Source organism: Primulina tabacum, chromosome 5 (assembly GCF_025594145.1).
Source record: "Primulina tabacum isolate GXHZ01 chromosome 5, ASM2559414v2, whole genome shotgun sequence".
NCBI classification, from domain to species: Eukaryota; Viridiplantae; Streptophyta; class Magnoliopsida; order Lamiales; family Gesneriaceae; genus Primulina; species Primulina tabacum.
In genome coordinates this window covers 11572540-11678546 of record NC_134554.1, presented here as the reverse complement: position 1 = coordinate 11678546, position 106007 = coordinate 11572540, and the positions used below count along the sequence as shown (strand labels likewise).

The 106007-nt window shown below is 33.9% G+C and overlaps 14 protein-coding genes, 3 long non-coding RNA genes, 2 other non-coding genes and 2 pseudogenes across 25 annotated transcripts in view; 11 read left to right on the top strand and 10 right to left on the bottom strand.

The window, feature by feature from the left end:
• Positions 1–5739: 5739 nt before the first annotated feature.
• Positions 5740–6793, top strand: LOC142546566 (NDR1/HIN1-like protein 6). The gene has a single exon (XM_075654342.1). The coding sequence runs from the start codon at positions 5785–5787 to the stop codon at positions 6550–6552; it is 768 nt and encodes a 255-aa protein (XP_075510457.1). The 5' UTR covers positions 5740–5784; the 3' UTR covers positions 6553–6793.
• A 119-nt stretch (positions 6794–6912) lies between these two features.
• Positions 6913–9551, bottom strand: LOC142546565 (uncharacterized protein At1g65710-like). The gene is made up of 2 exons (XM_075654339.1): positions 8279–9551; positions 6913–8052 (listed from the first exon to the last, which is right to left on the bottom strand). Exons 1-2 carry the CDS (start codon positions 9290–9292, stop codon positions 7180–7182), a joined length of 1887 nt encoding a protein of 628 aa, XP_075510454.1. The 5' UTR covers positions 9293–9551; the 3' UTR covers positions 6913–7179.
• Positions 9552–9873: 322 nt separating this feature from the next.
• On the bottom strand, positions 9874–11583 carry LOC142544771 (uncharacterized). The gene is made up of 2 exons (XR_012820098.1): positions 11056–11583; positions 9874–10191 (listed from the first exon to the last, which is right to left on the bottom strand). It is a non-coding gene; the product is annotated as an uncharacterized LOC142544771 (long non-coding RNA).
• Positions 11584–14349: 2766 nt separating this feature from the next.
• LOC142546563 (uncharacterized) lies at positions 14350–18804 on the top strand. Its single transcript, XM_075654338.1, has 8 exons — positions 14350–14643; positions 14883–15419; positions 15519–16802; positions 16894–17218; positions 17408–17669; positions 17762–17978; positions 18059–18426; positions 18527–18804. Exons 1-8 carry the CDS (start codon positions 14500–14502, stop codon positions 18633–18635), a joined length of 3246 nt encoding a protein of 1081 aa, XP_075510453.1. The 5' UTR covers positions 14350–14499; the 3' UTR covers positions 18636–18804.
• LOC142546564 (uncharacterized) lies at positions 18433–20730 on the bottom strand. Its single transcript, XR_012820479.1, has 3 exons — positions 20612–20730; positions 19862–19925; positions 18433–18579 (listed from the first exon to the last, which is right to left on the bottom strand). It is a non-coding gene; the product is annotated as an uncharacterized LOC142546564 (long non-coding RNA).
• A 1649-nt stretch (positions 20731–22379) lies between these two features.
• Positions 22380–29493, top strand: LOC142546561 (putative polyamine oxidase 4). Of its 2 annotated transcripts, none has more exons than XM_075654337.1 (10): positions 22380–22864; positions 24356–24471; positions 24573–24661; positions 25218–25331; positions 25671–25758; positions 25845–25930; positions 26027–26129; positions 26652–26749; positions 27945–28374; positions 28981–29493. In XM_075654337.1, exons 1-10 carry the CDS (start codon positions 22816–22818, stop codon positions 29296–29298), a joined length of 1491 nt encoding a protein of 496 aa, XP_075510452.1. In that variant the 5' UTR covers positions 22380–22815; the 3' UTR covers positions 29299–29493. The 2 variants fall into 2 exon arrangements, with proteins under 2 accessions (XP_075510452.1, XP_075510451.1); XM_075654336.1 differs by lacking the exon at positions 22380–22864 and adding an exon at positions 22914–23397.
• Positions 29494–38507: 9014 nt separating this feature from the next.
• Positions 38508–41001, top strand: LOC142546560 (trans-cinnamate:CoA ligase, peroxisomal-like). Its single transcript, XM_075654335.1, has 2 exons — positions 38508–38765; positions 38867–41001. Exons 1-2 carry the CDS (start codon positions 38568–38570, stop codon positions 40424–40426), a joined length of 1758 nt encoding a protein of 585 aa, XP_075510450.1. The 5' UTR covers positions 38508–38567; the 3' UTR covers positions 40427–41001.
• Positions 41002–46058: 5057 nt separating this feature from the next.
• LOC142546559 (phytoene synthase 2, chloroplastic) lies at positions 46059–50160 on the bottom strand. Of its 4 annotated transcripts, none has more exons than XM_075654334.1 (8): positions 49992–50106; positions 49758–49880; positions 48909–49637; positions 48762–48812; positions 47702–47874; positions 47101–47336; positions 46636–46828; positions 46059–46510 (listed from the first exon to the last, which is right to left on the bottom strand). In XM_075654334.1, the coding sequence occupies exons 3-8, from the start codon at positions 49390–49392 to the stop codon at positions 46328–46330; spliced, it is 1320 nt and encodes a 439-aa protein (XP_075510449.1). In that variant the 5' UTR covers positions 49393–49637; positions 49758–49880; positions 49992–50106; the 3' UTR covers positions 46059–46327. The 4 variants fall into 4 exon arrangements, with proteins under 4 accessions (XP_075510449.1, XP_075510448.1, XP_075510446.1 ...); XM_075654333.1 differs by having other exon boundaries at positions 49781–49880; XM_075654331.1 differs by lacking the exon at positions 49758–49880 and having other exon boundaries at positions 49992–50160.
• A 5093-nt stretch (positions 50161–55253) lies between these two features.
• On the top strand, positions 55254–60729 carry LOC142546558 (protein SET DOMAIN GROUP 40). The gene is given in 7 exon segments (XM_075654330.1): positions 55254–55443; positions 55554–55704; positions 56735–56866; positions 57001–57141; positions 57349–57642; positions 58690–59179; positions 59182–60729. Coding segments are annotated over 7 exon segments (1488 nt in total). The 5' UTR covers positions 55254–55297; the 3' UTR covers positions 59316–60729.
• LOC142547904 (small nucleolar RNA Z103) lies at positions 60130–60238 on the bottom strand. Its single transcript, XR_012820799.1, has one exon. It is a non-coding gene; the product is annotated as a small nucleolar RNA Z103 (small nucleolar RNA).
• LOC142547903 (small nucleolar RNA Z103) lies at positions 60538–60647 on the bottom strand. The gene has a single exon (XR_012820798.1). It is a non-coding gene; the product is annotated as a small nucleolar RNA Z103 (small nucleolar RNA).
• A 1126-nt stretch (positions 60730–61855) lies between the features above and the next one.
• On the top strand, positions 61856–66380 carry LOC142546557 (sucrose synthase 7-like; annotated as a pseudogene).
• Positions 66381–66450: 70 nt separating this feature from the next.
• On the bottom strand, positions 66451–67458 carry LOC142546556 (beta-1,3-galactosyltransferase pvg3-like). The gene has a single exon (XM_075654329.1). The coding sequence runs from the start codon at positions 67415–67417 to the stop codon at positions 66476–66478; it is 942 nt and encodes a 313-aa protein (XP_075510444.1). The 5' UTR covers positions 67418–67458; the 3' UTR covers positions 66451–66475.
• A 1925-nt stretch (positions 67459–69383) lies between these two features.
• Positions 69384–73653, bottom strand: LOC142546555 (NAC domain-containing protein 54-like). 3 transcript variants are annotated; one of them, XM_075654325.1, is made up of 7 exons: positions 73533–73653; positions 73021–73271; positions 71596–71873; positions 71143–71415; positions 70566–71000; positions 70401–70479; positions 69384–70187 (listed from the first exon to the last, which is right to left on the bottom strand). In XM_075654325.1, exons 2-7 carry the CDS (start codon positions 73175–73177, stop codon positions 69643–69645), a joined length of 1767 nt encoding a protein of 588 aa, XP_075510440.1. In that variant the 5' UTR covers positions 73178–73271; positions 73533–73653; the 3' UTR covers positions 69384–69642. The 3 variants fall into 3 exon arrangements, with proteins under 3 accessions (XP_075510440.1, XP_075510442.1, XP_075510443.1); XM_075654327.1 differs by having other exon boundaries at positions 69384–70175; XM_075654328.1 differs by having other exon boundaries at positions 69384–70172.
• Positions 73654–77362: 3709 nt separating this feature from the next.
• LOC142544770 (uncharacterized) lies at positions 77363–78762 on the bottom strand (annotated as a pseudogene).
• Positions 78763–82629: 3867 nt separating this feature from the next.
• LOC142544124 (protein ALTERED XYLOGLUCAN 9-like) lies at positions 82630–83691 on the top strand. The gene has a single exon (XM_075651199.1). It carries the CDS (start codon positions 82630–82632, stop codon positions 83689–83691), a length of 1062 nt encoding a protein of 353 aa, XP_075507314.1.
• A 998-nt stretch (positions 83692–84689) lies between these two features.
• LOC142546554 (isocitrate dehydrogenase [NADP]) lies at positions 84690–89602 on the top strand. The gene is made up of 15 exons (XM_075654324.1): positions 84690–84840; positions 85285–85328; positions 85434–85543; positions 86027–86064; positions 86178–86255; positions 86344–86397; positions 86477–86578; positions 86690–86781; positions 86867–86970; positions 88014–88082; positions 88178–88293; positions 88535–88569; positions 88809–88951; positions 89048–89170; positions 89279–89602. Exons 1-15 carry the CDS (start codon positions 84792–84794, stop codon positions 89358–89360), a joined length of 1239 nt encoding a protein of 412 aa, XP_075510439.1. The 5' UTR covers positions 84690–84791; the 3' UTR covers positions 89361–89602.
• A 3686-nt stretch (positions 89603–93288) lies between these two features.
• LOC142546552 (glutamate decarboxylase) lies at positions 93289–98662 on the top strand. The gene is made up of 6 exons (XM_075654323.1): positions 93289–93470; positions 93576–93780; positions 96895–97310; positions 97482–97735; positions 97869–97921; positions 98047–98662. Exons 1-6 carry the CDS (start codon positions 93385–93387, stop codon positions 98527–98529), a joined length of 1497 nt encoding a protein of 498 aa, XP_075510438.1. The 5' UTR covers positions 93289–93384; the 3' UTR covers positions 98530–98662.
• On the top strand, positions 94584–95554 carry LOC142546553 (uncharacterized). The gene is made up of 2 exons (XR_012820477.1): positions 94584–94662; positions 94895–95554. It is a non-coding gene; the product is annotated as an uncharacterized LOC142546553 (long non-coding RNA).
• A 1152-nt stretch (positions 98663–99814) lies between the features above and the next one.
• Positions 99815–102691, bottom strand: LOC142546551 (benzyl alcohol O-benzoyltransferase-like). The gene is made up of 2 exons (XM_075654322.1): positions 102155–102691; positions 99815–100926 (listed from the first exon to the last, which is right to left on the bottom strand). Exons 1-2 carry the CDS (start codon positions 102596–102598, stop codon positions 99985–99987), a joined length of 1386 nt encoding a protein of 461 aa, XP_075510437.1. The 5' UTR covers positions 102599–102691; the 3' UTR covers positions 99815–99984.
• A 3151-nt stretch (positions 102692–105842) lies between these two features.
• LOC142546549 (cytochrome c oxidase assembly protein COX11, mitochondrial) overlaps positions 105843–106007 on the top strand; it is a 4056-nt gene continuing 3891 nt past the window's right edge. The window contains exon 1 of the mRNA XM_075654317.1: positions 105843–106006. The gene's annotated coding sequence lies outside the window, so the exon portion shown is untranslated. The remainder of the gene's footprint in view (position 106007) is intronic.

The window sequence follows — 106007 nt, the reverse complement described above, 5'->3', positions numbered from 1 at the left end:
TGTGCAAATGTGTTACCCATTTAATCCAGAGGCTATCCTTCTTCGCATCAATGTTCCACAGTGTCTTACAAATTAAGGCTTTATTCCAAGCCTTCAAGTTTTTCAATCCCAAGCCACCATCTTCTATCGGTCGACAAACCTGATCCCATGCAATTGGTGGGTGCTTAGTAGGCCATACAAATTTTCTGCACAGGGAGTAAATCATATTAATAATGTTGTTCGGGATTGGTAGAATAGATAACCAAAAACATTCCACACCCTGAATCACCGACCGAAGTAACTCCAATTTCCCTGCATACGAAAGAGATTTACTAGGCCATGATTTAATTTTACCGTCAATAGCCTCGATGAGTAGGCTATAGTCTGAAGTGCGAAGCTTTCTAGACGCAAGTGGGATGCCAAGATACCTGAATGGTAGTTCACCACAACACATACCTGTGAGCTGAAGGATAAGATGCTGTGTGTCTGAGTCAATACCAGCCATGAAGATACTGGATTTAAGCAAATTTACTCTGAGCCCCGCCATATCACCAAAATCATTCAAACATTTCATAACCATTGATACACTCTGTACATCACCACGAGAAAATAGTAGAACATCATCGGCATAAGCCAAATGAGTAATATGTAAGTTCTTACACTTTGGGTGGAAGCCAAACCTTTGAGATCTTGACATGCATTTAAGTGACCTGGACAACACTTCAAGGCACAATGTGAACAAAAAAGGAGATAGAGGATCACCTTGACGAAGCCCCCTCTTACCTTCGAAATGTCCAAAGTATCCACCATTAATTGAAATTGAGTATGAAGCTGTAGACACACATTCCATAATCCAACAAATAAACTTCTTGGGGAAATTCAAGTATAAGAGTACCTCATAGAGGAAGTCTCAATCGAGAGTGTCGTAAGCTTTTTGAATATCAATCTTCAAGGTACATCGCGGAGCTCCTCGCTTACGAGAATATTTCCTCAGAAGTTCCTGCGGAAGATGAATATTATCAACAATGGAACGTCCCTTAATGAAAGCCGCTTGTGCGTCATCAACAAGGCTGCCAATAACTTGCCTCAATCTCTCAACCAAAATTTTAGAGATAATCTTGTAAAACACTGTGCAACATGACATCGGTCTATAGTCATTCACAGTCTCTGCCCCAGGAGATTTAGGTACCACTGCAATGATAGCATGGTTCCACAGTCTAAGAAGCTTACCACTGTCAAAGAATTCATTCACTGCATCGAAGACATCATTACCAATAATATGCCAAGCTGATTTGAAGAAATGAGATCCATAACCATCGGGCCCAGGAGATTTATCATTCTCAATATCAAATAATGCAGTCTGAACTTCCTCCTTGCTAACAGGAGCCGTCAAAATATGCCAATTATCAACTGAAACGCATGGCCCATTGGTAACAAGCTCACGGCTAATCTGAACTCTTTGTACCTAAGTTCCCAGAATACCTCTATAATGATCAATGAATTGCTGCGCAATAGTAGGAACATCTGTTGAAATGCTATCATCTTGTAACCGAATGGCTGAGACTGATTTCTTTCTAGTGGCACGCTTAATGAGATCATGAAAATACTTGGTACACCTGTCTCCTTGTCTGATGTAATCACATTTTGTTTTTTGTGCAATGAAAGATCTTTCGGCCTCCATCAGTAATTCAGCTGTTTTCCTCAAATCCTTATACCCTTCTGTCACCAGACCTGATGTGAAGATGGTAGCCTGCACTTGCTCAAGTTTATCTGTTGCTGCCTTAGCTCGAATAGAAATGTTGCTAAACTGCCTAGAATTCAAAATCTTCAGAGGTTTCTTGAGTTTACCAAAGAGTTGCTTCAGTCTGAACTGCTTAGTACCATGTCCATTAAAAAACCAGTTGTTGCTCATTGTATCTGCGAAGTCAACACTAAGTGTCCACATGTTAAAGAACTTAAACGGTTTCTTAGTAGCAGCACACTGATCAAACAAGGAAACCATAGACAAGGTATGATCTGATATACAGCCCGGAACCATATACTCTACCACAGCATTTAAATTAGATTGCAACCACATTTGATTAGTCATGACTCTGTCCAGCTTACTACAAACCGAGTGATTGGTCCAAGTTAACGGGCAGCCCATAGAGCGCAAATCCATCAACTCAAGTGCATTAACACAGTCCACGAAGTCACTGATCTCATAAGTTTTAACTGGTAGACCCCCTCTCTTCTCATCAAAAGATAGCACATTATTAAAGTCACCTAAAAGAATCCAAGGAGCTAGAATAGAGCTCCCAAATTTCATTAAATCATCCCACAACTCCCTTCTACGAACTAGAGTGTTATGCCCATATAAGAAGGAAGCAAAGAAAAAATGCTTTGTTTTCAAGCAAGTGACTCGAATATGAATCACTTGTTCAGTCATAGTCAACACCTCAATATTAACAGCAACCGGGTTCCAAATGACAACAATTCTACCTTTATTTGAAAGAGAGAAATTGTGGCAGGCTATCATACCTTGAAAGTGGATCCACTGTAGCTGATTTGATAGAGTCTGCTAATAATTCAAGAGAAGAAAAGATAGCAATCCACATGGTGGAATTAGCCGAAAGTGATTGCCAAGCAGGACATGCCGTTCACAATGTAGAATCTTTTGGGCATAACAGTGGTCAGAACACGTTCGTGGGCTAATCCATTGCCCATGAAAGCCAAGGATTCATACCTTCTACTCGTCATATTGATCATCCTGATAGTTCTACTCTAATGCTGCCGTGTCCAATACCCTTGATGCCACCTTTTCAAGGGATGGGAATGTTGGTGATGCTTTGAGAAAGGCCAAGAGTGAGAATCTTGATATTATATTTAGCCAAGATCTAATTGATAGAGAGTATACACCACTATCTCGTCATTCTTCAACTTATGATGTTGCGATAAAATTTAAACTCTCCAGGAAGGTATTGGATACAAGTCTTAAGTTTATAATACACTTTAGATTGATGTTTGATCTTTGTTGTTTCTGTTAATCCAAATTATTTTAAGCAGTTCCCAAACTCTTAACACATCTCTTTTATTTCTTCTTTTCCCACCCTTCCTTCCCCGTATTATTTTTAGGTGCACTTCCCCACATAGGTAGGTGCACACAAAAAGCTTAATAGCACTTGATCTCCTGAACTACAATTCAACGTATGTCGAAAACCTCTGTTTCTATCTCATTTATTGCTTGCCTGAAATGAACATGTTTTGTCAAATGTTTCCTCGTACATATTTTAGATTATTGGTTTTTTATTTGTATCCTTATGGTCTGAACTTTAGAAGGAAGTTCCATTGGGTAACAGCTCCAACAACCTTTTTCCATTTGCAAAGGATCCATATCAGTATGCTTCATTTCCCTCCTTCCGTTCTACTCCTTCCGTTCTGCTTCTAATAGTCCTTTCTAAAGTTAAATCCGAATACTAAGGTCATCTCTAACTCATAAATCTATTTTGGTGCAGTTTCTGCACCAAAATAATATAGTTTCTGCATCAAATATAACATTCATCTCCGACACATTTACTTTAAATCTTACCCTAAAAAGTATATTCTTAAAATATTCTTTTTCTTTACTATTTATTTGTGTGCTATATGTTTAATTATAAAATTATTTAAAAATATATTTATAAATTTATATAATTAAATATTTTAATTTTTATTATTAAATATCTAATTATTACAATAATAAAAAAATATTATTTAAATATATCTAATTATTAAATTAATATAATAATAATATCATATTATTAGATAAATAATATTTATAATTAAAAAAAACAAAAAAATTTTAAAAAAAAAAAACTTCCCTGCACCAATTTGGCGCTGAGGGGACGGGAGGTGCGCTATTTTCACCTCCCATTGGAGCTTCTCCTCTGTTCACGTTATTTGGCGCAGGGTTGTAGATGCCCTAATAAAATCAATTTTTTTAGTGATGGCGACTATGGGAATGAGGATGTGACGTAATCTATAATATCGAAGAAAAAGCGCAAACAAATGGAAGCTATAAATAATATAGTCCTTTTGATCTTGCTTATTTTATGTAAGCTTTTCGCATGCTTGACATGTTTAGTGCTCAGTTTTTTGAAGACTTTTGCGCTCTTTGTATTAAACAGAGTCGGTAAATTTTGATTTTTGAGATAAAACAGTCATGTTTTTTGTTAAAACTGCATGAAAAATTGTAAAATAGATGTTATTATTTGAAATTTGAATATTTGTTGCTAAATTTAATTCCCTACTCATAATTCTCACTTTTGTTTAAATCTAAAGTATTTGCAGGACCAACATCATCACTGTTTTATGATATAGGAGAAATATCGACTTTTTGCCACCAATTTGGTAACGTGTAGGTGAGCGTGATGAATAATAACCAATTGACTTGGGCTTTCTTGTTCGATTGTGCCACGGCAAGTCCGCATTTTCATGTACTTTCCCATCTAATCTTTTGAAATATATTTTGAATTCTTTGGATTTAGAAATTAAATTTGCTTGAATCCAATTCCATGTTCACAGTGTTGGGTTAATTAAGACGTGAAAAGTACACCTTTCCTTCTAAAAAGAAACTAAATAATAATTTTCAAATGTTCGTTGAAATTAATGATCTAGAAAACCTCGTCAACTTAGGCTGACCGTTTTTTTAAAAATTTAGTTAGTCAATAACGTGTTTTTTTTTTTAAATTATTATTTTTATTTCTTTACCGGGGCGGAACTGAATAAAGGCGGTCCTTTTATGCTTTTTAATAAAATAAAATAAAATTTATGTGTAGGTTTCAAAAGTATTAATTATATTTGTATATATTATATACCAAGAGGGTAACACGCGGAGCCAACGGTTTCACAATATGATTTTATTTAAAAATCGAGTTGTGAAAATTAATCTTTTAACATATTAAAAACATCATATAAATTTTTATAAATATATATAAAAAAATATGTGAATTTGTTACTTCTAAGACTGGCATTTTAAAAAAAAAATTTGACAAATAGAAAAGATTTTTTATATTTATAATAATGACGCATAATAATTTGGACTTATTCAAGAATACAAAAATTCAAAGATGGCGACTTTTCACCAACTCCGAATGGTTAAAAGTCAAGATAGGGTAACTAAACCATTACATATGATGGACTTTGTCTACGCGTATAAGAAATATATTTACATTTTTTGCGTCTTCGATGAATAAAATAATAATAAGAGGAAATTTCCATCACCGATTTTTAACAGAGACTCCAAATAACTTTAAAAGGACGTAAAAATTTATTGAAGTTTTCTAGCCCGTCAAGAAATTTTTGTTTTTTTGCAAGTTTTTTTTAGACAAACAAAAAAATTTCTATAATGATTAAATTATGTGAAATTTATCTGATAATTCATATTTAGTGATATATGTAAATTTAAAGTTTTATTGATGTATATGATATTAAAATGTGACATAGTTTTTTAGAGATGTGTGAAAATTTAAAATAAAATTAGCGATCATGTCGGCAGGGGCGGAGCCACATACATACTCACATTAACTTTCACCCGGGCTTGGTCCAAAAAAATTTAAAAGATATTAGCTCGAATAGATCAATTTATTTAAAATATTAAAGAATTTTAGATTTTAAAATTCTAATCCGAGTAGAATCGAATTCCAGGCTCCACCTGCTTTTCGGAAGATGTAAAATTATTTTGTGTGTGTTTGTTTTTTTAAAAAGTATTTTCTATAAATAAAAACAGACCGCCACTCTGTTCTGTATAAATCTATCGAGTTTGCTAGCTCTCTCCTCTCAAACACAATGGCCGATCATCAAAGAGTCCATCCACTCCACGATTCCGATGCGGTCGCGCCGTCCAATAAAGCCACCACCCCGCTGGTATCCCGAGGGTCTTTCCGGTCCGACGGTGGTGATCCCGAGAGGCAATATCCGCCGCCTCTCAGCCGAACAATCCCCTATTCTCCTTCAAAACCACCAAGAAGAAGGCGCAGTTGCTTCAAAAAGTGCCTTTGTTGGACCATATCCCTTCTGCTAATCCTTCTCATACTCCTTGGAATTTTGGCTGCAATCATATTCTTTGTTTTCCAACCAAAACTACCCAAATATTCAGTTGATTCCATGAGAATAACCCAGTTTAATCTCACCAATAGCAACAGCTTGTCCTCTTCGTTTAACGTCAACATCACCTCAATAAATCCGAACAAAAAGATAGGCATATATTACGTGGGTGGAAGCCATTTGAGTGTCTGGTATACAGGAACAAAACTGTGTGAAGGTTCGCTGCCGGAGTTTTACCAAGGCCACCGCAACACCACCGTGCTCAGCCTGACTCTGGCGGGGCAAACTGATAATGCCACGGCTTTGCTGCAGTCGTTGCAGGCTGCACAGCAGAGTGGTAGCGTCCCTTTGAATCTTCGGGCCAAAGTTCCCGTGAGGCTGAAGCTTGGGAGATTGAAGCTCATGAAATTGAAGTTCTTGGTGAAGTGCAGGGGGGATGTTCACAGTATCGGGGAAGGTGAAGTGATCAGAATTAGAGATAGTAGTTGCAAATTCAGATTCAGAGTTTAGTATTTAATTCATTATTTATCATTTGACTAATATATTTCCATGAATAAATATATATTTTTTAAAATTATTTGTATGATATATAATTTCTTGAAAAATTTTGAATACTATGATTTCTGATGGTGCAAATATGAGTTGTATTTTTTTAATTTATGGTGTACATGCATGGAATAATGGAACGTATGCTCTCTTGTAGTAAGCTAATAAATAATAATAATAATAATAATCGACTGTTGGATCTCTAGGATAGTTTTATTTCATAAATTTATGTTTTTTCTTATGTTACAATTACTGCCTAAACATTGATGCAATAATGAATCAACATAATTTGCAAATACTTATCAAAGTTAGTAATATTCTTTTAAACTTGGATTGATTTTTTTTATTCGAATTGGATATACGATATTCCAAAAATTACTTTATTGTCAAACTGGCTAGTTTTTCAAAAATATAAAATCCAACACTTCAAAAATATTTGAACTGGGCATTATGCAAAGAAACAATTGGTTGAAATTGATAATCAAGCTTTAACTAGAGAAAGATATGGTGAAACTAAAAAATACAGCGCAGGGTTGCAAGTTTGCAACAATCAATACAAACACAATGATATAAAACTTCACAATCCCACGTTTAGGTTGCAGCAGCAGCTGCCTTTTGAGCTCCTCTGGACCCAATCCTGCTACGTCCAATCCCGGACCGTTGACTATCAGGTTCCCTCTTCTTCGAGCTTGTTCCTTTTCCAGAATCATTAGAATCTCGACCCAAATCAGACACGGCATGCCTCACTTCACGCTGTCTCTTAACGGACCTTGAAGATGCCCAACGATCAGTAGAGTCAACCGAATTAGGCTCCAAACTAGAAGGAGATATCCAGTTTTGCCGACCGGTAATGCTGTTGCTGCCCGAGGATTCTTGCTGTTCAAATTCATCGACATCTACTGCACCTCTCCCTACTGTAACATATTTATGAAAGGTAGGATCCATCAAATCATTATTGACTGCCACCTCAGATTCCATGAGAGGGCTCCCCCCTCTTGAAAGGGGATTGTTGGTTTCATTGCATTTACTGAACTGCTCAGTCACAGGATTTCTTTGCCGATCCTCGGAGAATGTACTGGAGAAATTGGAACTGGTGGTGGAGTTGAGATCAGCAACTGCTTCAAGAATAGAGCAGGCTTTAGTCACACAGGGAGGGAGAGAAAAGGCCACTGGAGGGGCGTTCTTTTGATGGAAATTTTGGATGTCTTCTAGCAATAGTGAAGTGTAGGATGTTACAACAGGATTTGACAAGGTTTCGGGGTCGATATCTAGTTCTCTGGATAAACGAGACGATCTGCTTCTAATCACCGAATGGAAAGGTTGAAGACCCTCAGTTGCGGAAGCAATCACATTCACCTGTGTTTCGTTTTTGGTTTTGCAGTTTGAATTTGTCGGGTTGCTGCCTTTCAAGTTGTTCTCAGCTGGCCCTTGGTTGGTGTCAGCATTTTGCTTCCGTTGAGGAGTCTGCGAGATGGATCGAGTTATAGACATGCATGCAACGTATTTCTGAAGATTTGTTATGTTAATTGCAATGTTCTCATATAGTTTAGTTGTAAAAATCTTGTCTTGCCTAAGTCCGCTTCAAGAAACTCGCTAAACAGATACTGCTACTTGATATTACACTGAAAAACGTTTACTAGGAAAAATGCAAGACAGTTTCAAACAACTTGGTACTAAAACAAAGGCTCACCTGCAATACAATGTTGGTGTCAATCTCACCAAGGGGATTTTTCCTGTAAGGGGAAATTTCCGCCTTCCTCGAATTGCTTCGGCTGAGTGGCAAGGGCTGCTGGACTTGTCCAGGATTCACATTCTGATTCTCGTTTGAAGCCTTTATTCTTGCAGGGGATTGAGTACGAGGAGATGATGCGGTTCTCGAAGCCACGGCCCCATCCCCACCAGCATTTCTCTTCACTTGAATCCTTTTAACGGTCATAGCTAAATTGGGTTCCGCGCATCTATTACCGCTCTTCTCGGTGGCGGGTACAGAGACCATCTTCGCCGGCTTGGAACCAGAAATGGCGGGGCATGAATTAGCCCCCCCGGTAGGAGCTGGAGATTCAGATCTCCGACCAGGAGATTTGCTCACCCGCCTTTCCCTCTCCCTACTGGGTGTCCTCCGCCGGCCACTAGGCTGACGACTCCGGTGGCGGTGGCGACGGCTCTCACTCCCTGGGCCTGCCACACCATCACGCTCATCTCCATCATCGTCAGCACCATTACCCTCAACCCCACCGCTCTCAGCGTCGAAATCAAAACTTCTCTTCGATCCAGAGTACTTCTTCCCACAACTTTCAGAGAGATACGCCTTCCCCGTGGAGGAGCTCCGGCTGAGCCTGCCGCACTGTATCAAAATGGCGTCCAGCTCTTCCTTCGTACAACTGGAAGTCCTCACCCCTCCTCTTCCAGAAGTAATCTCAACTACATTACCCGCACCAGAATTGCCACTCACACTACGACACTTTTCGCCCGATTCTTCACCGTTCTCTGCATCTCGCTTCCCTTCTGCATCACTCTGTAAAGATCTGTCACGGCTTTGCCTATGTTTGATGATGAAAATTTCGTTCTTCACCGTTTCTTCTTCTACCTTGTTCTTCTCCAATTGGGTATTAGATTTGAACCTTTCAGGCTGGTTTGAATGCGCAATAGAGGAAGAAGATGATGATGAAACACAAACTCTCTTCTTGCTCAAACAACTACCCATTTTTACACAGATGGCCGGGATGAAAACGACGCAATTATTCACAAAAATAGATCGGGAACGGGAGATTAAACGGTTGGGAAAGAATGGGAATGAGAGAGGCTCAGAGGGAGAAAAAGAGGTACACTGTTCGAGAATTCCATCGAATTCAACTTTTTTGTGGAGAGAGAGCCAATTCAAATTTTGGCAAGGGGGTGCGAGCGGGCGAGCCGTTATATTTAAATTATGTCTTCTTTCTGTCCGAAAAATATTTAATTTAGGACCACATACTGCAATTTCAGTACGCCACGTGACTCAGATTTCTTTTCTTTTTACCATAATGTTTTCTTTTAATCTTTGAAATTTTGTTTAAATTTCATAAGCATCATTAAGTTAATTAATTAAAATACTTTATTCCAATTTCCACATCACGTCAAAATTTATATGGTTCAGTTAACTCATATCTGATTCGTTTGGTAACAAATATATTGAAGGCAGCTTAAGTTTGAACATTTCAATTATGAATCCATTCGTAATCGAGTCAGCTCGAAAAATTCATGAATTTGTTCGATTGGTTTATATAGCTAAATAGAGAGGCATGGATGTCATGAAGTGAGTACTTAGATGCATCAAGGGATACACTAGAAAGTATCTATATATTGCCCTTACTGAGAATGAAAATGAACAGGCATTCATAAATCATTCTAGCTTCGTTTATTTTATATAAATATACTACCACCAAACTATTTGCTCACAGAAGCAAAAAAGTTTCAACTATAGTATGAAACAAAACAATTGTAAAATGCCATATATGTAACAGTATCATCTTCCTTGAGCAGATCCTTGATCATGCAGTGAGTAAATGCACGCCACACGAAATTGCGCAAAGCATGAGCCCCAGCACAGCCAAGAATCCGTATTTCCTGCGCACAGAAAAATCATCAATTGTCATCTTGGTAAAAATGAGAGAAATTAATGCTTATAAAACACACATGATGATATAATGAAGGGTAAGCTAATCATTGGCATCATATTCTTATAACAATGCACACAAGTGCCTTGGAACCTTTAGAGGCACACAACAATCCTGTTTCTCTAATGGATCATGCCTAGACTAGAACTGCACTTCTCCGCAAGCCATAATGTGGCACTTTGAATGATTAAGGTCGACATGCATATATAAAACTCAGAAACAAAGTGTGGTGCAACCAACAAGGACATGCAGTCGAGCTCAAATAATATAAACTAACGTAGTTGAAGCCCAACACTGACTAGAGTTACTACTTAGCCTAGGCTCCACCCTGTTCCAAAACAAATCGATCAGTTCATCGTGATTCCTGAAAACTCATCCACCATAAGTCTATTTCTATCAACACTGAAGAAAGGAAATTGATCAGATTGTGAACACATTGACTTATAGTAATACAGGAATATCATGCACCACGCAAACATCATCATGGAAAAGGGAATGGACTCGATTTTTTCTACATCATGTACAAAATAAAAATCCTAAAGAACAAAGAATATCATAATAAGAAGAAAATCCGTTCGGACCTCATGGATATGAATTAGATTGTTAAAAAAGAGATTAAGATTTATGTTCTTTTTCTACTCACAATATGCATATTAAACATAATTGAAGTAAAGCATGACAGAATTGCCAACAAAGATCCAATAGTTATACATATCATGAATAAAGAAAAGATATATCTTCATATTTGGAATGCAATACCATCAATCATAAGTTCTGAATACCGATCAAAGAGAAATTGATGAAAGAAACGAACCCAAATGAAAGACATTTTTGTGGATCACCGGTGGAATAGCCTTTGAAATAGCAAATGCGTGAAACACTGTAAGCAACCCCTAGTGATGCACAAATCACAGGATGCCTGATCCCTCCCAATATCATCAACATGAAAAACATTGGCATCATTTCCAAGGAATTCTGGTGCCCCCTCTGCACCAAAAAAATTTCAATCCACGTTATTTATCAACCAATTAATAATCATCACCTAAAGGCCAACACTTACTACAATCATTGGCGAGTTCGAATACAAATGTAATTTGCTCAAAAAGTTTTACTTAAAAAAGGGGTCTGTTAAACTAACCAAAGGCAGAGTTTGATATGTTTTCTCGATTGTTTTCATTCCAACATTAACAAAAAATATTATAATGTTTGAACCTTAATCAAAAATATATTTCAATAAGTTTTCACATGTCCTTAAACAATAATTATCTTAATTCAGCTTATCATTCCGAGGAATAATTTTACTATTACTATATTATATTCTTATACAAAATATTATTTTTTAAAATTTTAAATCACACGAGATCTACAGCAGAAAATATGAACCTGAAAAATATGACAAGGAAACCCGTATCTCCAATTCATTATATATTTTCAGGAAAAAGTTTTCAGAAGATAACCACATGTTCCTGAGCTTTAAGTTAATTTCTATCTGTCCATACTTTCATGTTCTTTATATCCATAAAAAAATAAGCTTTTTAAAGGCTTTAAAAAGTCAAACTCCAGCAACCATAGTGACTAAGTCCCGAGTTCGGAAAAATTACTCCAAAATGTTTTGAATCGGAGGGATGATTCCTTCCATATCCCCTCCGCTACTGGCCTGCCTCTAGATGGTAAGAATATGTCTCTTGTGAGACGGTCTCACGAATCTTTATATATAAAAAAGGTCAACCTACCGATATTCACGATAAAAAATAATACTTTTAGCTCACATTTTACTCTATTATTCAAATATTCTTTTTATTATCTTATTCACAACACTTATTTTGGTTGACCAATTTTTATTTATAAATTTACTGCTATATTTACTGTTTTTTTTAAAAAAAAATTTGTATTATATTATCTATTACTATATATTAACTCGAGTCATATTTATTGACTTATTAGGTTTCTATTGTTAAAAGACAAAGAGATCAAAATCAGAACTACACTTCATCTATTATATATTAATTTATTTAGTCCGTCAATGTAGCAATAACATCAAATTACATATCTAACACAGAAAGATACACATCGATTTTTATTGTTAAAAAGCAAAGAGATCAAACTCAAAACTACACTTTATCTATTATATATCGACTGATTTGGTTCGTCAATGTATCAATAACATCAAATTACATATCTAACTTAGGAAAATACACACCCATTTCCGTTGTAAAAAGCAAAAAGATCAAATTCAAAACTACACTTTCAACTATATGATTAAATCCATTCTCACCTCCAATTTAAAAATTACATTATCAACATCTTTCATTCCATTTTATTCACGTTTCTTTATTTTTTATATATCTTTTTCAAATTTTTTAAAAAGTTTCTCGCCTTTTTTAACTTACATAAGAATTAAATATATTTTATTTTTATTTATGTGTATGTATATTGTTGTGTGTAGGAGGAATTAATGTTATTTAACTATTAAATATATCTTCTTCTTTTGTTTGAAAATATATTTTAGTTTATTGTTCTCTTTGATAAATTATAAAAATTTATGATATAAGTATATAATAAATATTTTTTCAGACATATAATATATAAAAATATAAGTAATATTTATTTATTATATTTTTTAAAATAAAAATAAAAATTTTCGGGTCAACCCGAGTTGACCGGAACCCAATACAACCCGATTATTTTTTTCGGGTCAACTGTTGAGTCTACCTCGATCTGACCCGAATCCGAAAACCTCAAATCCAAATCTGATTTTTTTTTGTTTGAACCGTGTCGGGTTGGTGAGTCGTGTCTGCTTTTGACACTCATATTAATGATTGGTTTTTGTGAACTAAAAGATGTTTTTTAGTGATTATTTTGTACTGAGACACCGCATAAGTTTAAATACTTGTGCACAATTAGTTATGAGTTATTTTAGTTTAACTATTTATTTATTTGTGTTATATTATTTCACTGCGTATTGAGCCAAATGTTACAACATTCAAATTTAATACACATAAACTCTATAATATTTTTACAATTTATGTTAAACAGAATAATAAACCCTTTAATTATATAAATCCTGACAGTGTGTTTGACAACCAGGATTTGGGATGATTTCATGGGATTTGGATTTCAAAATCCTATTTTTACTGTTTGACAAGATAATTCAAAAAAAAGATTCGGATTTGTTTAAAATTTAATAGGATTTCGTGGGATTTCAATAAGTATATCCAAATCCCATCAAATTTGATAAGATTTGATCTGATTTGGATTTTAAAAACATACGATTACTTTTTTGTCCAACACATTACACATCATTCTCATCAACACATTATTATTCACCAAAAGTTTCTACATGGTTAGATTTTTTTTCCTTTTAACTTTTTTAGAAGTTGAAAATTTCGTTTAAATTTTATAACTTTCTTGTGTTATTTACTGATTAATATAATAAAAATTATAGTAATTATCAAAGCCTCTTTTACGTTTAATAATTAATTTCATGTTAAAGTTTGAAGTTGTTCGATGATTTTTTAATTATTATTTTATGTGCACAATGATTAATAAATAATAATTAATTTTTGAATTTACAAATACAAATAATAGAGAAGAATTATTAATTTCTAAACTTCTTCGAGTTATTTATGTTTATATGATTTCTAAGGGTAGCTTAGTAAAATTTTAAAATTTCAAATTCGAATCATTTTTTCTCCAAACAAGAAATGAATTTGTAAATACCATTTTTAAATTTTAAACCAAACACCAAATGAAATTTCAAATACTTGAATTTTCAAATCCAATTCCAAACCCCATGAAATCTTCATAAATCCTGGTTGCCAAACACACCGTAAATCTTTCACCCCTTCAACTCCCCAACTTTGTAGCGCCTTTCTGGCTTCCTCTCCCATTTGAATGCACAACATGAAGTACAGTCTCGTCGATTCTTCTATACAGTCGCAGAGTCACAAATATGACTCCGCCCGAGCTAAAATTTTAAATTTTAAAATTTTTTAATATTTTAAATTGATCTATCTGAATTAATATCATGTCATTCCAAAATTATACAAAATTCACGTATAAATTTTTTTTAAAAAAAATTGGCCAGTACAATCCGCCTCTGCTTCCATAGCCAGCATTTAGCTTACTAGCCAAGCGTCAACTTCAACTGGTCAGCCCCTCGGTATTCTCCGCTCCATCCCATTTTTGCACATTCCTATTCTCCCTAGAGGAAAAAACTGTGAAAGAAGCGGTGGGTTTTCTCGGATTTACGTTTATCATGGAAGGGACTAGAAGAAGAGGAAAAGGGAATATGATGAAGAATGTGATTAAGGAAAAGGAAGATAAAGGACAAGGGTTGATCGAACTTGTTTTTTCTTGGTCGATAGCAGATATTATGAACAAAGATCTTTACAGGAATAAGGTTTCACGTTCCCAACCTTATGCATATAGATTTTATCCATGATTTGTTTGTTTGTTTGTTTTTATTCTGATTTTGAGGCATGTATATGTTGTCTAATGACAAAGGTGGTGGTGTTTGTTTTGCGGGGTGAAGCCCAAATATAGTACATGAAATTTGATATTTTTCGTAGTGCAGGGGGTTTTGATTTTGTGGGATTCAAGATTCTTGCCGTTGCTAATGATTTGTAAATTCTTCGGCAGGTTAATCGAATCCCGGACACATTCTTATCAGCAGATCACTACCTGAAGTCATTCGTCTATCCACTTATAGAAGAAACGCATGCAGATTTGCGCTCGAATTTTACGACTCTAAGTCATGCACCAGCTTGTGAAGTTTTCGATGTCAAAAAACGGAAATATTTCAAGCCCCCGAAGAACCTGTTCTATAAGTTGACATGGAAATCAGGTCCAGGATTGTATGAACCTGAGTTTGGAGATTTAATGGCCTTGACAGACGTAAAACCGAAATGTTTTGATGACTTAAATAGGCCTAAAAGGCCATATCTTATCGCTTTAGTTGAAGGCAAGAGTGAGGATTCAGTTAAGATCAAAGTCCTATCTTCCAAACCTATAGTTTTTGAAAAAGAATACGAGGAAAAGGGAGACAAGGTGGATAAACTTTTTATTGTTCATCTCACAAACTTGACGACTAATATGCGGATATGGAAAGCTTTGCATGCTGACAGGGATGGAGGAAATATGAGCATGATCAACTCTGTGCTTAGAGTTGATCCATCTGTAAGAATTTAGTAACTGTTTTTTCTTTGTTTTTATGCTACAATATAATATATGCTGCTAAAATGTTATTTATTATAATTTTGTTGGTATCATGTACAGTCGAAAGGAGATTGTAATCTTTGTTCTTCTAACAAAATTGGGCGCCCTCATAGTTCTGATTCAATGGACTCCATCGACTCTATGGGACTTGGGGACTCCCAAAAGGCTGCTGTTTTGAATTGCATTACCACCACAAAATGTCTGCATGAAAATACTGTGAAGCTAATATGGGGTCCTCCAGGAACTGGAAAAACGAAGACTATTTCTGTTTTAGTAGTTTCCCTTTTAAGGATGAAATGTAGGACATTGACTTGTGCTCCAACTAATGTTGCCGTGCTAGGGGTTGCAAAGCGTTTGATGAGTTTGCTAAGCGGGACGCTAAAATACGATACTTATGGATTGGGTGATGTAGTTCTGTTTGGTAATAAGAAGAGAATGAATATTCTTGATCAAGATGACCTTTATGATTTTTTTCTTGATCACCGTGTATTTGTTTTAGCTCATTGTTTTACCCCTTTAACTGGATGGAAAGGTAGTTTAGAATCAATGATAGGCTTACTTGAAGATCCCCAAGGCCAGTATAAACGATACCAAGCAAAAGAAATAGATGAAGATAAGGATGAGTCCAATACTGGTGTGGATCAGGAGGAGATAAATGAGATTGAAAATGAAATAAATCATGAAAGTTGGAATGGAACACCAAAAAGAAACTTCTGGAAAGAGTTAATCACTCGTGAGCTAAAGGAGAAGAAGGAAAATTCGAAGGAAAAGAAGCCGCCTCAGTCAAGTGGTCTACCCACGGGTGGTGAACAGGAGGACAAAACGGTCGCGACAGAAGAGAACGTTTTGTTGACATTTGAGGAATTTTTCACGAAAATATTCAACACGTTAAGACAGCAGCTAGTGCATTGCATAACAGGGCTGTACACCCATATGCCTACTTCATGTCTTCCATTTGAAGTAGTAAACAACATGATCATTGTTCTCGATATGCTGCGAAAAATTCAAAGATTGCCGGTTCATATTGATGTCACCAGTGATAGCAAAGTGATGCAGTGTGTGGCAGTAATGAAAATCCTTGCTGCAACTTTTTCGGTCCCAAATTTCTTTGATTATGGTCAAATTCGGAACTTTTGTTTACAAAATGCTTGTTTAGTTTTCTGCACTGCCTCAAGTTCAGCCAAATTGCAGACAGAAGGGATGGCACCATTCCAGTTAGTGATTATTGATGAAGCTGCACAGCTCAAAGAATGTGAATCCTCTATTCCATTACAATTACCTGGTCTACACCATGCTATTCTTGTTGGGGATGAGAAACAACTTCCAGCAATGGTTCAAAGCAAGGTTTTTGAAATCAAATTTGCTTTCTTTACTGATCGTGTCATCCTTAAGATTTCATTTCTGTATGTAACACTTTTTCTTGGATATTTGGTAGCTTTGCGAGAGAGCCGTGTTTGGAAGGAGTTTGTTCGAGAGACTTGTGATTTTGGGACAAGGCAAGCACCTTCTCAACGTGCAGTATAGGATGGATCCTTCGATAAGCTTGTTTCCAAATATGGAGTTCTACAACAAACAACTAATTGACGGAAGAAATGTCTTACAAAGATCTTTTGCTCGGTCATACCTCAAAGCAAAAATGTTTGGCTCTTACTCCTTCATAGATGTGAAACAGGGAAGGGAAAATTTTGATGATAAGCATAGCAGGAGAAATATGGTGGAGGTCTCCGTGTTGGTTGAGATTTTGTCCCAACTTTATAAAGGTATTATTCTTGATATTAAATTCCTATCTGGAATAAAAGAAATAATAACTAGAGTTTTCGTTACATTGGCATCAGACAATATCGCCGAACTTAAAAAAGAAAAAGTGTTTCTTCAAATCAAATTCTCCATTGTCTTTCTCCGATATATATAGACATGAATCCTCACCAGCTTTACTTCTTTTTTCATAGAATCGATTGCATTAAAGAAAAAAGTTCGTGTTGGTTGCATATCACCATACAAGGCTCAAGTTGCCGCAATTGAAAAGAGACTAGGAAACAGTTACAGCACGAACGTGAATGACGAATTTTCGGTCAATGTGCGTTCTGTTGATGGTTTTCAGGGTGGCGAAGAAGACATTATAATAATCTCCACTGTTCGTTGCAATGGGAATGGATCTGTGGGCTTTCTATCGAATTGCCAACGGGCCAACGTAGCACTGACCCGAGCCAAGTAACATATACTCTACCGGAGCTAATTATTGGATTCATTATTCCTGTTTTTTGACCAAATAATTCCATGTTTTTGCACACGTATGTTTACAGGTTCTGCCTCTGGATATTAGGGAATGGTGCCACCTTGTCAAACAGCGGCTCTATTTGGAAAAAGTTGGTCCTTGATGCCAAACGCCGCGGTTGCTTTTACAATGCTTGTGATAACATGAGCTTGGCTCTTGCAATTAGCAATGCTCTGATCGAGCTTGGCCAGATGAATTCACTGTTTGATATGAATTCCGTTCTCTTCGAAACGTCTAAGTGGAAGGTACTTGCCATAACGCCATCCGTTAGAACCTCGGCCTCGACTAATCTTGAACTTGATTATAAACCTTTCGTTCGTCCCAGGTTCAATTCAGCACTGAATTCAAAGATACCATGAAAAAACTTCGACGAACAGGGATCCATGAAGAAGTGATCTCTCTGGTGGTGAAGCTGTCAAATGGCTGGCGTAAAACGAGCAAGGACGATACTTTTTGTAACATGGATGGAGCTTCTTCACAGTTAATGCAGCTCTATGGAGTAAAGGGGCAATTAAAACTGATATGGACCACAGACATCCTTCAGGATGATCATTCGACGGAGACTCAAGTCATCAAGATATGGGATGTTTTACCAAAAACCGAGATACCGAAACTGTCGAAGAAACTCGATCTTGTGATTGGAAACTACACTCTGAATCGCATCAACCGTTGCTTCCGCAAGAGAGTTGAAGGGTGAGCAAGTTTCTCTCTTTCCTCTGGCGTTCTCCGCAAGGCTGGCTGTTTCCGCTTTGGTACTTTGTTTTGATGTTTATTTTCGTGGTTTCGATTCCAGGGAGTTGACGCTTCCGATGACATGGGCTATGGATGCAGACTTTGGAAGCTCTCCTGCAAATCATGATTTAGCCAAGAAACTATCAGCTATCAATCTGGGGGAGCATTGAAGAATGAATATGGATGTTAATCTGACAAATTTTAATGTGAATGAAATTGGAACTCGATTTATTTTGGATTTGGCATCAAGATAACGAATGCCAATTTAAAACGCTATGTATGGGACTTGTATCAACTTTCCTTTAAAGATTTATTGCAGTCAAACTTTTGACAAGAAAGAGAGATTGTAATAACAAATCAACAATAATATTAGTTCAAATTATTATCAGAAAGACATAGTTATGGATTCTATGAATCAAAACTTTGGCGCAATTGAATTTTTTACCTTTTCTTATTGATAATATCTTATCGTAAGATTAACCTCTTGTATCCTTTCTTCAATTGTTACTGAGATTCGAGTTATTATTTAAAGTTTATATTAAATTTCACAATTAATATTTCATAAAGTACTGTTGGTTGATAAATTGAGAAATTGTATCGAGGATTATACCATCAATGTCGGGGAGAACCAAGCTAAAATTTTCAAGTTATGTAAAGTAGGCCATCAAAAACTTTAAATCCAATCCATTCAATCTAGCTAGTGCAACGTCGGATTTGGTTATCTGAATTTTTTTTTAGATGGTCACATAACCACGGTAATTAAGAACAGAAAGTTTGATTGCTAATACAATAAAGTACGAGGAGAGCTAGACACCTGAAGTGTATACAGTCCAGAGTCTAGCTTTTGGTTATACTTAGGGATGACAATTTTTCCCGCGGTTTCGGGGCTCCGCGGGGAAAATCCGAAATGAGACGGGTTCGGGAATATGTTAATGGGTTTGGTTTCGGGTTCGGGGATTTTTAAAAATCCCCGAAATATATTGGGACGGGTTTGGGAATCCTATCCCCATACCAAACCTTCCCAAACCTGCCCCGATAACATATATATATATATATATATATATACAGTAATATATATTAAATACAATAATATATTCGGGTATTTCAAACGGGTTCGGGGACGGAGACGGGGATTTTATCTCCGCGGGTTCGGGGATGGGGATTCCCCGATTAGGTAGATCTGGGGATGGGTGCGGGAATGAGAGTGGGGATATAATTAGGGGACGGGGATGGGAATGGCAAACCCGCCCGCGCCCCGTCTCATTGCCATCCCTGGTTATACTTCTCTTCCTCGAAAATCTGCCATCATTATTAACGTTAGAATAGATTCAATGGTATTGTTTAATTGTGTTTAACTCATGAAAAATGATACTGGTTAAAAAAGAACTGGATTAACCTCAAAATCATCCAGTACAAGCTCGTTAAGACGTACAGTCTCCTCCGTCACTCTGTTGGAATATCTACAAATTCCGAAGAGAATAAGGGTGTAAAAATAACACCAGCTACAGTGGTGTCATTAAGTTTCTTAATGTAATAATTAATATTCAATGGGGAAACTGAATTGGTATTCCACTTCAGAAGCCTAGACAAGAAAAATCACCGCTAGCTTACAGGAGTTCCACGAGTCTGTCTACTTTTTCACACTCATTCTCAACAAATTTACTCAGCAATCTTTCCCTTCCGGAACCCCTTAAAATTGTAAAGACAGAAAGTGGCATTGGTACATGCATGACATAAGCAACTATTATAACTAACTAATTATCCTAGGAACACACACAAATACATTCAAAAAAACACACGAAAACCGCTTCTAGTCTACCAAAAAAGACACAGTTGAGTTCATCCAAAAGCAAAAAAATCTGTCAGGAAGACTAGAATGCAGCTGAAACAGAAGCTAATGAAACAACTATTATGCAACAAAGTTACCAATTCAAAACTAAAAACATAATCATTCCCAAATTCAGAAAATCAAATCCAGAGACAAAGCAATTCAAAATGATTTGCTAAATCACCCGCCCCCACCCCAAAAAAAAATGGCAAATGACAATAACCGCAATAGACACAAGGTGTTCATGGGTATGAAACACGGTTTCCTGATACCAACATTGAGGCAGAAGATTTAGAACTGATTCCTTCATGGAATTACCTTACCAAATAGAGATGCAAAAAAGTAAGTGGGGGCTAAGTTATCTAATAACACGTCTCTCTGTTTTCAAGAGTGTCAAGTTGAATTCACTTCCCGTTCTCGCCCCGCAACTCGTTTGATCCCTAAGTTCGAGTCCAATTACTCACATATATAACACCTTTTATTTAAAAGTCTCTACCATCTTTTAATTTATTTATTATTCACTTAGCACTTTTTAATTAAAACCCTCTAACCACCTTTCAAAAAAAAAAAAAATTAATTCGAAATGTTAGCACCTTTTATTTTATAAAAACTTTTTGTTTTTGTTTTATTATTTGAAAAGTTAGCACCTTCTATTTAAAACAATAAAATGTGAGAGATTTTTTAATTCGTTAAATATCTTATTTTACTCTGCTCCAGTACACAATGTATATGTGTTTGATGTACGTAATGATTTTTAACAATTTAGTTAATTAACTATATTAGATGTGAAAATGTGAAAAATAGTTTTTGTCCCAAAATGAGAATCAAACTGCTAGGTGACTGTACTAAAAAAAATCTAGATGGCGACTTTTTCCCCCAAGTTGAAAAAAGAGGTAAAATGAGCTTTTTTTGGATGATGGTTGGTTATACGTAGTCAATGAGATCCTACCTATGAGTACTATCTTCACTTCATTTCAATGGGTAATATTTTGTCACACATGAAATTTTTTTTAAAAAAATGGATCTCATATATGCGTGGACAAATTTTAGGTCGTCCATCCTATCATGATTACAATACCCATATGGGTAGGATGAAATAAACCGTTATTATCAATGTTTTGAGTTTATTAAAGAGATTAAAAAATTATAATGGGGTGGGTCCTGATTTTAATTTTCAAGGGGCCGAGGCTGGTTAATTTTAATTGAGCTTTAATTTGTTTCTTTTTTATATTTTTTAATATTTAATTGAAAAACTGATAATTGTTAGATTCACTTTTATTGCGGCTCGTTTCTTATATATTTTATTTACGAAATTATTATTTTTATATCGTAATCATTAATTTAATAAAAAAATATAAATTATATACTAATTTTCCCTACCCTTTTATAGAAGAAAACCACGGTCCACAAGAGCCGCCCCGCCCTCTTAAAATATACCCAAAAGGGACGCAATTCAAATCGATTTGGACTTCCTAGCGAGCACGACAATATAACACTCCAATAAGGAAAATTTCAAATAAATTTTCCCACCGCAAATCTATTCTATCTTATTAAGCAAGAGCCGTCATAGTAATTGAACGGATTAGAGTGACTGCTCTAGCAAACTTGTAAACTCAACTTTGATATTTTAAACTGAGACATATTGTATTACATCAAAAGTAAAAAACTTACATTTTTATAAACATATCCACACATTTGCAAATTCAAAAACAACTTTTGTCGGGCCTACTAATTCACATAAGTTTTTCTTTTTTTTTTTTTTACTTTGAAATCAGCCTCATGTATTGGATGTTAGGATGATTGGAACAAGGGAGTGCACAAAACCCAAAAGAGTCTACTCTCGTTGGAGACTGTAACTCACATTCATAATTGTTGCACTGGTGCGTGGGGTGCGAGCCCTACATACAATTTATTATAAATTTAAATGAAAGATTCTCGTCATTTTCCTAAAAAAATAATTGACCAAATTTTTATAAATCTGCCGACTCCACTGTGCCACTATCTTATTGGGAAATCCCCATGTTGCCCCCAAATACTAAAATAAAGGATTCATGCATATTCTTATTTCGACCTATAAATGAAATGAATTGAATTGAATTGAATTGAATCGAATCCCCGAAGAAGCAGAGGAAAAAGAGAGATTGTTAGGATTTGAGATCGGGGATCGATCTATGCAACCGAGGGGAATTCGATCGGTTGGATTGACGGGGAATCGATACACGCTACGGAAAATCATCGTCGAATCGGATCGAAGTTATTGTGAATGCTGTGATTATGATCTGTTTTGAGGATAAGCTGCTTTTTTCTTCCAACCTCTGCCGCATCATTGCCGGCCTTATGCTTTTCCTTCTTTACCATTCCTCGCAATTGATATCCAATTTTCCTATTCCTATACAACCGTAATTTTTCGTTTTTTTTTCGAAGATCAGATTAGATTTTGACCCTTGCTCGTTTTTTGCTTTCGATTGGAATTACTGAGTTTGGGAGGACTAGTGGTGATAAATCCTGTCGATTTTTGGATAATGGGGCTCGGCTATGGTGATGGTTTGATCGCAGATGAGTTTTACGACGGTTAGTGTCGAATCTCTTTTTAATTTGTGTTTGTTTGTGCTATTATTGATTTTTTCTGTACAAATTGTTGTTTATGTTGCTTTTAATCGGTGCTGATGATTGGTAATTTTCTGCTTTGGTAAAAAGGTCTATCTAAACGATCTCTGTTGGATTCCGCTATCATTGATATGTTTCTTTTTTATTTTTTAATTTTATCGCTAATGCTCTTCTGAAGGATTTTTTGAGATAAATATATTGTTCTGAAAGTTGTTCACGTTTGGTCCTCGGTTTTTCTGCTAATTTAGGTCTCTTTTATAGCAATTTTGGCCTTACCCTTACTGGTCCTTGCGCGTCATTTAGTCAGGACCACACTGTTGCTTTTGTAGAGCTGTCAATGGGGCCAGGCCAGACATTTTTTTGTAACTATTCGGGATGGATATTCTGTATGTTGTATTAAATTGATTTGGTGGTAGAATAAAGTAACGCCGTTGATTCTTTTTTTATGTATCTTATTCTTAATGGTGGCTTGCGCAAGAAAGAATTTCAACCTCATGGTGAATAAGACTCTTAATTGTGCACTGAAAAATAGAAAGCTAGTTATTCTTTATTCTTCTGATTCATTAATCAGTTCATTTGTAACTGCCTCCTGTTGTTTTTTGGAAATAAGATGGGTGTTTGGCATTATTTTAGGATGATTTTTTTTTGTCATAGATGCCTACTCTCTTTCAAAATTATTCACAAGTTGTTAATTATTATTTTTCCATAAATTTAAATTGTACAATTGAATGATAAGATTAAGAAATTCTTCCAACCAATCTTACACAAAAGACTGATCGACAACCCAATTTGATGCCGTGTATCAGCATGAACATCTTACATAACTATTGATTTACGCTAACATAAACTGTCAACTGATTAATAAAGAAATTTTCCAACAGCGTTGTAGGTGTAATAAAATTATTTTAATACCCTTCAGTTTGAGAATTGGAATACACTATAGTTATAATTGACGATTTTTGGGAATCAAGGAAAAGTTGAATTAAAAGAATTTTGTGGGAAATGTGAAAATGAGGTGGAAATATGGTTTGGAAAAATAGAATGACAATCAGATAATATTTTTATGTTTACTTTTGAGGATAAATCAGAACGGACTATATTTTTTTTAAATCTTGCATTTCAACTAATTTCTTACCGTTCTTTTGGTTCATGCATTGTCTGTGCTTCAGGTGGCATTCTTTGTAGGTTTTGAATTATGTGAAGATGACCAGTTTTTTGTATGCATGCTTTTTATTTTCCTGATTCTAGTGGTAATCATACCTTGCTGACAATCCTCTCTGTGACAAAGTAGTAGCCTGGGGTATGGCCGTATGGGTTGTCAGTAAGAGCTAGCTGCCATGCAACTGTTGGCTGTGGTATTTTCTTTCAAAAATTAATGCTATGAAGTTAGCAGAGAGGAATTGATGTGGTTCCAGTGTCGAGAAGCTGTTTTATCCACTTTTATCTTGTGATTAGGTACATATATTTCTTATGCTGAGACGCAGCAAAGTCCACTGCCTTCAGTCATTGTCATTGGTGGGGGTATATCAGGGGTTGCTGCAGCGCGCATGCTTCACAATGCATGTATTAAGGTACAATATCCAAGTTTTGAGTAAAAATATCTTTTTCTAACAGTGGAACATCCAATTTTTTTTAGCTTTCTCTATTCACGTGGAGGCAATCTTTATTTTAGGTGACTTTGTTGGAGTCACAAGATAGAATTGGCGGCCGTATTTTCACCGATTACTCATTTGGTTACCCTATTGACATGGGTGCTTCCTGGCAAGTGAAAGTTTTATTTTCTTTTAGAGTTTTCTTTGTTGATTCTTTTGCCTATGTGTTTACCTCGTCAACATTCACGCTGAAGCCCTACCTGTTTCAAAGGAATAGGATAGAACAGGCGAAAAAAGAAATTGAAGTTCGTCCTTTCTAATGCATTAAATTCCAAAGTAAAATCCTTCATTAATTTCCAGATTTCCCTTTCTATTGAGTGTCATAAAGATAAGTGTGATAGTTGTAGAGTATGTTTCGCTTCCATAATGCCAACAGTTGTATATTTCATTACCTTAGCTGGTGTTAAATTTATTTTTAAAGTTTCTGAAACTTCAGAAACTATGGACTCGTAAGTTTTTTAGGGTACAAAATACTGGTTCATAAAGTCATTCCTCTTGCTAATGCAGTCAGAAAAAAGAACAATAGGATCTAGAATTTTTAAAAAATTTAAAATATACCTAGTAAGGCCAAATATATAATATAAATTTACCTGGTATTCAGGACTTGCATTTGTTAATTGTAATATTTTTTGAGTTGTTTCTACTTTTGCTCAAAATATACTTAGGTTACATGGAGTCTGCAATGAGAATCCTCTGTCCCCAATTATACGGCGTTTGGGCCTTAAATTGTATCGGACAAGTGGTGAGGACTCAATTCTTTATGACCACGATTTGGAAAGGTATGAAGTTGCTCTACAGTTTTACTACTAAATATAACTGCTTATTTAGGTAGAATATTTATAACTTTGGCCGAAAACTTGAAATGACTCTTGCCATGTCAACCATATTTGATTTGATAAGTTAACTTGAGATGGCTGTTGATTTGACAAATGTGTTTCATTATTCCAGTTAATGCATCTGTGAGCACTATTTGTTTTTTTTTCTCATTTGACGTTGGTGAATTGATTCTACAATCTTCATTTCATGTTTGCACCAGTAGTATGTTTTTTTCTGTTGAGAATTATTCATCATTTTTTTGTCACAATTTCCTAGTAATGACCTTGATTTGTTCCCTACAGTTATGCACTCTTTGACGGGAATGGTCATCAAGTTCCTCAAAATACAGTTATTGAAGTTGGAGACACATTTAAGAAAATTCTTGAGGAGGTAGATTCTGAACTTTTGATTTTTTATGCACTTATTGTTCTCTATAACAAACAAGTATATTCTTTTTCCTTTTTTGTGAATTCTAGACCGATAAAGTGAGGAAAGAACATAGCAATGACATGTCTGTTAGGCAAGCAATATCGATCGTGTTGGATAGGCATCCAGAGTTGAGGTATATGATATAATTATATAAGACTATTATTTACTCTTCAGATTAATCTTCAAGACATGAAATGGGTGCTCAACACTGTTACTTGTGTGCCACTAGACTAAAAGGCCTTGCGCATGAAGTATTGCAATGGTACTTATGTAGAATGGAGGCTTGGTTTGCTGCAGATGCTGATATGATATCTTTGAAAACCTGGGATCAGGTAAGTTTCTATTCTTCTTTGATTTCAATTTGATCATGGCTTTTAATTTGATTTATTGATTGTTCAAAGTGATTGTGTTTCTGCAGAAGTGGTTATATGCATATATACTGTTTATTTTGTTACTGCCAATTCTGAACATTAAAAATTATTTGTCGATACCTATATTTTCCTAGACAGACGTTTTTTCAAAGATGTTGACCTACACTTTTCACCAAATTTCTGTATTTTAGACACTTATATTTTCTGTCTAATTTCATCTTAATTTTGCTGCTAGATCTTTTTTTGATTATGAGTACACTTTATTTTTCTGGCTAATTTCATCTTAATTTTGCTGCTATATTTTTTTATGATTATGAGTAATTTTTGAAATATTATAGTTCAGAAGGTAATGTAAGTTTCTGTAAGAAGTATGCTCGGAAACCTTGATACATATTTGGTTGAATGGGCTTGTCCAGGTCAGGAGCAACTACCATCTGTATCATTGCAGTTTGCTTATGTAGTTGTTGCTATTCTGCTTTTCAGGAGGAAGTACTTTCTGGTGGTCACGGGCTTATGGTTCAAGGATACGACCCAGTGATAAAGGCCCTGTCAAGAGATATTGACATACGCCTAAATCACCGGTATGCTTGCTCATAAACTGAATGGTGTAGAATCAGTCAAACAAAGCACCTATTTGTCAATGACATTATTACCACCTAAAATTGCTTGATCAAGCATGAAATACCTTTAAATATTCAGATAGTAAGGAGCTAAATTATTAAGGTTGGACTGTCTAAGAAGATAGAAGTGCAAAGTAATGTCTGTTTACGTAAAAGAAAACTCATGTGTTGCTGTATATTATTTGGTGTTACCTTTATTTTTTGAGAACGAAAGCGAAAGAAAGATGCATGATAACAAGATGCAGTACACCGGGCCAATATTTTATAGTTAAATTGTTTGTGTAAGTAAGAAGGTGGTGCTTCATGGTGAAGGATAGGATGGTTTGGATCACTCGTCACTCATATTGATTTTCATATGCGAGCTTTTAGCAAGCTTCGCTTAACCCAATTGTGTCAGGAATTTTCTGCTTAATGTGGTTGACTTAAAAAGATAATTTAAAATTTATCCATATTGTGATATCCTTGTCCCACATCTTAAAAATGAAATATTTAAAATGAGTTTATAATGGCTTACAATGAACTTCTACAGTAACTTGGATTAATCATTTTCGTAAAAGCGAGGACGAATACTAGTAGTTGCTATAGAGGCCCATTGTGCAGTCACGCAGCCACGGGCCCGGGCTCGGGGCGTGACAGAATGGTATCAGAGCCGGTCACGGGCATGGAACACCGAGAAATAAGTGCTATGCGGGGCAAAGTGCTACGTGCATGGGAGCCACCTCTTGAACCTGCAAGGCAAAGTGCTACATGACGGGAGCCACCTCTTGAACCTGTAGGAGCCACCTCTAGATTCTCGGCGTTGGTGGATCACGGGGTCAGGCCACGACGAGGACGTCGCGTTCTGAAGGAGGGGTGATTGTGATACCCTTGTCCCACATCTTAAAAATGAAATATTTAAAATGAGTTTATAATGGCTTACAATGAACTTCTATAGCAACTTGGATTAATCATTTTCGTAAAAGCGAGGACGAATACGAAGTAGTTGCTATAGAGGCCCATTGTGCAGTCACGCAGCCACGGACCCGGGCTCGGGGCGTGACACATATTCTGGTCGTAGTTTAGCTATAATTCACCTCAAGGTCTAATTCATTCATTCACAGTTTTCTTTTCTCGTTTCTTTTGATCTTTTGTTCATGTCTTTAATCATGAAATGCAGGGTTAAAAGGATTATCAATGGGTATAATAAGGTTGTGGTCACTGTCGAAGATGGAAGGAACTTTGTTGCCGATGCTGCAATAATCACTGTGCCTCTTGGGATTCTAAAATCCAACTTAATTGAGTTTGAGCCTAAGCTACCTGAGTGGAAACTCTCTGCAATAGCAGATCTTGGAATAGGAAATGAGAATAAGATTGCACTAAGTTTTGACCACGTGTTTTGGCCGAATGTGGAATTCTTGGGCATTGTTGCACCGACTTCTTATTCATGTGGTTATTTTCTCAACCTTCACAAGGCAACTGGTCACCCTGTCCTTGTCTTTATGGCAGCTGGAGCCCTCGCATTTGACCTGGAGAAATTGTCAGATGAGGCTGCTGCAGATTTTGTAATGTTACAGCTGAAGCGCATGTTTCCTGATGCAACTGAACCTGTAAGATTATCAATTTGCTAATTATCTGGATATATTATTTGGACCATGTTTCATAGCTCTGGGGCTTTTTTTGCAGTATTTGTAATTTTAATCTATATAATTTATCTCACTCATAAATAAAAGTGGTTCCAGATGACGATGGCTTAACTATAACCTTCACCTTACTAAAGCTGTCTATGACCACTACCTCTGGTAGGCCTCTCTCCTCATTCCTCACGAGGCCCTAGAGAAACATGTTTTGTGGGGCCTCATGCCATAACGTTAAGCTAGAGAGATGTGATATTTTGATGATTCAAATATGAGCTGGAGAAGAGTTTGCCACAGATTTCTTTGTATCGAAAGAGTGGACAAATCATGCTATCCTCTTAAACATTAATACCAGTTGGGTTCCTCCAAGTTTAATGTTATTCTTGCAGGATTGGAGGACCCGAGAGGATTGAAATTTGTTGTTTCCATTTGAATTCGTTGCATTGAATATGGCAGATAACTTTTGTTGCATGAACATAATGCAATTGTTATTTCATTTACTTTTTCTTCTTTTTTACTTATTATCGAGACCAGTTGCTCCGTTTTCTTTGACATAGCTATTTACTCGTCTTGTCACAGGTCCAGTATCTCGTATCACGCTGGGGAACAGACCCAAATACTCTAGGATGTTACTCTTATGATGCAGTTGGGAATTCGGAAGATATATATGATCGTCTTCGTGCAACAGTTGGCAATCTTTTCTTTGGAGGCGAAGCGGTGAGCATTGATCATCAAGGTTCAGTACATGGGGCGTACTCTGCCGGGATTATGGCTGCTGAAAATTGTCAAAGGCATTTAATGGAGAGGCTTGGAGGTTTAGAAAGGATTCCCCTTGTCGCTTTCTCGGAGGAGGAAAGTGTCGAAGCTACTCGTCCGCTCCTTATCTCAAGATTATGAGCTTTTATCTGAAGTAATTCATGATAAACACTAGCGACCCTTGAATACACAAGTATAAAGCAAGAATTTTATGAACAATTCACATACCCAGGGAGAGTTTTCTGCATAGATTATGTCTATGCCTTCAATTATCCTTGTTTTGGATGATTTGTACGTAATTTGTGGAAGAAATTGAGAAGCCTTCGTTTCTCTCTCAGTCTTTGTTCTAAGAAGTGAAGAAATGGCTTAAAAAATCTGAAACCCTGGATTTTTAAGTGTTAAAGTCGCATTTTCAGCGCCTGGTCTGAGGCGCTAAGGAGCCGGTCTGTGCCGGTCATGTTTCCTTAGAGGTGCTCCGCTATTCATTGACGGGCATTGAGGTGCCGCATTCCAGGTGCTGAGACGCTCAGTGCTCGAATTTTTCACTCCTTGAAGGTACAGGCACCCAGTTTCTGGTGCTCCATGCTCGAATTTTCATAAATTATAGTTAACGCATTACTTGTTTTCAACTTTTTTGTCAAATACCTTCTATCGTTAGATCTTGAATACCATTTACATATCCACCATAAGTTCTATCAAATCATCACCTCAACCAACTAATTGTTTGTCTCAAATCAAACATTTTATTTCTATATCTAAATATCAATGCTTCATATATCAAACATGTATATTACAGTCACAAATGTTGCATACATCATAAACTCAACACAATAACCATCCTAATATATTAAAACCCAAGCTCATCATCATTATATCCAGCATCATAAGAAAACGATTTGTAAGGATGGAACGAAATCAGTTATCAATGATAGCATATTATAAATTATTAAAAGATAAAAATACTCTAAATCGTGTATAGGGACGGCTGAGTATTACAAGAACATTTTTGTTGTGGAAAAATGTTGCCAAGTGTGATTATTTAGTCACTTCCATGTGTAAATGATATATGGCCCAAATTATGGCTTGTGGAAAAATAGGTTTACTTCGGGATGTTCCCTTTTTGCTTGATCAATTTGCTACCAATATCTCGAACCTCGTGAACGAGTTGAGCAGTAGAATACTTGGAGCTAATGATATGTGTTCTGAAAAGCAATGGTAGAGGTTGAGTCTTGGCTTGAGATTCGGAGAATTGGCCATTTCTGCAATATAGAAGTAAAAACATCAAAATTTCAAAGAATGGCCGCAAACTTGATAGTTTATGCTCATAGGATTACCATGGTGGAGCCAAACAAAGAATGAAGAATCATCACTCATGAACCAGCATGCATGAATAACTTTAAATCAGAGTGTTGATTCGCAGACAATGAATTCAAGTCCCTCAAAATTCTAAATTCCGAAATTAGAGTTAGCTAAGAGAATTAATGGAATGTACAATCTTTAGATGTACCTCGGACAAAACATCAAACACATTAAATGCAAGTAGATATAGAATTTTCTAATTTCCTAGAGATCTAAAACTATATGCGAGGAAGATTGAACTTCTATGCATAGCCAAATTGGTCTACTGACCAAATTGGCTACAGTGAGCTACAGTGACGAGTATTTGTTGGACCCAAAATCAAGGGACAAATCCGAATGCAAAAGCTCAGCAGTCAAAAGCCTATTAGTTTAAAAGGAATTTATATTATTTAAGAAATAACCCCAAATATGTGGTCAGGGAAGTTATGCCACGACGAATGATTGTGGAAAAATGTAAGGAATCACTTGAAGAAATTTGAGCAAAAGCGGAGAATGAAGTTGGAAGGAGCTTTCTCGAATCAATCCTCACAAAAAAAAAACTACAACAAAAATGCTGTGCGAATTTAATTAATTTTACTTCGTTTAATTCACTTAGTTTTTAGCATATTCATCCATTTTTTATTTAGCCGGAGATGACAATTCTTATCTTCAGTTTTTAACATAAATATTAAATTTTTTCAATCATTTTTATTTAATATTATTTTTTCTATTTTTTTACCAACCTGATTATATTATTTGTTATTTTCAACACTTTTTATATTATATTAAAACATTAATTAAATAAGGAAAAAATAAAAAATGTATTTGTGAAATTTTATTTTCCAATTAATTTCTTAGTATGTGTAAAAACACAAATAAACTTTTATATGTAGGAGTACCGATTTGGAGATTTTTTTATAATTTTATTTTTTTATTGTGGTATGTGTATAATTTTCATTTAAATGAAATTTCCCAGTATATAATAAGGTTGGTCTACGTTGGTAAAGAAAATAGTAATATACTTATTTTTGTCATGGCTCATGCGTTTCAGAATGGGAAACTTGTTGGAAGTGAAGAGGAAATTATCAAAACGGAGAATCATGCAGCTGAACTAGTCTTTAAATGAATTTCCTGGAAATTTTTATATATAACTGGACCTTTTCGTTTCTTCTTGAACAAAATATTGGACCTGGCTTTAATGGTCACAAATCGGTTCAAATAAAAATGTCTCATGTGAAATGTACGAATCGCATCGATTCATAAAAGTAATATTTTTTACATGAAAAATAATACTTTCTCATGAGACGGATCGGACATGATTTTCGTATCAAAAAATTTAACCATTAGATGAGGCAGTACTTATACGAGTTTTTTATTGGTTCAAATCTATATTAGATTTTGCTGTGTATTCATATTGAAGGAACATGCGGTTGTGTACATAACTACATAAGTAGGACTGTTTGGAACAACACTCTATTTTGGTCTATTTTAAAGTCATATCGTGATATTCCTTTTCTTGATTGTGATGTTTATTTTTCGAATACTCGACAACTCTTAAGTAAGGGAATTTTGAACTGATTTTTATTCTCTGTTGAAGGATTTGACTTGAGATTAGTAAGATAACACATGGTTCATAGGGGCAGAAACTTAATATTAATGCGGATTCGACTTATGTGTCGTATAGTTTGGTGTGTGCTAGGGATATAAACAATTCAAACCAAACCAAATAGTGTCAGACTTGAGCTTGGTTCGTTTAGAATTTTTTGAGGAGCTCGAGCTCGATTCGAGCTTCTATTATCAGGCTCGAGCTCGGTTTGTATTGAAATTACTAACTTCGAAAAAAGCTCGAGCTCGGGTAGTTAAAAACTCGTTTATGATGTTAATCAAGCCGAGCTCGAGCTTGATTCATTAATAGCTCGTTTATCATGTTTAACAAGCTTGGCTTGAGCTCGGCTCGTTTTCGAGCTCGTAAAGCATAGAATTGAGCTTGATTTGAGCTTCTTAAAAATTAAATATATCTATGAACTAATTTTAAATCAGACATAAAAATATAAATTCAATCATAAAAACCAAAACGACAAAAAGAACAACTAAAAAAACATACTCAGTTATATTATTGAACATCCCAAAATAATACATCCAACATCCAGATAACAATATTCGTCATACACAGATATCACCATATAAATAACATTGCAATAATTTCACTCCTTTAATACTCCATTCGTTGTGTTTCAAATAAATTTTATTTTTTAATCAATATAAATTCATTATATTCAATTTAATATAATATTTTAGGATAACTAATTTTTAAAGTTACTCAACGTGTATATGACTTAGTGATGTAAATTTTTTGGGGAAAAAAGAATAAGTTGATGTATTTCTGTTAATTTATTATGTTTTAAAGAACATTTTAGTATAATGATATGCAAGTAAGATAAAAAAATGTGATTGTGACTATGTGGTGTAAATTAATCTTTTTTTCAACTATTTTTTATGTCCAATTCCTTCCATTAACATTAGTACTAATATTTTTATTTGTCAATTCAAAAAATGAGCCAAGTTCGAGCTGACGAGCCACCTAAACATGTCGAGCTTGAGCTTGAGCTTGAGCTTGAGCTTACAAGCTCTTTTGATGTTTGCGTCCTGTTTTCCACAATACGTGTATATTTTCACTCTTTTGATGTCGTTCGGGCAGCACATAATCCTGATGTCAAGCTTGGTCCAGTGGGAACATTGGCATTGGAAATTCAATTCATGTAAAAGTTTGCTGCTTTCACTTCTCTTCGACTGACGGCCAATTGTGCAGACAAATTTTTTAGCCCACAGAGCTTTGTATCTTTTTTTCGAATATTGAATGGGTAGATGATGATATTTTTTGTAGCTCATTAATCTTGTAACACGGGTCTTACCGAATTAATTTTATGCAAGCTTTTCATTCAAAAAAAAAAAAAAACTAAATATATTTGGTAGCCGGTGTGTGGCATACGTGTATTTTGGGAAAGGAAAATCGTGTATATGTCAAGCAATGTAACATTTCGTGGGAGACAGTTTGTGTGATCAAAATTAATTGCCCGATTATCTTATCAATTTGATTTCCGCCACAAAAAAAAAAAATCTCCTTGAGAAACAGTAGGACTCGTCTATTGATCCGAACCATATAAAGATAATAGTACATAAGACGTTTTAAACAAGATTAGATTTTTTGTGAGACAGTTTCACGAGTTTATATTAATGAGATGACGATTTAATCTATATCTACAATGAAAAATAATAATTTTGAAATAAAATGTGATAATTTTTCATGAATTGAGTCAGATTCAAGACCACCTAACAAAATTGATTTACGATTTCACATAATTTTTTGTATTTAAATAATTTGAACGTAATACATTTATATTGATGATTTTAATCAAATATACCGATTATTAAGAGAGAGATGAAAAAAAAATCAAAAGTAATAAAGAACATGCAATAATAATTATGTTAATCTTGTTTTCAGATATGAAAACTATGTTTTGCGAATGATCCTAATCTTTAATTGTCACGTTTCAGGTACGGGATTGGTTGACACCGGCCTTACTCTTAAATTTACATTCGAAAACAACAAGCCTCAGATGTATAAAATTCAGAAAGTAGTCTTTTAATTCACAATATTGAATATATTATTGTCTGATACAAACTCAAATAACTAATATTTTACAGCGGAAATGTAAAACCAGACATAACAATGTTTTAACAGATGCAGCGGAAAACATAATTTAAAACTGAGAAACAACAGTCTTCTTCACCAGCCCCAGAACTGATTCTGCTCTTCTTCTTCTAACGTTTCTTCCTTGTTCTTATCTGAGATGGGTTTGGTGGGTGCATGATATGATCGCCACTCAATAAGCAGGGGCGGAAATAACTCCCAGTTTCAAAACCATTTTCAACATAAACAATAATATAAATAATATACAGAAACTCTTACTTTCAGAACATGAATTGGTATTCAGGAATAACAGGTTTCAGAACAGAAATCAGAACTTAAAATTTAGCAAGCAAACACTGAGCACGTTTGTGAATTTCATAGCTAAACTGATATCATTCCCTATATGTTCTATCATCTATGGGTGAGGCTAGTAATCAGTAATCAGAATTCAGTAATCAGGAATGTTTCAGAATATATGTTTCTACCATTAGTTCACTAGGTTCAGTGTTTCAAAAATCAAAGATAAAAAATACATATACTTTACTTCAAAACATGAATTATCAAACCGGTTTCAAGACATTTATACATAAGCCCACTTACTGTAATTTGCTAGAAAGTTTCGGTTGAAGTCTGGAGTCTGCTTGCTCTCGCTATTGAATTTTTTCTGCTCGAAAAAGGCACTCTCTTAGCTCGAATTTCAAGTGATAACTTAAGATTTGTGTAAAACCATTTCAGATATTCGAGGGTGTTATTTATAGGCAAAATTCTGACCGTTAGCCTCCCGATTAATGGCCATAATCTGTCATGATGTGTCATTAACAGCCTGTATTCCATGTTAAATGCTTCAGTTACAAGTCATAAGCTGAATCAGTAGCTGTCTGCTGGAATTTCGCACTACTGAACCCTTCTGCTGCTGGCTTCTATCTGCTGGAAAAATACCAACTTCTGAAATATTAGTTGCTGTTGGAATTGTTAACTTCTGCTGAAATTTTTGCATTGCTGCTGAATATTGCTAGCTGCTGCAAAATACTAGCTACCGCTGGAAATTCGGATTCTCACATTAATTGTGAAAAACATTTGCACTTTGAAAAAAATGACTTCCGAAAAATAAATTCAAAGGACAATTAAACTGTAGCTAACAGTACAATATATATAATTCTGTAAAAATATATACACACAAATTATATATATATATATATTGTGTGAGTATATATATATATATATATACACATATACAGGATTTCAAACAATTTTTTCATATTAACATGATATTGTAATGGAAGCAATTATTTGCGCTGGAAATTTCTATCCGTTCGCTGTTTAGTGATTCACGTTGGTGGAAAATTCATTTGGTATATACGACAAAACAAGCGATCGCGTCGAGTTCCATTATTTATTTTCACAAACATGTTCTGTTAAACATATAAAAATAACTGAGACCGGATTTGTAGCCTAGTGGTATCACCCCTATTAGATTAGTTGGCTCCCCGAGTTCGAATCATAATTAAAAAACCAATATAAATTCCGTAAAAAAAACTTAAAAACAAAAACTATTTAACTAAATTAAATGATTGTAAAACTTGAGATTGAATAATATTATATCAATGAGGACCAAAAATGGCAATTTAGAAAATTTATAGGAAATTTTTTTTTTAAAGAGACCAACTACTAATGACACTAGCTCTCTCTTATCGAAGACTATTGCATGAATAGATATTAAAATGGAAATTGTTTGGAAATCTGTAGGTGGTGGGTGCCACTGCCAATTCACATGTAATTTCTAAGTTTAATCACCAATTATGGATGATTAAGTATAAGGTTTACTGTCTCTAAAATAAAATAATTAGATGGTTAGGTGTGGACATAAGATGATCTTATATTCTTATGTGCCTCAGTTTGAATCTTTATTGATTCGATTTTTGAAGTTAAGTGTGAACAAATTACTTTTTGAGCTTAATTTTATTGTTGTTTGTTTAATTTATAGTTAAGTGTGAACAAATTAGATGTAATAGGTTTCATCAATCTAATACATGAATGTCACTTCATTAATTAGAATGCAGATGTGTACAGTAGATGAACACCGTATCAAAATTATATATATATTTGAGGACAAATTTTGATAAATGTGATTATAGCTAGAGAGTAGTTTGTTGTCACGTCTCGAAATCAAGGTTATTGACATCAGCGTTATTCAACAATCACATAATCGCAAAATAACAAGTCTCATAGTACAATATAAACCAAAATCAGTTTACATCATAAATATCATCAAATAGAATCGTTTTTACAACGTAATTTCTAAAATAATAAAATTATGTGAAATCATTTTATAACGTAAAATAAATAAATAACATAAACTAATGTAACTTCTTCATGTATCTACTACCAGCCACAAGATTGATCTTGTTCTTGTTCCTCGATTTCATCTTCTGACTTATCTGAGAATGGTAGACGACTAAGGAGTGAGTGATATGGTCGACACTAGGTAAGTGGGAGATATTCGAGCACAAACATATCAAACATACACAATCTTCGAAAAATTCATATGATGCATAACATACTCCGTACCACATATCATAAACATAATGTAAAAATATTTTAGCCAAAGCACTGAGATTTCTCTATTTTCTATGGTTTACTGATATTAATCCCTAATTTTTACCCCTCCAACGGAGCGATACCATACAACGGATACAATCTCACCGTGTAAGGATCATAAACTTATCGTAACTTGGTATTCCCACTCGTATCCAGTTGAATTCTCACAGTGCCAAAACATAAAGTACTTTCGACACAACACGAAACAAATAACTCATGCTCGAACGAAACTTTTGAAAATTGAAACAATTCATATACAAATTATTTTAAAACATACCACTTTTAAAAAAAAAAACTATTGTTCCAAATTATATACAAAATCTCACTTATCTTAATTCCCAATTGCAGAAAACATGATAGACGGTTTGTTTAGATTTCTAGTATTTGAATAACAAAGAGCGAGCAACATTTCGACCGAAAATCAGTCACATTTTAGAATTATTTGCGCTTTATTGAACCATTAGATCATACTTATATGTTCACATTACGTTCACAAGTAAGTTATCCTTTTCCAAATATGGCAAAAACTTGTGTGAGACGGTCTCATGGGTCGTATTTTTCGAGACGGATATCTTATTTGAGTCATCGATGAAAAATATTACTTTTTATGCTAAGAGTATTACTTTTTATTGTGAATATCGGTAGAGTTTACTCGTCTCACAGATAAAAATTCGTGAGACCGTCTCACAAAAGACCTACTATCCAAATATACATATATATATTCATGTATATATTTACATGATAATTACATTATCTAATCATACAATCTTCTCATTATCATAATCCAAATATACATGTATATATTCATTATCTCTTATTTTATATCTTTATCTTGTATTTTATTTCTCAAATTTCGAAATTATATACCTATATATTTAATTGTGTATATATATATATTATCTCCTCATTTAAATTCTTGGATATTGATATATTTATATCTATATGCCAAAATCGAAAAATTATATATATTTATCACTTGAAATTGGAACTCTATTTTGTGTACAAAGATTTAATTATCTCGTACCATTTTAGATAATCTGGATAATTATTAAATACAATCTTTGATAATCTAGTACAAAATTTCGAGTTCATAAATAATACATCGAGTTTGAGATTACGGGTTTTACACTTTTAACTTATATACGTGTGTAAATTATAAAATGGAAATTCTCGAAGGGTGCCAATGGAAAAAAAGAAAGAAAAGAGGACGTGGTGAAAGAAAGAAAGAAAGAAGTGGAGAGGTCAAGCAGCCCACCAAAATGTGAATGCCATGTATTTTAATCGGTCAAAAGTCTTGTTTTTAAAATCCATAGCAAAGTATGGAAGAAAGTATGTAAAATCAGAGCAATTTCCCAACAAAATCTATGGACTACTATTATATTTTCCTTATTAGACACAGTCTCAAATTTTCCTTACTATAATTAATATATATATATATATATATAATATTTGAATAAATATATATTTTAACTTCAGAAATTCATATCTTGTAATCTTGATCTTACGTATTTGATTATATTTACAACAAAAAACTACATTTTTCGTTCTCTAAATTTGTCACGTTGCGATTATAGTCATCTTTGTTATTAAATTTCAATATTAGTAATGTCTTTTAATTTTAGTTATTTTTTATCGAAAATATTGATATTAATTAAAATAATTAAACCACGACAGTATAACGAGATTAGAGCCCGACTGCCTATAAATAGCTAGCGCGGTCACACTACACATATAACGAACTTCTCCACTACCTTGTGTTAGTATCCCAACCCATTTGATCTCAATGGATAGACTACCTAAATGTGATGCCAATTATGCTCCTCTTACTCCCTTAACTTTCTTGACGAGGGCATCCAAGGTTTATTCGAGTCGAACATCGATAATATACCGAGGCGTTGCTTTTACGTGGCTTCAAACTTACGAGAGGTGTTGCCGACTTGCTTCCACCCTCCGGTCCTTTAACATTGTCAAAAATGATGTTGTAAGTGAATAATAACATGTTTGTTTCTCGTATGCTGAACAACCTGGTGTTATTACATATTAATTATTATGCTCAACATTTGTTCTTCGTTTTTGCCGCAGGTTTCAGTTCTGGCGCCAAATATCCCAGCAATGTATGAAATGCACTTCGCCGTCCCAATGGCGGGTGCGGTTCTCAACACTATCAACACAAGGCTTGATGTCAAAAACATCGTTACCATCCTTCGGCACTCCGAAGCGAAGATTCTCTTCGTCGACTACCAGTACGTGCCTCTAGCACGCGATGCGTTACGTCTTCTGATGGGCAATGTGCAAAACAATAAGATGCCATTGGTCGTGGTCATCGACGACTTGGCCACTCCAACAGGGATTCGTTTAGGTGAACTCGAGTACGAGCAGCTCGTGTCTCAGGGCAATCCAGGGCACGCGGCGCCAGAGGAAATGATCGACGAGTGGGATCCGATTGCTTTGAATTACACATCCGGCACTACATCAGAGCCGAAAGGCGTGGTGTACAGCCACAGGGGAGCTTATTTGAGCACACTGAGCCTGATTTTAAAATGGGAAATGAAGACTCAGCCTGTTTATTTATGGTCCCTGCCAATGTTCCACTGCAACGGCTGGACTTTCACGTGGGGTGTGGCGGCCCGAGGCGGTACCAATGTTTGTATTCGGAACACAACAGCTCTAGAAATGTACGAAAGCATCCATCGTTACAATGTTACGCACATGTGCTGCGCGCCTGTAGTGTTCAATATTCTATTGGACGCTGAGCCACACGAGCAGCGACCGATAACTAAGAAAGTCGATATTTTGACAGGAGGCGCACCTCCACCGGCGGCACTCCTGGAAAGGATCGAGGGGATCGGGTTCCACGTGACGCACGCCTATGGCCTGACGGAGGCGACAGGGCCTGCGCTGGTTTGCGAGTGGCAGAAAGAGTGGGACAAATTTCCCGGTGAGGAGAAGGCGAAGCTCAAAGCGAGACAGGGAATCTGCACGCTGACCCTGGCAGATGTGGACGTAAAAGATTGTATTACCATGGAGAGCGTTCCCCGGGACGGGCAAACAATGGGGGAAATAGTGCTGAGAGGAAGCAGCATAATGAAAGGGTATTTGAAAGACGAAATCGCTACAAAAAAAGCTTTCAAAAATGGATGGTTTTGGACTGGTGATGTGGGGGTCGTACACCCCGACGGTTATGTAGAAATCAAGGACAGGTCGAAGGATGTAATAATCTCCGGCGGGGAGAATATAAGCAGCGTGGAGGTGGAAGCGGTGCTTTACAAGAACGCAAACGTTGCTGAGGCGGCGGTGGTGGCCATGCCGCATCCCAAGTGGGGTGAAAGCCCATGCGCATTCGTTGTCATCAGAAACACAAGCTCTACAGCTTCTGGTGTAACCGAAATGGATATTATTGAGCACTGCCGCAAAAATCTGGCGGGATACATGGTGCCGAAGAAGGTGCATTTCATGAAGGAATTACCGAAAACTTCGACGGGGAAAGTTCCGAAGTTTCAGCTAAGGGCTTTGGCCAAGACTTTTCTAGTTTCAGACACTCGAAAAAGGCCCTCTGATTCTGCAAAGAACAAGAGGGAGAACCCGATATACCATGATCAGCAAACTCAACATCAGCAAATTCTTGCTGTTTCCCGTCTTTGATTAGCACTAAAGATTTATAATTTCTCTGATTCCGACTAGTAGTTGAAGCACTGATGGTATTTAAGGTTCAAAATATTCATGAAGTGTGATTTTACAAAGTTATAAATATATAATATTTAGTGTGTAACATTAGCTTTCAATTGTTGTTAATTATATATTCTTCTTCTCATGGTCTCATTCCATATCTAAGCAGCTCAACTAATCGCCCAACTGTTTACCAATTATTACAGTTATTTAATTTTCAATAAACCAGAGGTGTCTTTAAAATCGACGTGAATGCTGATGTGCTCGATTCAGGCAACTTATTTAGCGTGGGACTCTAATAGGCATGCCATTGCCGATCTGGAGCCGTTTCTCACCCAACTTCGCCGAGATAATGGCGCTCAAGTGCAAGCGATAAACCTTCTTGTACAAGTTGGATTGTCGAAACAGATGCACTAGTTGTGGTTAATGAGATCACGAATCCGACTCCCTTCTCTATGGATGATCTTATTGGCGGACGAAATCAAACTCTTTATCATTGATCCAACTATCACCTGCTCGAACACCCCCTTGGTAGATACACTATGATTGTTTTCTTTCATCTGTTAGAATGATGTATTTATGTTATATATAATTCCTGACGAGCGTGTTTATGTATTTTGAAAGCATGAAATTCTAAAATAATTATTTGCCACCAAAAAATTGTAGGAGCATATATTCCGAAATTCTGTATATATTCTGATTATGGTGCGGTATAACATAGAAAACAATTACCAGCTGCTCTAATATAATTCGATGTCATTTTTCTATTTTCTAATACCTTAAACAGTAGGCAATGTCTTGCCCAGGGTCGTTCACTCTAGAGAATTGATATTAGTAGGGCTATTTATCGGCCGGTTCGATTCGGTTTTCGTTTTTTTATTCGGTTTTTTCGATTTTCGATTTTACAAATATATAATCCGATATCTGAACCATTTTTCTTCGGTTCGGTCGGTTTTCTACCAAAATGGTTCGGTTATTTCGGTTTTGATACAATTATTTAAATTAATAAGATAAATATAATGTAAAATATAATATGTTATCTTTTTAACTGATTTCTTAGTAAAATAATTAAATATAAAGTCTAAATGAATTACATAAACAACAATCAACTAAATATTATTCAAAATAATTCATCATTCACTCGTATAATCTGAAAAATTATATAATAAAAATAAAATTATTAACTTAATGAAATTTCGTTTTTTTTTTGTCGATTCGGTTTCGACATATATAATACGAAATCGAACCAAATAAATTTCGGTTTTAACATTTATATTCGAATTATAAAATTCGGTTTTCGGTTCGATTCAGTGTTCGGTTTTTTCGGTTTGGATTTTTCGTTTTTTTTATCCGAAGTTTAAATACCCCTAGATATTAGTTAAATTCATAGAGAATTTAAATAGAGTATGAATAAAATATGAATACGAGTGGAATGATATGTCTATTTTATTCATATGATTGGTATCGAAAAACGAAGAAAAGAATACAATGCAATTATTTTTAATAACAAAATCATATTATAATTAAAATATTTAAATAATAATTTTTCTAAAAATTATTTGCTATTAATATCATCATCATCATTATTTATTGTTATTATAATTATAGTTTTTATTAAATAATAATTATCATTATGTTTTATTACCTTTGTATTTGGAAGAAAGTGCTCCTCTGAGCCGCCAAGTGGCTCTCATTCCTTGCCTCTTAGGTAATCTTCAATCAATTATATTATTTTAATAAAATTTTAACTACAAAATAATATAATTTGTGTACCAAATATAAAGTTGTATTCTAACTATTCAATTATAAAAGAAATATTAGTTCATTTTATTTTATTTACAGCGATTAATTTATTTAATAAATCACGTATTTATCAATTAATTAAATATAAGAAAATCTTACACTTCAATTATAATAAAAATAATTTCATTCTTATTAAAAATTAATTATAAACTAATTTAATATAATAAAATAATTAATTCAAACAAGTTTAATGAAACTAATTCTTTATTAAAATTAATTTAAAAATAAAAATGAGAGTGAAATCGGTTATTTTTGTTTGTCGTGACATCGGAATGCCTAACGTGGGAGCCGCATAGTACTCAATGTTGGGTATATATTCAATTTCCACTCAAATTCCTCTCAATTGGTGCCACGTATCTTTTATAGCTCTCCACAATAGGTGGGTCTAAAGGTTTCTTTTGGATGAAATAATTGCCGTTGCCATTGTCATAGCCATACCCACAGCATGCATATTGGGGAATAGTTATATTTGCTTTAATAGTTCTTGCATTGTGCTGCTTTTTTTTTTCACATAACAATTGAGCAAAGAAACAAATCAAGACCAAAAATAATGAAAGCACATATACCACAAGCATAAGTCAACAGACCCAGAGACACTAGCTAGTATCTCAACAAAATAACAAGATCTCGAGTTCGAAACCCATTGTAATCACCACACCCCAAAAATCAAAAGAAAAAAACATAAGAAATTGCAAGCTAGTAAATTTCGTGTCCGATCACCATTTGAGTGCATTGTTAGTTGTCCCACATCGGTTGGATAAAATACCTAGAAGTTATATATATGGGCTTGAACTATCCTCTCTCCTTGAGCTAGCTTTTAGGATCGAATTAGGTTCAAGTTCCAATCTTAACATGCATGCATGATATATAATTTACGTTATATGTATAGATATGATTAAATGAGTTGGGTTAGATACCTACAATATGTTTTTTTTAGTTGGGGAAGTAGTTTTTGTTATAATTAGATCTCGAAGTGGATATCTCGTCCTAAAGTACTTGAGATGATATTTTTCGATCAATGGTTTTCTTGTGTTTGGTAAGTTGTTATTCATGCAAAAAAAAAAGGGGGTAACGCGACTATGCGTGCAAGTTTAAAACTGAATTTTTAATGCAAAGAAGAATCGTGGGAGAGATGATGTTCCAATGGACCAAGTAATTCACGCACATCTTCGTACGCCATATATACATATATGCACCACGAGATTTTAATGATGAATTCTTTGAATATCTACATTATGTTGATTTGAAACGGGATATCATGAATTTCAATGGGCCATTTTCAATTTTGTGGATGAAATCAATTACTGAGGAAGATATTGGCTTCTGTTCAATCATATATCTGCAAAGTTCTTTGTGTTTAATTTTGTAATTTGGCACTAGAAATTAATGCATGCATGCGTCAACACGTAAATTATATAAATATGTGATCCATTAAAAAAAAAAAAAAAACTATGATACGATATGTATTAAAGTAAAAAGTAGCATATAGATTAATTATTAATATCGACGAATTCATCATTAAATTTTTCTGCAGACTACATATAATCAAATAAAACATAAAATGTATTTCTAAATTATCAAACTAATAAAATTGATTTTTAGTAGGGTGGGTGCTTATATTATTTTGAATTTGTCGGATACATGTTATTGATGTTGGCTTTCTGTAGAATTATGCATTCGTGGACCCGAAAAAATTAGATAAATGGTGTAGCCACAAGGCTGGCTCGCTGGCTGGCTCAAAAAAGGGTGGTATCGAGTTTTGATTTAGAAGTTGTAGTTGAAAAAATGGTTTAAATAAGGATAGCTTTCTAAACTGATTTATGTTTCCCACGGATAATTCAATTAGTCATCTTTTATTATTATTAAGTTTATTAATAAAAAAAAAGATTTAGTGTCATGATCTATTTTAACTTCTTCTTTTTTTATTAAAAAAAAATCATTATTTTAAAATTACAGTTTATTGTCTCAATAATTTTCACAATTACAGTACACCCGGAGGCAGATGAGAAGTATGGACGAAGGTGGGCAATTGCCCCCCATGATTTTTGGCCAAACTGTGCAGGTAGTTTAGCCCAACAAAAATATATCCAAATAAGAACTATCAAGTTCTAATGTAATAGCAAACATGTTAGCATTTTTAATTATTTTTCGATTTTCAAACAGTCTGTTCCCTGGTGATGCATTTCATTTTCGTGGATGGTTTTAATAATATAGTTTTTGCAATTTCGAATTGGATCTTGACAGATGATATTTGATTTTATGGTTTTTTTAAATATTGAATGTGATTAAATCAATTGGTTTGAAGAGAGTTTTATTTTAGAGTGTGTCTCATGTGAGACCGTCTCACGGATCCTAATCTGTGAGACGGGTCAACTCTACCCATATTTACAATAAAAAGTAATATTCTTAACATAAAAAATAATACATTTTCATGGTTGACCCAAATATGAGATCCGTCTCACAAATACGACCCGTGAGACCGTCTCACACAAGTTTTTGTCTTTATTTTATTGTGAAATGTGAACATTTGTTATGTGTAGTGGCGGAGCCACATTAATTGGCAGCCCGGGTGGTCCAATTTTTTTTTTTTAAAAAAAACTTATTTGTAAATTTTGTATAAATTTAGATTAATTCGATATTAGTCCGGGTAGATCAATTTAAAATACTAAAGAATTCCAGAGTTTAAAATTGTAGGTCGGGTATAGCCATATTCCTAGCTCCGTCATTGGTTATATGATAAATGATTGAAAAGTACATGCTAAAATGTCTACATGAACTTTTTGTTAAGCTCTTGCAATTTGGAAGTCTTTTGTTTAGTTTAAAGATTTCACATTACTAAAATAAAACAACGTATTTTCACGGCTTTGTAACTCATCATATGAACTAATGATCGGAATGAACACAAAATAATATTTCTAATTGTTGGGCTTCATTCCCCCTTCTCACGATTTACAAATTGGGCTTGGAAGGCCTGGTCCAACTCGGCTCAAGTTCGGCCTTTTTCGTAAAGCCCATATAACATGGACGTCTCTTTCCTGCCTATTTGCTTTGCTAAGCTGACACGGGACTGAGAGGAATTAGTAAATGTTATTATATTTATATTTCTAATATTTTAGAATTTATGTTCTGAAAATTTTAGATATTTTTTAAAAAATAAAAATTAATATAAATAACAGAGAATCGCACTTTTAATCTCAAATTTTAATATCCTTTGTTTTGTTGTCCGAGATTTAACAGAACATTGGTAAATCAAATTTTTGTACACCCCAATACTAGTAAGTTTGTTTTTTTTTTTTATTTTATATTTTATTTATATACGATACGAGGCTTGTTATATTTTGATATAGGCATAAGTTTGTTCAAAAATAAATATTTAAAAATTTCTACCACCCCATATTATTTTCAAGTTCTAGGGCATTTAAACAGAGAAGGAATAGATCTGTAAAAAAATCGAGTTGGTTCGCGAGTTTTTTGAGTCGGATCGAAAAATATTTGATTCGTAATTGAGTTTATTGAATTCGAACATGTTCAAACCTTTTCTGAGCCAAACTCGAGCTCATTGTTCGATAGATTAATGAACTGCTCGTGAGCTTTAATAATTTATCAATATGATATAATTATATATTAAATAGATAAATTTCGAATTTTTCGAATACTTATTTCCGAGCAAAAATTCAAATATTTCACGAACATGTTTGTAACTTTCGAGCCGAACTCGGTCTCGAACTCGAATTCGAATCAAATTCGAGCCAAAAGTTTTAAAATTTCACACTTCAATTCGAACTCGAATAAAACTAATTCAAGCTGAATTCGAATATTCAAATTTTTTTATATATTTGGAACAATTCAATTCGTTTAGACCACTAATGTATCGAAACATTGGCTACATGATTGCAAAATTTGGAGTATACAATAATAAAATGAAAAACAGATTATTTTTTTTCCCAGTTTTTTTCTCTTTTTTTTTTTACAAAGAATTTGATCACTGCATTACCATAATCTGAGATGTACAAATTATACTTGGTTTCTTTTAAGTATGTAACTCAGTATTCAAGCAAGTTACTATGTTAACATTCAAGCTTTTACAAGAGGGGTTGAGGTTCTTGATGATGGAGGAACGAGAGACTTCGCATATGCTATTGGCAAAGCTATAATCTTCTTTGGTTTGCTAACATAGGCCCTCCTCGTGAAACTGTTGTAGTCATTTGCCTCGATCTCGTCCAATATTTGTCGATACAACAGTAACGATGCCCACACCTGCACCAGACAAAACCAACGTACGAGAGGGGAAGATAAATTTATATGCCATACAATATTTTGTGACTAAAAGGTAGCTTGTATCAAGTTAAAAAGATAAGTTTGAAAAGGTAACAAATGCTTACAGGCCATCTGCTCGCGGAGCTGAGCTCTGTGACTCCTTTTTCTGCGTCGTCGAATAATTTTCTTGCCCTCGCAATTTGCTTTTTCATAAAAGTTCGCCATTTGTCTGTTACCTCTCCGATGACTATGTCTTCATCTGAAAGCCCGGCCTGGGCCAATTCATCCTGAGGTAAATAGACCCTTCCCCTTCTTGCACTTGAAGCAATCAAGAAGAAGACAACAATGTTAATATTCACCATAATTGTGTTTCATTACATCTCAAGTACTATGTTTTGATTGACGGCCATACCATAACTTATTTGTCAAAGATAAATATTCTAATTTAAGAAATCGCCCATTCCGCTAGCCCACCAATTTCTTCTAAGAGAAGAAATACACACAACAATGAGCCAAAAAAACCCTTTTATTTCCAGGAAATGGTTCAAAAAAAATGTTCATATTCCAAGTTTTAGTCAATAAAAACTTACTCTTCTCCAACATCCCGAAGTATATTGGTTAACTGATTTGCAAGTCCTAGAGCCAAAGCCGCATTATAGACACTTTCTGTGGTTGCCTGTGATTCAGGTGCGATTCCCATAACTGGCACACTCATCAATCCAACGGTACCAGCTACATAATAACAGTATAGATACAACTCATCAAAGTTTGCATATCTTGACTTCCGGAGGTCCATCCTCATTCCTTCAATCATGTCTCTGAACGGCTGAATAATACATGTGACGAGTCAGATATAGTAATTGAAGGATGAATACAGACAATTGTCACTGGTTGTCAATTTCTTGAAAAGATACAGTTAAATCTGCTGAGCTTCAGTTTAGTTTACAATAGACATTGTATTTTTGCGCCTCCCCCATGTTTATATCAAAATGATACATTTATTCATGCACTTTGAACTTCCCTTATGCAAAGCACACAAATTACGCAAAAAAACTGGTCTAACACAATAATTTGATTTTAAATAGCTTTGACATTAAAGAAAAATGGAAAACAAGCTTTTACTTATGCTATCAACTAATGCCTCTCCCTCATGTTTGCAAATTTTGGATTATTTTTTTTTTGAGTGTTAACCTGAATGTCGACAGGAAACTTGGAAATGGTATCAGATAAAGCAGCATCAAGCATGTCAAATGGACGCCCTCTAAAGATATCGTCCAACCTCGACTCCCACCTATCTAAGGCTGTAGGAGTTATATGTGATGCATTTGGCCCGTCAACAAGTTCATCTGTCCTCCTACACCAAACTGTTCAGAGGAATATTGATAAAAGAATAGTGAGTTTTGCACCATTAAACCTTATTACTCTAGATTATGATTTCCTTTTCTTTCTCTAAGCAATTCGGTTTGAAGTTGAAATAAAATTTCAGGTTGTTACTCATAACATTTATACCAGATTACTCTTCAGAAATCAAATTCATTTTTTTTTAATTTAAAAGAACATGCATCCCGAGTTGGCTTTTACTCGTAAATTTAACCATTGAAGACCGTCCATTATCACACAATCACAAGAATCTCACAGGAAAAACTTGTAAAAAACGTATCCAACAGGCACAACACACTTATATATCTTAGCACAACTAAGATGCTTCAAACATTCTTCAAGTATGCTCACTAAACTATTTCAATTTGACACCCAATCTATTCAAAGAAATCAACCAACGACATTAATATAATAACAAAATTTCAGCTGATCAAGCTCAGTCTCTGTTTTTCTTTATTTATTTTTTTAGAATAAGGATTTGAAGACATCAGACATCTAAAAATAATACAATCATTTTATCTAAAATGCCTTCAAGACTTGTTGGTCTGGACAATAACAATTTAACAACCTAGTTTAGCATTAACTCAACCACGAGAGGCATTCTTTGAAAAGCTTATTTCGGTTGGAGAGCTGAGAATGAATACTTAAAACACACAAAAATTAGAAGAATCAATTCTTACAAGGTGAAAGTAATGAATAGTAGTTTATTGAATTTAAAGCACGATTTGATTGCAAGATTTTCTTGATTCATGAAGTTCGAGAAATAGATATATCAAATGCTGTTAAAAGGTAGCACTTTGCGAACTAAGATCAGAATATCTTTCAATACTTTGTTATAGAAAATAAGATTTATGAGACAATAAAACGCTACCATATATTGCCCAGATTGCTTTTCTCCTTTCAGGAGTCATGAGCATGGTTCCTGGAAAAAAAACCCCAAAAAGATCAAAAACGACTTTTATTTTTCCAAGTGATAATTAAATTTTTGCTAACCAGACACTTAATTACAACTACTAACCCAAATAAAACGTCTTGGCATACTCAGCACACACTTCTCCACATCGATCATAAGCTTCACTCAATATGCTAAGAGATCCTGGAAGAACAATATCTGGTTTCACCTCAATGTTCTCAGTTGACTTCAGCTGTCTCTTAACCAATGCCGCCTGTTTCAAAACCACATCATAAACCTTTTGCTCAGATGATAAGCTGATACCTCCTGCTGGACTAGCCACCATACTCGATGCCACGGAGAGTCTATTTTCATTCCCTAAATCGTAATTCCCCAGGCATGAATACCTAAAACCAGTATTTGTATAGCTAAAGCTCCGCCTATTCTTTTGTCCCTTATCGAGCCTGCCATTCCCGATCAAATTTCTACACGGAGAAAAGGCCCTAAATGAATCAAGAATTCGATTTCGTTCTCGGACAGGCTCCAAGAATCCAGTGCCGCTTGAGATATCAGAAGCGGGAGAAACCACCCAAAACAAAACAACAGACATTATGTACCTATGATTCTCGGTGGACTAAACAATACAAAGATCTTGTCCTTGAATCCTTAATCTTATCTCCTTGAGTGATAAAACTGGCAAACAACCACAAACTTTCAACAAACTTTCAACTTTGAACCAATTCCCACTTTACTTTTGAATGAAAAGAATGTAAAATCCAACCGAGCAAAAAAAACAACTCAAAATTCAAGTAGGGCCTTAGTTCTTGCACAGCAACAGAACCACTCTAAAGGCTTCTGCAATATTGGGAAACCACAAATGACACAAGATTAGTGGTGCAAACACATTGATGTTCCACAAAAAATAACCAAAACCTATGAAAGGCACAAAGAGAGAAATCATTGCCCTTCAAGAACCTGTTCAACTTAAATAAACTCACCGTAACTTTGCACCATTATTATTTGAATGATGGGTTCAACCCGACACGATTAAAATAACCTCAACCTTTTGCTGCCACCAAAGTTGAGGCTATCTTGAGTCTTCATATAGCAAAGATCCATACTTTTTTATAACACCAACCAAATAAGCAGCGGATAGATGGAAAGCAACATATTTGTTAAAAAAATAAACATTTAACAAAGAAAACCAACCTTTAGTTGAATTCTTAGGAATCAACGTCACTCGAAAGAAAATAAACAATGGCAAACCAAATACATCACTCTCTTGCACCACACACAGATGCTCTACACTCTTCCGGAAATTAAACGAACCTGCAAGTTGTCATTTAGTTCTCCTTTTATGCTCAGCTGTAGTTTTTTTTCACCTTTTTTTTCTGGAAGTTTTTTCACATTTTATTTTGTTATTTAATGCATCATGGGTCCTTTGTTTTTTTCATTTCTGTGGCCGTTATTGAAGTCATCGTTACTCGTTAGTGGGAATCTTTGTAAATAATACAAATCAAAATTAATGCAAGCAGGTTAAAGGGAAGGGACTTTACGAATGGTGCCCGTATTACATAGTGACTCGTTTAGTTTAATTCCCTAGATTCGGGATATTCCTTTATTGAGAAACATGATACTTAACTTTGTAAAAATGTGTGTCAGAAATTTTGATAAAAATATCACAATTTTAAAATTTTAAATATATGTAAAAAAATTCGAACCAAACATATCCTAGTCATATTCAATGATCGATTTAAAACAACGTAATGAAATAGGATAGCTTCTGTGCTATTGTCTCACATGATTTGGATGGACAAAATTCACATACATATGTGATTTTAAAAAAATTAGTGGACTTCATGTATGTGTGGTTAAATTTGAGTACTTAATTCTATCATGGGGATAGTACCCTTATACATAGGATGGAATCAACCCTAAAATATGATGCTAGATCCGCTATTCAACGTGTAGGCATTACCGAATGGAGCGCGTAGGTTTGAGTCCCCGAGCGTGTGGATTACACGTGCAATCTAATCACCCAATGGGTGAAAGATAACCTTATCACCATGAAATTCCTAGTGGTGCGGTGTACACGTTTCAGATTTAAGTGGCTCGGTTTACAAACACGCAATTTATAGGTTCGGGAGTGGTGGATCCCGGCTTGTGAATGTTGTTTATTTTAATTTTATTTTAATCAATTCCAATAAAAACATACCGACCATATCCATAGAATTACTAGCGTAATGACACGAATTCAATGTGCATAAAACTATATGGGGATATTTTACATATTATTAATACATCGAGACACGCTTTACGTGCTTAGACAATCATTTTTATAATTAGTTAGATTTATATTAAAATTGATGTAATATCATAATTGTAAAAAGTTTTGAAATTATTATCTTTTAAATAGGGTCATATCATAATTGAAAAAATTAAAGACAAGTTATATTGCAATCTGAAATGAAAAAAACAAAAATTTAGGCCAAGAAACAATTTTGTTAATAAAGATTGATCTTAATAACATATTAAAAGGTTATTATAAGAAAAAGATTTATGAAGTTTATATATAAAGTTTGATGACATGATTATATATCCAATATTATATATCCAATTGTTGGCACGTGGCGCATGTCAATGCATGTGCTCGAAGTTTCTTGATAAAATTAATCATACTTCAAAATTATTTTTGTGTGTGTATGTGTGTATGTCTTCAAATATTGAAGGTTGACCGATGTTCCACCGATTGCGTATGCCCTTAATGCGCAATTGTTGGCTAAATCATTGATGTCTCAGATCCAACTATCTACGTCTATATATTTATATATATTATGAGACAAATTTGTGTGAGACGATCTCACGGATCTTATTTTGTGAGACGAATGTTTTATTTAGATCATCTATGAAAAAATATTACTTTTTATGCTAAGAGTATTACTTTTTTATTGTGAATATCGGTAGGGTTGACTCGTCTCACAGATAAAAATTCGTGAGACCGTCTCATAAGAGACATACTCATATTATGATATACTCTTAAGAGAAGAAAATTATTTTGGAGAGGGAAGAAATTTGAACAAAAACAATGATATATTGCAATATATAAAAGCATGTTCTTACGAAATAATAATTTAAAAAAACATCTACAAAATGTGACATTTATTTTTGTTTTCACGTGATACATTTTTTTAAAAATATCATTTTGCAATTTATTAAGTGAATTATTTCAAATACAGATGATTTGGACAACCATAAACTTCTATTTATTTACTATATGTATAAATTACTCACGACAATTTTTTTTTTTTAATTTTATCCAAAAATTCATTACATGATTAACTTATGTTTGATGCTCACTTAGAAATGGAATTGGTGTTTATGGATGGAAAGGTGAGCTGCTGCCGGTGGTAAATGAGGTGGTTTCGCACACCTGAAATCACAAATAGAAACACTAAGAGGAGGACAGAGGATTTATTTACTTAAATTTAAATCAGAAGTCTCATCCACAAACATCCGAGCAAAATGGTGCAGTGGAATGCGAACACAGACACACCGGTGAAACTTTATTATGCACACGTGCTTCTTTCATTTTGGGAATATACCTTCCTTACCGTCGTATTAATTTCTCATAAATCGTTTGGCCCATACTAAGTCAAATCTGATAGAGAACATGAGAGCCCAAAGAGACTCAAGAGAAAATGTGCTCAGCCCATTAGGATGAGTATTCTTCAACAAGCATCTATAGTCAGATTTGTTTCAACATAACAAATCCTTTAACACCTGTCGATATTATATTTGATGTAGTTGTTTATAAATAGAGAATTACTGTACACAAGAATTATGTTGTTGAAATGAATATCTTCTTCTCCGAGCTTTTTGCGATCCTTTATTTTTCTTTTAACTCCACACAAGTGAAATCCCAAAAAGATTTTAAATTTATTTTAAAAAAAATTAACTTTGGAGCAATTTCTTTTTCTAAGAGCAATGTCATCAAATTTTAATTTTTGATAACGTAGTAACTCACCGTCATATTTTTCGGTATACACTAAGCGAACTCTTAGCAGGAGAAATCAAAAAGTTAATAGCTATTGTTCAAGCATCCAAGAACTCCACCTATAAACCATCATGATAACGTCGTAATGCAAACCACACTAACTCAGTAATCATACTGAATAAGTTATGTGTGACGAGAAATATTGATAAGAAAAATCCAACATATGGTCATCAGTCAAATGCTTACTCCACCATCCCTGCCTCCCACCATGACTCCTTTTTTCTTATTAAGAGCAATGACATCTAAGAACAATATTTTTTTCTTTTGTTTTTTTTTTTCCCTTTAAAATTAAAGTTGGACAACTAAGGCTCCGTTTGACATGTGTGATGAGATAAGTAAATTATTAGTAATTAAAGTGATTAAAAAATGAGAGATATAGATTAATAGTATGGTGTTTGGTATAATTTTAAAATGATGGATTAATTTTGTAAATTTTATAGTAATGATCAAAATGCCCCAAGTGATAATTAAATATATATTCTTAAAATAATTGGATATATAATTAAATACTTATAATTATAATTTATATTTATTAAAATAAATTTAAATATATTTATTAGAAATAAATTTGTAAATATGCATTTACTTTAATAATTAAAATAACAATAATATTTTTTGAATGTTACTGTTAAATAAAGTTTAGTGATAATTATAATATTATTATTTTTTTTAAAATATTTATAAATATTCTTAAAATAATTTGATAGATAATTAAATATTTATAAATATAATTTATGATTATTAAAATTAATTTGTAAATATGCATTTAATTAATAATTAAAATAGTAATAATATTTTGAATATTAATTTTATTGTTATATTTATTAGAAATATATTTGTAGATTGTGTATTTTTAATAAACGACAAAATAATATTTGACATGGTATAAAATGATGAGTGTTGACATGGAATAAGAAATAAGATGATAAAAATGTAATTTGATTAGTGTTGATAGTATATCCCACTTGTTTTGTTAGATTAATAATCAACTAATTATCCATAAAAATGGGTCTTAAACCGGGTCAAAGTGATTGTTAAAGTATCTTAAAATTTTAACCAAACATTAGATAAATGTTTGATTATTTATCTAACCTTGTTTAATACACCCAACCAAACACATCTCAAGCGTACTTGAAAATTTCGACAACTCATCCAACGGTGAAGAAAAACATAGAAGATAGATACATAATAAGCTCGAGCTAATCAAATCATTTTATAAAAAAAAATAATTTGAACTTAATTAAGTCATACACTAAAACAACTTGGATTAATTATTTTTATTTAAAACATGAATTTTTTATGCTCTTTACATAATATTTTAAGCTAATCGATATTAAGTAATGTAATAAATTATTTCAGTTTCAATGATCATTTGTTTTAATAATAAGAAAATCACGAAAAGTTAGTGCTCATATTAAAAATTCAATGATTATTATCAAGGTTCTAAAAGCGTGAAGCGCCCCGAAGCGCAGATGTCGAGTTTCAAGCTTAAGCGATTTTAGCACAAGTTTAAACGTGAAAAAACGTTTTTTATTTTGATTTTAATTGTAATTATCGCAAACCAATAAATAGATAAAATAATATATAAATATGATAAATTTAAGTCTGATGCATTAATTCTCGTATTTATAAAAGCATAAAAATCTCAAAATTACAATCTTTATTTGTTTGTGCAATTAGACCATATTAAAAAATACTAAATATTTGTCAAATCATTATCAGATATGTTTAATCATAATTAAAATTAAAAATAAACATCTAAATTATAAAACTAATTTATTATTTTAAAATAAAAATACATAACTTCAAAATAAAAATATATATATAAAAAAATAGATGTGATTAATTGTACTTAAGTATTCTTAATTAAACGTCTTAAATACGCTTAATTCGGTCAAACTACAGTTTAACCATTTTTTTTCGCTTTTCTTCGAAGCGGGACGTTTTTGTCGAGCTTAAAGCTTAAGCGAGCTTTTTAGACAATATTTTATTAATTACTCAGACACGTGAGTTCAATTTTGAAGTAATCTAACTCACCCTCCAAATGGAGGTCTATTAATAAATAAATTGTCAATTACTAGGGTCATATAAATAAAATTCTAAGTTTACTATTGTAAAAAATAAGAGTAGTTTTTTTTGAGACGATCTCACAAAAACTATGAGACGGGTCAACCCTATCGATATTCACAATAAAAAATAATACTCTTAGCATAAGAAGTGATATTTTTTTATGGATGACCCAAATAAAAGATCCGTCTAACAAAATAATATCTGTAAGACCGTCTCATACAAATTTTTACTTAAAAATAATAACAATAAATTCTAAATTTAGGATCAATTATTGAATCGTAAAAAAAAAAGATCAATTATTGACAAATTTCTTTCACCTAAAAAAGGAATAAATAAAATAAATTATTCTAATTCCAAAGTTACACCGGAGGGAATCAGAAACCTGGGGGACATGGAAGAAGAAAACGAAGCAAATCTCAAGAGCTTTTTGGAGTGGGCTGCATCGCTTGGGATCTCCGATTCACCCGACCCCCATTCCCCTTCTCCCTCTTGCCTCGGCCATTCTCTCTCCGTTTCCCACTTCCCACAAGCCGGCGGGTAGAAAACTCTACTCAGCTATGGTTTCTGTATCAATGGTTCAATCCTGAATCAGAAATCATTATCCATGTAACTTGATGTAAATTTAGAGTAACATTTTGATTATGCAGGAGGGGTTTCGCTGCGGTACGTGATATAAAGAAAGGCGAGTTGGTTCTGAGAGTTCCGAAGGCTGCGTTGTTGACTTCTGATGCTTTAATTAGCAAAGAATACAACTTATCTGCTTCTCTGGACAAATACCCATTACTTTCTTCTACTCAGGTAAGTGTCCTATTCTTAAATTTATGTATTATTTATTCTTATTATTGTTTGAGGGGATCTGGTTGTTAGGGGTTTGCTATCGTATACGTTGGCTTGCTATCGTATATGTTCATGAATTACTCCGTTTGTGAAACTCCAATGTGCAGTTTTTATTTAGATGGTGTTAGTGTTATTTGAGTACATTGAGACGATGAATCTAATATTCTTAGTTTTAGATTATTTGAAATCTTGCTGTTGTGCAAACTTTGAGAGGTATTGTATATATAAAAGCATTTGGGGAAAAGGTGTGTCTTAAGAAAACCTCACTTGTTTTCAGAGGTATTTGGATGTTGAAGTAATCACTTAAAAATGTGATTTTTTGTCTTGTGCATCAACTTCTCTTTTTGAAAGCTTATAATCACTACTCTATCAACACAAGATGTAATTTTTTTCCCAGAAAAGCATTTAAAACACCCTGCATGAATATGGCCCCATCTTTTTTTTAAGGAAATGATGCCCCTTCTAACATCAAGTGCTTTTGTGTCCAAAGTGGCCATTCATTTTTGGCTGAAACAAAGAACTATAATTTCAAGTTTATACACTCGACATAAGTATTGGTTTTCTTTCTGATGTACTATTTTATGGAGTTTTGATCGAAGCATACTTCACTTATCAGAAATGGAGTATTTATTTTCAAGATTACCGAGTCTGAAGAAATTATAATTATGGATTGACCGGAAAATGGAGTGAAGAATGGTGTTTTACAAGTACAATTGGAGCAAGAAAGATGGATGGGGAAAAAGTAGCAAAAATTTTTAGGAAAGCTCTCCACGGCTTAAAACGAGGAATTTAGTCCATCCTATTCAAATATTTTTTGTCCATTTCTTCACTTGTCATTGTCTATTCATCTTTCCTGCCCTGAAAAAATTTACTTGCACAGCAAAATTGAGCTATGTTAATTTATGAACTCATGCTTAATGTTTGCATCTAACACTAATCGACTTACATTGACAAATGATTGGATGCTGGTTATAATTTTTACATGGTTTAGATATTGTCCATTGCTTTATTGCATGAAGTGAGCAAGGGAAGGAGTTCTTGGTGGTACCCTTACATAACACAGCTACCACGAAGTTATGACTTGCTCTTTAATTTTAAACAGTTTGAGGTAGAAGCTTTACAGGTAAGTTTGCGGTTTGATACAGTTTTTGTCAGTATTAACATGTACTTTATTTATGAATCTGTTTAAATATGGTGATTTAACATCAGAATATCAGATGAAATGTATTTATGCAAATATAATATAATGACTTCTAGATAGATGATGCCATCTGGACCACAGAGAAGGCTGTTCACAAATGTAAAATGGAGTGGGAAGAAGCTAGTCCCATTATGAGTGAATTGCATCTCAAGCCTCAGACTGTGACCTTTGAGGCGTGGCTGTGGGCCTCTGCGACTGTGAGTTTTTTTATCAATTGGTTCTTGTAGACTTTTTTTTACCCATTTCTTCACTTCCATAAATTGTTTAAGACACCCTTATCATCTTCATTCAATATTTTCAGTAAAAGATATGGTGGATTGGTGTCTGTAGTATACTTGCATCAAGTGTGACCTTATTAGTCTGGTGAAGTGCTAATCTGAAATTCTATGATGCTCTTTTTGAAGATATCATCACGGACTATGCATATACCTTGGAATACTGCGGGGTGCTTATGCCCTGTGGGAGATTTCTTTAATTACACTCCACCTGGAGAAGAATTTGATCATTCAGGAAATTCAAGTACTTGTGGGAGTGGCTCTTTTTCATACACTATATCTTCCTGTGAAGGAGACATAACTGCCTTTCCAACTCAAGAGCTGATTGAAGAAAACCAAGATAGGTTGATAGATGCTGGTTACAGTGAAGCAGCTTCTAGTTACTGCTTTTACTCTAGAACAGACTATGCGAGAGGAGATCAGGTATTGCACGTATCTGCATTGATTTTAGCGTGAGATTTAAAATTATAACTCAGTTACCACATATCATATAAAAACCATGAAAAAACGCGGCTTAAACGCGATTAAGAGCGAAGCGTGAGCAAAAGCTAGCTTTGGGCAAAAGCATGAAAAAGCCGTTAGACCTTTTGTTGACCATATTAAGTGTATAAAAACATGAAAAAGCGTGAAAACGTGATTTTTTAAGATAAAATTTAAATCATTTTTAATAAAATTTAAAAGAATTTTATTTAAATAATAAATTTTTAATAATATAAAAAATTTAAACACAAAAAGCTTAAAGGGTGCGAAATAAAATGTCTCGAATCCTTCCTTTCTTTGGACAAGAGATTGCTTGACCCAAAATCGATGGTTAAAAGCTTTACTCCATAAATTTGTTATTTTGAAACTTGTGTTTTTTATAACTTGAAAATTTATGCATTTATTTTTAAAATTTGTATGTTTATGTGTTATTTAATATATTAATTGACCTGATATAATTAAAAATATAATAAAAACTTGAAAGGTTTTTCACGCTTAATCTCGTACTAAACTTGTTTAAACTTGTGAAACTTGGAGCTTGATCTGTTTTTTGGAACCTTGACTATAAGAACTATGTTCGACATGCATAGCCTGTAGATATTTTGTTTCTGTGATATTTTCAATTATAATTTAGGAGTTTTTTTTCAACATCTTTAGACTTCAGAATATGTTTGTGGTCATGCCTTAAGAAACTGTGTTCAGGTGCACCCATTAAAAAATGAAGTGACGTGACCATTTTCATGGAATTTGAATCAACGTTAGATTTCAAGAATGCTATTGTTAAAATAGTTTGGAGAATTTTACAAGATGAGTATCTTAGAGTAATGACGATTTGCTCATCGACTGATTCATTTTAAAAGAGAGTTTGCAATGATATTTTCAGCATGGAAACTCGAACAAACATGTGCGTTTGTATGACATGAATTCAGAACATAATTGTTCGTGGGATGAGCATAACTTCAATTTGTAACTTCTTTTTCTCGCCTGCAGATTCTTCTAAGCTATGGCACGTATACAAATTTGGAGCTTCTTGAACACTATGGATTCCTTCTGAATAAAAACCCAAACGACAAAGCTTTTATCCCCTTAGAACCTGAAATGTACTCCCTCTATAAATGGCCAAGAGAATCACTTTACATTTCTCAAGATGGAAAACTGTCCTTTGCGCTACTCTTGACTGCTCGTTTGTGGGTTACCCCTCGTAGTAAACGCAGATCAATTAAAAGCATCATTTGTTCAGGTTTTCAAATTTCAGCGGAAAATGAGGTTGCTGTTGCAAAATGGATAGCAGAGAAATGCCGCTTGCTGTTACGTGGTTATGCCACTTCAATTGAAGAAGACGAGCTTCTGCTTTGTATTATCGAGGAAATTCAAAATTATAATAAGTTGTCCGAAAATATAGAGTCATCGGCTGCTTTATATGATGAAATCTGGTGTATCTTGGAGGGAAATAATGTGAAGAGAGACGAACTTTGTGGCAAGCTGAAATTTCTGTTAAGACAAGAAGGTCCATTGATAGGTGGAAATTGGCTGTTCAGTGGAGATGTAGTTACAAAAAGATTTTATGTAATTGCATATCGAATTATAATAAGATGCAGGAAAATAATTTTTGTTAATACTAATTGCTAATGCAAAAGGTATGTTAGTGCAAACACGTGGAATACAAATCTAATCAAATCAATTATAACTAGTTGGAAACAGGCTTACGAATCATAACATCAAAATTAGTTACTTTAAATGTCTCAAACTTAATAAATAATATAGATTATTTTTTGTTTTTAACTCATAAGAATAAATACTCAATCCCATCATAAACTCAACTCCATCTCTCAAAAATTTCAAGGCTTTAGAATGTTTTCATGTTAAGTGATTTTCTTTTTGGGATCAATAACTAAAATCGATTAATACCTTATTCTGAAAAATATAATCTCTGAAAATTTAACATCACAAATCACATTACAAAAGTTGACAATAATCGTTGGAATTTCAAAAGGAATTTGGATCACAGTCCAAGAGTCCATATCATCTCCTTCGATTTTTTTTATCCAATTTCAGGGGATCAACGCATTGAAGACACTACAGTACTACACTGGAATAATGTCCAAGTCACCGTCGCCTCGCCAATAATCCAATCTTGAATAATCGAAAATTCTGAGGATCAAAATTGGTTAAAAACCAAAGTACTCGTGCAAATAGAAAAATATCACCATTCCAGAATTCATCATAAAATTAAATCTCTGGAGAAAAAAGTCATTTTCCAGACATTTCCCTCAGTTTAAACAAAAGATACCACCAAACCAATATTTACAAACGAGGGATATTATTCGCAAATGCCAGTGATACAAATAAAAAAATTCCAATAGCAGAAGCCCTTCTAATCAATCTTTCTATCAAAAAATTCAAAGAATAAATATTAAATCAAAATAGAAGATGGATCAGAATATCTGGCTTGGATTTTCCCCCAAAAGGAAGAAAAAACATAAGAGCGCTCAGTAATTTCAGCTTCGAACTCATCTGGGGAAATATTCATCACTTCCATCTCAAACATTGAACTTCTTTTTAAAAAAAAATATTTTACATATATATATGTAAACACAAATAAATCGATGTATAAAGTCTTTATTCTTAATCCAAGATCGAATCAAGTCGTATAATTTCAGCTTAGATTCATCTGGTGAAATCTTTGGAGGGTTTTCAGCAATTACCAAGAATTGAAGAGGCAACGAATCAAACTTGGAACTTCTCCCAGAAAACGAATAAAAATCGAAATAGCCCCTCAATAAATTCAATGCAGCACAACATCATCGAAAAAAATGCAATGCTTAATAAAAAGCAGAGATGGATCAGAAATCTGGCTTGAATTTTCTCCCAGAAAGGAAGAAAAACTCGAAAATAGCGCTCAGTAATTTCAGCGTCGAATCATCTGGGGAAATATTCATCACTTCCATCTCTATGCCACAACATCAAATAACAAAAAATTATATTTTCACCGCTTCTGATACAGTAAATCTCCTCTAGATTTGAAAAAAAGAGGATTTAATGGAAACCCAGAAGCGGTGGAGGATAATTTAGCGTCGGCTCATACGTAACGCCCATGGATCAACTCGGGACCGCCCGTAATCAGTAATCGACGCAAAAACAATTCTTTCAAGAGAAAACACAAGAAGATGTTTAGAAAAAAGGGATCCAAGCATGTATATATAGGAGGAAAGGCAGGTGGCGGGGCGCGGCTGGAGCTAGGGCTTGTCTCAAAACCCTAATTTGAGAATGAGGAACACCTCTTCACGCTTTATAATATTTTAGTAATAACGTTTTTTGCCAAACAACACAGCCTTACAACAAATTCCATATACAAATAAACAAATATGTTAAATAAAAGGGCATATTTATTTATTTTTTAAAAAAATCACAAATAATATTCAACCTATAACAAAATAACAACAAAGATTTTCAAAATAATTATTCATAAATTTATGTAAAAATTAACTAAACACAAATCCACAAAAAACCTAATGTAGTATATATTATTTGTAAAGGGCGATTTGAGCTTGAAACTTATTTAATCTGGATTGTATAATGCATTTATGTTTTGAAAATTTGCTAAACAAATCACCAATTTTTTTTAATCATTATTGGTATTTATTTTAAAAAAACAAATACTCTCTGATAAAATATTACGGTATTAATAATGAATCGGGAAAAAATATTTATTTGAGTACAAAATATATATAAATATATAATCTGAGCCCAAGTTGGAAAAAGTTCTCAAAATCTTTGATTGTTTATGTTGCTCGTATTCTAGTAGTGAAAAAAAAAAAACAGTCACTTTGTACACATGAAACCAAGGGAAATTCGAGGATGTTTTCTTGAAAGTCTAGTAAAAAGAAAAGAATGATACTTAACTAAAATGCTTCTGACAGCCAGAAAAGAAAATGCAAGGAATCCGGATTGAGTAATAATGTTTGAGCCTCAAGATCATATCCATCAAACAAAAAATTCAAATTTATGTTTGAATTATTTTTAAAAAAAATTATGAATTCAATCATCTTAAAATATGTTAAATCTCCACAACCAATTTATTTAATGTGTACAACAAAGATTCCTTTCCTTTACCACATAATGAGCAAAGAAAGATGTTCTTACCTCTCTTCCCAAAGCCTCTCTTTCCCTCAAACATGATGATTTTCCGTAAACAAAGCTAATGCCATCCATATATAAATTCCCAGAAAGATCTTGAAATAACCCATAAACCAAATCTTATTTCTTTCAATATCCAAGCCTCACTATTATACAGCTAGACCAATCCAATGACTTTTAATACACCGGCCTTGAAACGGTCAGAATCGATGGCAGAGAGCATGCCAGAGGCATTGAGGCAAAGTCGGTACCACATGAAGAGGTGCTTCGCTAAGTACATTGAAAAGGGAAGGAGATTGATGAAACTTCACCACTTGATGGGTGAAATGGAACAAGTTATAGATGATAGGTTGAAAGGAGTCAATTACTTGAAGAGTTGCTCGGTTACATCTTGTGCACAACTCAGGTTTAAGAATCAAGTTTGATATTATTAATAGTACAATCTCTTTTACATTGAATTGTTAGTAAATGCATACGAATCTTTCGAATATTTTTAAATAAGCTGACTCATTATTAAGTCTTACCAACAAGCATTCGGAACGAAACTGTTTATGGGGAGTACATATTGTGCTAAATTTTCAGGAAGCAGCTGTGGTTCCTCCAAATGTTGCATTCGCCATCAGGCCATCTCCTGGATTCTGGGAGTACGTCAAAGTCAATGCTAATGATCTATCAGCTGAAGAGATCACCGCAACCCAGTACCTGAAATACGAAGAGATGACAGTGGATGAGACTTGGTATTGACATACGTATAACATAAATCATGTTTTTTTTTGGTTTTTTTTTCCGTGGCACACCGTACAATCACATAAATCATTTTTTTTTGGTTTGTTCTCCGATGCATACCATACAATCTAGTTGTAGCAATTTAATTCATTTCGAGGTCGATATGAAGCAGTTTTTTAATAAAAGATTATAACGTTTGATATACCAACATGGTTTTAAATTGCAGGGCAAATGATCAGAATGCATTGGAGATTGATTTTGGAGCAATGGACTATTCCTTACCTCATTTGACCCTGTCTTCTTCTGTGGGAAATGGATTTGGCTACATCTCCAAATTCCTTACTTCAAATCTGAATAACAAAAGCTTGGAAAGTGCACAATCTCTGGTGGATTATTTGCTCGCTTTAAACCACCATGGAGAAGTATGAACTAACTCTCATTTCTCATTGCATTAACTCTTCAAGACTTTTACCTTTAATCTAGCATGAGACAAGGAATCCAGTATCCTAGAAATTTATTTCTGTAAGATGAAAATTCCCTAGTCCTAAGGCTCAGGCATAGTAGACTTCGTAGATAATACAAATCGCGCACATTCTGTATTAACCATACTTTTGGTCTTGAATTTGCAGAAACTCATGGTAAATGAGACCCTCACCACAGTCTCAAGGCTCCAGGGAGCGCTAATCGTTGCTGAACCAGCCCTCATCTCGCTGCCAAAAGAAACACCTTATCAGAGCTTTGAGATGAGGTTGGCTTATCAAATCATCCCATGAATCTTCTTATTTTTGCCCCTTTTTATCCCAACCTTGATTCGAAAACAAACATATATTTTTAGATTTGCTAATGCAGGTTTAAAGAATGGGGATTTGAGAAAGGATGGGGGGACACTGCTGAAAGAGTTCATGAAACGATGCACTCACTTTCAGAAATCCTGCAAGCTCCTGATCCATTAAACATAAAGAAATTTCTTTGCAGGCTTCCTATTATCTTCAACATTGTGTTGTTTTCTGCTCATGGATACTTTGGCCAGTCGGACGTTCTCAGCTTGCCAGATACAGGTGGACAGGTTGGAAAAAACTAAAATTCATGTCTAATTTTTCAAAACAAAAATATCCCCCAACCCTATTGATAAAATGTACACTATTGCTCAAGTCCCTACTTCTTTTGGACAGGTAGTTTATGTTCTGGATCAAGTAGTAGCTTTGGAAGAGGAATTGCTGCTAAGAATTAAGCAGCAAGGTCTTAACGTGAAGCCAAAGATTCTTGTGGTGAGTAGCAGAATTCTAAACATGGGCGGACCCAAAAACATAATCGAGGGTCTAAACTTACTGTATTTGGGGGCAACCTTTCCTGCTTAGCAACTGAGAAGAAATATTTTCCTGAAGTATGTAAGATTGGATCAGAAAATTTCGACATAATCGGTATCTGTGATGCAGGTTACTCGACTCATTCCAGATGCGAAGGGGACTAAATGCAACCAGGAACTAGAACCAGTTCTCAACACCAAACATTCCCACATTCTTAGAGTGCCATTCAGGACAGAAGATGGAATCCTCCGACAATGGATCTCTCGGTTTGATATCTATCCATACCTGGAGAGGTTTACTCAGGTTTGGAAATCCCTTCTTGCACCATTGCTGAATCCGCCCTTGTCTGTGTTTTGTCTGTGAGTCATTTTGCAACTTGTGTCTTTTTAATCTTTTGGTGTAATTCATTAATTTACAGGATGCTACCAACAAAATCATCGAAGCCATGGAAGGAAAACCAGATTTAATAATTGGAAACTACACAGATGGAAACCTGGTGGCATCTCTCATGGCTAGTAAACTTGACATAACACTGGTATCTAAAGTTGATCCCTTCAATATTGGTTGAATTATTAGTATTTATTTACCCCAGCACACACCAATATGACTTGAGCCGAGTATGGAAACCTCATTTTCGAACAGGGAACAATTGCACATGCTTTAGAGAAGACAAAGTATGATGACTCGGACATGAAATGGAAGGAACATGACACTAAGTACCACTTTTCGTGCCAGTTTACAGCTGATTTAATCGCCATGAATGCTGCAGATTTCATAATTACAAGCACATATCAAGAAATCGCGGGAAGGTACATAGTTTTTCATCTCAAAGAAAATTTGAACTTTGGTACTATTTAAAGTCAGAAGATTACATTTGATAGTTGGATAAAGACTAAGGTCTAAGGTTTATGTTCGTGAAAACTGATAACTTCTCCATTTTTCAGCAAAGATAGGCCGGGGCAGTACAAAAGCCACACTGCTTTTACACTTCCAGGGCTGTGCAGAGTTGTATCCGGCATCAATGTTTTCGATCCGAAATTCAATATTTCTTCTCCAGGGGCCGATCAATCAGTATATTTTCCTCACACGGATATACAAAACCCGGTATACAAACTACAGTGCTGCTATTGAAGAGCTGCTCTTTAGTAAAGCTGATATGATGAGCACATGTGAGTTTTGAGTTTCCTAAATATCTACAAGCAAATATGGATCATTTGGTTGTACTTACTATCGTTGTTTCTTCTGAAAACAGTGGATACTTAGAAGACAGTAAGAAACCCATAATTTTTACAATGGCAAGGCTAGATATCGTGAAGAATATCACTGGACTAGCAGAGTGGTATGGCAAGAACAAAAGGCTTGGAAACTTGGTAAATCTTGTTATTGTTGGTGGTTTCTTCGACCCTTCAAAGTCAAAAGACAGAGAAGAAGCAGCAGAAATAAAGAAGATGCATCTTTTAATAGAAACTTACACGCTTAAGGGACAAATAAGATGGATAGCAGCTCAAACTGACAGACGAAGAAATGGTGAGCTCTATCGTGCCATTTCGGATACAAAGGGAGCTTTTGTCCAACCGGCTCTGTTTGAAGCATTCGGCCTTACGGTGGTCGAAGCCATGAACTGTGGATTACCAACTTTTGCAACTAATCAAGGTGGCCCAGCTGAGATAATAGTCGATGGCATTTCTGGATTTCACATTGATCCCAACAATGGAGATGAATCGAGCAACAAGATTGCCGATTTTTTCCAGAAGTCGAATGAGGATCCTTCCTACTGGAACAGAATCTCGGTCCAAGGGCTGCAGCGTATAAACGAATGATAATTTTTGTATCAACATACCGACTACTATGTTTCATACAGAGTTAGATTAATCGCAGATTGTGAATAAATAGCGACTTTTTTCTTGGATTTGATTGAAGCTATACATGGAACATATATGCAAATAAAGTCCTGAATATGGGATGCATCTATGGCTTCTGGAAAAAGTTGCACAATGCTGAGAAACAGGCCAAAGGGAGTTACATACAGACGTTTTACAATCTTCAGTTCAGGAGCTTGGTATATTATTTCTCCTTCAAAACATGTTTTATTGAACTGTTGATTGAATTATCTCGAGTAAGCAAGTTGACGCTATCACGTTATAAAATCTGATGATTAGGTGAAGAATGTACTGAGTAAAAAGGATGATGAAGCTCCTCAACAAGTGGAAAAGGAGAAGCCGAAACAACAGCTTTCAAGAAGGCGTTCCCGGTCCACTTTGCAGAAGTAAGATTTGAAATATCAATGCTACGATTTCTTGATTGATACTAATTTAGCATCCATTTTATGTTTATTGTGGATTCATAGGTTGTTTCGATCATAAGCAAGGTGCCTGAGAAGATGGTGGTGAAGATAATCGTGTTCCAGATTCTGAACCGATGGACTCTTGGATTCCTTTACTTGACAATTATTAAATATTTATAGAAAACTGATGCGTAAACTAAAAAAATAACGGTTAGAAAAATGAAGGCTATTTACATTCCTTTTATTTTTTTTCCTTTCACTTTCTGTCATTTAATATTTTCATCAGTTGATAAATAAATCCACGTTCATAAAAAATAAAAAATCACACATTATAGAGCTTAGACAATTCAACCTCTTTGGTAACATTAAAAAACCTAAGTACATGTAACCATTGATCCCACCTCTTTAGTCTATGAACAGCTATTGTATCTGGTATAAGATCATGTGAGCATCTTCCATTAGTTCCAGGATAATCATACATAGCTGGTTTGTTCGAAAACCGGTTCTTCGCCTTCTTCCCACTATTCAGCCACTTCCCGACAAGTTTATCCTCCGGTCCAAACGTATCATTCTTAGGAATCGAAGAGCTCCCTATCCATTCAACAAGATCCCAAGACAGAACAAATCCCATACCCGACATGTAATTTACGAACGGGTTCACACTGGGACAAGGGATCACAAAACCATAGTAGGTGTCATTTCTGGGCAATGGATAGAGCGAAAAGGCGAGAGGTTTTAGCCGTAGATAGACATCATCATCGGCTTTCATGACATAGTCATAACGGGTGGAGAGGACTCTAGGAAGCGTTGACAAATATGTGTAAGTCTTGCCCCGGTTCATGTTTTCATGACAATTGAGGATGATTATGTCGTTGAAACGCATGATCTCTAGCGATACAAGGATTCTTTGTTCGGGTTTTGTGAGGTTACAAAAAACGAACTTTGTGTCGATTTTGGCAGTGGGAATGGATTGGGTTTGAGTCCCGTATATGAGGCGAAGGAAGTGCCGGCGATCATATGTGTCGGGACGGGTGAGGATTCCTATCAATAGGGTGAGTTGAATGGATGTGTTATGGAGAGTAAGTGAGGTGGTTGAAGAATTTGTGAGAGGAGACTTGTATTTGATGTCGAAGACGATGAAGAAGATTAAGAGGAGAATTACTATGGAGGCTAATGTGGCTTGAATTAGTCTTATTCGGAGCATCCTAAGTAGTTTAATTCTTGTAAGGAAATGCAGTTCGAATGAGTTTATGTATTTGTGCATGGTAGGACAAGTAGTGAATTTTCTTGCTTTCTGAAAATTAGTTGGCGTTTTTATCTTGCAAATTGCTCGTGAAAAGGAACCACTTGCAGATTGATGAAAAATGTGAGTTACTTGGGAAGACGAAGTATTTTAGGCAGTAAAAATGCTTGACTCGTGGTACAGAAACATGGCACTGGTGTTCTTGGGCCTTTTCATATGTTTTATCACAATGCATTTGAAATAACCTCGTTTTGAGAGAAACTAATCTAAACATAAAAACAAGTTTAAAATGAAATTTACACCAAAATCACGTCTTTTCCTTTATTTTCTCAAAGTAATTGTGAGACGGTCTCACGAATCTTTATCTATGAGACGGATCAACCCTACCGATTTTCACAATAAAAAGTAATACTCTTAGGCTGCGTTTGGTTGGAGTGATTAGGTGAGTTTATTTTTTTTTAACCCACCTAATCACATGTTTGGTACGTTTTTTATTTAATCAAGTCAATCCCTCCTATGAATGATTAGGTTAGATTAGGTGTGATAAAATAATCACTCCTCACCCCCTAGGATTATTTATCTCACTCTTAATTCATCCTATTTTTTCAATTTTACCTTTCTCCTAAATCCAAATTCACCACCATTTTCCTTCACCGACCGCCCTTGCCGCCGCCAACCGTCGTCGCCCGCCGACCGTCGACGACCGTTGTCGGCCGACCGCCGACCGATAACCGGACCGCCGTCGTCGTCGCCGCTTCCAGCCGGCCGACCACCGCAACAAAACTGGAAGGACAATTTTGTCATTTCATCAAAATATTATTATTTATCTCATTCTTAACAATCATACCAAACATAATATTATTTTATTATTATCTACTTTAATAATTCTTTTTATCATTTCTCTCTTAATCATTTCATTATTTTATCATCCAAACCAAACGTAGCTTTAGCATAAAAAATAATATTTTTTCATGGATGACCCAAATAAGTAATTCGTCTCACAAAATACGACCCATGAGACCGTCTCACACAAGTTTTTGTCTTTTCTCAATGAATTAAATCTATACTATATGTAAAGAAATATATCATATCATATCACATGCATTAATTGGTGCAATCAAATTGAGCATATTCAAAAAAAATTCGAGTCGACTTGAAAAATATTTGGTTTTTATTCAAACTTATTGAATTTGAGATAAATTCGAACATGTTCGAACAAGCCTAAATTATATTGTTCTATAGTTTGTGAACTTTTATATTTTATTAATATAATAAAAATATATATTAAATAAATAGATTTCGAGCATTTATTAGTAGCTCATGAACATGTTCAAATCTTTCCAACCGACCCAGAATAAAATGTTTTTATATTTTTTGAGTTTCAAATCGAGCTCGAATTCAAATAAATTTATTTCAAATCTTGAATTTTTAGCATGTTCGACTCGATCGATTCGTTTCGTTTCGTTTCGTTTACACTCGTATATAACAATCATAAAACTAATATTCTCTCATTTATTTTAAGTAATATTAGTAGGGGACTTTGTTGTTCTTTATTTCATTGAGTTCTAGGATGTTCGGAAGTCATCTTCGTCCCCGAATTCATGGGGATTTTCAAATTAATTACAACATTATAATTTAAAATATTATTTTTTTTTTAAAAAAAAAAAGAGAACTAAGTCGATGTTACATGAACCCAAAATTAAAGGACACGATTGGTGGGGCATCATAACAAAACTATATATTACCTTCTCTAAATTTTAATTTTCATATAAACATAGAATTAAAAAAAATACATTTTACATCCCTACATTTGAAAATTCATTTATATTTTATTTTCGTCAGCTTAACAAGTCCAACTCCTTAGTGAATGGTGATTAATGAACATATGCTAAATACACAAATCTACAAGATATGAGTCAGACTTTCACTTAGAATCGCATTGATAATGAAATTTCAAATAAAACGGAAATTATGAATTGGAAAAATCACACCCCAGAGGTAGATGCTTCTGAATTTTACAAGTATTATAATTCACTTGAAAGGAAGTATGTCGACTATATACCATAAAATTACAGCATGAATATTTAGAGCTAATACATTTTATCTTACCCCATCTCTATACCCTGAAATAAATCAAAAGAGAAGGAAAAAAGAACCCAAATCTTAGCCAGTTGTTTTCTTACTTAAATTTTTCAGTTTGTTAAATTTAATCACTGATAGAAATGCAATCAACCCTAGCGCAGGTTCTACAAATTATGTGAGAAAGGTGTTACAAGTAGTGCTAAAGCAAGGGCGAGATAAGGCTTTATAGTGCTCACAATCTCTTCACAAAAGCTCCATCCCTTAAAACCAATATTTGTACCTTTGTTTTCTTGATGACCATTTTCGCAACTTTGAATTATCAAATTCTTCAAACTCCAAGGTTTCACAGCTCTCAAAAACCCACCTAATACCGTGCTGCTTGAAAATGATACGAACTTATCACATAAACCCGAGTTCTTGGATTTTGTTATTGGGAACTGATGGAATGCCACAGGGACGTTATGGTGGACTCGAACCGTTTTCGATGGAACCACTTTATGGTAAAATGTTTTGGGTGCTTGCCGGGTCGAAATCAGCAATCCATGATTCATTTGTATCTTCTCATACATATCAAAGTTTGGTGTACTAGAAAAATCATCCATGTCTCCATCATCAACCAAGAAATTGTCGCTTGCTTTGTCATTGACTAGTCCCTCAAAGATCTGATTATTTTTGAATTCCTGGTTGCTTGTTTCTCCTACAATCACGCCTACTGGTATTATTCATATAATGAAGCTAGGTAGTAGTAGTTAGAGCAGAAAGGGAAATCGGTTGAATAAGCGATTCAAAATATTATATATAGGAAATGAGATTTTCAACTTCATTAATTTGAGTGAAAATTGAGCCGGTGAAGAACTTATTTTCGGTATTTATAAAATTTCACATATAGGACATGTGGAAACAACTAAAAATGCGGACTAACCTTGGAAGTCATGATGATCTTCTCTTTGAATAGTTGAAATATTTTCTATCGGCACACTCTTGAATTCATCCGAAAAATTCTGTCAATGGACAAGGTATCGATCGATGTTATGTCAACGAAATCATTCCGAAAAATTGAATGTTTCTGCAGCAGTTAATTAATTACCTTATCAAATTCTTTGTTTGACATGCCCACCCATCTCAAGTTCTCTACCATTCTCTCCGGATTAAAAGCTTCATCATTTTCCTCGATTTCGATTGGCCGATGAATCTGTTCTTCTCTCAAGTTGCTAATATATCTCGAAGAACCAATGTCCGGAATAGTCGAGTTACCACCATGAATAAAGAATGAAAAATCATCAGTAGCTGCGTAAGTTCCCCCAGTCCAAGCATCATGATCTTGAAGATCATGCGAAGCTTGAGCGACGGACAAGATTTCCTCCAAAATGTCAGTTTGATTTGTACTTTGATCGTCGAACATAGGACTCGGAAGTGAAAACATAGGATCTCTAGAAAAGTCTGCCTGTGTTAAGTGCTGTACTTCTAAAGGAGGAAGTGAAAACCGGCGTTGTAACCTTGCACACTCTAAAGCTACGTCAACCTGAAAAATAGAAGAAAATAAAATAAAATAAAATTTGTAGCATAATCAAATAACAGTTTATTCTTCCTATCCCGCCAGCCAACCTACCATCATCTTGTCAAAAAACATTTATATAATCTGTATACAATCAATAGGGGATTACCTTTGATGGCGGATACGGTATAGGGTTGCAATTGGAGTATGGATTCGGGAAGCTGAAGGCCTCTTGGGATAAGTATTGCATCCATCTTGCATCACCTGATGGTCCAGCTATAATATTATCAGCATCCTCCCCGGAGTTATAAAGATGCTGATGGTGATGATGATCATTTATACTCGAGGACCGATCGCTTGCTAATGTTACGTACTCGTCTCCTATTACTTTTGGCCCCATGTTCAAACTCTTCTTAAATATTCGGCATAGAGCATATGCATCCTGGAGATTAATATTTCCGGAAAACTAAGCAAATCTGATATAATATTAAAATAGTCAACCGATCTTATTATGTACTGAGTTAATAACTCATTCGTTGTCGTAATATATGTTCATTATATTCTACTTTTTTAAAAACCATAATCAAATTCGAAACAATGAAACTATGGATCGAAGTTTCACCTGGAGGCCTGTATTTATCTCGCATTCCCTTTCGTCGAGACGATATTCGTGCATGACCCAATCTGTTCGGGATCCATGAGGTGCCCTCCCTCTATAATAAACCAGGGTTTTCTTCATGCCTACAGCCCTCATCTGTGAATTCACCTTCCTATCCTTTCCCGTGGCCTTCCAATATCCCGCTTTCGTGGCTCGATTAGTCCTCGAACCGTTGGGATATTTACGATCTCGAGGGCTAAAAAAGTACCACTCAAGATCTTTGCTTGGCAACAATGATTTTCCTGCGTATCGTATAATTTTTCACTGTAAATTTTGTGTTCCATAACCTATTCAAATGACTCGACGTGCATGTGAACTTACTATATTTGTGACAAAAATAATTATCTATGTGGTTCAAATTTCTTTGCATGAATTGAATATAAATCTATTCATCTAAGAGAATCAAATGATTTAAATGGATTTTCTTGGAGTCGTTACATTAAACTAAATTAGGATAAAAGGCGGTGGGTCTTGTAAGATATATATTATTCAGTCGAAGTACGTTCTTTTTATTTGCTTTTTGACTTACTACAATATAAAAAAGCTGTAGAGACCATGATTAAGCAATTTCCCCTTTCTCCAAGGCGTAACACTATTGAAAAAATAAAGCAAATTTTTTTAGGTAAAAATGAAAGCTAATTATTCTTGACCGATAAATCGGAAGTTCTCAAGGGCTACTTTTTTGAAATTTAAAGATTTAACTTAATGATGTGTGTTAACTAAGGTTTTCAAATCCACGGATTTCTATTAATTTTATGGTTTACAAGGAAACAATTGATTAAATCTTAAATTCACACATTATTTTTTTGCACATTAGTAATACAAATAGAATTAATTTCAAATGATAATTCATATTTGAGTACGACTAAATTGTAACACTATTATTAAGACATTGATAAAATTGAGTCATTTTGTGTGATGCTTATAATTTACAGAATCAAATGTACACTTATAAAAAAATTATATCTATTCACATTATAGTATTATCGAATTCGGGTTTGTGATTTTTTCTTGATATGCTACCGATAATTTAGTTAAATGTGGTGGGTAATTTATATTGTTTTGAGGATAAATTTATGTTTTCAAAAATTCGTCGTGAATTCTCAATATTTAAGAGTATCCTGACTGTGCGTCAGGTGATGATTTGTGGCAGATTCCCTCTGGAAATATTTTCTATGATTGTATAATATGATAAATAATATAAATTTTGTAAAATAATTATACCTTTCTTCATCTTTTCCCTTAAACTAATTTTGACAAACTTCTCCGATTCTTAGCCTTCGATCTTAACCAAAGTATAATGTTTTTGTCTTGTGTGACACCAAAAAAACACAGAAAAATTACACAATCTCAATATTATACATACATACATATTATATATCTATGTACCTGGAAGGTCCCATGGCTCACATTTGTAGAGATCAACTTCAGGAATGACTTCAAGCTCGATTTTTCGACCATTGATCTTCCTCTTCAGATAATATGCAACAAGCTCCTCATCCGTCGGATGAAACCGGAAACCGGGTGGCAATGAAACCGGGGCCATTGTATATAATGTTCTGATGAATTAACGAAGAGAACTTTCTGGCCAGCCTCGAACCAAAAACAACAGAGACTAACCTCCTAAATATTATGGACACCTATATATATATATTGAACTGTCAAAAATTTCCACACATTAAAAATAGATTACCAACACAAATCATAGTCCAAATACATGTTTTGAATATAAAATCGTAAATGCACACATATATATACACATACAAAACATATGTCAATAAAATAACTAAGGAGCATGGCTTTACGTAGTAAACAGAGATGGACGCGGAAATTCAAATTTCAAGTCGAGAAAATGACTGCTATAACTAATTGGTTTTGGAGAAGAGAGAATGAGAAAGAACCTTAGTTGGAGAAGTTCCAAAACGAATTGGCAGAGGGGGAGAGGTTTGAGAAGCCGGGGTGGTTGGGGGTTTTGATAAGAGAACAAAAAGAGAAAAGAGTTCTTAAAACGAATAAAATATTAAAAAGCTAATGTGGGAAGCTGCCACCCCCTACAACCATTTCACTTTACCTTTAAGAAAAAAATATACCATATTTATTTTATTTTTAATTAAATTTTTTGCTTTAATTATTAGTCTTTTTTCTCAAGCTCGCTTTCCTTTTCCTTGATCCCTTTCTTTGAGTTATGTGTAATACCAACTCAATATGTACATTACATAAATATGTGTGAATACAACAAATTTGTTCACCCAAATTATACGTACATATATATGGCAACTATTTAATCTGTCAAGATATTTATAATTTAATAAAAAAATAATTAATTTGTATCTTAGAAGAAATGTTTATTTTTCATATATACTAGGTAGTATTATGATCCTATTCTTGGGACATGTCCTTAGTTGGAATATGAGGTTGCCTGTTCCACGTGGTAACTAACATGTCATTTGATGCATTGCCCACATGAATTAAACTGGGTTTGGTTAGGGATCTTTAATTTGCTCCAAACTCAAACAAACAATGTTTTCATTTGGCGGCTTTCTTTACTGTAACATCTCAACAAGAATATGTTCTTTTTTGCATTAATTAATATTTTTTGTGTGTGTGCAATACGGAACAATGTTTGTTTATTTCTTTTCTTATTTTTGAACACTTAAAGATTGAAATACGGAACAATGCATTGCCCACATAAATTAGGTAAAAACTTGTGTGAGACAGTCTCACGGGTCGTATTTTGTGAGACAGATCTCTTATTTGGATCATCCATGAAGAGTATTACTTTTTATGCCAATAGTATTACTTTTTATCGTGAATATTGATAGGGTTGACCCGTCTCACAGATAAAGATTTGTGATACTGTATCACAAAAGACCTACTCCATGAATTAAACTGTTGAAGATTGTTTTTTTGGTAGACTGAGATTGCTACTCCGAGTGTATATATTTTGATGCATATATGTCTTAGTTGATCGACTAAAGCAAGATTAATTAAAGATATAACCACACATAAGATGAAAAAGATTAAAGATTAATTTCCCATTTAATACTTGTTTTAAAATTTTTGGTTACAACACTTTTTGCAAGTTTAAAAATTTATAAGGTACGTACATGCATGCGTCATAAATGTTTATATATACTTTGTTGCTTGATATTTTCTAGCTCGAAAACATTCGATTGGCTGAAATTTTTTTTAAATGAAGTATTATTTATGTTAAAAAAATATTTTCAATTCTTAGCGGGGAAATGGAATATGAACTTTATATAATCACAAAAATTCTTGTGAGATGATCTCACATATCAATTTTGTAATACGTATATTAGATGTGTCATTCATAAAAAAATATTATTTTTTATATCCAAATATTACTTTTAATTATAAATATGAACACGTTTGACATATCTCACGAATAAAGATATGAGATTGTGTTTTATGTGTGCTTAATTATGAATACTAAAGAGCAACTTTTAATAATAATAATAAAAAATTGCTCTCTTCTGGTGTACGTGTTGTTTATGACATGATTACAGTGTACACTTATCACGAATAATAATTTTAATTATAAAAATTAAGATATATGTCACTATACAATGTATCATTATTAATAGAGAAAAGACTCAATAATAATGGAATGTAAATAACATTTAATTTATCGAGAATTTTCATTTCTTCAAAGTGGTAGGTGTAAAATTGTCATGCAATCCCCTCACCGTACTATTGCATTTACGAATATGGCTTTTTTCTTTATTTATTTTCGTGGAAATAAAATTTAGTCTTTATAAAAAATTATTATTATTCGAATTTGCTATACCTTACCTGATTAATTATAACATATAAGATATATAAAGTATTCAAATTGAACGACTTGTAGCATATGCGTATGACATAACTGCATTGCCATTCACATAGCAAGTATGGGTCCACTTAAAAAGTCAAAAACACAAAGACGGTCTACCAGGTTGTATTTTGTGATACGAGTCTCTTATTTGGGTCTTCCAAGAAAAATTATTACTTTTTATGCTAAGAGTATTACTTTTTATTGTGAATATCGGTAGAATTGACTCGTCTCACCGATAAAGATTCGTGAGACCGTCTCACAATAGACCTACTCTCATTTGAATCCCCACTCTAGGAGATAAAAATTTTTATTAATATTTTTATACTTTTTTGAAGGGTATAAAGATATGGATGCAAATGAACCAAACCATTCGTGAGTTATTCGAAGCTCGATTCGATAAAAGCTCGTTTGAGCTCGTTTAATGAGGCTCGTTAAGATAAACGAACCAAGTTCAAGCTCTACAATATTCGACTCGTTAGCTCGTGAACATGTTCGTTAGTAAATTCATAAGTAATATCTTAGATGAAAAATAATAATTTTGATATTGAAGGGAAACAATATTTCCGAATTAAATTAATGTTTTGATTTAAATTATTTCCATAACAATATCTTTTCTTTGTTTATTTGATTTCATATAATATCTTGTGAGATTTTGCATTTCTAAGATAATGAGATAATTAAGAAAATATATTTTAGATATGCTATTTATGATAATGATTTTAATGAGATATGATATTAAGAGTTTATTTCTAATTAAACTCTTATTTTCCTTGTGCACTAGGTTTCCTTGAAGAATAAAAGTCTACATCTATAAATAAGAGTTCAAGGGAACTAAGAAGCTCTCGCTCACTCGACATACAAATACACATATACGCACTTGTGCACGCCGTGAATATCAGATAATTAAGTCATCAATGATCGTGCTGTTTTGAAGAGTGGTGATCGCGTGTTGCATTGAATGTTAAGGACATCTGCAGACAACATCCGTAGCGAAGTTGGCTGAAGATCGTTTTCGTGGCTCCTCTTTTTGGCATCACGTTTTTGCTTTCTTAGTTGATGTTTTAGTATTGTTAGTTATTTTAGAAAGCGTTTATTTTCTCAACTTGTTGAGAAAATTGATTTTTGTCATAATCACTAGTAATAGGTTTTTGTAATTGATTTGATTTTCTAGTGATTAATTTTTGCCATAAGGCACCACACAAGTATTTATACTTGTGCATATTTAATCTCGTCCATCTATTTACTTAAAGTGAATTTGTGTTACAAACTTTAATATTCCGCTGCATGTTGTCTTAAATGTTGTAACATTTGACACAACATTCAATTCTGATAAAACACAAATTTACGATTTTACACTACTTTTGATATATTTATACACATCTGTCGAACACTATTCCTTTCAAATATTTAATTTATTGATTTAACACATTAATTATGAATTATATAGAAAAATATATTAAATTTATTTATTATAATAATTTGACAAATTTTAACAAGAATATTATATTTTTTTCTAAATGTATAATTTATCTTTTAATAAATTTAATGAATATTTAAATGTACAATTCATATTTATTGAGCTCGTTTATGTTCGATAAAAGCTTGAATAAGCTCGTGAGTCATGAATATATTTGTTAAATAAAGCTCGAGCTCGGCTCGATTATAAACAAGTCAAGCTCAAACATTCAAGAATTTGGCTCGACTCGACTAGATTACATCCTTAAATAAAGATACGATATCAGCCGAGATTTTAAGTATTTTGGGGAAAAAAATCGAAAGCAATTTTCAAAAGCAGAAACAATTGGTCACTCTTTCCTTAATAATGTGAATCCACGTAAACCTTATGGACCAGCAAATAAATATAGAATTCATAGTGATTAAAAAAAAAGTTGGATAGACAATTCTCTACACCTTTCAGCAGTTCATTCCACACACACTGCCGTTTCTTGCAAAAGATATATATCATCTTGCTTTAGCAAGACCAGCCATCAACCTATTGTAAGTAGCGATATCAGGTACAAAACCTCTATATATCCAACATCACATTCACCAGAGATTCCCCCTCTTCTCTTCTACCCTCCTTCGAGTAACCAGAAATCAATAGCCTATACATCATACCATCTTGATGCAAGCCCTTGTGAGAAGTCAACAATCTCAACTTGTTTGCTTCCAAAGTTTTTAGCGAATCACGCAAATGAGAAAGCAGGCAATTAAACGTCACGGTGTCCGGAACATATTCTCTTTAAGCATCTTTCTTACCAACTTCACTGATTCATCAGTCTTTCCAACAACACATAAGACTTCAATTAAAGTAGTGAATGCGAACAAGCTCGGCTTGTAACCTTGCCTCCAGAACTCATATAACAATTCAAACGCTCGTCCTACATTTCCCTCCTTGCAAAGTTTCTCGATTAACATGAGATAATCGAACCCATGTGGCAGCACTCCCTCCCTCAAAAAGTCAATCATCAAATCAGATGCTTCCACAATCTTTTCTTGCCTACAAAGTCCATCAATTAAGATCACACAAGTCGCACACGAAAACTTGCACCCAAAATCGATCATTTCATGTGCCATTCCTATCGTCTCCGCGGTCTTTCCATCCTGAAAGAATCCTTTGATCAAAGTATTAAAACTAACCACGTTGGTAGACAACCTTTATCTTTCATTTCTTGGAACACATCTGATGCTAATGCAAACTTATTACTCCTACAGTACCCACTAATTAAGGTACTAAAGGTAACCATATTTGGGTACACCATATCCCTGATCATCCTCCCATAAACAAGGGAGCGGGCCATGTACTCGAAAGTGGAATGGTCATGACGGAAAGAGTCAAGCGTGGCGGTATAACGGAAGAGGTAGAAGTCAAGGTGGCTGAGCATGGGGTGGTGGTCTTCATAAAGTGAACGAGTTCATTAGGAGAGAGGCTGGTGGGGTTCTCTTTGAGATGGGTTTTGAAGAGGGTAGTGAGTTGGATGATTTGAGCTTGAATGGATGAGGAGGTCGGAATTAATTCCGAGAGGAAAGTGGGGATTCTGGCAGAGACAGCGGAGGTGGAGGCAGAAGTGGCACAGTGGCCAGGCGTTGGCCCGGTATCGGGAGTTTTTGAGTGCTCTAGACATGCCCTGCCACTGTTTACTTGATATAAATCTCCATAATTCGGCTTACGTAAAATAGAAATATCACAAGAATTTTCAGAGTGCAATGCCTGACACGAGTTTGATCAACTGCCTTTTGATACATAAGTGTTCAACCCGAATGAAACCCAGTACCAAATCCGACATGATCACAAAACAGTGAATAATTTGGGACATGAGTGTTCAAGGGGTGTATTGGTTATAAATTTTTAATGATTTTTGTGAAGTTTAAAAGTCTAGAGGTATTCAAACTAAACTTTTATATACTCCATAAAAGTTTAGTGATATTCAATGTAAACTTTTGTAGAATTTTAAAAATTCATGTGGTATTCAAACTTGACTTTTAAAAACTCTACAAAAGTTTATAGGTATTCAAAATGTCAATAGACTTTTAATGACTCTATGTAATTCTATTAAGTACAAGAATTATAGCCTAAGGTACAACAATAAAATGTCAACAAAAGTCTTTGATTCAACATAAAGATTTGGACGTACATTTAATTGAGAAATCTCCCAAATTCAATACAAACTTTCATTCTTTTCTCATCTATTTATTTTTTCTTTTATTTGTACTTTTTAAAAACTTAATTAAAATTTAAATTTTTTATTAATTATTATATAACATTTTATTTTTAATTATTTTCTTTAATTTTAGTTAATCTATATATTAAATTATTGTATAAGCAAATTCATACCGATACTATACCAAAATTTTCGGTATACCGAACCAAAAAAACTTACATTTTAAAAAAATTATAATTTATTGTTTTAAAATATTATATATTTTAAAATTTTGTATATTTTTCCGGTATTTCGATATATACAAAAATTTTCAAATTGGATATCGTTACCGTACCGAAAAATTCGGTATTGTTATCGTACCGTATCGAAATCTTCGGTATACTTAAAATTCGATAAATTCAATATTTTTTTGTTATGGTAATCTCGGTATACCAAAAATTCGGTATTTTTTCCCACCCCTAACAGTGCTTGTATTGACATGTGCTATATTACACAATTTTCTTTGAAAGAAGTGTCAATTTGATGAATTTCAAATTGAACTAGATAATGAAGCTTAATTGTCTTCATCAGCACAAGTTTATGAAGGTGACGACTTTGATCAGTTATTTATTACTCAAAAACAATAACGAGCAAATGCTAATGCATGGAGGGATATCATAGCCAATGGAATGTAGAACGATGTTGATCAAATTGTCAGTAATGATTATATTTTTTTTTTATAAAAGACTACTCATTATTTTGATTGTTCTTTTAATAAAATTTTATTATGAACTTATAAAAATATTATTCATTAATATGTTGAATTGACATAAAGAATTGAAATTTTGATTTCAATAAATTGGATTGTTCATTTGTCGTTTTTCACAAATTAAATTGATTTAACTTTTAAGTAAGTAAAATTCATTTAAATTCATAAATAAAAAAATAATTTAAAATTGAAGAGGTTATCTATGTCCATAATTATTTTTAAAAAATTAATAAAAAATAAATCACAATTATAAACAACAAAATTCTCATAATTCTATGAAAAAATTTACAAAAGTCTACAAAAATCTTGAAAAAAAATCTATAAGAGTCTATGAAATTTGTTTTACAATTCTATGAGATTCCATAAAAGTCAATAAAAATCTATCAACTCCACAAAAATCCATCATTTAAAAAAGTTTCCTTCGTCTTCTATGCACTGAGTTGTTACAAAATCAAACAAGGAACCAATCTATGCCCATTCAAAATCCCCAAATCTCGTAACTTTAGGACAATCTAGTTTCATTTCAATTTGAAATTGGTCCTAGCTAGCAATTACATATCTTATCTTCCCTATTTCAATCAATTCAACTGACCAAAAGTCCAACATGGATCGAAGAACATAACCCAGTAGTGATCGTCGTCCCTTATCTTATAGAAGCTCCAAATTCATGGGAGACGGCTGAATTTTTTCTTTGGGCCGATTGGTTTGGTTTGCCTGTTTTTTGTTTTGTGGCCCAATTGGGTCAACCCATCTCTCTTATTTTTCTCATTTCCAATATTTAATTACTAAGAAAATAATGGGTTAATTTCTGATGATTTACTAATAATAATAAAATATGGATTTTTTTATTCTAAAATATGGAAGTAGGCTAAAAGTGGATAATTTATCTCAATTCAACTATACACTAATTTTCATTATTATTACATTCATATTTGTGGCTACTCAAGTTCATGATTTACTTATTCAGATTATTTTAGTGAACTAATAAAATTAATGATATATTTTTTGGGTTTCACAATTATAATTAAACAAAGAGCAATTTTTTGTGTTGAACATTTTCCCGAATTCCAACATATCAATATCATATTGTGAAAAACTAATTATATTTATAATTAGGATTTACTTTTTAAAACTTTAATATTATACCTTAAATAGAGTAGAAACAATTTGGTACTCAAATTATTAATAAATTATCAAATTGGTACATGAACTATTGAAAATAACTTAATCGATATATGATAAGCTAGAAACTCAACTTTATTCTTTCGATTAAATGACATTTTAAGTCCAATATTGTTATTAAAATTCAACTAGTTGCACATTTTACTTTTCAAGATTATTTTACTGATTTAAATTATAAAAAAAATAAATTAATATTTATTATATTATAATAAAAAAGAAGATAGTTATATATAATGCATTCAGAAAAATCTTCAACATGAAAGTTGTATATAATGCATGAAAAACAAATCTCTTGGCAAAAAAAAACTAATAGCCCATGGCAGCCGGAGCATCGACACTGCAACGAGTGAATCCCGCTCATTGTTTTGATTTGCATGATTGTGATTGTCGAAAGTTTCTGCACTGATTTTTATGCATTTTTTTAAAAAAATAAAAATAATATAGTTTGATTATAATAATAATTATTATTTTTGAGTTATTTGAAATATAACTAAGAAATTATTTGACAATTTATTTAATTTATGATTAATTTTTTGTATCAATCATTTGAATGAAATAAACATATCATTCCATTCATATTCTCATTACATTTGAAAGTCGATTTCATTCCTTCCTTATTTAAGTTCAGTATATCGATGATGACCTAATTAGATGCATATAGGGTAATATTCTAAAAAGGCATTATTGGTATGAATAAATAGAATAAGATAAAAATAGCCTTTCACATTAATGGAACGAGCATTACCATATTTTCACGTCATTCTCTCCTACCAAGCATGTACTAAGAGTAGTTTGAAACCTTCTCTATATCTATATATGTATTATAAGTAGTTTTTGATATCGTGTAAAGGAAATTTTGCAATTTGGGTGTGTTTTAATTTTATTCTCCCGCAATTTCTAAAATTAGCAGATTCTAATTAATGTAAGAGTTTAAGATCAAATATTTAGCATATTTTTGTAGTTAATTTGTGCTTATTCTGGTAGAATTTTTTGTATGCATTAAACATGTGCGTGTATTTTGAATTTTTTTTGAGCTATTTATAGAACTGTTTAGGAAAAATGTTTTGATTTAATTCGTAAGAGTTCAAATATAAATAGATATGATTTTCCCTGTAATTCCTATTATGAGTTATTTTGGTATGATTTTTCTAAGTAGGTTTTTTGGTGCATGCATAATGTGACAAATGATTTCCATATGCATATATAATGAACCTAATACTTTTTTCATATGATTTGTATAATTAATAGTTATAAATAGACAAACGTAAAAAATATATATACAAATTTATAGTTCTTTATTTGTAAGAAAAAGAGAAAAAAAACTACTCGTTTTATTTTCACTTTAAAAACTACCTGAAAACACATACAAACATAAATATATGGAACATATCAGTAAATTTTTTTGTAGAGATGCCATTAATCCGAACCAGTAAAATTTTCTGCTCCACGCCTCCACCCCTAATCACCATCCAAATTTCTTCTCCATGTGACCATAGTTTAAGCAATCTTTGCATCTAAATTGTGAAGAAATAAATAAATTGATAGATTAACTTGGGAATTATTTTCAGCCAATGGGAGCCACGGATTGGCAATTTAGTCTCGAGAAAATACTCATCTCAAGCTGCGCAATCTTCTTTATCGTCGTTGCTACGATAAATTTAATCCCATATTTCCCTTCTGTTTCCTATAATTTTCCCACGAGTTCTTCGGACAAACCTGTTCCTTCCCCTTCCGTTTCTGATTTAATCCCCACGAATTCTTCGGGCTCAATACATGTCCCAGCTGTTGCATCTCCTCTACATCGTGACACCTGCGTTTCTTTTCTGCACAGTATTAGGTATAAATCTTCTGCAAGTGAGTGTCGAAAGGCAGGAGCTTGTAAAGACAAGAAATATTCTTGGGAGTGGATCCAATCTAACCGGGTTTCCGAATGCGGGTTTCACAGAGTCCAGAAGTCCGAAGCATCGGCCTTGATAAACGGGTCGTGGATAGTGGTGGCCGGGGATTCTGAGTGTAGGTTAACATACATTTCTTTGTTAGAAGTATTCGTAGGATACGAGGAAATCAATCGAGTGAAAGTAGACTTCATTTACCAGCACGGCAATTACGTAAAAACTGTCGATGATATTGGACTGAAGATGGATTTCTTGTGGCGACCTTTCGTTTCAGATTTGAAAGAATTAATTTTGGATTTTAACAAGACCAAAAGGTACCCGGATTTGATCATTATGGGGGCTGGCATATGGGAGATGTTGTACGTAAATAAAGCGCCGGATTACGGTCTTAAGTTGGAGGCTTTGCGGGACTCCAATTCAGGTTTTTTGGAAGGTGGGATGCCTGTGTTTTGGCTGGGGATGCCGACTCTAGTGAACTCCAAGTTGAATACGGAGTTGAAAAGGGCCAGGTTGACTGATTATGTGCGCAGAATGTACGATGATGCGCTCAGAGGAAGCAAGATCTTGCAGCAATCGGGGGGGCCGATGTTCCTGCTGGACCTGCGTTTGTTGAGTGATTTGTGCGGGGCGGATTGTGCTGCGGATGGGATGCATTATGAGGAGTTCGTGCATGATGTTGTGGTTCAAATAATGCTCAATGTATTGGCCATTCGATCCAATAAAAATCTTCAACCCTGATATAATCATTTTTGGAAGCCATGTTATATTTATCCACTGAAATTGTTTATGATCTATTTGTTTTAAAGGAGAACGACGGTACTTTGTTTTGATTTTAATTTGGTTTTCTCATTTTTTATGTTATATTCGCGTATCAATTTTTGTGGTAAGGATTTTTATGTCGAGGACTGTTGCAGTAAGGTTACGTTTAGTTTCGGAGATAGGATTGTTTCGGATAATTTATTGCGTGATTATTAAAATAATTAAATATGATATATATAGTAGTTATAGATAAATAATAATATGTTTAATTCGATTGATTAAAATTATTTAATTGAATAATAATAAAAACAAAGATATATATAACCAATTTAATATGATAAAATACTCTATGTTAGATATAATTTTAATACAAATTATTTGGGTTGCATTGGAGTCTATTTTGCCTCTGTTCTTCCCGTGGCAATGTAAGCATCCTCTAAGATCGTTTCTTTGAGTTATTCAACATTCTCATTAGCTTCCTTTTCTTCAATTTACAGAGAGGGTTATGTCCACTCTGTCGCATAAAATAGATGAGTTGAGTTGATAATTTATCGACGTAATCAACTCGTCAATTTATACTCAAAATTGACTACGTCCTCTTATTTGATCTGCCCCACCCCGTAAAATAAGTGATTCGAGTTTGACCATTTTTGACCCTGCAAAAGTGATGGCCAATTCGGACATTCCTTCTAACTTGAAATTGGTCAATTCAATTTTAGTGTGTTGCGGCTAGAGAGTGTTTACTCTAGGGTTTTGTTGATTGGAGGAACAGGAACATTGTTTTAACATTCTACATATGGTTATCGAAATTGTCGAAAATGGAACCTAATGGTTTTTTGGGCCAATGAAAAATGAGACTAACCTAGGATTGTCATTGGTTGCCAAGTATTTATTTAGTGAAATATAGAATGTCACGACCATGATCCAACGAATGATTTGACCCTGCCAACCCCCACCTAACTATTTGTAAAAAAGACAGGGAAAACTAACGCCGAGTTTTCAAAGACTTCTCATTCCCGTCTTCTGAAAAGACTGAATTTTGAAGTAGAAGAGACAAAGAAAAAACCAAGAGAATCGGCATGGCGTTCGAAAAGATCAAGGTGGCAAACCCCATCGTTGAAATGGACGGTCAGATTCAGGATTCTTTCTCTTTTTTTTACGATCTGTTTATTTGTCTTTACGATAGAAAATGCTTGTACAGATCTCCTTGTTGTTCTTGATTCTGTCTATTTTGGTATATTTTGATTAATGGTGTTCATGTGTTGTTCGGAAAGATCTATTCTTTTGGACTCTGCTTTTGGAGTATCTTCGGATCTTTTCTGATTTCCTACGGAAATCTTGCGGGCCCAAGTTGCTTTACTGTGAAATATCTGGAGTGTGACAGATCGATCTGTGGTTCTGCACTGTTTTATTGTCTTGTGTCTGCTTAATTTGGTAGCCCGTATTTAACTGAATTCGTTTTTCAATGCGTGATTAAAAATGAGCTCGAAATGATCTGGTTTTGTGTTTAGGTCCTTAGTCTGATACTTTTTTTTTTTGTTTTTTTACTTAAAATCTATAAATGTTGTGCAGGAGATGAGATGACAAGGGTGATTTGGAAACTAATCAAGGACAATGTAATGAATCAGATTTTTAGCTCAATCATATTACCAGTTCTCTCTAGCTTCATTTCAATAACCAGTGAGTATGCATGCTTAATCGTGTGTTTTGATTGATAACAGTTGATCTTTCCATTCTTGGAGTTGGACATAAAGTACTTCGACCTTGGTCTTCCTCACCGTGACGACACAGATGATAAAGTTACGGTTGAAAGTGCAGAAGCTACTCTCAAGTAAGTGATCTGTATGTTTTTTTCTAGGCTTGTAAACGAGTGAAGCACGAATCGCGCATTTAAAAATTTTCAGGCTTATATTTAGGTTCATGAAATTTAGGGTCGAGCGTGAGTTGCTCATCGGACTAGTTTAGAGTTGTTTGGATTCAAAATTGAGTACATAATAAGGAATCATCTATTATGTTAAGGATATAAAATTGGATTCATTTTTGAACAATTAATTTTTTTGTTTTGTTATAGTATATAATCACTATGTTTGATGTAATATATATGGACCATCCAAGAAGTAGACATCGATGTACTTCTATGGGCCATTTTTGTGTCTCCATACTAGCTGATGTAGAGACGTCAATTCTGGGCAAGTGTAATCCTGCTACTTTTCAGCGGTTTGCATTCTTCTGTGAGCTTGCTATGGTTTTGGTTGGGCTTTTATCTTTTACCCTCTTTTAATGCCCTTTCATTCCGTGTATATTCAAATTGCAGGTACAATGTAGCCATTAAGTGCGCAACCATTACTCCAGGTTTGTAAGCTTGAAAGTTATCGATTGCTCATTGCTCTCTTCTTGATCTCTGCCACCATTACCCTACTTCTTAATAAAGTGGATTATGATGATATCATGTTCAAAACTTCCAGACGAAGCTCGTGTGAAGGAGTTTGGATTAAAGAACATGTGGAAGAGTCCAAATGGTACAATTAGGAACATTTTGAATGGTGAGTGAATCAACTTTCTTTGTACTTGTGAATATTTGCTTTGTTTTTTAGATCTTGATGGCCTCAATTCAACTCAATTTTCCCACAGGCACGGTCTTTAGAGAACCAATCCTGTGCAAAAACGTCCCTCGCCTTGTCCCAGGTAGGAGCTGTGTCTTTTGTAGAGTTATTTCATTGGTTTTGTTAAAAAAACTGTATAAACATTTTGATGCAACCCTCAGGATGGACAAAGCCAATTTGCATTGGGAGACATGCCTTTGGAGATCAATACCGAGCAACTGATACAGTCATTAAAGGAGCCGGAAAGCTCAAATTGGTTTTTGGTATGGTCCCCTAAATAACATTTTACTTGTAAATGATAAAGGTGCCTTAAGTTGTTTTGAATCTTTGGGTGCGTCTTGGAGTTTGTTACTTAATGATCAACTCGAATGCAGTCCCAGATGGGAAGGATGAGAAGGAAGAATTTGAGGTCTTCAACTTTACGGGCGCGGGTGGAGTTGCTCTGTCAATGTACAACACTGATGAGGTTTTTCTTTACCGAACTTTCTGGTGAAGCTTTTGGATAAAACTGATAAGATGCTGGCAGCTGATTTTATTTTTTGGGGATGCAGTCCATTCATGCGTTTGCTGAAGCTTCTATGAACACCGCATACCTGAAAAAGTGGCCACTATATCTTAGCACTAAGAATACGATTCTCAAGAAATATGATGGCAGGTATACAATAAGTTTCTTACAACTTTAATCATACAATTTTTCATTTTACTCTGGGTATTAGAATGCTTTTTAAATTAGCATGGAATACCCTGAAAAGATTGTGAAACCTTATTTCTTCCCTACCCATCTCGCCCCCCCCCCCCCCCCCCCCCCCCCCCCCCCCTTCCATGTTAGTTATAGTATTTATTTATGTAAATATCCTTTTACAAAATCAAATAAACTAAGATTGCAAATGGCATCTTTGAAATGTTTAATTTGATATAGAGTGGATTTGAAATTCACTTGACTTAGTCCATTCAAACAAGTCGGAATTTAAAATCATAGATTAGAAATCTCTCGTTTCAAATCCAGCAATCCAAATGCATTCTAAGTGAATTGAACACGTGGCTAATACAAAATCATTTGTGCGCAACTTATTTAATAAAAGTGGTAAATGAATTGTAGGTGAGAGTTATACTGAGGCAATTTCGTTCTAGGCAATAAAATAATAGAAGATTTGCAAATTAGAAGTTTATACTATCTCTAGTGGCTTATTTTATGATTTTGTATTTAGTCATGCCAAAAGAGCTTTGTGGTTTCTATAAGCCAAATATGATAAAATACTACTAAATGAAGCACTACATGCTCTGTGTAAATATCTAATAAATTTTTGTTAAAATAATTATTTCTATTAAATTTGTGGTGCAAATTTAATTTATTAAAATAAAAACTCTTTTGTATATACAACATTTTATTGATAATTGGCATATCAATTATTTTCAGAATGACTGTTGTGTATATTTTATTTTTAATTAAGTTTAAGCTTATTTTTTGAAAGCCAATGTATGAAGTCTTGGATTTAGTTTTTGTGAACTTTTTTCTCTATATAAAAATTATCGTGGGTTTATTTGATTTCCTGAATCACATTCTTTCGTTTTTCATGTTGGAATTGAGATTAATTTTGAATATACGCATGTGGGTTGCCAACCTAAAGAGTAAAAGTTGCTTGTCTTAGTTTTTATTCAGAGAGAGATATTGATCAAATTAAAGTTTATTGGGTGCAGATTCAAGGACATCTTTCAAGAAGTTTATGAATCTTCATGGAAATCCAAGTTCGAGGCAGCAGGAATCTGGTGAGTCGCTCGACCTATAATTTCCAGCATCTGGTTTTCTTCAAATCTCACCCTGTTAGCCTTCCACGATATTTTCAAATGCAATATAAACTCAGGTATGAACACCGTCTCATCGATGATATGGTTGCCTATGCTCTGAAGAGCGAAGGAGGTTATGTATGGGCTTGCAAGAACTACGATGGGGATGTTCAGAGTGATTTCTTAGCACAAGGTAGGGATTACTTTCGAAATCCCAACACTAGGCATAAGTCATAATTGTGCTTCTGATACTGGTGATCAACAATTGAAGTGGACAGTAATTATTCTTACCTAGAAGGGGTCCATCAATTGTGATGTAACTTTTGGTTTTTATTTTGTCTCATCACCCATTTCAACACTATTTCGACTTTGTATCTTCCTTTTATATTTGTGCTTTGAGTCGTTTCGATACAACATTTTCGTCTATCTTGCAGGGTTTGGATCTCTTGGGCTGATGACGTCTGTCCTGGTATGCATTTACAATTCTCTTCTGTTGATTGTTCGCACATTATTGTTTTCTCGGATCAGTTTTGAATTTGTTGCATAAAAAATTCCTATTTTTTCGAGCCTCTATCCTTCATTAAGGAGCTTCTATTGTATGGTTTTGTTCATGACTTCAACTGCTTTTTCTGCCACCAAATTTTATAAACTCACTTGTATCCGTTCATTTTCACTCTAGATTCTAACAGATTACTGTGCACGACTCAGGTATGCCCCGATGGCAAGACCATCGAGGCAGAAGCAGCCCATGGAACTGTTACACGCCACTACAGGGTTCACCAAAAAGGAGGCGAAACCAGTACTAATAGCATTGCCTCAATCTTTGCTTGGACTCGCGGCCTTGCACACCGGTATCTATTAATATTTTCCAATATAAAAAAATCCCCCATTTATCAAAAACCGAACTTAGAAGAGAAAACAGTGATGAACCAGCCACATATTTACAGAGCAAAACTGGACGACAATGCAAAACTCTTGGAGTTCACGGAGAAACTAGAAGCAGCTTGTGTCGGTGTTGTGGAATCTGGAAAGATGACCAAGGATCTCGCCCTCATAATCCATGGATCCAAGTGAGTCACCAATTGGGGAGTTCTCAAATGACAATTTTTTTCTAAATATTTCATAGTTCGAAGTTTATAATTTATGTAAAATCTTATTGCGTTTTTATAAAAATGTAGGCTTGGGAGAGATCAGTATCTAAACACCGAAGAGTTCATCGTTGCGGTTGCTGATGAGCTTAAAGTCAAGCTTTCGAGCTGAGCATAATACAATCGAGTGGAATCAGATGAAATTGGTAGTTGAGCGATTTTATTGTCAAAAAACTCATGTTCTCAATAATTACTATCCATTTCCTAATATAATAATACTGCTTTTGCTTTCCATTTTCTAATATAACAGTACTGATTTTACTGATTCCAATGTTTGGATGGACTAATTTGCGTTGCGGCTGATGTTGAAATGAACGATTTGGCTTATTAGTTTTAGCTTCTTGCTATTTTTAACTCAAGTTTTTCCAAGCATTTTTAAGTTTCAGATCTTAATATATATGTATAAACAGTTTAATTATATGTTCAAATTATCTGATTCGATTGATAAATGAGATGATAAATTTATCCATTTATTTCAAATTTCTTTGCTTATTTGAACAGGTAAATTTTAAATGAATTTCACGATATCATATTTTTTAACAAAAACAAATGTTCTTATAATATTTTATAGTATAGTAGAAATTTAATTAATTTTATAACATATATCTTTAAAGCAAAGTTAAAGGAAATTTATATTATAAAAAACCACATCGAAACAGTTCCGTTCGTTGTCAAACCAAATCAAGAATCATCAGTTCCAAAATATGATTTGAAGTCAGCCGAAGGAATTCAAAGACTAGTCCATGAGTGACATCAGTATTTAGATGATTGAAATTTATGCACATATTAGTCGTGAATTCATTTGTAGGATCCCATTTAATTTAATTTGACCGAGACACGTTATTAACTAAAATCAACTTTATATCATCTTTTGAATTGACAGTTAGTCAGCATTGAATGTAACTCGTCAAATCGCATAGGCATTTTTGTAATCTCGAATTGGTCAAGAGACGAGAAGATAAATCTAACCTATAAATCTTTCTTTTGAGAATAAAACATGCTACTGCAAATTATAATTCGTAATAAAAAAATATCGACCACAGCAAAATATATTATGAGTATGTTTTTTTAAAGACGATCTCACGTATCTATTTTATGAAATAGTTCCATATTTAAAACGAAAAAGTAATGTTTTTAACACAAAATATAAATTTTATTCATTATATATATATATATATATAACTCATAAAGGGTCCAGGGCTCCCATGGTTTTCTTTTCACGCGCAGAATCATATTCCTCCCGAATATTATAGATTCTCAATAACTGTTATTATCAGTATTGATTGATTAAAAAATAATAGAAATAAATGACAAAATTAAATTTTTCTTAAAAGCTTTGGTAAAACTTTTTAAATAATAGATAAGACAATTCCCTCGTCAAAATTAAAAAAAAAAAGAAAAAAAAAGAAGACAATTCCTAAATCTTGAAACAATTCGCTCAAAATATAGGGTCGACTCGATAGAAAAATCAACTGAAACACTATTAAAAGGTTGTGATTAACAAGTGTTTACGTAACTCTCTTGAAGGGGAATATCGACATTTTCCAGGTAAATAATGTCGATGCTTGTATAATTTGATGAATGATTCAAATATTTTAAATAAATTAGAAGTTAAACATTGATAATTATTTCTCTGCAACGAAGTGCTCGATTGGAAATGTATTGTTGTTGATCCACAGATTTTTTTTAACTTCGATAATATATCATTATGACGACCAAAATTGGTAGTAATACTATTGATTATTATATTTATTTTAATAGCATGGCTAACAGGCATCAAGTTTATTCTAAATTGAGGAGACTGTGTCAGAGATTGGAGACCGAAGAGAACATGTGTATTTTAGTGTATTGGACGTAAATGGTTTTCAGGATGTAACACTAAATTAAAATTCGAAAGGGTATGCATTTTTTTTATAAAAAAATAAGTCAAACACAATTACCAACCTAAATGAAATATTTGAGGACCAAAAAGTCTATGATATTATGCCGGAGTACTGAAACATTTGGAAAATGTCTCAAAATTTTCTAAAAATCGGAATCAGACGTCGGATCTTCCTCGCATTACTCCGCCTATGCTCGAGTTTTACAATGTACATGGAAACATATAAGTTTAGCCGTGGAGATACAAATGTCTGACGTGAGAGAATTAAAAATGAAGTGGTCGATAACTTTAGCTTTTCTGTACCTGGTACAAAGAATTTGATATTATGAACACCTTCAATATCATGATATCTTTTAAAAAAATTAGACTGTACTTAAACCTCTATATATATTTACCAAAAAAAAAAATAGAATTGACTCGAATCTCTATAAATCCTTATAAAAAAAAAATTAGGCTGGGCTTGGATCCGTACTTGGTTTGCCCTAAACAAAAGTTCGAATGTTAACATTATGTTTTGTCATGACATTTTTCGACTAATTTATCTCTAGAATATATACAAAATTTAAGTTGTGGATTGTGATATATGTTTTTTCAAATATTTTTAATAAAATATTATTATACGTGTACCTAGCAACGTAACTATACATCTGTCTATCAAAATTCCTCCATGGTTGGACAAAACTGACTGCTAAAACGGGAAGGTGCATCCCATGTCCCAATTAGGAGTAGAGAAAAAAAATACCGAATTTTTGATATATCGAAATCATCGTATCCAAAAATATAGAATTTATCGAAATTTTTGGTATACCGAACTTTTCGGTACGATAACGGTATGCAATTTGAAATTTTCGATATATATCGAAATACCGAAATAATATATAAATTAAAAAATATATAATATTTTTAATAATAAAGTTAAATTTTAAAAATATAAGTTTTTTTTTTATAAAACGATATATATCGATATCGTACCAAAATAAAAAATTTAACTTTTGTTTGGACTCACATATTGGAATATTCCAAATTAAAGTTCAGTGAAGCAACTCGACTCATAGTTGAGAATTTAAACTGTTGAAAAGTTTTATCTCTGTAGTCTAACTTTACAGCTAGCTATAGGACTGGATGCTGAGCCTCGACTTGTTGATCACATGACCTCAGACATTGTTGCAAAGATAGCGGATGAAGAATTCACATATGTCGTCGTTTAAGTTTATTGGTGTTCATTAATGTATTGGATCTCAAGACACATGTTGCGATTGGTGTTTATTGTCTTGATGAATTTTTTTTTGTATATATCTTTCATGGTCTCTTTGATTGCCTTGAGAGATTTATTTAATATCGATAATCACTTGCCTTGGAATTACAAGAGAATGAATTTTTTTATATATACTTTCGGTAAAATAGTATTTACCGATACCATACCGAATTTTCGATATACCAACTTTCAATATACCGGAAATTCACTACGATACCGATATCATTTTTTCCATTCTATTAATTTTTATACGATATATGGTATCCGAACCGACTTGATCTAGTCCCAATCACAACATTTAAATGTTGCCACGTCTTTCATTAACTAATTATTAAATTCTAAAGAAATGCAAAAGCACATACTGATACAACGAACACAAAATAATAATAAAATAAATACATGGGAAAACATAGTAATTTTTCTTTTTCAACGATCTCACACGTGTAGATCTATAAGATAATTAAATTCTATTTATATATAAAATAAAAATTGTTATTTTTGACATAAAAATAATATTTTAATTTGTGAATCAAATCAACATATATTAAACAATATATTTTTTTTTGCTAAAATAAAATATATTACATAATATTTTTTTAACATAACTAACAAAAAAATAATATTTTAAAACAAAAATAATACGTTCAACATAAAATTTTTTTTATAAGTAAGATCAATTAAAAAATATTTCTCACGCGTTAAGAATTACTTCAGCGAGGAAGGTTCGGCCCTGCAGCAGCCTGCAGTTACTATTGGAGGCAGTTCACATGAGCCGATTCCTAACATTGAAAAGTAAACGTAGATATTTTAAATTCCAAAAATTTATTGTAACATGACCTCCACCATACCCTGCTTAGTTATATATATATATATATAGACACGCACACACACACACACACACATACACAAAAGCCATATGAACGAACCCCAACAAAATATCTCCCATCAGGATTCGTTTCACTTCAATTTCAATACCCTCAAAGCCAAGACTTGAGCAAGATGGTTCTCTCCAAGACCGCCTCGCAATCCGATGTGTCCGTCCACTCGACGTTCGCTTCTCGATACGTACGAGACAGTCTTCCCAGGTTCGATGAATTAAAATGCAATTTTAAAACTCGTCTTCGAGTCGATGTAATATTTCGTTTAGCCGTTACAGACGATCTCTAAATCAAATATTTATGGATGGTCAGGTTTAAATTGCCGGAGAATTCGATCCCGAAAGATGCAGCGTACCAGATCATAAACGATGAGCTGATGCTGGACGGGAATCCAAGGTTGAACCTAGCATCCTTCGTCACGACATGGATGGAACCTGAGTGTGACAAGCTCATCATGGCCTCCATTAACAAAAACTATGTCGACATGGATGAGTACCCTGTCACCACCGAGCTTCAGGCAAGTCATATAATTACTTTAATTATTATGTAAATAGCCCCAAAATACTTTTAAGTTATACCTCGATTGGCTACCGGATCGATCGGATCTCGATCGAGCGGGGATAAATTGAATTGAAGATTAGACTGAGTACTACTCCATATTGTGAAATAATTTAGATTACTACTCTCTAAAAATAACCAATATCCCTATTTGACTAATTTTGTATGTGGGCTTCAGAGTTCAGATAGAATGGATCTAAGCACACATTCCAATATAAATTATAAAGTTCATGATTTTGAGAGAGTGGCAATGCGATTCTTTAATAATGTAAAAGAGATATGCAATTGGTTGGATATTTACTTATGTATTAGAAATTAAAGCGTTTTAATTAATTATATCAATCCTTTTATATATTATTATCAGATTCAATTAACATTAATTTACCCTTTTTTCCCTTTCAAAATGACTCTCTTGATCATGCTTTTAATCGTTATTAAACAAAGTCTCTGCTTTATTGTAAAGGGAACAATTAAGTGTTAGCAAAAACTTGTGTGAGACGGACCTCTTATTTGAGTTATCTATGAAAAAGTATTACTTTTGATGCTAAGAGTATTACTTTTTATTGTGAATATTAGTAGGGTTGATATGTCTCACATATTACATGGAACTTTAGAGATTGTAAAAAAAAAAAGGTATTTAAAGGTTCTTGGATGAATATTGGAATGTTTATTTTATATATATAAAAAAAAGAAAAAAAGTCGTCTCTGCCATGATTTGGGTTCGGTATGCCCCCACAAATTGTTGCATTTGTCTAGGCTATGCCCCACAAGCACGTTGTCTCTGTTTCATTACCACTCGTAGACAGAGGAAAGATGTTTGCTTCGAGTGGAATTCACTCAAGTAATTACAAATTTGCGTGCATTTTATGTCCATACTACAAATATCAAGAAAATAAAATTATTATTGTCCAATAAATATCATCACTTCTACCTAAAAAATTTATATATATAGGACTTATATATTCACTGAATCCCAAAGTCCTTTTTATAGGAGAAATTCAATGTTCCACCCATGTGCTTCAACTGGTCTATCATAATCATTTATTTGAAGTGCGGCTCACATATTTTAGAAGTCTTCACACCAAATGAATGGTCATACTGCACCGAACAAAATGTGTAGCTTAGAATTTTCTTTTTTTTTTTTTAATAATGAAACTTGCTTTATTTCCAGGCGAAAATCGAAAGCATCTGTTTGAAAATACTACTATTTTTGCTGTCTATCGTGTTGCTCAAATTGTCGCTTTTTTGCATCGATATATGCTGTGACCTCCATTAAAATATGAGGGATAAGATTTAAAAAAAATTAATAATATTATTATAATTGCCGCTGATGAAATGATCTTGTGCGTTTTGCATTGTGTTTTTTAAATTGCATCGGTTCTATTTTTATTGTGTTTAATTTAATTTCATTTAACGCATGAATGGATAATTTAAATGTAGTTGGTAAATTGACGCTGTCAATCCGCTGCGATAAACGCGGGACTATTAATTGTTTTCGCTATCCAACTTTAATACCTGTCTTTTTATTTATCATATTACTTTGTCTTTTCCTTTATGGTCTTTATAATTTTTAATATTTCGTTTTTTTCCCGGCCCCACACACACACTGGTATATCCATCACTGTTCGAATTATTTTTGGATTGATTGGTTCGATGGATTTTCTAAAATTTGAAGTCAAAGAAAAATTATACGGAAATTATATTTTATGAAACTTTTATGTTACACCATCGTTTGGATTTCTGTAAATAAAATTTAAAATAATTGTTAGTAATTGATTTCTTTTGTGCAACGCAATCAAGAACACAGAATATGGCGCTATTTGATATTTTCGTAAGAAACAATCAGGTTGACTGATCTTTAAACACTTGAGAATTCTAGGTGCTCCATGGTTGATAGAAGAAAGTAAATTGCTGCCTAATTTTTTAGGAATAATAATAGTAAAATTGCTTGATAAAAAATTACTAAAACTGTAAATTTTAGGCTTGCCTTTAATCTCAGCGATTTTAACAACACTTGAGATGGTTCGGATTTGCCCTTAATTTGTTTGACCCGAACTTGATTATTATTATTTTGTTAAGAAAAACGTCGTCCTGTCACTACGGGTTTGGCATACCCCGGTCTGCGTATAACTCAAAAAGCAGGAGTGAGACTAATCCAATTCTGCTGGGAATTGCATGTTGGAAGTTTGAATCAAAACGTATGTCTCATGAACGTGGAAGTGTCTTTTTACTTTTTTTCATTTTTGAGTTAGTTGTAGCTCATTATTGTAGCAGTGTCTTTTGACTTTCTAGATTCTTGAGTTAATTGAAGAGTTTTGACTCTTCATATTCTTGAGTTAATGGGAAGATTAATTGAGTTAATTAATCTTGCATGACTCTTAATGTGCATTTTGGGGCTTATAAATAGTGTGTTCATTTCCTCATTTCAAACATATGAAAATCTTATTTCTTTCAAGAATTCTCTTGCATTTCATATTGTTAGCTTTCCATTTGGCCTCTGTTAAATTTTGGTGATAAAGCGAAGATACGTTTTCAGTTCCATGTAATAGTATCTCGTGCTAAGTCACTGCTGGTTGTTCCTTTGTATCCTGGGAAACAGACGTCAAAGACGATCCTCGAAGCAAATACAGAAGGGGACGAATTTGTTTTAAAGACACTGTACTTCGTAGAGGCCTCTGTTTGGTTTATTTTAAGCTTTTACATACTGTTTTATTCACTATATTGCTCGCTGGTTTTCTTTATTAAAAAGTTTCTGTACTGCAACATTTGATATATTATGCAACATTGCAAATATGATTTTTACTCCGAATATGATATTCACAAGATCATGCGCAATCCCCGGAAAACTGTTTTTATTTTTATTTTTTGAAGGAGAAAACTGTTTTTATTAGTACTATATTGTTATTATTTTATGGCTTGGTAGATGTTACTCATATATATAGTGTTCTCGTTCACTTCATGTTATCCGTGTGTTGTGTGTTGAGCGGACAAGACATTATCGGAAGCATGAACAAAACCTTGTTGTACTATTACCATTAAGATCGTTCTCAAAAACGTTTATGCTTGGATGCAGAATCGATGCGTCAACATCATTGCACGTCTATTTAACGCACCACTCGAGGAAGGCCAGGCAGCCGTCGGCGTGGGGACTGTGGGTTCATCTGAAGCCATAATGTTGGCGGGGCTAGCCTTCAAGAGAAAATGGCAGAACAAGATGAAAGAACTCGGCAAACCCTGCGACAAACCCAACATTGTAACCGGTGCAAATGTTCAGGTCTGTTGGGAGAAATTCGCACGTTACTTCGAAGTGGAGCTTAAGGAAGTTAAATTGAGAGATGGGTACTATGTTATGGACCCCGAGAAGGCTGTGGAAATGGTGGATGAGAACACCATCTGCGTTGCCGCAATCCTGGGTTCGACCCTGAATGGCGAGTTTGAAGATGTTAAACTATTGAATGATCTCTTGCTCAAGAAGAACAAAGAAACCGGGTACGCATACAGCATACATAATTTTCACTATTCTTTCACAACACTCTCAACTATTCAGGTGCATGGATCACTCGCTTCCATGTATAGTTTGACTTTCGGTCTTTGGCATCAATACTTGATGCATCATTTTTATATCTAGAAATGAATTTATGTATATAATTGATGGTGCAGATGGGATACACCAATCCACGTGGATGCAGCAAGTGGGGGGTTCATCGCACCATTTCTTTATCAAGAACTGGAGTGGGACTTTAGATTGCCATTGGTGAAAAGTATAAATGTGAGTGGCCACAAGTATGGGCTAGTGTACGCTGGAATTGGTTGGGTTGTGTGGAGGACCAAAGTGGACTTACCCGAGGAACTCATTTTTCACATCAACTATCTCGGAGCTGATCAACCCACTTTTACACTCAACTTCTCTAAAGGTAATATTATATATCTACGTACTCTCACATTTCATTTCTTCGAGTTAATTTCACATTCGGGTGACAGTAATTGTCACTCCATTGCAGTTGATAGATATCATGTTATTGATAAAATGTACTCATTTTCTTGCAGGTTCTAGTCAGGTCATTGCTCAGTACTATCAACTTATTCGCTTGGGTTTCGAGGTATGTATAGCTTTGAATGTATGCCGCGTGCTTGTTTTTGCATACAATCACTGAAAAAGATTTGCAATTTTTGCATCTAATCTTTACTGAAAAACTAAGCATTACGTTACGATGTACCTATGCAGGGTTACCAAAACATAATGGAAAACTGTCAGGAGAACGCCATGGTACTCAGAGAAGGTCTAGAGCGCACGGAACGCTTCAACATAGTCTCCAAAGACCATGGAGTGCCACTTGTGGCATTCTCCCTCAAGGACAACTCCCACCACAACGAATTTGAAATCTCCGAAATGCTCCGTCGCTTTGGCTGGATCGTCCCCGCCTACACCATGCCTCCAGATGCCCAGCACGTAACAGTCCTTCGTGTTGTCATCCGAGAAGATTTTTCGAGGACGTTGGCCGAGAGGCTTGTCTCGGACATAGAGAAGGTTCTCCATGACCTTGATACGCTCCCGGCCAGGGTCACAGAGAAACTCGCAGCCACTTCTGTGGTGGAGGAACACGCTCCGTCCGTGGTCAAGAAGACAGCAATAGAGGTGCAGAGGGAGATCACGACTGCTTGGAGGAAGCTTGTTGCTGACAAGAAGAAAACCAATGGAGTTTGCTAGGGCCACCATGGCTTTTCTTTATGTCGTGTATTTTTAAACATGCGAATCGAGTAACCGATTAAGCGGATACTATCTACGCTATTTATATTGATTTCTGTATTATTGTTAAGTTTTGATGTGGTCATGATTTTAATGTCTTTGTGTTTAACTTCCATAAAAGCATTAACGCAAATATATATTATTATGAAAATCTTGGCTCCAAAACATGCACAAATTTTGTTTATTACTAGCTTGTCATTCACCTAAAGTACTTAATTTAGTGAAGCAATCTAGTCTCTGAGTGTATCAAGAAAAACACCTAATTAATATTTGCACCTGTGATTAATTAAGAAGGTCACTAATTTGGGGAAAAAAGTAAGGCTTGGAACTTCTCTTAGTTTAGTAGATAAAGCAACAACAACAAAAATCGCTTGTTATTCATTTGTCCTCTCAATCAAGAAAATTAACGCATATTCAAAATGTATTAGACTTTTATGGATTTGGTAATTTTTTATTGACTTTTACAAAATCTCACGGATTTATAACCAGATTTATGTGGATTCATATAGACTTTTTTTCATGATTTTTATGATTTTTGTGAATTTTTTTTAATAGAATTTTATAAATTTTGTACTTAATTATAACATAATATTTTTTATAAATTTTGTTGAGCAAATAATTAATTGACATATATAATATATTCAGTTTGAAATAGTTTTCCAATACTTATATTAATAAATAAATTTACTTATTTAAAAGTTAAATCATTTAATCTTTGCATATGTATATATGTGGGTTTGTATGCATTTTAGTAAATTTTTAAAAATACATCAATTGATTAATCTGTAATCTTGTTTTTGAATTGATAATATACATGTGAAAACAATATTATTTATCATTGTGTTGATACAATTTTGTATAAAAATATCATAACTTATATATTTTATCATAGCTTACAATTTTGTATGTTAATGAATTTCATTAAGTTATTAAAAGTCTATTGAAAATTTGAATACCTCTAGATTTTTATAGAGTTTTTAAAAGTCAATGTTGAATACATCTTGATTTTTTAAAACTATATGAAAGTCTATTTTGAATACCACTAGACTTCTATAGAATATGCAAAAAGAATTAATTGAATACCTCTATACTTTTAAAATCTAAAAAAATCAATAAATCTACTGTATTAATTACACCCCACTCCCTTGAGTCTTTGACCCCGGTGACATTTGAAATTGATAAAAATGGTTGTCGATGAAAAATAGATTTATATTCAAGAAATAATTAATATTTTATGGAAGAACGGATCATAAAAGACTCGGTAAGTTTGATTTACTAGTTTACATTAACCGGAGATTTAGCCGAAAGTTATTTGACATGTCGAAAAGCTTATGAATACACGTCCTCCGAACTTGATTCGCAAATTACAACAGCATAAGTTCTCTCGCAGCATATATTTAATACTAAAATAACAATTCAAAGCGCTGATGCAATAAAGACAGGCCTTTTAACAGTTGAAGCTGGTTCATCGTGTTCCTGTCTCAACATCATCTGAAGCTCTTTCACGAACACTTCCATGGCGTAACCTGGTAAGCAAATCGGAACCACGATCCCATTCTCTCCCTTGTTGTTTCTGAAAGGTATGTAAAAGCTGGCCACCCCAGGAATCGCCCCAACTCCGCCCTTAGCCGGCCCTCCGTAAGCCGGCTTGCCCCAACCGAAATCTACATCTCCGAAACCCGCCCGCGTCACGTCGGAGACCAGATAAGTACGCACTACGGTGAAATGCGGCCGCCCTCTGATCACCATCAGGTCAGCTACCGATTTCATGTACTCCTCTGTCACGTCGGATTTAGTCTTCATTACCAGCTCCAACGCGTAACTCAAGGGATTCTCCGTTATATTCTCTGCGGTGGAGACTGCGACGGGGAATGCAAACGCGTTACCATAGTATCCGGCCGGGAGTGGTGGGTTGAATCGGGTCCGGGCGTTGACTATGCACAGGATTCTCACCTCTTCGTGGGGATCGGGTGAGATGGAGATTGTGCGACAGCGCCAGAGGCATGCGGTCAGGAGTTCGAAGGTGGAGCATGTTCGGAGGTGGGGAGGGACGCGGCGACGGAGGGCGGAGATCTCGGCGGGGCCGAAGAAGAATGAGCGGTGAACCATGTCGTCGAGGGGGATGATGGTGCCTTTGGTGTCAGGTACGACGTCGTACTCGTGGTGCGTGCAGGAGATGCGTGGTGGGGACCGTGCGTTGAGAAGCTCTCTGTTCCAGACAGGTGGGGTTGAGAGGCTCCGTCCGCCGCGGGCCAGTTCGGAGACGGCGGACATGAATTGGACCAGCCCGGCGGCGTCGCTCATTGTGTGATTGAGTCGAAGAGCGAAGATGAACCCTCCGCATTTCAGGCGCGTGACCTGCAAAGAAAAGTGTAGTGAAAATCTCAATAATATTTTTAAACCATGAAATTAATTATATATATATATTAATATATTATGATATAAAATGCTGATACGCCATCTTTTATATGGATAAAACTTTGATTTTTTTAAATAATTAAACTTATAATTTTATTGATTTAAATCATTTATTATAAGCTTAACCATTCAAGAAAAAAAATCATCATTCAAACAACCAACGAAAAAGTGGAAGGAATGAAAAGCAAAACGAATGGGCTACATTATTTACCAACTTTAACTTTTATTTATTAGATATATATGTATACTGAACTCGAACCGAATTCTGGAAATATATTTTAGAAAAGTAAGCTCTTTACGCCGCGACAAGTTAATGTATAACATAGTTATATATACCTTAAAATAGTTTCAAATTATTTATCATTATTCAATGAATAACATATATATTTCACTAGGGATGTTAATAAACCAAACTATTTGTGAGTCATTGGAAGCTCGATTCGATAAAAGTTCGTTGAGCTCGTTTAATGAGTCTCGTTAAGATAAACAAATCAAACTCAAGCTTTACAGTATTCGGCTCATTAGCTCGTGAACATGTTCGTTGGTAAGTTCATGGGTAATCTTTTAGATGAAAAAATAATAGTTTTGATATTTGATTTATTGATTTTGCATATTATTTATGAAATAAATAGAAAAATTTATTAAATTTATTTATTATAATAAATTTACAAATTTTAACAAGAATAACATATATTTTCTTTAAATATATAATTTATTTTTAATTAATTTAATAAAAATTTAAATGTATAATTCATATTTATTAAGCTTGTTTAGGCTCGATAAAGGCTTGAATAAGCTCGTTAGCCATACATATATTCGTTAAATAAAGCTTGAGCTCGGCTCGATTATAAACGAGCCAAGTTCAAACATTCAAGAGTTCGACTTGACTCGACTCGACTCGATTACATCCCTATGTTTCATCACTAATCGATACTTGGGCGGGGCATGCATACATACATACATATATATTTCGAAAGCATAATAATTGTATATCAGAAATACGAGGCTTGGTGAGTGAAGCATTCATCATTTCTCTTCTTTAATTCAGAGCCTCGAGTTTTCGCAATTATTCTTTGCACTGTTTGACAATTGGCCCACATCTTGTAAATTGAATTTTATAATTTGTTTTAATAATAAACTAACTACTGATTCTGGTATAACGTTGTACCTGAATAAGCAACAGAGGGCCGTTGAGGACTGTACCAGAACCCGGAACATCATAAAGCAGCTCCTCCAAGCATGGAAACGGCGGCTGAAGGGATTCGCCGAACTCCTCCAGCGTCACATCCGCATCCGCCTCAATGAACACCACTCCCTCGCCGGTGCACTCAACCACAAGCTTCCGGCCATCCTGTTCCCTCAGCCGCCCCGCGAAGGGATAGTAATAAACCAGAGCCTTCCCGATGGCCTCCCGGATCACCTTAGCAGGGTCTTTTCCTTCCATTGATGGATTTCTCCGGTAGAACTGTATCACCGGAATTTGGAAACGGAGACCCTCTTGATCATCGATATCAGAGAGGGGTTTGAACTCGTGGGGAGTTGGGTTTGATGGAGGGATGAGCTCGGGGTTTCGCCTTGTGACTTTGAAAGTTAAAGATTTGCTCGAAGCCATTTCTGTGTCAGAGAGAATTTCTAGAAGTGATTTAAGGAGATTACTACTTCGTGTGAGAGCTTAGATTAGTTGCTTGGTGAATGTGGGAGATCCTGCAATGCAAGTATTTATAGAGGTGGAACTAAAATTTTATACAACCAGAAATATTCAATATCATTATCATTATTTTATTATATTATATAAAAGTAAGAGTGAGCATGCGTTGATATGTCAAAAAATATATTTAATTTAATAATAATTGTGAAATTTAAAATCATATTTGAAGAACAACACTTGTTCTAGTTTATTTAATTTATCAATTTACATTTCGTCGAAATCGAACGCATTGTTTGAAATAGTCATTAATTGTAAGACCAAATATTTGATTTTTACATTTAAAAAAATTAAATTAAAATAATTATATTCATATATTTTAAATTATAGCACAATATATGCTGAATGTAATAATTGTCACTATTTGATAGAACAATCGAAACATTGTGCTCGAGCTACTGTACGATTTAAAATATTAGAGTTTTAAATGTTAACACATGCTATAGTTTTTGGTAAAGCGATAAACGCTTGATCCAACAATTGGTACCACAGCCAATGTCACATGTTCAAGTTCTCATTGATTGTAAGGAGTTCATTAATTATTAAGATATGGATTGTTAGGTGCAAAATTGTCTACGCTCGATAGAGTAATCGAAACGTGATTCTTGAATTGTTGTATGCTTTAAATAATTAGAGTAATACGGTTACCACAATCTACTGTTTGTAGTAAAGCGACAAACGTTCGGTCTTACGATATAATCAACTTCGAAACAACTATTTTAATTTTTATTTACAACAAACATGTTAGTTAGAAAGATGATGTTTTTTTCACTTTCATTTGGATTCAAATTGGACTTCAGTTAATGAAAATAATGAATAATTAAGAACCATAATTTTTTAAATTATTTGTTGCAGTTGATCATGCTCATGTTAATTAAGCTATATTAACTTGATGAATCCACTGAATTATTTTTTATAAAAAAATAAAAGATTCGGCCGACGAATTATAAATTTTGTATCGATCGGTTTATTTCTAGCAAAAAGGAGAGGTTGTTTAGTGGGAATTCAAAGAATGAGTTGGTGACCAGATATGCAATAGATAATGGGAATGGACAAGAAATTAGTGGTGGTGGGGAAGAGTTGGTCTCAGTGGAATAATTAATATAAGTTTTATGGAAAAAAAAGACATTTACGTAGTTGCGTGAAACTTTCTTGGCTGCTGCGACTAAATTCAGTGAGTAAGAATTTGACCACAAATGTTTTAAAGTTATAGGTCACGATTGATTTATTTGGGTGATGTCGAATTTTTTTTAAAAAAAAACATTATGTGGAAAATTCTTTTTATAAATATGCTGGAAGTTTAATTTTTTTTATTATGAAATTCGCATCATAAAAGAATGTATCGATTATCTATTTATTTTAATAATTTGGGAGTCTTTTTATATTTTATGAACAAAAATTGTTGAATCAAAAAATAACTCTCGTTTTTAAATGCTGCGTAAATCAAATTCTGAAATAAACTTTTTCCTACAATATTTCTCACTGCAGCTTAATTTTTTTTTTAAAAAATTTCATGTTCTTTTCGTTCAAATTTTTTGTATATATTTTATTATTATATGAAGTTCACATTAAAAAAAATAATCCTCTAACTGATTCTTAATTGTTTTGCTTGTTTCCTCAGTCTCCTCACCTTAGACTTTTCGAGCTACTAGTACAAGTATTCGGTAAGTCAACTTTAACTTTAGTTTTAATACTCTATTTAAACTTACACAATCCAAGTCTTTTTAATCGTATGACTTTTTAAACAATTACAATATATCAAGCCATGCATTTTGCCATGGATTTTCTCAGCACTTTCCAATAACAATAATATGAACTCGAATAAAACCAACACATTCATGATTAACATGTTGGGATGGCGTCAAGTGTCTCTCTGCTGACTCTACGACCGTATAATTTAAAATATTGAAGATACATCGTTATAATATTAAATATAACTTTATATAAAACGACAAACGCTCGACTCTATAGAACTTTTTTGTTCTTTTTGAATTTTTGTTATAATTTAAGCTTATTAGTATTTCCTTTTCGCCCCACTGAAAATTATTAATAATTAACTGAAAACTGTTTCCTCTTAATTAATTAATTAATTAATCAATTTAAATGTTTAATAGACGTTATCTATGGTGTGAACTACAATTATGCATGTGTTTCACAATTTCTTAATTTCTCGACATAGACATTTTTGACCTTGGGTCAACTGCATAATTTTCTCTATTAAACGAAAACGAAAGACTACTAACATGGAAAGAAACGTTATATTTTTTCTAATCTTCCGTTTTCGTGTACGTTCCTATTATTTTCCTAACAACTTCTCGAGTTTGGAAAAAAAAAAAAATCACTTTTAATTATTTTATACTTGAATTTCTTCGTCAGACAGAGTCCCTATAAAATTATTTCAATATTGCCATAAAAAAAAAAAAAAACAAATGGCACTAGCTAGAGTTGAGTAGTTTTAAATTGCAAAATACCTTGTTTTCGATTTTATTCTGAATTTATATTTTATGATCACAATCCTTTTTCTTTTTAATTTCAATTTGGTCAACAAGTTGATTGATGATATGCTAAATTTCCTTGGAAATTGAGATGAAAATGAAAGACTTCTAGTGTTCTAAATTGGTTTATTTAATTTTCCGTTTAATTTCCTAGAAATTTACAACCATTTTTTTCGCATAATAATTTCAAATATGGAGCTATAAGGTGTGTACTTCCCCAAAATTTGCAAGAAACTTCCGGAATCAGGACCAAAAACGTTAAATTAGGTTGTCAGAAAGATATTTTATTTTGAATTTCTTGAGCATGTATCTTCCATGATATTAAATTTTTCACTAAATATAGTTCATTTATTCATTTTTATGAATATATTGTCTGCATGTACAGTTTACTATATAAAAATTTTTTATTTTAAAAATTAATAATGTAAGGGTATAATAGTAATTTCATAGCCCAAACTTAAGTAAAATTTTATCATTTCATAATAATCACATAATTCAATTAGACACGAATTAAAACATAGTTAATTGAAACAGACCCAAAGGCCGATCATTAAATATTAATCAGCCCAAAAAATGGAAACCCGTCAAAATTCAATAAATGTAAATTAAGTAAAGGAGGCCCATTTAGATAAAACACCGAACATAAACTTCAAGAAGACCACAATTCATAATTGGCCCATTTAAGAAAGCCCAAGGTAGATATCATCGTCCTCTTCCTTGCAGCAAGCTGCTGTTCATCCCCGTCGAACGCCACCGAAGAATCGTGCTGCAAGCACCGGCGCTTAATCGCGAGACCACGGGGAAGATATGCTACTATGAGG

Excerpts from the sequence above, each read along its gene's own strand:
- LOC142546566 (XM_075654342.1), top strand. The coding sequence starts at position 5,785 with ATGGCCGATCATCAAAGAGTCCATCCACTCCACGATTCCGATGCGGTC.
- LOC142546565 (XM_075654339.1), bottom strand. The coding sequence starts at position 9,292 with ATGGGTAGTTGTTTGAGCAAGAAGAGAGTTTGTGTTTCATCATCATCT. Across the intron at positions 8,053-8,278 it reads ACACCAACATTGTATTGCAG|ACTCCTCAACGGAAGCAAAA; the intron begins GTGAGCCTTTGT and ends TCCATCTCGCAG.
- LOC142546563 (XM_075654338.1), top strand. The coding sequence starts at position 14,500 with ATGGAAGGGACTAGAAGAAGAGGAAAAGGGAATATGATGAAGAATGTG. Across the intron at positions 14,644-14,882 it reads AAGATCTTTACAGGAATAAG|GTTAATCGAATCCCGGACAC; the intron begins GTTTCACGTTCC and ends ATTCTTCGGCAG. Across the intron at positions 17,219-17,407 it reads TTTGTCCCAACTTTATAAAG|AATCGATTGCATTAAAGAAA; the intron begins GTATTATTCTTG and ends CTTTTTTCATAG.
- LOC142546561 (XM_075654336.1), top strand. The coding sequence starts at position 23,346 with ATGTATCTTATTCTTAATGGTGGCTTGCGCAAGAAAGAATTTCAACCT. Across the intron at positions 23,398-24,355 it reads GAAAGAATTTCAACCTCATG|GTACATATATTTCTTATGCT; the intron begins GTGAATAAGACT and ends TCTTGTGATTAG. Across the intron at positions 25,332-25,670 it reads TATGACCACGATTTGGAAAG|TTATGCACTCTTTGACGGGA; the intron begins GTATGAAGTTGC and ends TGTTCCCTACAG.
- LOC142546560 (XM_075654335.1), top strand. The coding sequence starts at position 38,568 with ATGGATAGACTACCTAAATGTGATGCCAATTATGCTCCTCTTACTCCC. Across the intron at positions 38,766-38,866 it reads ACATTGTCAAAAATGATGTT|GTTTCAGTTCTGGCGCCAAA; the intron begins GTAAGTGAATAA and ends TTTTTGCCGCAG.
- LOC142546559 (XM_075654331.1), bottom strand. The coding sequence starts at position 49,392 with ATGTCTGTTGTTTTGTTTTGGGTGGTTTCTCCCGCTTCTGATATCTCA. Across the intron at positions 47,337-47,701 it reads AGTTTCCTGTCGACATTCAG|CCGTTCAGAGACATGATTGA; the intron begins GTTAACACTCAA and ends TGTATTATTCAG. Across the intron at positions 46,511-46,635 it reads GCTCCGCGAGCAGATGGCCT|GTGTGGGCATCGTTACTGTT; the intron begins GTAAGCATTTGT and ends TGTCTGGTGCAG.
- LOC142546556 (XM_075654329.1), bottom strand. The coding sequence starts at position 67,417 with ATGCACAAATACATAAACTCATTCGAACTGCATTTCCTTACAAGAATT.
- LOC142546555 (XM_075654325.1), bottom strand. The coding sequence starts at position 73,177 with ATGGCCCCGGTTTCATTGCCACCCGGTTTCCGGTTTCATCCGACGGAT. Across the intron at positions 71,416-71,595 it reads AGATAAATACAGGCCTCCAG|GATGCATATGCTCTATGCCG; the intron begins GTGAAACTTCGA and ends ATTAATCTCCAG. Across the intron at positions 70,480-70,565 it reads CAAACAAAGAATTTGATAAG|AATTTTTCGGATGAATTCAA; the intron begins GTAATTAATTAA and ends GTCCATTGACAG.
- LOC142544124 (XM_075651199.1), top strand. The coding sequence starts at position 82,630 with ATGGGAGCCACGGATTGGCAATTTAGTCTCGAGAAAATACTCATCTCA.
- LOC142546554 (XM_075654324.1), top strand. The coding sequence starts at position 84,792 with ATGGCGTTCGAAAAGATCAAGGTGGCAAACCCCATCGTTGAAATGGAC. Across the intron at positions 85,329-85,433 it reads GGAAACTAATCAAGGACAAT|TTGATCTTTCCATTCTTGGA; the intron begins GTAATGAATCAG and ends GATTGATAACAG. Across the intron at positions 86,579-86,689 it reads AAAGCTCAAATTGGTTTTTG|TCCCAGATGGGAAGGATGAG; the intron begins GTATGGTCCCCT and ends ACTCGAATGCAG.
- LOC142546552 (XM_075654323.1), top strand. The coding sequence starts at position 93,385 with ATGGTTCTCTCCAAGACCGCCTCGCAATCCGATGTGTCCGTCCACTCG. Across the intron at positions 97,311-97,481 it reads AAGAAGAACAAAGAAACCGG|ATGGGATACACCAATCCACG; the intron begins GTACGCATACAG and ends TTGATGGTGCAG. Across the intron at positions 97,736-97,868 it reads TACACTCAACTTCTCTAAAG|GTTCTAGTCAGGTCATTGCT; the intron begins GTAATATTATAT and ends ATTTTCTTGCAG.
- LOC142546551 (XM_075654322.1), bottom strand. The coding sequence starts at position 102,598 with ATGGCTTCGAGCAAATCTTTAACTTTCAAAGTCACAAGGCGAAACCCC. Across the intron at positions 100,927-102,154 it reads GCCCTCTGTTGCTTATTCAG|GTCACGCGCCTGAAATGCGG; the intron begins GTACAACGTTAT and ends TTTTCTTTGCAG.